Below are 121,896 nucleotides of genomic sequence, written 5' to 3'. Positions count from 1 at the left end.
ATTCATCCATTGGAATTGCCGGATAATATTGATACCGACACAGGTAACAGCTTTATCAGTCGTTTAGAACTTCCTACGTCTTTATGAACTTTGTTCTTTATTATTCATATAATCCTGGACCTTCCATCCTCCCTTATGGATATAATGATATATGCCCCATTGCTATCACTCCGCGGGCTCGCCCACCATATCTTAACCTGCTACAAAAGTGTTAGCACACTGCTTATACCAGCTCGCTTATAGTCGTTATTCCTTTTACCATATATCTTTTTATTTTACTCATGCTTCACAGATTGTTTTTTATGGATTGAAAAATCTTCTTTACTACATGGTGGAGTTGAAAAAGACAACATATGAAGCCCGCATCACCCACATCATCTGACTCCAATTCCTAACATAGAAAGTAAGTTTATATGAATCATTAATGGCGTTTAAACTGGGTTCTGAAGCTCCAATCGCGAAAAGACCTTAAGGCCCCTAGAAAAGACCTCAAGGGCCCTAGAAACAATCTAGTGCCACAAGGTTAGCTTCTCACTAAGCATTTTCACTACTGGATAGCACCCTTTTTTATATATTTTCCCTCTCTTTTGTCTGTCCTACCCGGAATCCTGTTGACCCAGAAAAGAAGATTCAGCACAGGCCTTGCATAATTATTTTTTATGAAGATATTCCAATGGGAAAGGCGCCACACAGATTTCCAACCTTGAAGACTCAAACTGGAAGTACTACCTTCAATTCAAAAGGTATCTATTTCTCTAAATACAAATAATTCTTTTCTAACCTGATCCTTTTCCCTCAAGATGTTGTGCACGTTTTTCCTAGTTCAATCTTCCGATCTTTCTCTAATTCTGCAAGGCGTTGACCACTAATTCTGCAAAGCTTTGACCATTAACATACAGCCATCACTCCTGAGAGACACTCAAGATCCTAACTTAGGACTCCCTTATATAATTATAAATTTTATTTCGGTTCGTCCTTTCATCCTTATATTTTTAATTTTATTTCAGTTCATTTTCCCATCCTTATCTATCTCTTTTCTCAATTCACCCAGTTGAAATGTCTGATAACAATATTTGAACATGTTATAAATTGAAAATCGAACACACCAAATGAATGTATATTAGGTGACCCAGAAATTTCCGTCACTTGGATGTAGACTTCAGCTGTCTGTCCAACAAAGATTTTATTAAATGTTAAATTAGGCCTACAATTGTCTAAGCTCATCTAAGTTGGTTCTTAGAAGTAAGCCTACATTTTTTATAATGTTTTGTGTAGTCGACTTGTTGTGGTTAATCATGTAGTATGAGTATGTCATGTAAATCATTAAGTGTAAATTCCCTTGTTTTTATCAGATTTTGATTGTAAATATGTTTGTATTAACAGCCCTGAAGAAGTCCCATAGGGACGAAACGCGTCGGCTGTATGGTGCTCTATTGTATGGTGTATTGTATGGTGCTCTATTGTATGATTTTTGAGGCACTACACTCTGTTTAGGTTTGTAAACAAAGGGATATTTCGTGAACATACATGATTATATTTTCAATGATTAGCACTGACAATTATTGGGCTCCGTATACGATGTTGATATTATTGCATTTTTCTCTATGGTTATATCCGGGGACACTCAACAAAGAGTTTGTGCACGCAATGGCTAATAATGTTGCATGATTGATTATTATTCACCATGAGACTACGGGTCTCGGGTCTCATATTCAAGGGATAGAATCTACGTAGTTGCAGTCAAAATCGCATTGTAGAAAGAAGATTGTTATTTACTACATGAATGAATTAGCCTAAATCTGACTAAAGGTTTTTGAGCTAGAAGAAAGGCTAAGACTGTAAAATGTATCAGGTACTTATGACGAGTGATGATTCTATATAATTCAACATTCAACTAGCAACCAGCCAAATGATATCAGATCCTAAAAGTTCCCCAATAATAACTTTTATTCAACAGGATGTTAATCCAACGATTAAGGTTATGTCACTTACCATTCCTTCTTTTTTTAAGTCATGCTGGACCGCCATGTTCTGTGGTAACAATATCTTAATTGGCCAAGTTGTTTACTATACTCGAGCATAATTTATGTCTCAATATATTGAAGTTAACGAACTTAATGAATGAACGTAAATATTATGATTCACCTCACAGCACACTTGCACTTGTAGACTAGGATAACTATGTACGTATTAGGAGCTTATAAATACCCGAATTGCGCCGTTGGTCACGCCACATTATTTCTATCTCACTTCAGGAGAATAAAAATAAAAAATAAAAATGTATTAGGAATAATTAGAAGAAGTCACTGAAAAATGTTTTATTCCCGTCCTTTCTGTGTTGGTTTCCACGCCACGGGTGTCCCACTTTCAAACGCGATTGCATACTATTGTGACATCGCATTGATTTTATGATTTTATTATTTTCTTCTAGCCCTGAAGATTCACAGCCACATGCTGTGATGAAACACGTGTTGGCTTGAGTGACATGTACAGTGATTCCCAAGTGGTGAACACTGCTGATGAATAAAACTTTTGAAAAATTCACGTTTGGTTGGATCTATCCCTAATTAAACAATACTCTTACAAGAAAACATTCTATTGATATATATAGTGTGCTCTGGACTTCATCAACCTACTGCCCCGATATGTACCCTCGCGAACACTGAGGTCAGCCACCCATGACCTAGTCTGCCAGCCCAGAATAAACAGAGCCCGATGGGGAGGAAAGTTATTCTCCCATCAGGCAGCTAAAATATGGAACTTGCTACCCCCAGCATTACGCGCCCAAAAATCTAAAATGAGTTTCAGGAAGAGCCTAAAGACCTGGCTCTTTACGACAACTTAACTGCCCCACTGCTTTCTTTCTCCTTTCTGTATCTCACAGCGCCAAGACGCCGCGACATTCGTGCGCTTTACAAGTATTTCAGTCAGTCAGTCAGTCAGATAGTGCACATGGCACGAGTCGTGACAACAACACTCCTCCCTTCCTATGGGAAGGCAATAATTAATAAAAATAACTTGCAACTTCTTCAAGAAGAAACTCTGGTGTATCACAAAGTCAACACGGAGGGGAGTGCAAATTGTGGACTGCATAATGCAAAGGAGCAAACTTTTCTGGGATGTGATGTAGTGTTTGTTCACACCCTTTTCCCTGCCCAAACTGATTTTCATGATCTCATTAACTTTTCTGGGATGTGATGTGGTGTCTTGTTAGTTCAGTGTATTCATCATTAGGTGGGGTATTGATCGTAATTTTTGTACAACTGGTCTGGGATCATTCTTTAACTTAATTTTGTGTTGAAAGTCCTTACGCAATCACAAATTCTCAGAAAATAATTCTTGGAACTCCTTACAGACCTCCATACCTATAAAAGATCTTTCAACTAAAAGCACTTGATCAATATTGCTAGGATCTAGTCTTATACACAGTTTTCTGCTGTCTCCACCCAAATAGATGGGACCCTTTTTTGTTATATACCTTTTCCTGCATTTGATATTCTTTTAACGTTTTCACCATACCTTCTAGAGGGATAGGGTCTTTGTTTTATTCCCATGGATCTAGGTCAGGAGGATCCAGCAAATATCCCCGACCCTTCAAATGTTTCTCAAATACTTTACTATCCACGAGTGCAATGGGTGAACATTAGCCCGCAAAGACTGTAGTAGGTTCTCCGTATAGTTCCATTACACAAGTGGGATAGATAGATGAATTTTCCTTCTTTTCAAAATGGACTTATGTAAAGTAGTGCCTTTTTTCATGATCATCCTGAAAGTTTTGGACTAATGTAGGTTTCTCGACCCTGAAGAGAGCACTGAGGCCTGCTAACCAGACCTCAGTGCCAGTGCTCTGACCCTTAAACAGTGTATGTTTGATTATCTTATACCAAACTGGCATAACTTATTTTGCTTATACACCCCTAGTATATGGTACCCGGAGTGCTCAGGGCCTGTAAATTATGCTGTCCTGCATGGCTGCAGCACTTATTTGCCACCATGAGCGTGACAAATTAAAACATGTCTCTGTCACTGCAGACTGGCAGATCAGTTTTAAACTGCTAACTCAACGTTGTCATTTAAACTAACGACAAAGTCCAAACATCCCTTTTTAGGTCGAGCTGGTGTAAGCAGCACAAAGCGCTGCATCCAGCGAAGCATCTTTTGTTATCCACTTCTTGGGAATGTGAGACAGGGGATGGGCACGCGCAGGCGATTTCCCCATGAGAGCGCGCACGTTCACCCACACGCCGTGCACATCTCCTGTCTCAGATTACAAGAAAGTGGATAACACACAGACACAGACACACACGCGCGCACACACACACAGACACACACGCGCGCACACACACAGACACACACGCGCGCACACGCAGACACACGCACGCACAGACACACACGCACGCACACACACAGACACACACACGCGCACGGACACACACGCGCGCACACACACAGACACACAAGCACCCCCCCCCACTCACCAGGTCTGTCAGACTCCTCTCGTCCCCCGGTGGTGGCGGCTGCACGAGTTAGTAGCCCCCTCCCTAGGCCGCATGAGTCTGGCAGCATTCCCTTAACTACGGCGGCAGATCCAGGAACAGCGCATGCGCGAGCAGCCCTCGCGCCCCCACCCCTGTCTCCTCCCCGGCCCGGATGTGGGCACGAGCCGCAGATCCAGGGACAGTGCATGCGCAAGCAGCCCTCGCTCCCCCCACCCTGTCTCCTCCCCGGCCCAGATGTGGGCACGAGCCGCAGATCCAGGGAAAGCGCCTATACTTGTTTTATATAGGGACTACTTCCTTGTTTTTTATTACTGCTCTGTGGTCGCACAGCTGCTCTCCCTGCCTTTTTAAAATTTCAAGTGCATTTGATTCCAAGCACATTGCGAATCTCATCTGTTAACGGATTGCGTGTGCGCCTTTGTATGGGTTATCTTATCTTGCTTATTTAGTTCGTTTTTACAATTAAAAATAGGCTCCTGACTGCGCGAACAGGTCAGCGTAACACTCCAGTCTATCTGCATCGCCGAGGCGCTGCGCGCCAGGTGCTACATACAAACATGCTCTGACGGATGCCAATTAAGATCGCAAAGCATGCAATGTCTTAAAGGGAACCACGCTGTTGTGATGGATGGCCTCTGAGCAGCAGATGAAAGGCGCGCGAGGAACTCCCCAGCTGCCCCCTCCCAATTGGAGAGGAGAGAGTCCACGAGCCCTGGAACGGCAGGGGCCATGGGAAGGGTCCCATGTTTGGAGTGTCATCCTGCAGATCAGACAGTCTGGGCCCAGGTCTGCACTCTTTATCTGATCTACAGGGCAATGAGTTTCAGTCGTGGCAGGTCAAGTGACACACCCCGCTGGGAAATCAAAGGCTGCTGGCATGTAAGATCGGTACTTAGTAATTTACGGACTGGCAGAGACAGTGAGTGATATGCCGCGCCGTTTGAGCTCAGTCGCACGTTGTGCTCTTCGGGCTGGGGCAGAGACAGTCAAATTACAGGGCGACCCTTCATGCCACTGAGGAAAACATGAGTTACTGTTAACCGACTTTATAATACTCCTTAAGTTGCCCTGAGAAAGAGAAAGGATAAGACTGCCACCCCAGAATCAGACCTCTACTGGCTATTCACACCCCTATGTTACAGGGGTGTTATGTTATGTTAGTGCGGCTCTTTTATAGCGCACGGCTACTCCTTAGAGTGTCCCGGCGCTTTGACAAAGACCCGAGAGAGGGAAAATCCAGGGCAGAATACGGGGCAACGGAAAGATTACTGAATAAAAAGCCATGTCTTCAGCTCCTTCCTGAAAACCAGTAGATTGGTGATTTTCCTAAGAGAAGCAGGCAATGAGTTCCAGCATCGTGGTGCCAAGTATCGAAAAGAGCGCCCTCCAATTCTAGCCCGCCTGATTTGAGGGACAGAAGCCAATTGCCAAGGATGCCGATCTCAAAGTTCTAGAGGGCAGATAAAAGGCAAGGCGCCTCCGGATATATCTGGCCCCTGCAGAATGAAGCGCCTTAAAAGCGAGGGTCAGCGCCTTAAAAGTAATCCGTCTTGCGACAGGGAGCCAGTGAAGCTTTTTAAGCAGCTCCGATGTGCTTGCTCTTCGATGAAGGCCATAAATGGCCCTTGCAGCGGAATTCTGCACTAGCTGAAGGCGCGCCAGAAGAAATTTTGGCAATCCCAGATAGAGCACATTCGCATAATCTAGGCGAGAGCCTATCAAGGCCTGTACAGTGGTCTTTCTATGCTCCAGGGATAGGACCGGAAAAAAATTCCTTAGCATTTTTAAAATGCCAAAGCAATTCCCTGTGAGCTCGCGAATCTGAGGCCCAAAGGAAAGGCCATCATCAATCTGGAAGCCAAGATTCTTTGCCTTGGAAGAAGCATCTGCCGGAGGGTACATGTCAGGAGGCCACCAGGCCTTCCATCTCGGATCAGGAGAGCAGCCAAAGAAAAGCAATTCCGATTTATCGGAATTACATTTCAGACTGTGCTGTTTAAACCAGTCAAAGACCACTCCCAGACAGTCTCTGATCCGCATGCCGTCAAAGTCAGAGCCCTTAGTGCAGGTAAAAAGAAGCTGGGTGTCATCAGCGTAGGATACGATCTGGGCACCAAACGACTCCGCCACTGCCGCCAGAGGGGCCAAATAGATATTAAAAAGGGTGGGGCTCAGGATAGAACCCTGAGGTACCCCCACCTCCAATGGTGGCATGTCGGCAGAGAAAGGTGGCGCCCAGACCGTTTGCCGGCGGCCGGCCAAGAATGATTCAAATCACTTCAACACCACTTCACGCAATCCGATCTCCCGGAGTCTTAAAAGGAGACTGTCATGGGGAACGGTGTCGAAAGCCGCCGACAAATCCAGCATAACTAATATGGCCTTTCCACCTAGATCAAGAACTTCCCGGATGGCATCAGTAACTTCAAGGAGAGCAGTCTCCGTACTCATGTTGGTGCGAAAACCCGACTGAGTATCGTGAAGAATGTCATTACTCTCAATGAAGTCAGAGAGGGAGATGTGAACATGCTTCTCCACCACCTTTGCCAAAGCCGGGAGAAGGGAGATCGGCCTATAGTTAGCGTGGATTAAATGGTCCAAATTGGGCTTCTTGACAAGCGGCAGGATCAAGGCATGCTTCCAGGCCTGGGGAACCACTCCCCTGCTTAGGGACATGTTAAGCACCGGGTTGAGCAAGGAGTTTAAGGCCGGTGCTACTTTTCCAAGGCATTTTGCGGGACAAAGGTCCTGCGGGGAGCCAGACTTGAGCTGGGTGAGGAGATCAAGAGAGGCAGGTAGAGACAGAGGTGGAAACTCAGAGAGAGAGGGGCCGTCCACTACCAGGGATGAGGACCAACACGTCAAGGTATCCAGTGTGTTATTTTCTGTATTTATACGTCATGTTCTTGGTAGGGCAAGGGGGGCTCGGAGTAAGGTTCCCAGTGTTGTTTGCCACCTGAGTTGTTTTCTATTTGGACTTATCTCCAACTTCTCTTGGTACCTGACCACCAATTTTCGCCCCAAAGGATTTCCGAGGCGTGAGTCACCCGAGGCCTCTCCCGAGGCCTCCCTTTACAGGATCCCTGGCACAGCAGTCTGTCAGAGACAAAACTTAAGTCAGTCTCTGTGGCTCTCTGAGGTCCTGGAGTTCAATGTTTACATAGTGCTGCTGCACCCTTTTGCTCTGCTCCTCTGTATGTACGCATTTTTTTTGCTCAAACATTGATCACTACGCAAAACTGTTGAAATTACCTTTAAACTGGGAGGTAATGTTATCGTCTACAGGAGGCTTACATAAAGGGGTCAGACTCTGTAAGTCACTTGTCAAGCTATTGTCCCCTTTGTATGACTAACAGGGCTGAGGGGTATGGAAAACGGAGGATTTGTAAGCCACGCTGCAGGCTGTTTATTAACTGCTTTTGCCTCCATGTCACAGTTTAACAATAATCTCTGCACTAATCTCCCTTCTCCCCTTCATCTCGCTGCCCTGCTTTTTCCACTATCAATTGTATTGCTCCATCTTTCTACATATCACTTCATCATGTCTCTTTGCTTCCCCTTCTCCACCTACTCCTCATTTACCTCCACTTCTTCCTCTCTCTCCGCGTTTTTACATCTGCCTCCTCTTTTTAGGTCAAGCCAATTTATAAGCGCAAACCTTCAAGTACACGCGGTTAAAAAATTGTCCAGCGCACTACCACTGTTAAACAAAATGTGACTGGTTGCTTTGTGTTCTTTCTAATGTTTGGAAATTTGCAGCTTGTTATTTTGATGTCTTTTTATTCCCTTTTACAATTTCTCTCCAGCCTCCTCGTGCTCCATTTTTATTCCTCTTTCCTTCTTTCTGCCTTGCTGTCCCCTCCCTTCTTCTCCCACTAACACCTCATATTTCTCTATTTTCTCTCCTCCTCTCAACATTCTGCCTTCCACTCACTTCTGTTGTTCTCTGTCTCTCTTACTAACGTCCCTTTAAACCCATTTACATGCTCCCCTCTCTCCTTCGTTCACCGTGTCATTGCATTTTCTTCTTTATCCCTTCATCTCATTCTATCTATCGCCCTCACTCTGTCTATCTATTGCCCTCACTCTATCTGTCTATCTAGCGCACTCACTCTATCTATCGTCATCACTCTATCTATCGATTGCCCACACTCTATCTATCTGTCGCCCTCACTCTATCTATCTCCCTCTATCTATCGCCCTCCCTCTATCATCAATCGGCCTCCCTCTATCATCTATCGCCCTCCAGCTCTCTATCTATCGCCCTCCCTCTATCTATCTATCACCGTCCCTCTATCTATCGCACTCACTCTATCGCACTCACTCTATCCATCGCACTCACTCTATCTATATGATCGCATCACCACAGCATCACTCAGAACCGCCACAGCATCACTCAGGGGCACCACAACATCACTATGCTCTACCACAGTATCACTGAACGCCACAGCATCACTCATCGTCACCACAACATCACTCAGCGCCACCACCTCATCAATCTGTGCAACCATTCAACAACAACTGGTTCAAATATGTTCTCTCAATGTTTCAAGCTTTATTACAAATGTCACAAAAAGATGTTAATATTTCACTTCTGTTCTTGGATTTTCGTTACAATAAAATACAATGAACATAATCTTCACAAAAGTTATTTACAAAAGTTTAAGCTATTGCAGTTATAAATTACAATAACTTTTATTTAAGCGTTCATTATTAAAAAAAAATTAAAAGCCATTGTTATTTGTATTATCAATACATCCAAGTCACGTAAATACAACACATATTGCATTACAAATGCTATAGGTGTCACATTTGCTATTGGCATTGTAAATGACAAAGCTATTAATTTCGCTATTTTCAAAACCAACACATAAATGCAAAAATTGTCATTTACAATACCAATAGCTCAAACTTTCCTAACGCGAGACCTATTGCATTGCAAATGCTTGCTAATATATATAAGTCATCCATACATTGGGCCTATTGAGTAGCTAGGCAGGGTGCTGTAAACTAAAAAGTAGGAATTGTATTTTTATATGTTGTTACAGTAAAACCCTAGTAGCCCCAGTAGCATGTATAGTGTTACACACTGCCAACTCAGCTGCACTAACTGTTGAATGGGACTACCAAAGTTGGTACTTCAAGGAATCAACATAATCATTACAATTAACTCGACTTAATGCCCAAGTCACATTTTTTGTAACTATTAAATAAAAGCACATTTTATAAAGTTGCCACTCTATCGCCCACATTTTCCAGTGGCAAAAAGACAGGCTTCTATTTAAATAAAGTTATTTGAATCCTCTTTAATAGTGATTTAAGGGAGAAACATTTTCTGCACTATAATAGCCGCACATTCTTTTACATAATTTAGGAATCCAGAAAAGAAAAGTTTTTGAAAGTCTGCATTTGTGGAAAGGGAATGGGGTGATGCACAAATGGATGTGTTCCAGATGGCCTACAAAATAATTAGAGGAGCATTGTGGAGAAAATAATTAATATGACATACATTTTTCTGTAAAAAAAGAAGCCAAAGTGTGGCCAGTTATATTGCCATTTTACAATGACTATCCAATACATGCGATTTTGCTAGCCTATGCGATTTCCTAGGAAGGAATGAATTCGGTGAAACATTCGGAACAACGAGGCCAGAGCCACGAGTTCCGGAAGCCCAGAAGCAAAACCATGCTTGCCCGAACAACGACTTTGCCTTAACCACGCAGATGCGTGGTTAAGGCAAATACCTTCTAGTGTAGGCACCGTGTCAAGAAAGCAAACACAGCACTAACAGCATTTCTCACACATCTAACTAAAATAAGTGCAAGGCACACAGTGAAAAAATGACATATTTCCATATAAAATTCCACAAAGGTATGACAATTTAACACCCTCCATGTGTGGATCAACAAATATTTAACTTTAACACTTCAAACACATATCCAACCTACATCATATAGAGAAGTGTAACCTAAATGAAGATGACAGTGGCCACGCCAAGCTGAAATACTTGCCACATAACACGTCACCCAGTGCATTGTCTGCCGCATTTGTTATTCATCCCACATAGACACTCATACAACATTTCCCCTGCCCTGTGTAACTCCAGTACTGGGTCCAAGGTCACATCATACTAACCACACCATCTGGCTCAGCAGTCAGGGATGAAACAGACACAACTGTAGTCACACATCACTAACTATACAATAACATCAAATCATTAGAAAAGTAATTGCAGGACCAATGTCTGCAAAACTAGGAAAATGTTTAATGAATGTAATTTTGTGGACCATATTGTCCAACAAAGGCAAATGACCAGCCCATGTATGAGTCATGTGCAACAGCACAATGCTGTGCCAACAAACTTGCCATTCCGACACTGACAGGGAACCTCCTCACAAAGAGGCATCCACTGAGCAAAGCAGGTACCTCGAAGATGGAACTTGGTCTGTTGTTGTGGTGCCCGGGAGTATGGTTGTGAGGGTGGAGGAGTCTGTGTCTGTTGCTGTGGTGTCTGGGGGTAAAATGGGAGTGGTTAGGCGGGTGTCTACGTGTTTTTATTTTTTCTATGTTTTGTGTTTGTGTGCGGCACTTGTGTCTGTTAAAGTGAGTAATTGGGACAGGAATGGGAATAGGGTATTTGGATGGAAAAGGGACCGTAGGTGGAGTGAAAGGTTGGGATGAGTGGAAGGCTGCCATGAGGGAGGAGGCCAGAGCCTGAAAAGAGCTCTTTAGGCCAGACATTGTAGTGTGAATGCCTTCCAGGCAGGCAACCATCTAGGTCACCTTACCCCTGGATGGAATTCAGGACTGCATTCTGACCCACATAGATGGTCCTCAGGAGCTCTATAGCCTCCTCACTCAGGGCCGCAGGGCTAACAGTGGCAGGGGCTGAGGTGCCTGGAGTGAAAGAGACTGCTCCCCTCTTAGGGTAGCTGGCCAACTTGGAGGACAACAGAGAGGGTAGCGATGGAACTGGGGTTGTAGACAAGGAGGAAGGTGGTACTGATCATGTGGGGTACATCACCACTGGGAGTGTCCACCAGAGGATTACTTGTTTGATGACAAACTTGAGCTGCTGTCCTCCGTGGCACTCCTCGCACCCTCAATATGTCCCTCCATATCAGAGGTCTCACGTCCGGAGGCACTGTAACCAGCTGTGTCCCCACTGATGTTGGCCCCTTCTCCTCTGCTTGCCCTGGATGTATCTGTAATGACATGTAACATGGGTTTATTGCAGCTGCGTTTCCACACCTGACTTTCACATATCAACAGAAAACAATGATGAAGTGCACATTTCACACCAGCCACATGGTTCACCCTATAGGCTTCAAATTCAGCATGAGCACATGCAGGAATGCTAAATAACCTGCAAATAGTTGGGTCCAATCATGTCATAACCCCAGACAGGCCCAAATCTATTGATGAAGTTGGCTAGACTCCATCCTCATGTCCTAGCTAGGATAGTTGATCCCCTAGCATACTTTGGCCCTTGTATCCTACCACTGTGAAGGGTACAATTTGAGATATAAATAATGCTTACACAAGGCCCAGAGTCCTACAGATCTACCTATCCCTAATAGCACATCATGATGCCGTGAAGGTCAAGTAAAACACCAATTTACCACCAATTGGTGTCGTGGTAGGCATGCCACATGCAAATGCTCATTGCACATTGATGAGACTTTAGACTCCAAATTACATCATTTGTCCACTTCCAGAAAAGTCTAATAAAAGTTGTACAGAATTATTTTAGCAATGTATCACATGTAGCATGTAAAGTTGCCTGAAAACACTGAGATAGTTACTCTGATTTCACACAGTACAAGTCTTTAAATAATCTTATGTACATCCTCAATCCTACTTGGTATAGGTGATAATGCCATTCATAGGTTATACACCTTTAAAGGATTTGGGTGTCCCATCAACTTGCAAATGTATAGGGGTCAAATTGTAGGCACTAATGCAGATGGCACCAGTGATGATTGCACACTCATTTCACTGTTTTACCAGTACTTACCAATGGGAACTGCTGTACAGTCACGGCATGTACTGTGCTTTCCATGTCATGTCACATGTAATAGGGCCACCATCACATGAGAGATAGTAATTGGGGTACCTCACTGCTCAGACAAGAAAGACATGTTGTTTGTGTGGTATAAATGTCATTCATACAACAAGAAGGAGGAGAGGGAACATCCCTGTTCTGACCTCCCCAGTCAATAACAATAACACACAAAAAGGAGCAGGCAAGTGTATATTGATGGTGGCACGTGCTTAGTGAGTAAAACTGCCTTCACTCACAAAATTGTGACATGCTCCATCATCTGGCTTGCTTACTGACACCCCTGCGCAGACCAATGCCTGGGGTAGAGCTAAAGGGAAGGGGAAACAATACAAACAATATGTTTTGGGGTCACCAAAGAAAAGTGCCACCAGTGATGGTTACTCACTGAGCATGTGCCACTATCAATATACACTTTCCTACTCCTTTTTGTGTGTTATGGTATAATTGTCACCCAGAACAACTGACATTATGAGATGATCACTGACTTCACTCAGCAGGTGTCTGCTCCAAAAATAAAAATTGGATGTGGACAGGACTTTGCTGTGTTCCTGTTCAGAAAACAAGAGGCACAGCAACATGCACATACTACCAGACCTAAACAAACAACGGGCTTGTGTGGGGCACATGGGCCCCCACCAATCTTTGGTTGAAAATGCCTGCCTGTAACTAAGGGTGACACATGCAAAAACAACGATTGATGGACAGAATGCAAAACAATGTCATACATTCACCCCAATACAGAGATCTGGGCCTAAATCCATCGTTTATTTGCTCACCATGCCATTCCAGTTTGAACCCAGCCATATGCTAATCAGTCTTGGCCCTGTGTCCAATGGAAACAGCTCAGCCCAAACTGCCAAGCCAGGTCCTCCCTAGACTAGGACCGCTTTCGGGGTTTCACCCCTCATCAGCCAGGATAGCTTGACTCTAGTGGCATGGAGAGCACGGGACCCACATCTGGGCATACCGGTCCCACACGGGGTAGACAGAATGCAGAACAATGTCATACATTGACCCCAGTACAGAGATCTGGGTCTAAATCCATCGTTTTTTTGCTCACCATGTCATTCAAGTTTATACCCAGCCATATGCAAATCAGTCTTGACCCTAAGGGCAGGCGGTAAACTTTGTTCTGCTGCTGGAGTTTTTGGAGTTCATTTGCCAATCCGCGTTCTGCTTGGAATGCGAAGATCAGCCAAAACCTCTGCATCCTTCTGCCACGTACCGGAGTTTACCACCCACCACCACACTGCCTTATAAGTTATAAATAATAACTTACGTTATCATTCATTTCCTTTGTTGTTGCAGCATAGTAAGGTGCCGGGTGGCAGGGCGCATGCGCAGAGCTGCTGCAAAGAATCGCAATCACTACAGGATTCTTGTGCGCATGTGTACAATAACATGCATGCGTACACAAGAGAAGATCTGCTGCGGGCCAAGCAGGCCAAGGTAATCCTCCAGACGCTGAATGCAAGAGGCAGTGGGAGAGCGTCATTGACTCGTAGGCCTCAAGAATCTGCAGCCAGGGAGTAGGTATAAGGCGTGTGACACGCTGGCCTACTCCACCGCAGTCTTACAACAGGCAGAGCGGAATTTCACAGAGTTTTTATTCAACTCAGCGGAATTCCACAAAGGGAAGCTCCACGAGCTCCGCCCGACCTTACCTGTAACACACAAAGTTGGTAAGATGTATGACTCTAGACAGGACTCACACTGTATAGCTACTGTTGGGCCTTCAACTGCTTGTCAAGCTCAGGGTAGGCCATGGCCAGTGTGCGGCCATTAGAGGGGTTAGGGTCCGGCACACCCCCCCTTCCATGTTGGGAGAGTTTTCCCCGCTGGACCTCCACGATCTTCCTGGTCCCGCGCCTCAGGTCCTCCCACCTCTTCCTGCTGTGGATGCTACACTAGTTTAAGACCCCGAATGTCTGCACCTTCGGATGATGGCTCTCCAAATGGCTTTCTTCTGATGGGGGTTGTCCTGTATGGATGCAATAGATGTAGAAAGAGATAGTAACTGGAAGTTTCAGGATATGTCTATTATTGATACACATGTTTTACACCTAGCACATTCATCAAGAGTCAACACAATACATGTGAAAATGTCAAATGCTAAGCACTACTAAATCATGAATACACAATTTTGTGGTCATCTGCTGACTCACCTCAACCCTGGTCATGACCTACACTGATTGAGTTAGCCCAGTAACATCATGTAGGCCAGGGCCATCCTACATGGGATGTGTTGTGAGGTACCATGAAACACAACACACCATTTAGAATGAACTACTTGTGCATGACTGGCAGCCACCTTCATTGCCAGGCCCATTGATTTGATACAGATCATAGAGCCCAGTACCATAGTATACACAACCTCCTGACACTAAGGTCACATCAAAAGGGCTGGCATGTGTGTCCACGAGAGCTTCCACTCTGGGGGATGTGTGGACATGAGGATATATTGGGATATCTAACTACTACACTTTATGTGGTATGTACTGCCATCACAGGACACCATTTGCCATATGTGGCACTGTAAAAGGGATGACATTCAACATACCATTGTATGTATTGTATGATTGGATTTAATGTGACAAAGCTGTTGATTTACATTTCAATACTATATTCAGAATTAACCAACTATCTACATTGTTCATGGGTCAGATGGGCAATAGGCCTGTACAGTGGAAGTATGACTCCTGGAAAAGTGACAACAGACCTGTGTGGGTAAGGGGAGTGTCATAAGTAAACTCCAGACATTGACAATGTAGACCAATGGACAGAAGTATCAGGTCAGGGTGTTATCTCAGTCACCATTTCAAATATGGCCAATGTAACAGCTATCTAGGCTACTAGTGGTAAGGCAAACACACTTTGGGAACATCCATGGATCAGCAGGCCTAGTGGGTGCTTACCCTGTGCATCAGTTGTCTTGCCACAGTAACTCTGCCCCAGCCTGGCCCATGGTCCACACTGCCCACAACTCATTGTCAGGCCTTGCTCTCTGTAGGCTGAGCACACTGATCCCACATGAACCTCACATTTCCAGCATATCAATACATAAAAGTGATTCTTCTGCCCATCTAATATGTGACCATATTGTTGTGCGGCACTCTGAAGGGGCTGTGGTTATAGCTACCTCTCAGACAACAGTTTTGCCATACCTGAAGTGGGCTGAGTGATCTGCGAGACTATAGACATGGCTAACATCATCCTCAAATGCTCCGAGCAGTATACAGATACAGCTCATGGTGTGAAGTCAATACAGATCTATTCCTGTCAAGCCCTCAGAATGCAGGATAGCCAAGACCTTCTCCTCCAAAGGGAAAGAGTTAAGAGCTGCTGAGAGGGCCACCGCCAGTCCTCTGAGCCTCCTGGTGGTGCTTGGAGGCTCGGGTATGAACCCTTAACCTGAGGTCGTTCCACCTGTGTGCTCAGGGTGGTACCAACAGCAATCACTCTGTTGACTATCCTGTTCCATAATTCAGTTCACCTACTGAGAGGTGTATGCTGAACTTGGGAACCAACAATTTGATGCTCTACTCTAATGATTTTGTCAAATGTGACAACTCAGCCTCAGTGAACCGTGGGTTTTTGTGGCCAGGCATGACAAAAAAAAAAAGAGTGACTATATAAAAGGAAAAATAAACAAGGGATATTTTAAAAAGTGATACATTAAATTTAAAGGTAATGGAGAGTGCTAAATGGTGTTATGAAGGAAAAAAGGAGGCTGCCTTGGGTCACAACGGTGTCTCCTTTCTTATGTGCTATATGTGGGAAGCAAAGGATCCCGGTCAGGGATGGGGTGTGTTTTATAGTGGGATTTGCAGGTGTGTACACTTGGCAAAAACACGAGCTGTGTAGTTTTTAAATCCATCTAATGATCACTGTTGTTCTGCTTTGCTGCGAGCGTACCGCAGGGGTCTACCGCCATTGGGTATCCACCACTGAGAGATCACGAGTAGGACTGCGTTGTCATAATAGGCTCGGCGTAGAAACTGTAGCCCTGTCATCGTTGGAGTATGCATTACCAACAATGCAGACTGCATCAGCCCCAGTGGGAACAACGTTTCAGGCTGCACAACTCGTAATATGACGGGTGGAAGACACTGGCGCTGTGGTGTCCTCGTGGTTGCGGGCGATCAGGCGGTCGGACCGCCAAACTCGTAATCTGCCCCTAGATGTAGAATATTCCACAAACAGATACTTTACCTTTGAAATAAAACGAAATTATAGCATTAGCCTTTGTCCCTGTCACAGAGGTAGCAAAACACTACAATCTACTAATATACAGCCCTTTTTACACGCATACTTAAGACAAACGTAGTACCTGATTACGAGTTTGGCAGTAAGAGAACCGCCGTCGTAGCAGCACCAGATTCCCCACCGCATAGTTGCCGGTCTGCCTGGCGAATTACAATGTTGGTGGTCTGTTGAAGGAAAGACCGCCAGAGTCCCGATGATGCCGCCACCCATTCGCAGATGATAGGTGGAAAGCAGCTGTAAGAGGACGGTACAGACACTTCACTGCCGGCATAATTTCGAGTTGGCTTTCTGTCGGGTTGACCGCTGTAGGACCACCTGCTTCGAGTTGGTGGAATCAAAGGAATTGGGGTGCATACTCACTCATTTTCTTTCCTTCATTCGCCAATCCGCGTTCTGCTTGGAATGCGAAGATCAGCCACCCTGGGTGAAGGGAGGTGGGGGGTGCACATGGGGGGTACCTATGGTACCCCCCTGCATTTACATGCACAAAGCGGCAGGCACCGCGCGGTGCCTGCCGCTTTCTGCATGTAAATGCAATGCACGCGTTTTTAACATTGAGGATGTGACTGCCAGGGTGGCGGTCACATCCTAATTGCACAGGAGGGAACGCCGCAGCACATGTGGACGTTCCCTCCTACTCAGGGCTCGCGGACGGACTTGCGTCCGTCCGCGATCATAATGTGCCCCCATATTGGGGAAAGGTGTTGGACACTAAAGGGGTTATGTTTACTATTCCCACTCCAATCTAAACGAATTCAAGGAAGGTGTTGGACACTAAAGGGGTGGCATTTACTATGCCCTCATCAATCTAAACCAATTCGAGGAAGGTGTTGGACACTAAAGGGGCGATATTTACTATTCTCACTCCAATCTAAACCAATTTGAGGAAGGTGTTGGATACTAAAGGGATTACATTTACTATTTCCACTCCAATATAAAGTACCAATTCAAGGAAGGTGTTGGACACTAAAGGGGCACCATTTAAGTTCAAGTTCAAGTTCGGGCATTTGTATAGCGCACTACTCACCCAGAGGGTCTCAAGGCGCTTGGGGAAGGGGTTCATTATTTGTCGAATAGCCAGGTTTTAAGTTCTTTTCTGAAGGAGATGTGGTTTTGAGTAAGGCGGAGGTGAGTGGGGAGTGAGTTCCAGGTCTTGGCAGCAAGGAAGGAGAATGATGTGCCACCCATGGTGGATTTTCGGATGCGCGGGACTGCGGCGAGGGCTTGATTGGACGATCTTAGTTGGCGGTTGGGTTTGTAGAAGGACAGTCGAGTGTTGAGGCATTCGGGTCCTAGATTGTAGAGGGCTTTGTGTGCGTGGGTGAGGAGGCGGAAAGTAATTCTTTTGTTGACGGGAAGCCAGTGGAGGTCTTTTAAGTGTTCAGTGATGTGGTCTTGGCGAGGGATGTCTAATATGAGTCTCGCTGATGTGTTTTGGATGCGTTGAAGTTTTTTCTGTAGTTTTGTTGTGATTCCGGCGTAGAGGGTGTTTCCATAATCCAGACGACTCGTGACTAGTGCGTGGGTGACAGTCTTTCTTGTCTCGAGGTGGATCCAGCGGAAGATCTTTTTGAGAATACGAAGTACGTTGAAGCAGGAGGATGAGACTGCGTTGACTTGTCTGGACATCGAGAGAGAGGAATCTAGGATGAAGCCAAGGTTACGTGCATGGTCTGTGGGAGTGGGTGCTGTGCCCAAGGCGGAGGGCCACCAAGAGTCGTCCCAGGCAGAGGGGGAAGATCCTAGGATGAGCACCTCGGTTTTGTCTGAGTTGAGTTTTAGGCGGCTATGTTTCATCCATTCGGCTACTTCTTTCATGCCTTCGTGAAGATTGGTTTTGGCGGTGTTGGGGTCTTTGGTGAGGGAAAGGATTAACTGGGTGTCGTCGGCGTAAGAGATGATGTTGAGGTTGTGTTGACGCGCGATGGAGGCGAGAGGACTCATGTAAACGTTGAAGAGGGTGGGACTGAGTGAAGATCCTTGTGGTACGCCACAGATGACTTCAGTGGCCTCTGAGTTGAATGGGGGAAGTCGAACTCTTTGAGTTCTCCCAGCGAGGAATGAGATGATCCAGTCCAAGGCTTTTCCTTGTATGCCGATGTTGCTGAGGCGTTGTATAAGGGTGCTGTGGCAGACTGTGTCGAAAGCGGCGGAGAAGTCGAGTAGAATGAGGGCCACAGTTTCTCCGTTGTCTAGTAGTGTTCGGATGTCGTCAGTCGCAGCGATGAGGGCGGTTTCGGTGCTGTGTTTGGCTCGAAACCCGGATTGAGATGGATCGAGGGAGTTGTTGGATTCAAGGAAGGCGGCGAGTTGGCTATTGACGGCTTTCTCAATGACTTTGGCCGGGAATGGGAGGAGGGATATGGGTCGGTAGTTTTTAAGTTCCGAGGGGTCTGCTGTGGGTTTCTTCAGAAGGGCGCTGAGTTCGGCGTGTTTCCAGCTATCTGGAAAGGTGGCAGAGTTGAACGAGCAGTTGATGACGTCACGGAGATGGGGTGCGATGACGGAGTCAGCTTTGTTGAAGATGTAGTGGGGGCAGGGGTCGGTTGGCGAGCCAGAGTGGATTGAGTTCATTAGGCGGGTGGTGTCTTCAGTGGTGATTGGGTTCCAGTTGCTAAGGTTGTTAGTAGGCGGAGTGGGAACAGAGGGGGGTGGGGGGGTTGATCGCTGGGGGCATTCACGAAGCTGTTGTGGATGTCGGCAATTTTGTTGTAGAAGAAGGAGGAAAGCGTATCACAGAGGTCTTGGGAGGGAGTGATGTCGTTAGATGCTGCGGTGGGGTTGGTGAATTCTTTGACGATGTTGAAGAGTTCCTTGCTGTTGTGAGAGTTGTTGTCGAGTCGATCCTTGAATGCTGATTTCTTGGCGGATCGAATCAGTTGGTGATGTTTGCAGGTGGCTGCCTTGAGGGTGGCCATGTTGTCGGGGGTTGGGTTTTTTCTCCATGTTTTCTCCAGGGTGCGGCATAGCTTCTTGGATTTTTTAAGGTCATCGTTGAACCAGGGAGCCTTTTTGCTGGCTGATTTGATCTGGTGCTTTTTCAGGGGTGCTAGTTCGTCAGCACTGTGGTGATCCATTGCTTGAGATTGGTGGCCGCTTGGTTTGGGTCAAGTGAGAGGGTGGGAGGGTTTTGGTTTAGCGATGTGATGAGTTGGTCGGAGGTGATTTTGTTCCAATTTCTCAGAGGAATAGGTTGTGGGCGGTTGTGGTTCAGGGTGGTTTTGTAGCTGAAGTGAACACAGCTCTGGTCCGTCCAATGGAGAGCTGTGATGCAGTCGAAGGAGATATGCTTGCTGGAAGTGAAGATAGGGTCGAGTGTGTGTCCGGCTGCATGGGTGGGGTTGTCAACAAGTTGTTTGAGTCCGAGGTTGGCCAGGTTGTCCAGAAGGGTGGTGGTGTTGCTGTCATGTTTGTTTTCAAGGTGGTAGTTGATGTCTCCTAAAAGAATGTAATTCTCGGAGGCGAGGGCAAGTGGGCTGACGAAGTCCGTGATGTCATCGCTGAATTGAGTGCGGGTACCTGGAGGCCTGTAGATGAGGGTGCCTCTAAGTGTGGTCCTGGGGTCGGTGTGGATCTGGAAGTGGAGATGTTCGGCGGTTGCAAGATTATCGTCGGAGCTGGTCGTGATTTTGATGGTGTTTCTGTGGATGATGGCGATGCCTCCTCCTGTTTGATTGATGCAGTCTTTTCGGATAATCTTGTAAGCGTCTGGTATGGCTATGGCGATGTCGGGTGCTGATGATGTGTTCATCCATGTTTCTGTGAGGAAGGCGATGTCCGGTGACGCAGTGTCGAGTAGGTCCCAGAGTTCAGTTGCGTGTCTGTGGACCGACCGGGTGTTAAGCAGGATGCACTTCAGGTGGTTAGAGTCGGAGCTGTGTGTGGAGGAGGTGGGTTTGGTGAGGGTCCTGAAGCAGTTGAACTTGCAGGAGAGGCAGGCGAATGGGCCGTGGGTACGTCCTGGGGTGGCTTCGCAGCAATGTGGTGCGCGTCCGGGGTTGAGGGCGAGGAGAGTTGCGGCATCATATGTGACTCTAGTGGGTTGGGAACGGCGGGGACCAGGGGGACAGGCGCTGGGCGCGGTCCAAGCGCGGACGGGCGCAGACGGGCTTACCTTTGGCGCACCTTCGGCGCGCATGGGGCGTGACCGCTGCGCGTGGACGCTGCGCGTTGATGCATCTGTCATAAGTGGAGAAGTGGAAGGGGCGGAGCGTGGGAGGGGGAGCTGGGAGGCGGGAGCGTAGGGGGAGGGACGGGCTGTAGGCACAACAAAATGGACGAGACAACAACAGGACCGGGTAATGCGAGCTGGCGGTGGAACACACGGGCACAATTTCAATTAAATGAAATAATAAAGCAATGCGGAGCGTTCACAACTGAAATATGTTAAACAGGCAAAGCAATGCGGAGCGTTCACAGTTTAAGTATTCTAAGCACACAAAGCAATGCGGAGCGCTATGCAACAGAGCGGGTGCAAATTCAATGAAAATACATTTAAAGTATGGCAGTGGTGGGGGAGCAGCGCTACAATACCAGTAGCAGCGCTATGGGTTCAGGAGGAAGGGTGGAGCGACCGCATCACACGGAGTCAGGCTGGTCACAGAGATTCTCCAGCCGGGTCGTTCCTGGTGTCTAGTGGGTGGGAGGGGGAGCTGGGAGGCGGGAGCGTAGGGGGAGGGACGGGCTGCAGGCACAACAAAATGGACAAACCAACAACAGGACCGGGTAATGCGAGCTGGCAGTGGAACACACGGGCACAATTTCAATTAAATGAAATAATAAAACAATGCGGAGCGTTCACAACTGAAATATGTTAAACAGGCAAAGCAATGCGGAGCGTTCACAGTTTAAGTATTCTAAGCACACAAAGCAATGCGGAGCGCTATGCAACAGAGCGGGTGCAAATTGAATGAAAATAAATTTAAAGTATGGCAGTGGTGGGGGAGCAGCGCTACAATACCAGTAGCAGCGCTATGGGTTCAGGAGGAAGGGTGGAGCGACCGCTTCACACGGAGTCAGGCTGGTCACAGAGATTCTCCAGCCGGGTCGTTCCTGGTGTCTAGTGGGTGGGAGGGGGAGCTGGGAGGCGGGAGGGGAGGGACGGGCTGCAGGCACAACAAAATGGACGAGACAACAACAGGACCGGGTAATGCGAGCTGGCGGTGGAACACACGGGCACAATTTCAATTAAATGAAATAATAAAGCAATGCGGAGCGTTCACAACTGAAATATGTTAAACAGGCAAAGTAATGCGGAGCGTTCACAGTTTAAGTATTCTAAGCACACAAAGCAATGCGGAGCGCTATGCAACAGAGCGGGTGCAAATTCAATGAAAATAAATTGAAAGTATGGCAGTGGTGGGGGAGCAGCGCTACAACACCAGTAGCAGCGCTATGGGTTCCCACTCCCATCTAAACCAATTTGAGGAAGGTATTGGATGCTAAATGTGTCAAATTGGGGGAGGTGTTGGATAGTAAAGGGGTAAAATTTACTACTCCCACTTCAATGTAAACCAATTTTGGGAAGGTGTTGGCCACTAAAAGGTCACATTTATTATTCACACTCTAATCTAAATCAATTCAAGGAACATGTTGAATACTAAATAGGTGACATTTAATATTCCCACTCCAATTTAACCACATTGGGGACAGTGTTGGACATTAAAGAAATAACATTAGCTATTTCCACTCCAATCTAAACCATATTGTGGAAGGTGTTATCAACAGTAAAGGGGTAACATGTACTATTCCCACTCCACTCTAAACCAATTTAGGGAAGATGTTGGACACTTAAGGGGTTACATTTACTATTCCCACTCTGATCTAAACCAATTTGGGAAGGTGTTGGACACTAAAGGGGTTACATTTACTATTCCCACTCTAATCTAAACCAATTCAAAGAAGGCATTGTTAACTAAAGGGGCGGAATTACTATTCTGACTCCAATGTAACCAATTTGGGAAAGGTGTTAGGTAATAAAGGGCAGTGGCGGCTCCTCTGCTAAGGTGGAGGAGCGTCCCCCACTGAGGAGCATCGCCCCACTGCTTTTAAGAAGTGTAAATAAAGGAAACATAAATTAATGATAAAGTTATTATAATTTTATGTTTCCGTGCTGCTTTGCAGTTGGCGGACAGGCATGGCTGCTCTGCTCCTTGGGTAGAGGAGGTGTGGTTTGCCCACTGCAAGTGCGGAATGGCTGTTTACCCGACCCTCTGCGGCCAGCCAAAACAGTCATGTGCACTTCACATGTTCTCCATACAGGCTGCATTACAGCCTGCATGGTGAACATGCCCAGGCCCCCATTCCCTGGCTAAGCGCCGATCCACGTGCTCAGACCAATCACAATGCTGCATTGCAGCATTGTGATTGGTCAGTAGAGCCTGGGTGCTTCCTGGTTCCTATTAGGTGCCAGCAGTGTCCTGACGTACAGGAGAGATGCAGCGGCGATAAGATAAGTTGTTATTTTATTTTGTAAGTTGTCATTTATTTTCTTTACATCTCCCCTCGCCCCTGCCCCTCCTGCCACACCCGGTCAATGCTGGCTGCAACTGCTAAAGGGGTGACATTTACTATGCCCGCTCCAATCTAAACGATATTGGGGAAGATGTTCAATACTAAAGGGGTACTGTTTACTATTTCTACTTCAATGTAATCATATTGGGGAATCAGTTGGACACCAAAGGGGTAACATTTACAATTCTCACTCCAATCTAAACCATATTGGGGAAGGTGTTAAACATTGAAGAGATGTTATTTACAATTCCCACTCCAATCTAAATCATATTGGGGAAGATGTTGCACAATAAATAGTTTACATTACAATATCCACTTCAAAATAAAAAATGTTACCTAACACATTACAAAATAAACATATTACAGAGATAATCAAAACTACAAATTCTCTATTAAAACCTAACATACATTTTAAAAATATTTTTTTTAAGAAAAATTTCATTACACTATATTTTTAATGAATAAATGTTTTATTATGCACAATTTCTAAATATTCTCCTTATTTAAAAATAAATGTATTTTTTGAAATAATCATCTACACACATATTTAGAAATATATCATACCATTAACATATATCTCAATTAACATCAAATTTTAATGTATTAAATATTATTAACAATATACATTTAAAATGCGAATTAATTAATTTGCATTGCAGTAAAATATTTGAGAAATATTGGTAGAAGAAGCACACGTTCACTTACAAAACAAGTCTAAAATGAGTAATGAAAGCTGATAAATTCCCGCCACACTTGTGAAAAGACAACAACAATATAACATTTCCACAAGACAAAACATCACAGATTCAGAAGTTTCATTTTTAAAGACTTGTTCTTTATTTTCCTTTTTCTTCTGAAGTAACAACCACAGCCAACGCATTTTGTTATGTTATGTTAAATGTATTTTATATAGCGCAAAATCGCCTTTAGGCCTCTAAGCGCTTTTAGAGAGAGTGACCAGGATCACTAACGGCAACTGGTAACACAAGGCAGCAAAAATTACACTGTGACTAACGTCTCCCTAAATAGGAGTGTTTTAAGTTGTTTCCTAAATGTGAGGAGGACCGGTTCCCAACGAAGGTGCTCAGGTAGATTGTTCCAGATTTGTGGGAGCATGACAAAAAACGCTCTGTCCCCTTTTGATTTGGTGATATATCAGGGAAGGACTAGGCGGCAGGCCTCAGATGATTGCAGTGTCAGACCAGGAACATAGTTCTCCAGGCGTTCTTTTATATACACTGGTGCTTGACCTGAGATTGCTTTGCGGGCAACACAGAGGCCTTTAAAGTGAGCTCTCATTTTGATGGGGAGCCAATGCAATTTGTGTAGAAGAGGGGTAGCACGGGTCTGAATACGTTTCTGGGGAAGGCCAATATAAAGGGCATTGCCATAATCTAGCCTCGAGATAACAGTGGCGGATACAATTGCCTGTAGTGAGGCCGTTGACAGAAGAGGGGCAAGTTTCCGCAGCTGCCTCATCAACCCTATACAGATACCCACCACCATGGTGACCTGGCTGGGCATGGACAACTCTGAATCAATTTTTATACCCAGGCTTTTTACAGCCGGGACTGGTATGGGGGCAGAGCCCAGTTCCGTTGGCCAGAAAAGGTCACACCAAAGGCTGTTTTTTGTGGGAATGACAAGCACTTCAGTCGTGTCAGGATTTATTTTCAGAGAACTGTCTGTCATGCAATTCACTGTGAATCTGAGTAGCTTTTGCGCCGATTCCTGGGCCTGACTGGAGTTGTTATGAGGAGATGGGTATCATCAAAACACACAAGATAATGGACGGAATGTTGCACAATGGCAAAACATTCACCCCCAGTCACAGATCTGGGTTTAATCCATCGTTATTTTGCTCACCAAGCCACCCCAGTTCAGACATGGCCATATGCAAATCAGTCTTGGCCCTGTGCCTCATGGGAACAGTCCAGCTCTGACTCTGGTCTGATGGAAACGATCCTAGCCATTGATGTGCTAGCTTGCTGATGCCCAGGTCAAAAATACGGGACAGGAGCTTTTTATGGCTGACTAAATCGAATGCCGCTGATAGATCTAATAAAATCAGGGCACTCAGTTGTTTGTTGTCAGCCATAATTCTGAGCTCATCAAGAACAGACAACATCACTAGCTCAGTACTATGATGGGCTCTAAAACCCACCTGTCGTACTTGGATTAGCTGGTGATCCTCCAAATAGGTTGAGAGTGTCCACAGTACATGTTGTTCTATCACTTTCGCCAGAAAGGGGGGCTGGGAGATAGGTCTATATTTCTTAAGAGTGGAAGCATCCGTACCTGGCTTCTTCAACAGTGGGGTGACCCTAGCTTCTTTTAGATTGACCAGTAAGTAGCCAGTGTCCAGGGAGTTGTTTAATAGCATAAGAATCTGTTTGTCCAGCCCTGAAAGGGCCATTTGGAAAATCCTCGAAGGACAGGGGTCTGCCGGGGAGCCCGATTTGGTGCGATTCATTAGTAAAGACAGAGAGGCTGAGTATATTTTAGGGAAGTTTGTGAGTTGTCTACCAGGGGAGGGAGAGGACCGGGTCTGGAAAAAGGAACCCGGGTTGGTCAAGGTGAACATAATTTCTGAGATGATATCCCTAACTTTCTGAAGAAAGAATGCCTGAAAGATGTTACAGTCGATGGGTGCGACCATGGATTTTTTCTCAGACTTTTGACTTAATTCTTTCAGAATTATGAATGTCTCTTTCTGTATATTAACTGCTTCTGTAATCCTTCCCTCATAATACTCCACTTTCCTAATTATAATGGCTTGCTTGTAAGTGGTGAGAAGGGCTTTATAGGTAATCAACTCAGCTGAGTCATAACTTTTGCGCCACTGCCTCACGGCTTGGCGGAGATTTTGTTTCCTTTCCCTCAGAGATTCATTAAACCATCGGGCCCCCTTACCCTTGTCTCTGACTTTCTCCTTCCGGTGCTACTTTGTCTATGGCTTTGCATAAGTTAGCCGAAAAAACTTCGCTCTCCTGATCAAGATTCACTATCGTAGTTTTTAAGGGAGGGATTGTGAGATGGGTGACTACTAGATCATCTGCCTCGATTTTTTTCCAGTTTCTCACCTTTCGCCACACTGGTGGTGGTTGCACCGGTTGACTGTCACTCGGGACCCAACATCTGGGTAGCGAATGATCGGACCAAGAGCAGGGACTAATATCCGTTATAGCCGCCCAAGGCTGCGATGTCCAGATAAGGTCAAGGTTATGGCCCATTACATGGGTGGGGCTATTGACCAGTTGGTGGAGGTCCATTGATAGCTTTGCAGTCTCGAATTGGCTAGCGGATGGCTCTCTTTGTGCTTTGTCTTAGTGATAATTAAAATCACCAACTACTAGGAGACGTCTATATCTAGAGAATAAATCAGTGATGAGCTCCAGGAAGAGGTCATTAAAACTGGGGGTGGTCCGCGGGGGCGATATACTACCAAGAGTAAAATGCAAGAGGATTTAAAGGAGATTTTGTCCCGCACATACAGGGACTTCTCCAGGGATTACAATGAAATTCTGTGTATGGGCTGTACAATGTGTGGTCTGCAGAGCAAGTTGCACTATGGCTTCTTCGTTGCCAGCCAGCACTTGCACCATGGACAGCCCAGGTCCTTCTGCCACTTCGGATCTGGGGTCCGATGTTGTACAACACTTGGTACCCCAAGTAATCCGTTTGCTTATTCCGTGGCTGCTGCTCGGCTCTCTTCAGCACTCTCATTTATGTTTTTGTGGGTATTTCTAAAATGGTTGGTTTAGAGAGTGAGCACCTTTTTCGGACTCTTTTTGGAAATTATACAGAGTGCAGGGAACATATACCATAAGCGTTTTTTTGTATAGGCATTAAAATATTTCCCTTAATGTATTAACTGTAAATATAAAATCTTTAACAATCTCCCCACTCTTATCCCCTAAAAACTCCATATCCTGCTACAAAAAAACAACAATTTATTATACACATTATTACAACTAAAAACTCACACTTCAACATTTTCTTTTTTTTTTTTTTTTTTGTTTTTGTCCTCATACGCCAAGAAAAAGATATTTTCGATATTGATTATACCGAGAATCTTTATGGAACCTCTTTTTGCAGACACCCAGTATAAATCTCACGGTACCACCATGTCAACAGTCGGCTCAGTCTCGCATTTTACCAGACCCTTAGTCTGATCTTAGGGTGGTTCATTCCGCAAAAAGGCATAATCATTGGACAAAGTTGTGCATAGTCCATCAAGCCAATTAATACAGGGAGTCCAAAAATGCATCCTTCTCTTCCATGTCACTTTATCCAAATTGAGAGTATGCCTAATCGCCCTAATCCAATCTACATATGACGGTACAATAGTGCTCACCCACAATTTACATATTTCCCTACGCGCTAGGATAATTAAGTAAAGAAATAACTTATTACTATCTTGAGGTGCTTCCTCATAATTAAAAGGAATTCCAAAAAAAACTTGCTGTGTACTAACCTGTATTTCATACCCAAAAAGGGCTTTCATACCTTCTTGTACTTCAAACCAAAATTGTCTAAGTGCGGGGCAAGTCATAAACATGTGTAGGTCATCTGCTTTTTCCAGATTGCACTTTGGACAACAAGGAGTAGGCCCCTTTGAAAATTTGGCAAGCCTAGCCGGAGACCAGTATACTCTATGGAGAGAAAACAAGTGATTCCGCTTTAAATTGGCAGGTGAGACCGTACGATGTAGTAAGTCAAAAGATACTTGCCATAGATTCTGCAAGTCGATGTCCAATACTTGGTCCCTCCATAGTTGTTCCGGAAGGCTGAAGTCTCCATCTTCTCCCTCGATTATAGTCCAATAAAGCACTGATGTTTTGGGGATTCTTGTTTTCCTCATTAATAGTTCGTCCAGAACAGACTTAACACCTTTATCCTCTGTAGCAGCCTGGGCCCAGCTTTTAATTTGTAAATACTTGAATTTAGATAAGTTTTTATCTGTGAAAGCAGAAATGTCTTCCCAGCTCAGAAGAATCCCTTCAGGCAATAGCTGGCCCCATAATCTGATACTTGCGCTCTGCAGGGCTATAGATAAAAGGTCTTTGGTCCATTCAGGAGAGCCAGGGGAATCCCAAATTGGGGCCATAGCAGCATAATATGGAATGTTCAGCGCTTTCCTAACTCTGGCCCACACATATGCCATGTCTCTGAGAACTTTTAGTCGCACTTTTTTAAAGAAACGCATATCTCCAAACGTAAACATAAATGCATGAGACCCTCCCTGGATCTCAGATAGCATATTTTGAAACATAAAGTCTGCTTCTGTCCCCCCTAAGGTATCAAATAAGCTTATTCCTGCTTTCAATAATAGAGTCCAGGCATATACTCTCAAATCTGGTGCGCACAGTCCACCCTTGCCTTTCTTTCTACGTAGCTTTTTCCAAGAGATTCGAATTCCTTTTGAGGCCCAAATGAAAGAATTCCATTTACCTTGGATCTTAGTCAGTCTGGTTTCTTTAAAAGCAAGTGGGATATTCTGGAATAGATATATTATTTTAGGTGACAGCATCATTTTTACTATATGAATTCTTCCAATTAAAGTCAAAGGAAGAAATGACCAGTTTTTTAGAGATTCCACCATATCTTTCTCGATCTTTACAAGATTTCTTTACGCAAGTTGATTTATATCCTGTGTAATTTGAATTCCCATATATCTAATTTGGTGTTTCAAAATTGGAATAGGATTGACCTGGGTTATATTCCAGCACATACATTCTGATTTAGATTGATTAATCAGATATCCAGAAACTTGACCAAACTGCTCTGCAGCTTTATATATGAGAGGAATTGATTTGAAAGGGTCAATAGTGTACAGCATCAAATCATCCGCATATAGTGCTACTTTTTTCACCCAGTTTTTATATTTAAAAGGTAGGATATCTTGACCTTGTCTAATCTTTTCTGCAAATGACTCCATGTATAGATCAAAGAGCAAGGGTGATAGTGGGCACCCTTGTCTTGTCCCTCTTTGAATTGTTTTAGAGAAGATAGGCTTCCATTAATTAATAATCTAGCCATCGGAGCTTGGTAAAATGCTGCTATTACCCTACAAAAGTTTCTGCCTAAGTTGACCTTTTCTAGTACTTTGGCCAGAAATTCCTAATTAACACGGTCAAAAGCTTTTGCGGCATCTAGTGTGATAACCGTTAGTGGAACTTTATATTGGGAGGCCACATCTATTGCACCCACCAAAGCTTGTGTAAGATCTTGTATAGAGCGACCTTTTACAAAGCCCTTCTGATCTAAGTGTAGTAATTGACCTGCTGTCCCGTTTAATCTCTCCGCTAATATTTTGCCATGAGCTTGTAATCAGTGTTAAGAAGAGAGATTGGCCTGTATGAATCACACTGAAATGGTCTCTTCATTGGTTTTAAAATAAGCACCACTATGGCATCATTCCAAGAGACAGGAATCTTGCCTCCTTCTTCAAATATAGAAGTAAATAGCAATTTCAGAATTGGTATTATTACCGGTGCTAATACTTTATAAATCTCAGAAGGGAGCCCGTCAGGGCCTGGTGCCTTACTTCTCTTAGCAGAATCTATTGCCGAGGCGATTTCATTAGAGCTAATCCCTCTATTAAGATTGTGCGAAGCCAGCTCATCTAAAGCTTGGACCTGGTATTGGTCAAGCCATGACTGTATTAATTGTTGTTGTGGAAGTAAATCTTCTCTATAGACTTCATCAAAGTGATGATAAAAAGCCTTCTCAATATCTGTTCTACTATCTGAGATCACATTCGCATTTGTCATCTGTACTTCCTTAATAGAGTTCTTCTTGATATCCTTTTTTGTTTTCCAGGATAAGAGCTTTCCGCTGGCCTCTCCATATTCAAAGTGAGCTACTGAGCTAGCCTGCCAACGTTTCCTCAGCCTTCCATCTAATACCTGCTCTAGCTGTGATTTGCAAGTTAACAAGTCTTTTTTATTGTTATTGTTGTTCTCTCCATCTGATAGGCTGGGGTCTAGTAAGACTTGTTCAAGGGCCTTGATTCTTGCTTCAATCTGTGAGATTTGCGCCTTATATGCTGTGTGTCTTGCAATCTGAAGTGATAATAGTCGCCCTCTCAAAAAAGCTTTGTATGTGTCCCAGACGACCGGGAGTGTAGCTGTACCTAAATTAAGAGAAAAAAACTTGTTTGATTCCTCAAGCAATTTATCTACTACTTCTTCCTCCAACAAAATGCTTCTGTCTATAGTCCATCTCTTGACCAACTGTGGGCCTGACAGTTTTAAGGTTACAGTAACCGCGGAATGGTCAGAAATGTGGGCACCAAGATGTTTTATCTCCTCCACTTGCTGACCTAGGTGTTCTGCGATTAGAAAGAAATCTAATCTAGATATGTGTCGTAATTTCTTGTTATGGAATGTGAATTCTCTTTTTGTGCCATTTTTTTGTCGCCAACCGAACTGGATAATTGCATTAGCTAAAACAGCCCTAGTTTTAGGATTGTGTGAGAACCTTGCAGTAGATGACTTATCCAGCTGTGGATCGAGTACTAAATTAAAATCTCCTGCAAGAATCACCGGATCCTCAAATTCCAAAAGTTCAACAAAAAGGTCTTTAAGAGGGAGGGTGTCGTCTGAGTTAGGACCGTAGTATCCTACGATCGTAAATTTATACGAATGTTGCTTTATTTTTGCTATTACCCATCTCCCCTTCTTATCAGACTTAGATTGTAGCAAAGTTATCTCAGCATTAGATTTGATCAATATAGTCACCCCCTTAGTGGAGGTTTGTTGCGAAGTGGTTATCACCTGCTGGATCCATTTTTTTTTCATAAAGATATCTCTTAATTCTTGTTCGGTGGAACGTGTCTCTTGTAGAATAAAAAAGTTTTCAGGTGCATCCTTTAAATACTGAAGAATTCTCTCTCTTCTATGCTTAACCCGTAACCCGTTCACATTCCACGACAAAATCTTAATATATGATGAAAGAGCTACCCTACCTTGCACTATTTCTCCTGACAAAGGTATAAGCAAATAAAATTTAAATTATGGCGATTTGGACATTTTTTTATTTTTTTTCCCAATACTCCCCACCCAGTGCCCTCATTTCCCCCCCCCCCCCCTGTCCTGACCCTCCCGTGCTCCCCCGGAGAACCCCCCTCCTTTTCTTGGCCTAACTTGGGCCATTGAGACTCCTCCACCCGGGTGTATATGTGTGTGTTGAGAATGGTGAAAAGTGTATATCAACCATGTTAATAATAGATTATACACAAGCTAAGAAAATGTTTGTAGTTTCAATGTTTGTTGGCTTGGTCTCTTTGATTGTCGTCTGTGAGTAATTGTAAATATTCTTCTGCCTCATCCAGCCTTTTTAGGACTCTCATTTTATTTTTATACATCACTTTAAGTGATGCCGGAAATTTAAGCTGAGCTGTAGCACCTAGTTGTTTAAAGGGCTCTAACAGCTTACCAAGCTCCCATTGCCTAGACGCTGTAATAGAGGACACATCCGATCTAATCTGATAAGAAAATCCCTCAAACAAGAGTTCACTGGTTCTTAAAGCTCTGTTAAGGATCTCTTCTTTTAGAGTGTAGGTCAGGAAATGCACTAGGATCTTCCTGGTTCTGGTTTTATTTGGATTCAGCCTAAATGGGTCTCTGTGAACTCGTTGGATATCTTTTATTATTTCTTCTTCTGATACCTCAAGCTCAATAGTACGTTTAATCAATCTGGCCACAAACTCTTTAATATTTCCGCCCTCTGCCCCTTCCGGGACTTTCAGTAGGCAGAGATTATTTCGCCTTTGTGCGTTTTCTAATGACTCCATTTTTTCTTTGAGTCCTTGCTCCCTTAATCTAAGATCCTCAAGCTTCTTACTATGTTGGGTGGCAACCTTTTTTAAATCAGTTACTGTAGATTCCAATTCAGTAGTTCTAGCAGCTAATGCATCGAATTTCTCTTTTATTTCCTGCTGGTTGATTAGTGTTGCTTCAAAACCACTTTTTACCTCATGGCTCAAGACTCTTAGCATTGCTATAACAGACTGATCTATAGCTTCTATGTTTGAGGGAGCTGCAAATACATCGTCCACACTATTAGTATTTATTATTTGCGTTGGTACTTCCCCTTCTAATTCAAATTCAGGCTCTTTATCCTCAGAACTGTGCGCAGTATTTTGTTTTAAGGTTTCTACTGGCTGAGAAACTTGCTCCAGCTCCAAGTCCATCTCTAAATCTTCTAGAGGTTGATATTTGTTGGCAGTTTGCATCCCCTCTATGGACACCCCAGCTGAAACACCTTCGGACAATTTGAGTTCCAGAACTGCAGGCACAGTTTTAAAATATGCCTTCAAAGACGGAGGAGGTTTTGCCTTTTCAGCTATCTTCTGTGCTTTAACGTTTTTTTTCCAGTTTTCCTTAGGGATTTTGCCTTGGTTTTAGCTGAGGAAGGGGCATCTATCGGAACATTTAACATAGGTTGCTTTCCTCCCTTGCTTCTAAGGGTATATCCCAGAACCTGGGAGCCTTGAGTCTCTTTTCCTGACATAAACAAAGCAGGAACTGGTGAAACTGTTTCCTCAAAAATTCTACTTAGCCCATTGCATTGTGGACTTGGTAGTTTTAATTTAGTAGTTTCAATATTCCCCTTTAAACAGAAAAACCTATATCTATATCTATATGCAGCTCTTCTCCCCTTCTTAAGCTTGTGTGCTGCTTTTAACCATCGTATCAGTCCCTGTTTTGAGGAATTATGTAATCCTACCTTTGGATTGCATGGAACAGTTTGTGAAAGAAGAGGAGCTCCGGCTTCCGCCGAGTCAATATAGATGTTGCTCTCCAGACTGCCTTGATTGCCGAGTTTCCAGCAAAGAGAAAATAATGGATATCAGGGTGGGAATCAGCCAAACGCTGATCTGTAACCTCACTGTGCAAGTTTATGTGGTTAATCTATTTCACTGCTCGCAGCCGCCACTACTATCAGCGCTGTAACCGGCTTATGCTTCGGGCTGCCGCCCCACCTGCTTTCTGTCTGCTTGAGAGCGCTTGGCCGTTACATCGCAGCAGTGGTGGCGGCGGTTAAGTTTCTGTGATGTTTTCGTAGTTCATGCCGAAATACAGAAAAAGCGAGTGAGCACATCACCTGCACCATCCGCAACCATCCGGAGCCATCCGCCGATCAAACGATATGATTTTCGCTGCTATTCACCACTCCAGCGCCTCCGCCGACATGCAGTGAACACCCGAGCCTCCGGAGTCTCACGACTAGCCACACCTGCCAGCCGCCATGTTCTCCTCCCACGGTCTGTAAACACGCACACTTCAACATTTTCATGAAAAAAATAATACATTACTAAAAAAAGTTAAAAAAATTAAAAACATACAAATAAAATACAATACATTACATACTAACTAACACTTACAGACAATATTATATACAAAGATATTTTGAACATTGATATTTTTTATAGAAATATTAAAAACAACTCAAAAAACTTTGGCCGTTATTATGATAATGGGCGGTCAGACCGCCACCCGCCATCACGTCAGTCAGGAGACCGACCAACAAGCAGTCTGCAGTCCAACTGCCCAATTATAATGCGACAGCTGGGCTGATGGTCGGAAAAGTGCTCTTTAACACGGCTGCTTGTGCTGTAGCCCTGGAAAAGGGCTACAGCACAAGCTGCGGTGTAAAAGAACATTGTGTGCGCTTCCATGAATCATGTGGAGTATTGCAAACAGTGTATGGATGAGTGGGGGGTACAACATGTGCTGCCTGGGCCTCTTTGCAGTGGCCCACGAGGGATGGGTGCCCTGTTAAGGGCCCCCAAAGTCCATTTCTGACCGCCATGAAAAGGCTGTCAGAAAGGCTGTTGTTGGGACATGGTCAGTGTGACTGCTCTCCCCTCGTGCATCTCCACCATTAAGTGCTGCCCCCTAAGCCCTGAGCTAACTATTGCAGGGTGTTCAAGGCCCTCCTCCACCCGCAGGCTCCTGCCTGCGTCTCATCCCTGGTGATCCAGTGCGAAAGCATTCTGCTCTTCTGCCCCTGCCTCTATTGCCTCTTTCCGTTTGTGCCCTCTTTTTCTTTCCTTCTCTTTCTTTCTCTTCCTTTGTCTGCCCTTCTGTCACTTTTCTCTTTTTACTCTCTCCTACATTTTTCCTAATTTTCCCCTGCCGTTGCTGCCCCCGTGGCCCTTCCCCACCCCCTTCAGTTTGTCCTTCCCGCTCCTGCCTCCCAGCTGACCCGCCCTTCCTCCGATCCCTACTTCATGGCACCCGCTGAGTGGCAAGAAGAGCAAGCCCACTGACCTGGTCAGTGTGACTGCTCGCTCCACTGCGCAGCTCCACCACTAAGTACTGCCCCCCAAGCCTTCATGCTCCTGCCTGCACCTCATCCCTGGAGGTCCAGTGAGAGAGCACTCTCCTCTTCTGCTGTTCTGCTTCTGCCTCTGCCTCTCTTACCTCTTTCCTTTTGTGCCCTATTTTTCTTTCCTTTTCTTTCCTTCTCTTTCTTTTCCTTCCTTCATCTGTCACTTTTCTCTTTTCACTCTCTTCTTTGTTTTCTCTCATTTCCCCCCACCACCGCGACCTCTCCCCCTCTAGTGTGTCTTCCCAGCTCCCGCTCCGCAGCTGACCTGCCCTCCCTGATTCCTACTTAATGTCAGGCGCTGTGCAGATGCGCTGCCGGCATCCCCGAAGGCTCACCAATGGCAAGCCTGTCTGCACCCATCCGTGACCCGACCTTGACCAGCGCCAGGGATACTGTCCCTCTGGCCTGCCACCACTACAACTTTAGCACCCTCCCCATCTGACCCGCCACCACTACAACTCCAGCACCCTCCACAATCTCATCTCCGGACACAACAACTGCCAGCTCTTGAGGTTGAACAACACTCACGGACCCCTCGCCTGTTTACAATGCTGCAGCACCTTCACCCACCTCGGTACCCCAGCAGCATCTCCTAACTTACCGGACATCAACACTCACAAACTGCTCAACTGTATCCTCCGCAAAGTAAATTCCCTACACAAACACGCCATAGAAATCTGGGACCTCCTCACCACCTACTAGCCATATGTTGCCTTCCTCACGGAAACCTGGACCAGAGCCAGCTCTGCACCTAACATCGCCACCGCCATTCCAGATGGATACAAGATCTTATGCAAGAACTGCCTCATCCATCCAGGAGGAGGCCTCACCGTCATCCACCAAAACACCCTCCACATGACCACCCACACGGACGACACACCGACCCTTGTGGAGCACCTCCACTTCCGGATCCAGACCAACCCCAAAACGACTCTCCGTGGAACCCTAATCTACCGACCACCCGGCCCCTACGCTCCCTTTACCGACGCCATTACCGACCTCATTGCACCCCATACCCTTGCATCCACAGAGTGCATCCAATGCTGAGACCTGAACTTCCACCTGGACAACCACAATGACTCAAACACAGCCTCTCTCCTAGAGAACCTTGCCAACATAGGACTGAAACAACTTGTCACCACCCCCATGCACACAGCAGGACATATGATCAACAGCGTCTCCTACTGCTACACCATGCAACTCCACTGGACAGATCACCACTGCATCCACTTCTTCAGAAAACCCACCATACACAAGCACACCCATTGCCTCCCCTGCACAAGCTGGAACAAAATTACCGAAGACCAGCTCACCTCTGCCCTCATCAGCACCCCACCACTGACCACGACAGGTGTAAACACCGCAGCACGCAACCTCTAACACTTGATCACCAACCACGCCGACACACTTGCCACCCCTTAAGAAAGCCACCACAAGACACAGCAAGAAAGCAAGCTGGTTCACCCCTGCACTCCAAGGATCGAGACGCTTCTGCAGACAACTCAAAAAGACATGTAAGAACAACAAAACCCAGTAAAAATGCACTGCCTACAAAGTAGCCACCACTGCGCCCCACCGACTCATAAGGAAGTAATCCCTCCAAGACAGAATCCTCACCAACGTACACAATACCAAAGAGCTCTTCTCCATCATCAAGGAATTCACCAAACCCTGCAGCGAAACAAGACGTTCCACCCTCCCAAGACCTCTGCAACAGACTCAGCAGCTTCTTCCACCACAAGATCAAGATGATCTATGACAACTTTGACAACCAAGACCCCCACACCGCTTCAGCTCCCTCCTAATGCGACGCCACCCAAAAAAGCCTACCCAAATGGGTCCGACTCATGACTGAAAACACCTTGAAGACCTAGAAAAGCATCCACTCCGGAGCACCCTGAGACCCCTGCCCACACCACGTGTTCCACAGAGCCGCCATCGGACCCGAACTACATCAGACGGATAACTGCTACTTCGAGACCGCCACCTTGACAACTGGAAACACGCCGGTCAACCCCTCCTGAAGAAACCCTCAGCGTGCCCGACGGACCTCAAGAACATCAGGCCCATCTACCTGCTTTTCTTTGCAGCCAGGTTCATCGAAAAGGCCAACAGCACCCAGCTAACAAACTTCATCGAAGCTAACAATGTCCTGGAAATCTCCCAATCCCGATTACAAAGCACCCACAGCACTGAGACCGCCCTACTCACTACCCCGGATGACATTCGTTACATCCTCAACCAGGGCGAAACGCGAGCCCTCATCCTCTTGCATCTATCGGCTACATTTGACACCGTCTCCCACCACACCCTAGACGCCAGACTACACGGCGCCGGCATCCACGGTAAGGCCCTCAATCGGATCCGCTCCTTCCTCACCGACAGACCTCAGCGGGTCAGACTCCATCCCTACCTCTCAGAATCGACAGAGACCAACTGTGGAGTGACCCAGGACTCCTCCCTCAGCCCCAGCCTCTTCGACATCTACATGGCCCCCTCACAACCATCATCAGGAACCACGGCCTAAACATCATCTCCTATGCCAACGACACCCACCTAATCCTCTCCCTCACCAACAAACCCAACACCACCAGACACAACTTCCAAGAAGGGATTGAAGCCATTGACACTTGGATGAAGAACAGCTGCCTGATACTCAACTAAGAAAAGACAAAAGTCCTCATTCTTTGCACCGCCTCCCTCCACATGGAACGACTCCTGGTGGCTCTCCGACCTCGGCAATCCCCCAACCCTGACGGACCAAGTACTAAACCGCAGAATAATACTACACTCATCACTACCGCCAGATCAACGCCGGCTCCTCGACCTGCTTCAACACCCTCCGCATGCTTCGAAAGACTTTCAGATGGATTCCAACCGAAACCAGAAAAAACTGTCACTCACGCATGTATGCACTTATCAGCAGCAGATTGGACTACGGCAACACTCTCTATACTGGAATTAAAAATAAACTCCTTTGCAAACTCCAGACTGTCCAGAATGCCAGAGCCAGACTGATCCTCAACATCCTCCGTTGCAGCTACATCACCCAACCTCTCTGCGATCTCTCCTGGCTTCTAGGCAAAAGAAGAATAACCTTCAAACTTCTCACCCAAGCATACAAGGCCCTTCACAACACTGGACCAGCATGTCTGAACAACCGCCTCTCCTTCCCCGCACCCAAAAGACAACTCCGATCAGCCAAGCTTTCTCTAGCCACCGTCCCGCATATCAGAAATCCTAGAACGGGAGGCAAGTTGTTCGCCTACCTCGCAGCCAAAGCCTAGAACACCCTCCCCCTCTGCCAATCTCCCACACTGCCCAGTTCAGGAAGGACCTTAAGACCTGGCTTTTTGGATGACCCCAGCACTCAAAGGAGCCACCCCCTTCCACCCCAGTGCCTTGAAACCCTCACAGGTGAGTAGCTGCACTTATCAACTCTGATTGAGAGATTGATTGAAAGGGACATTGTAATCCCGACGGCAGTGCCTGCCTCGGCACCACCGTCATTAGGAATTGCGATTCCGACCACTGCCCTGTAGGGATCAGTAGATCCAGTCGGAGGTGGCGGTCTGTCCCCCGTCCAACAAGGGTCAGACCACCTGCATCATAATGTGGCGGCTGGAACCCCGCCGACGGCCTGTTAGTGGTAGTCTGCCCGACATCGTAATTAGACTCTATAGTTTTACCTTCAATATTTCTGTCAATGTTATTTGTGATATCCTGATATTCTTGACACAATATTTTTGTATTCAATACTTTTTCAATATTCTGTCCAAGCACCTGGCAAGTCTGTAGCCACAATCGCTTGACCGCCACTGACCACTGACATGCAGCCTGGGAGAGCGAGTCTCGATGCTCAAAGGTTGTACTCAAGTGTGTTGGACACGTAATAGTCGTCAGAGTAGTTTGGTCGCCAAAGAAGAGCGATACACTTCACCAAAGGCAACCGCGGGCTTCATTGTGACCGGAGACCAGTAGTCAAGTGGCAACTGGACTTTTGCTTGGTCCTTCAGGACTCTGAGGGACACTGACTCTTGTGGCCAAAATCACTTCAGCAAGATTGTGGACTGGGGAGTAGCCCCAGGAAGCCTCCTTTCGACTGTACAGCATCCTGTATCCATTAAATCAGGACCACTCCATTGATGTCTAAGGCAGTTCACCCATGGAGCTTGGAAATGGACTTGAGACTGCTTTGGTGACAAGGTGACTGTTTTACAATTGCTTAATGGCCCCCTTGTCCTGCTCTCTGCTGAAGTTGGTCACCCAACAAGGATGGGAGTACCCAAACACAACTTTCTAAAAGTTTTACAAAGTTTCCAAAATTCTCACTAACTGCAGTAGTTACCAGTGCTTGTTTATATTTTGAATGAAAAGTTGTGATGTTCGTTTTACTTAAAAATCTATATCTCCGAAACCCTACAATGGATTTTGCTTGTTTGGTGTCTAAAAATTCATGAAAATGCAATCTATTTTTATAAACTGGTGTCAGATTTCTTTTCTGTTGTGTGACTTTCTTATTCAGTTGTTTAGGTACTTCTACATGCTTTACACTTGTTCCTCTGTTTAAACTTGACTGCTCAAAGCCACAGTTACCCAGGATTGAGCTCAAGGTTTTACAAAAGAGCCAGATTGCACCCAAGATGGTATTGTTAGTGTATTACAAGGTGCAGTCCCACAACCACACCTTATAATACATCACTTTCTTGACAACTTGGGGTATTAACTTTCCTTTATCATCAAGGCCTAAATGTATTATATATCCTTGATTTACAACTGATTCTGTACAAGGTGTCCCTTGTTATTATATCCCTGCTTGTTGCTCCAGGAGCAGGGTAACTTGGATTATTTGCAAGATGAATATAGTTCTCACATCTGAAAGATTTTAATTTGGACAGGTACAATACTTTTTACATTTTTTTCAACATCTTTCTTTTTATATTCTCCACTTTTTCTCATACTCTCAGTGGTTATTTACATTTATTTCATACATATTTGAGCATGTTCTACACTTTAAGAAATTTGAATCACCTCACTTTAATTTGATTGCATGCCATCACTTTTTTCTGTATCCAAGCATTATTAGAACATCTCGTTAAATGATTCCTTGGTAGGTAATCGCATAAGTTATCAAAATCATGTGTTGAATAATCATAGTAGAATGGCAATATAACTGGTCACACTTTTCATTTGGCTTCTACCTTACAGAAACAATATGTGTTTCCAACACAAGAATTGTTTTCTCCTAGATGTTTCTCTAATGTTTTGGAGGACATCTGGAACACATCCATTTGTTCTTCCCTCCATTCCCTTTCATCAAATGTAAGTTCTAGTAGACTTCCAAAAACTTCCCTGCAATGGATTCCGAAATTATGTAAAAAGGATGTGCTGCAAACGTACTACAGAAAATAATTCTCCCCCAATCACTATGAAATTGGATTCATATAATTGTATCCATTCCTGCCATTGAGTATTGGGGTTTCACTTGTCAATTAAGAATCGTGGGGGGAGGGGGTCATAAGGGAAGCAGCCATATTTAGTCATTAATGTTAAAAGAATTGTGCTTTCACAACAGGGCATTTTATACATTTCCACAAAGCTGGTATACAATGTGTTAGGCCTGTCAGCCTTAGGGTGGTCTTCCACCAAACTTTTTGCCTGCACATTACTATGTTGTTGAATTTGTTTTTGCTGGTTTTAGCACTCTGTGCACATTACCACTGCTAGCCAGTGCTAAAGTGCTTGTGCTCTCTCCTTAGAACATGGTAAAATGTGCTTACACCTGATTGCCATATGCAATTTACTTATACGTCCCTAGTGTAATGGAATACCATACACCCTGGGCCTACAAATTAAATGTTACTAGTGGGTCTGTAACACTCATAGTGCCACACGCTTAAGTAGCTTTTTAAGACATGTCCCAAGTCTGCCATTGCAGACTGAATGTAGTTTTAAACAAACAATTCGACTTGGCAATACAACCCCCTTGCCAAGCCGTAAACTCTTCTTTTACTGCATAAACGTCACCCCTAATGTAAGCCCTATGTAGCCCATAGGGAAGGGTGATTGTAATTCAAAGGTTGGTCATGTACATTTAAGTTTTATATGTCATGGTAGATAAAAACACTAAATTCGTTTTTCACTACTGGGGGGCATAACTCTTCTGTAGGATAACTTTGGGTTGCCTTATTACATTTATTAAGTGCTAACGTTTGATTGAGAGGAGGTAGACTTTTCCTGTTTGGTGTCTGAGAAATTGTGATAAAAAATCCACTTTAATGGTAAAGTTAGATTCTAAGTTACATTTTTGAAATGCCACTTTTACAGAGTTGGGATTTTCCTACCCTATTTGGTCGCTGCTTTTTCCTGGGTGACTGCTTGTAGGCGACAGTTGGATTTTGTTTATTCCTCCCAGACAGCAACACAATAGAGGGATTAGTTGTGCCTGGATTGGTCACCAACTCTCAGGATAAGGTGGCAGTGCCGGGTACAGCCCCATTTGTAGCTGACTAGGCTGCGCTTTACCTTCAGACAAAGGACTTGTCACTCCTGCATTGTTCATGTAGCCAGTTTGGAGCCAGGAAACTTCAATCACATCACAGGGAATTCTCTAGAATCGGCTCCTAATTCATGTAAATATTGGACTCTCAGATCCACTCTTCAGGTCACCTCTGGACCTGTGTAAGACTCAGAAGGACTGCTGTGCTGCTCTGCAAGAAGGACTGCTACTTTGCCACTCTGTTTCCCTGCTGCCTGAGTAAGACGGACTGGATCTTCATCTAGAAGGTTCAGGTAAGGCCTTAACCTTCCAACTAATAGGGATAAGGATTGTATTGAGTATGTAGGGAGAAGAGGGTTGATAAAGAGTGCACACAAAAAGGGGAAAAGGGGGCATACGAAAGTAACAGATGAAATACACTACAACAGGAGACCAAGAATGTCATAGCATGGTACGTATGGCAATTCAAGGGCAATGCTAGAAGTTGCTTGAAGAATTTGTTGTCTATTTGAAAGAAAGAAGTAGGGATCAGCATAATCCCAAGCCTCCACTAGATAACGGACAGATTAGATGCACAGGCTATTATATAGGGTGATTATATGAGGAAGAAATATCTTGCTCTAACGAAGCGAAATCCTGGAATTGAACAAAATGTTTTCTCCTTGAGGTTACATGTCGAGAACTCATCCTATGTTGTCACAAACAACTACCAAATTTTAAAAGGCTTAGACTTTAATAAGAATGTGGATGCTCAGTGAAACATTTCTGGATTTGGTAGAATTAGAACCCAAAGTCATAAGGAAGTTCTTACAAAAGGTGGTGCTCAAATTATCCATGAAAAAGACAAAACCTTCTATGAGTGTTTGTGTATGCCGTTGGTGGTTTGGGCCATAAGGATGGAATCACTGGAGTAAAGGAGTCCAGAAATTAATTTAGTACCAACAGAGGGCACGTCCTGGGCCCAACTGATTGATCAAAGACATGTCCAAATTATTAATATACAGTATAAATAAGATGGAAGCCAAGATACATCACTGCTGAACAGCTCTGGCTAGATTAAGAGATTCTGTGCATTCAACATTGGAACTGTATTGAACCCTAGCAAACAGATCAAAACGTAAATGGTAAAAATGAAATCAAAATGCCTGTATTGACCTCCATGCAAGCAAGGATGGACCAAAGCTTTGGTTTCTGACATGATCAGAGCCTGCGTTTATTATGTTTATACATGCTAGGTGAATGGAGACTTTTTAAATGGTGGTATTAATAATTTTCAACTGTTCCAAATCGCGCTCTGAAACCATATTGAAGACCAGAAAGACTATCTTTCTCATCTGCCCATGCCGGAATCCTCTTGATTAAACCCCTACTGGTGACTTTCACTAGTAAATCAATGAACAAAATGAGATTCCCTTCTTGAAAGCGGAGTCTATTATCAATTGGGAACAGGTAGCTAACATAGTAGAGCGGCTAGCTACAGTAATCTGTTGATGATGGGGCCCTAAAGAAAAATATTTATTAATTTTATGAAGGCCGATGGACTCTCCATCAGGTCCAGGGGCTTTGACCACAGGATGATTATTGGTTGCCATCTGAACCTTAAGGAGAGAAAACACTTTTACTACTCTGTCACTAAAAGGATTCAGATGGGTAACAGTCTGCCTTGTGATGAATAGGCTCACTATGGAGGCGGCAAATGGCTTAGCCACATATTCAGGAGTTTATACCCATCTAGAAAAGAACCTATTTCTTAACAATAAAAAGAGTTCCTGATTTCTCAAACCAGGCCATTTTCCTTCTATGCACTAGTGAAATTCAAATTTCAAATTCAAAATGCTTTATTCAACTTTATATTTCAAAGTCATAAAAGCACAATACCCAAAATAATTAATAATTTATGCACATATCATATCACAGCAAACACAAGGAGATTATGGACGGAGCGCTGAAACTTTTCAGACACTCACCCCTATTCACAGATCTGGGTTGAATCCATCATTGTTCTTTAGCTCACTTTGCCACCCGAGTTGAGACTCAGCCATATGCAAATAAGTCTTGACCCTGTTACTAATGGCAACAGTCTAGCCGGAAATGGAAATCCAGGTCTTCTCTGGACCGGAAACAAGCATCCTGGGAATGGTTTGAGGTAACAATCCAGCTTGAACTGCCAAGCCAGGTCTTCCCTGGACCAGAAACAAGCATCCTGGGACTAGTTTCGGGGTAACACCCCTCATCAGCCAGACTAGCTTGAATCCAGTGGCAAAGTGAGCAAGGGACTCACGTCTGGGCATACCCTGCCAACTTCGGGTGAACAAAGCCAACACAAGGAGATGATGGACGGAGGGCCAAAACTTTTCAGACACTCACCCCAGTTACAAATCTGGGTTGAATTCATCATCGTTCTTTAGCTCACTTCGCCACCCCAGTTCAGACCCAGCCATTTGGAAATCAGTCTTGACCCTGTTCCTCATGGGAACAGTCCAGCCTGAACTGCCAAGCCAGGTCTTCCCTAGACCGGAAGCAAGTATCACAACCACATCGAAATAGTTAATCAAATATACATATATACAATATTAGCTAACATAGGGATCATAGACAAAAAATAATCAATCAATTATACATGTATATTAACTACAAATCTTTAAAAAACATAGTAACCTCAAGTTTTCTCAGCACAAGCAAATTTTGGCTTTTCTTAGTCGTAGTGGGTACCAAAGAAATGCTGCAACGTTAGCACAAACTATGGATGGTTATAATTCTTGTAAAAACTTCAGTGCCAATACATAGTGTCTAACATTATATTTCTTTCAAAGAGTTTTAACAAAAGACCTTCTGGGAACAGTATAAAAGCTACAAAAGAAGATAAGGTGCAACATGCCTTGTCAGATGGACGTTTATATAATGTTCTAGACCAATTACTGCTACATGGGAAGATGACCATATGATATAACATGTTCAGTTCAAATAAATTCAGAATGTATCTTTGCTATTTTTTATTTCTTGTTCGCTTATATAGGTAGAGCCACAGTAATTATGTCTGTTCAGATGCAGAGAGAAGTGTTTCAGACTATTACATGACACCAGAAATTACAGAAAATTGGAGTAAGATCCTTCAAAGGATATCATGGAGGATGTGGAAAGCTTGATATTAAGTGCAGAAGAGAACAAATGTATAACTAAACAAGAAGCAGAGCCCCTCCTTGAAAACCAACCACGAGTTCCTTACTTTATATCGTCCCAAAGTTGCACAAAGGCAAATTGTCTCCACCTTGGAGACCAATTGTCTCTGGGATAGGCTCAATACTAGAACCTCTTTTGAAATTTCTTGATCATTTTTTAAGACCAATCGTTACTAGTATGCCATCATATGTGAAGGATACCAAGGAAATGTTAAATATCCTGGAAGGCATCAGGTTCAATCCATCAAGTGAGATACTGGACATTTTAGATGTGGAATCTTTATACACCAGTATCCCTCAAGAAGAGTCATTAAAGTACTCCTGAAACAAACAGATTGGAACTCTATCACACTGACAGGCTTTGTTTTGGATTGCATCCATATGGCACTAACCTGCAATTTCCTTAAGCTTGTGAATTCGTTTTTTCCACAGACTCATAGCACGTTAATGGGTAGCACCTTTTCCCCAGGTTTGGAATGTCTTTATGTCCAACACTTTGAAACAGAGCACATACTGAACCAAAGCAACCCTTTTAGTCAACAAATCAGGGTATGGAAATGATATACTGATAAAATGTTTGTCGCCTTGAAGGTAACAATGAGGAGGTTGAAGAATTCTCAAGATGGATCAATAATATTAGTTCATATCTTAGATTCACTATCACCATGAGCAATTAAGTCTTTCATACCTGCACCCGCTCATGAAGAAACAAGCATTTACAATGCAATAGGTCTCGCAGCATTAAAGTTGGAGTTACTGGTATTGTAAATAATAATGCTTTGCATTAATTTTTTTACTCAGCGCCACCACAGCATCACTCAGCGCCACCACAGCATCACTCAGCACACAACAATATCGCTGAGGGCCACCACAGCATCGCTCAGCGCCACCACAGCATCGCTCAGCGTCACCACAGCATCGCTCAGCGTCACCACAGCATCGCTCAGCGCCACCACAGCATCGCTGAGCACCACCACAGCATCGCTCAGCACCACCACAGCATCGCTCAGCACCACCACAGCATCGTTCAGCACCACCACAGCATCGCTCAGCACCACCACAGCATCGCTCAGCACCACCACAGCATCACGTAGCACCACCACAGCATCACTCAGCACCACCACAGCATCACTCAGCACCACCACAGCATCACTCAGCAGCACCACAGCATCACTCAGCAGCACCACAGCATCAATCTGTGCAACCATTCAACAACTGGTTCAATTATGTTCTCTCAATGTTTCAAGCTTTATTACAAATGTCACAAAAAGATGTTAATATTTCAATTCTGTTCCTGTATTTTCGTCACAATAAAATACACTGAACATAACCTTCACAAAAGTTATTTACGAAAGTTTTTATTTTATTTTTTCAAGAACATGGGCATTTTAGGGAAGCATGGGGCAAACCAGGAGAACATATGGGCACACCAGGGAAGCACTGGGCAAACTAGCAGAACACCAGGGAATGGAGGGAACCTAGCAGAACACAGGGACACACTAATTAAGCATCGGGTCCAACCAGATGAAGTCAGCGCAGCACTAGACAAGCACAGGGGCAAACCAAGAGGCAGACTAAGGAAGCACGGGAGCAAACGTGGGACAGACTGGAGGAACACAAGATGCAGCCGAGAAGCCCACGGGTAGATGACTAAAGAAATACAAGGGAGTGACTAGAGGAATACAGAAGACAGCCTAGTTAAATACGGAGAAGGCTATGAGAAACAGGGCACTGACTAGAGATCACAAGCGTTCACAAGAGAAACGCGGGTGGCAGACTAGGGGCACGTAGAAGCTCTTTACCTTAGTCCCTCGTCTTCCTCTCGGGTAGCGGAAAACCCTGTGCCCCGGTCCCCTCGCTCCTGTCCGGACAGACCGTGTTTCTCGTGCCTCGGTCTGTGGTGCCTGTTACGGTTCCTCCTCTCTCTGCAGAGGGTGTGTGCTGCTCCCGCCCTTTCTGCAGAGCCCAATGTCTGCTTTATATCTGCCACGATCCTGTGTCAAGAGCGATTGCATGGGCGAAGGGGCCAGGAGAGAGCGGGAGTATGGGAGGTAGAGGGACGTACCCTTCCCCGCTGTGTGCCAGGCACGCCTCAAAACCTCATTTATTTCCCCAGATACTATCAGAGCAGCGCTCGCCCTTTGTTTTCATTTTCGGTGCGCTTCGTACGGCACACATGTTCTCTAAGCACTAGTTCTGCCCCTTGAATAGCCTGGGGGAGATATTTCGACAATCTATTCTGTGTGCCACAGAAATAGTCAAAATGCCAGGTATCACTCCCGCTGACCAAGTAAGAAGCATATCTTCTTTGAGCATAGACGTCTAAATATACGGGAGGAGGCAAAGCCAGCTTCTTTATCGGCGCCGGGTGCCTGCTGCATGGGGATGAGGAGCCGCCGCAGGTGGCGCGCGCGCTGGGGAGAGGAGGCGCCGCAGGTGGCGCGCGCGCTGGGGAGAGGAGGCGCCGCAGCTGGCGCGCACGTTGGGGAGAGGAGGCTTGCGTGCCTCGGCCAGCACTCAGAGCACCCTGGCTGGCCCTGGGATCCAAGGGTCAGCAGACGAGGAGGTGAAAGGATGCAAACACGGTAATGAAAGTCATGCTACAGCTACGAAGCGGCCGGGGAGGCGGTCTCAGTGGCGCGAGGAAAATGCCATTGTGCTGGAGGGTGCGCTTGTGTGTGTGCGGCGGCGGGGTGGGGGGGGTGTGTGTGTCTCTGTATGTGTACGCGATGGAGGGGGGGGGGGCGGGGAGGGGTTCTGTATGTGTGTGTGTCTCCTTACAAGGAGCCATGGGAGACAGGAAGCGCGCGCGACCTGATCCGACTTCGCAAGGTTGCGCGTGCACATCACTTGTCTCCTGTCTCCCTTGACTCCTTGAAAGCAGAAATGATTGCAACAGAGTCTCGCAGTGACGATCGCTTCGCGATCGGTTCACAGTGCAAGACCTAAAATGGATACATACTAAAATGAGAAGTATTTTGCAAATCTACTGATAGGAATAATCTTCTACACTTTGACAGTTTTCATCCATGGTCACTCTGTGAAAACATACTGGTTGATCAGTTTTTTAGATTTAGATGGAAGTTGGATTTTGCCACACATGCAGATAAACTCACTGTCAAACTATTGGAGTAAAAATATCCATTAAGGATTACTAAGAATGCAAAAAAACAGAGCCAGAAAGAACTTGTGATCAGCTGCTTCAATCCTTTGACATACCCACAACGGACCACCTCGTATATGTCACCATGTATGAGGTACATTCAAATCAGATAAAACAAATCATCAACAAGCACTGGAGGATTCTCAATTAAGGTTTATTAGCACTTGAGAAAGCAATGCTTTTCTTTAATAGGGGTAAATCACTGAAAGACAAAATAGTACATATGGAATATACTTAACATTGTTGGGCATTCCCCCTGTGGCCATTGTAATGTGTGCCCCCATTACATGCAGAACCAAGGAAATCGATCTTGGTTTGAAAAATCCCTGGATGTTGAAATATAATACCAATTGTGACAAAAAATAATGCAGTGAATATATCTTCATTTGTTTCTGGGGTCTTAAGTATGTTGGAATGACAACAAGAAAAGTGAAGCTGGGAATTAGTGAACTCAAATGTAAAAAGTTAACAACCAAACTGATGCAACATTTTTGGCAAAGAGGTCACAATGAGAACGATTACAAATGGTACATTATTGATAAAATAAATCACTCAGGAGAAACCTTGGAGAGAGCGTTACTAAGATGTGAACAACGATGGATTTATCCTCTAGTGATGAGGTGACATGGAACCAATTTTAAACGAATGTATTCAGAGAACCTGCTCTTGACATAACATCAGTGGAGCCACTAACATAGTACACCATACTTATCAACATAAAAAGATGTTGCTTTTCTGTGTTTACTGTATGACATCCGAGTTTTCCTACGTTAAAAAGCAATGTATTCTGTAATCGGAAATCCTTACTCGATATGGGAATGTTTGTTTTGTACAAGGATATAACTGAGTTGTGTTAAAATAAATTGTACAAATTGTCATTCCTCAAACAAAACTCGATGAATGATTAAGTAATTTATAATACTTCTATATTCCTGTGGCTGTTGCACCTTTTTCCAAACCACTGACCATTTTGTATATTTAAATTATTGCAATAACATCCAATGAACATAGTGACAAAAAACAACCCCCACCTTGTTTTTCCTTTCCTTTTTCTTGTGTCTTGCTTTTATATCATACATCTTTTTATTTTTCTAAGAGCCCGTCTCAGAATAATACTATCGAAACAATTAAACAATAAAAAATAAATAATAAATGGTGATTAACTCCTCTTTTCTTTTTAAAATCATATATATGAGTTTTTCTTTAATGTAGCAATGGAGATGGTATTCAACGTAGGACTCCAACTTCTTTGAGGCGCCCTTCATTCAAGCACCACAAGGACAGCATGAGGACGTGATGAAATTACCATTCGATGAAGGAACTATGGGGCATATTATCAAATAAGGGCGTTACATTATCTCCGCTTTTATCGGCAGGAAAATGTGAAGACATCTAACATGGGCTTCGATTGGAATCCATGGAGCATATTATCAAGCCCATTATCGCCGCTTTATCGGCAGTTTCCTGCCGATAAAAGCGGCGATAATGTAACGCCCTTACTTGATAATATGCCCCTACATCTCTTATGAGTAGCCCCTTCCCAGCAAGCTCCGGATGCAGCATGAAGACATGGGATTTTGCAACAATGTTGTAATGTCTGTGACGTGTAAAGGCTGCCCTTCGATTACAAATAGGCAACGCCAATAGCTGAGCCGTGTCTTTAATGGACAGATGTGGGACGGGTAGGATGGATTTGGCTTCCCACCCTTGACAAGGTAAGATGCATTTGCAGAGCAGTTACGCGACATCAGTGCTTATGGACATCCTTCTGAGTGCTTTATTGATATAACAGCATGTAAAAAGCAAATAATGTGGGGGCAGAGAACTCACGCTTGATGCATGAAGCCATTACACATTTATGGGCAACTAAAACGTTTCCATCGCCGCCATTTGCTTACACGCCACCCATGTTGGCTTCCTAACTCTGTGGTAAGTTGAAGCATACAGTCAGCACAAGCTGCGCTGCTAATTGCCTAGCACCACTTGTATTTGGGACAGCGAAAATCTACCTTAGCACGCACTATGTAGTGGTAGGATCTGTCTTTCTGGAAAGCAGCGTGCTCCGGATGCATTACCCCATGACTCTTATTGAGACCCTGCCGGTCCCTTGACAATTGCATTGCACGCAACCTACCTCACCCACTTGGGTGGAGACACGCTCCCAGGATTACTTCCCCGCACTGATGCTGTGAGGTCCCTTAGTTGACTCAGTGTTGGAAAGGCGATCCCAGGGGAGACAGAAGGTGTCTGACTGCCCGCCCCGAAACTCACCTCTCTCTATGGAATAGGCCGAGCGCCGTAGGGAGGCCTCCTTGGCGAGGCTCCTCTCCTACAATCGTACCAGCTGAGCAATCACACTACTACAGACGGACACCACACGACGGAATATTCACAAGTATCTTTATATAAGAATTGAAGGCAGGTACTTAGCAGGTTAGCAGGCAGGGATCGAGGGATCCATAAAGTCGTGGGTTCGGGAAAAATGGGGTAGCGGGACAGTCTTGGCACCAACTAGTGCGTGGATAGTTCAAGGGGTCAGGCCGCGACAGCGTCAGCAGGGCCTCGAAGGGGGTTCAGCTTGGTCAGGCCGCGACAGCGTCAGCAGGGCCTCGAAGGTGGTTCAGCTTGGTCAGGCCGCGACAGCGTCCGCAGGGCCTCGAAGGTGGTTCAGCTTGGTCAGGCCGCGACAGCGTAAGCAGGGCCTCGAAGGTGGTTCAGCTTGGTCAGGCCGCGACAGCCTCAGCAGGGCCTCGAAGGTGGTTCAGCTTGGTCAGGCCGCGACAGCGTCAGCAGGGCCTCGAAGGTGGTTCAGCTTGGTCAGGCCGCGACAGCGTCAGCAGGGCCTCGAAGGTGGTTCAGCTCGGTCAGGCCGCGACAGCGTCAGCAGGGCCTCGAAGATGGTTCAGCTCGGTCGGGCCGCGACAGCGTCAGCAGGGCCTCGAAGATGGTTCGGCTCGGTCAGGCCGCGACAGCGTCAGCAGGGCCTCGAAGATGGTTCAGGTGCAAGAGTTCGGATCAGGATCAGCCGCGACAAGGTCAGCAGGGCTTCGACTCCAAGATACAACTGCCGCCCTAATCCAGGGCTGGCCCAGATATAGGACTGGAGTCCTTTGATGTCCGGACCCTCACGCCTGGGGGTCCGAGGGGCCGGGATGAAGGTGCCCAGACACCCAGCAGGGGGGTGGAGCCAGGGCCCAGGAAGGCTGGAGGGCGATCGACACCAGGTGTCCGGGGATGGCTGGAGGCCCATCGAAACTCCCCTCCTCCGGGATCCGCCAAGTGGCCACTCTACCACCTGGGAGGATCTTGGTGCCTCGATGTCGGGGCTTCGCTGGGGCTGGGGCCAGGGATGGCTGCGGCCACGTGCTCGGGACGTGATGGGCCTAAGATGGAGTCGGGCCGGAAATGGTGGCCTGGCATGGTCGCCAGACCGGCAGTGTTGGTGAGCAGGGTCCGCTAGGGCCCCAGGGGGGGAGAGCTGTGGGTTGCCAGGGGGGCTGTTCTCGTCGATGGTTCGTGTTCAGGGGGGTCGACGGCGGGTCGACGGAGGCCGATGTCGTCCCGGGCCCGCCATGCAGGAGTGGTAGGACCACGCCACGAGGCCGGGTCCAACACACGTCCCCTCCAGCTGAAGGCGGGGAGAGTCACCCATCTTCCTGGGTATTCTCCTCGTCGAGGCGGAAGAAGCGGGACAGGCCGTCAGCGTTGGCGTGGTCGTTGCCAGGGCGATGCTCCACAGTGAAGTCCATCCCTTGGAGGGAGATGGACCATCGCAGCAGCTTTGGGTTTTCGCCACGCATCTGCATCAGCCACCGCAGGGGCCGGTGGTCAGTGTGGACCCGGAAGTGGGTGCCGAAGAGGTAGGGCCTGAGTTTCTTGAGGGCCCACACGAAGGCGAAGGCCTCTCTCTCAATGGTGCTCCATCGCTGCTCTCTGGCCAGCAGCCGCCGGCTGATGAAAGCCACAGGATGGTCAATCCCCTCGGGGTCAATCTGAGATAGGACCGCCCCAATGCCGTGCTCCGAGGCGTCGGTCGGGACTATGAACTCCCGGCTGTAGTCAGGGGCTTGGAGCACAGGGGCGGTGCACATGGCTGTTTTCAAAGTCTCGAAGGCCACCTGACACCCGGGTGTCCATGGTACTTTCTGGGGCCGGTTCTTCGATGTCAGTTCAGTGAGGGGACCCACAATGCTCCCATAGTTCTTTATGAAGCGCCGATAATATCCAGTGAGCCCCAGGAAGGCTCGGACGGCTGTCTGGCTGACCGGGGGCTCCCAGGCCACGATGGCATCAATCTTGGGTTGGAGGGGAGCCACGTGGCCGCTCCCCACTTGGTGTCCCAGGTAGGTCACGGACCCTTGACCTATTTGGCACTTGCTGGCCTTTATTGTTAGTCCGGCCCGTCGGAGGGCCGTCAGGACCTCCCAGAGGTGCTTCAGGTGCTCGGCCCAGTGGAGGCTGTACACTGCAATGTCGTCTAGATAGGCGGCGCTGAATTCTTCTAGCCCCGCCAGCACCTGGTTCACCAGTCTCTGGAAAGTTGCTGGGGCGTTTTTCATGCCGAAGGGCATCACCTTGAATTGGAAGTGGCCATTGGGTGTGGAGAAGGCCGATCGCTCCTGGGCGCCAGGGGTGAGGCCGATCTGCCAGTACCCTGCTGTGAGGTCGAAAGTACTGAGGTACTTGGCGGCTCCCAGGCGGTCGATTAGTTCATCGGCCCGGGGGATGGGATGTGCGTCGGTTCTGGTAACAGCATTTAGTCCCCGGTAGTCGACACAAAACCTGAGTTCTGGAGGGGTGCCAGGTGCGGCGGCTTTGGGGACCAGGACAACTGGGCTGGCCCAGGGACTGTCGGAGGGTTCGACCACCCCCAGGGCCAGCATTTTGGTAACTTCTGTCTGGATGCAGGCCCGAACTCGGTCGGGAATTCGGTAGGCCCGGTGTCGCACTGGCTGGCTGTCCCCGGTGTCGACATCGTGGACACACCACTGGGTAACCCCGGGTGTGAGGGAGAACAGGTCCGTAAATTGCTCCAACAGCTCTTGGCAGTCTCGGCGCTGTGCGGGGGTCAGGTCGGAGGATAGAGAGATTCCCTCGACGGAGCCGTCTTTCTCAGCGCCCCTTAGGAGGTCGGGCAGGGGCTCGGAGTCGTCTTCGGCCCCATCATCGGTAGCTAGCAGCAGGCTCAGTTCTGTGCGGGCAAAATGAGGCTTGAGCCGGTTGGCGTGCAGAACCCGGAGGGGGTTTCGGGGTGACTCCATGTCCACGAGATAGGTGACGGGGCTCTTGCGCTCGATCACTTTGAAGGGGCCCGACCATTTGTCCTGGAGGGCACAAGGTTCGACCAGGGTCATGACCCAGACCTGCTGGCCCGGCTCGAACTCGATGGATGAAGAGTTCTGGTCATACCAGCGTTTCATGTCTTCCTGACTGGCTTCAAGGTTGGCCTCGGCAAGGGCCCGGAACTTCAGAGTCTGGCTTCGGAGGGTCAGGAGGTACCGGTAGACATCCGGCGGGACGTCTTGGACTGTAGTTTCCCAGCCTTCTTTGACCAGGCTGAGGGGACCTCGGACAGGGTGCCCGTACAAGAGTTCGAAGGGGCTGAACCCCAGGGATTTCTGTGGTACCTCCCGATAGGCGAACAGGAGGCAGGGCAGCAGGACGTCCCATTTGCGGCGAAGGGGTTCTTCTAGGCCCTGGATCATCCCCTTGAGTGTTTGGTTAAACCGCTCCACAAGTCCATTCTCTTGGGGGTAATACGGGGTGGTGAACTTATATGTGACCCCGCACTGTTGCCACAGGGACCGCATATACTTCGATATAAAGTTTGTGCCCCGATCGCTCACGACTTCTCGGGGGAACCCCACTCTGGAGAAGATCCCCATCAGTGCTCGGCCCACCACGGGAGCCGTTATGGTTCGTAGGGGGATGGCTTCGGGATAGCGGGTGGCATGGTCCACCAGGACGAGGATGAAGCGATGCCCTTGCGAGGTTCGGGGGTCCAGGGGCCCCACAATGACGATCCCCACTCGCTCGAAGGGAGTGGTCACCACTGGAAAGGGTTGGAGCGGGGCCTTCACCTTCCCCCCGCTCTTTCCGCTGGCTTGGCATGTCGGGCAGGTGCGGCAGTGGTTATGCACATTGTTGCACATTTTCGGCCAGTAGAAATGGGTCACCAGGCGGCTGTAAGTTTTGTCCTGTCCCAGGTGCCCGGCGAGGGGCACATCGTGTGCCAGGTTCAAGAGGAAGTCTCTGAATCGTAGGGAGACCACCAACACTCGGCTGGCCCCCAGCTCGGCAATTTTCTGTTCACTGTATAGGAGGCCGTGGTCCCAGTATACCCAGCGGGACCCCGAGGTGTCCCCGGCAGCTTGGGCTGTGGCTTGCTGCCGGGTCCCCTCGAGGGCGGGGCAGGCCTTCTGTTCCTGCCGGAATTGTTCTCGGGTGGGACCACCCTCCTGGCGCCATTGGGCTAGTTCGGGTATGTCGCTGAGTTCGGCGCTGCCTTCTCGGTCATGCTGTGATGGCTCGGGCTCGGATTCTTCATTGACTGCGGGCGGTGGTGGCGCGGGCCACTCCGGCTCTTCAGTCGGGGGTGGCCTCGGTTGCCGCCGGGGCCCGGGCAGTCATAGATCGGGTCGTAGCGCAGACCCACTCTGGTAGTCCCATCATTCCTAGATGTTCTCTCCGCTCGACTTGGGCCCAGGGAGAGCTCTCGAGGTCGTTTCCGAGGAGGCAGTCCACGGGGGCGTCGTCCCGGACGGTCACCTTGAGGGTGCCCGACACCCCCCCCCCACTCGAAGGGGATTCGGGCCAACTGACACAGAGTCTCGGAGTTGTCGGCGGCCCTCACGGGGCATCGCACGTTGGGTATGATCTGTTCGGGGGTCACCAAGTGGCAGCGGACGGCCGTCACACTGGCTCCCGTGTCTCGGAGGGCTTCGGTCCGTCGTCCATTGATGTGGACCCACTGACGGTATTTTTGAGTGTTGCTCGGTAGAGGGGCTTGGGGGACCATGCCTCTTTCGCCCAGGCAGGCTAGGGCCATGGCGGCCGGTTCATACTCGGTCTGATCTTCATTGTAGACCTCTTCGCCTTCTTCTCCCCCTTCCCAGAGGGCTGCAGCAACGAACTGGCGGGTCGGAGGCCCGGTGGTGCCGGGGCGCTGGTTCATGGGGCAGAGGGGGTCACTAGCATAGTGACCGGGCCGCTGGCATCTGTGGCAAGTAATGTTCGGGCGGGGCCACGGCCGTGCGGGAGGGGGTCCTCTTCTGGTCAGGGTTGGCGAAGGTTTATTCTGGGGGGACCCCCGAGGCGGGCTCCGGCCCGGGGCCGACGGGAAGTCTCGGCACCTGTTCTGGCCTCCTCCGCCGCCACGCTGGCGGGGGTGCCCCTGGCCGTTCCGTCCCGTTTCTCCTATCGGGGTCCGGGGGACCCGGGTGCTCACCCATCATTCAGCTTCAACGGCGAGTTTTCGGGGCTCGGTCAGCTTGCTGTCGAGGAGATGCTGTCTGAGCTCGACAAAGCAGTTGTTGGAGAGGTGCTCCCAAACGATGAGGTCGAACAGCTGCTCGTAGGTGGACACTTTGCTGCCCTTTATCCATCCTTCCAGGGCCCGGCTATAAAAGTTTACGTATTCCACCCACGTGGTACCGGGGATCTTTTTGCAGTCTCTGAACCTCTGTCGGTACATCTCGGGGGTGAGGCCATACCGGGTGAGCAGGGCGTCCTTGATGTGGTCATAGGAGGACATCACTTCCTCGGCCAGCTCAAGCAGGGTGTCTCTCCCTTCGCTGACAAATCTTCCCCATAAGCCGGCACCCCAATCTTTTCGCGGGATGCGGTGCGCGGTCATGGCAACTTCATACGCCTTGAACCATTGCTGGATATCGTCATTCTTGTAGTATTCATTGACGATATCTTCGGGAATGTGGACCTTCGGGTCGGCAGGTGGTGGAGGGTCCCGGGTTATCGCGGCGCCAGCCTCTTCGGTCTTGGACTTGATCTCTAGTTCTTTGAGGCCACGCTCGTGTTCGTACGTGAGTTTTTTTTCTTCCAATTCCCTTTGCCTCCGCCTCTCTTCCAGATCTCCTTCTAATCGTAGTTGCTCAATGGCCATTTTCTTTTCTGCTAATTGAAGTTCTCCATCCAGCCGGAGTCGGGCGAGCTCTAGTTCATGGAGTCGACTCCTCTCTCGCTCCCGGGCGTCTTCGTGGGAGAGGCCCGGTTCTCTGTTGGCAGTTCTTTCTTCCACTGGGGCTATGACCGTACTCAGGGGTACTTCTAGGATAATGTCATCGTTAGCCTGGGGTGGGGTCGCTCCGGTCTCCTTAGTAGTCATCGTGGTTGTGGGTCTCTGTTAGTAGTGGCGAATTACTCGCTGTACGATTTGCGCGGGCTCGGATCCCGTCGCTTGCCACCAATGTTGGAAAGGCGATCCCAGGGGAGACAGAAGGTGTCTGACTGCCCGCCCCGAGACTCAACTCTCTCTATGGAATAGGCCGAGCGCCGTAGGGAGGCCTCCTTGGCGAGGCTCCTCTCTTACAATCGTACCAGCTGAGCAATCACACTACTACAGACGGACACCACACGACGGAATATTCACAAGTATCTTTATATAAGAATTGAAGGCAGGTACTTAGCAGGTTAGCAGGCAGGGATCGAGGGATTCATAAAGTCGTGGTTTCGGGAAAAATGGGGTAGCGGGACAGTCTTGGCACCAACTAGTGCGTGGATAGTTCAAGGGGTCAGGCCGCGACAGCGTCAGCAGGGCCTCGAAGGTGGTTCAGCTTGGTCAGGCCGCGACCGCGTCAGCAGGGCCTCGAAGGTGGTTCAGCTTGGTCAGGCCGCGACAGCGTCCGCAGGGCCTCGAAGGTGGTTCAGCTTGGTCAGGCCGCGACAGCATCAGCAGGGCCTCGAAGGTGGTTCAGCTTGGTCAGGCCGCGACAGCGTCAGCAGGGCCTCGAAGGTGGTTCAGCTTGGTCAGGCCGCGACAGCATCAGCAGGGCCTCGAAGGTGGTTCAGCTTGGTCAGGCCGCGACAGCGTCAGCAGGGCCTCGAAGGTGGTTCAGCTCGGTCAGGCCGCGACAGCGTCAGCAGGGCCTCGAAGATGGTTCAGCTCGGTCGGGCCGCGATAGCGTCAGCAGGGCCTCGAAGATGGTTCAGCTCGGTCAGGCCGCGACAGCGTCAGCAGGGCCTCGAAGATGGTTCAGGTGCAAGAGTTCGGATCAGGATCAGCCGCGACAAGGTCAGCAGGGCTTCGACTCCAAGATACAACTGCCGCCCTAATCCAGGGCTGGCCCAGATATAGGACTGGAGTCCTTTGATGTCCGGACCCTCGCGCCTGGGGGTCCGAGGGGCCGGGATGAAGGTGTCCAGACACCCAGCAGGGGGGGTGGAGCCAGGGCCCAGGGAGGCTGGAGGGCGATCGACACCAGGCGTCCGGGGATGGCTGGAGGCCCATCGAAACTCCCCTCCTCCGGGATCCGCCAAGTGGCCACTCTACCACCTGGGAGGATCTTGGTGCCTCGATGTCGGGGCTTCGCTGGGGCCGGGGCCAGGGATGGCTGTGGCCACGTGCTCGGGACGTGATGGGCCCAAGATGGTGTCGGGCCGGAAATGGTGGCCTGGCATGGTCGCCAGACCGGCAGTGTTGGTGAGCAGGGTCCGCTGGGGCCCCAGGGGGGGAGAGCTGTGGGTTGCCAGGGGGGCTGTTCTCGTCGATGGTTCGTGTTCAGGGGTGTCGACGGCGGGTCGGCGGAGGCCGATGTCGCCCCGGGCCCGCCATGCAGGAGGGGTAGGACCACGCCACGAGGCCGGGTCCAACACTCAGTGAGGCCCCTGCAATCACAGGCTTCTAGGTCATGTTCATACTGAGAAGCCCCAGGATTTGTTATGCTTTGAGTGTTTGTTTGAAACTTGATGACACCACAGGGTGAGGTCGGTATGCTATGATGTAGCCTGACTCTACACATTCCTCCACCTCCATCTTCGCCCCATGGTCTCCCACCAAATTCCTTTCCTCTCACAAGATAGAGGTCATCCTTGCTTGTTTACCATCTGATTTTATGGAATGTCTGTAGAAGTGAAACAGGACGCTTATTTGCTTCTTTACATGCATTGCAAGGAGGTTCACCTTGCCCCAAGTAGTGAAGACGTCCAGTAAGTAAAAAGAGATATATGACTGTAACCGACTAGAAACCAGACCAGAAACTAGAAAGAGTAAAGAGAAAAGGGGACAATCCTATTTTTGAGAGCCTCCGCCCTGCCTAAGAGTCTTCATCCTGAGGCTACCAAGGAGGTGGCCATCTTAGAATAGAATCCTATCTGTTTTCACCTCTACCTGTAACACCACGCTTCTCGGTCCATTGTCCCCTAATTGTCCCTAACCCTCCCTCTCTCCCCTCTTCTGCCCCTCATCTGCTCTTAGAACTTTACTCACCTTCATGCTGTCCCCACGCCCCCGTGGAGCCTCATCATTCCCTGCTGCTCCATTTCCATTTATAGCACTTATTGGAACTTTTAATGGTTCACTCAGACATGGATCAGGATTCTATAAGAACACTAGATACCAAATTGGTGCCTACCAGCTGCAATTCCCACATAATCAAGTACCTTCCTAATCTAACGAAAAATGCATCTAGGAACCTAAAACATAGACTTCTCAAAGATACCCCTGAAATTCTAATCTTTGACCCCGATTTCTGTTTTAAAAAAAGGAGTGACATTAAATGACCTTATCTTCTATACAAAAATAGAATGCAAAGGAGAAAAGCTTCATGTTTGAGGCTCCTGGTCACTATACCCAGGAAAATTCCTTATGGCCTAAGACTATTGGTAGGTCCTTTTCCTCCTTGCAGAGCAGAGGCAAATATATCACTATATAATAATAGGATAATCCTCATCCAATCCTCAGATCGCAACTTGGAAGTATTCGATTAAATTTTCATCATCATCAAAAACCGTGTAACTTGTAATACATTCGCGCATCACAAGATAGTCCTAGCTCTGAAGACAATACAAGGAATCACAAGGAATGCCCTCATCTAACCTCACCACACTACACATTAGACCCTTTTCCCCTTCCTCCTGCTTCTCGAGCAACACTTCTAACTCTAACCCTCCACCTTCACCAGGGATGTTTGAGTCTTCCTCCTGGAATTCCCAAACAAGTTTGCGCCCACTCTATTCTCCCAGAGAGCGGTCACTGAGATCCACAGTAATGGCAGTAACACCATTTGCCCAGTCCTGCCATCATCATCCATACACACACCTGTGGATCGTAACAGCTCGCCTATGGTAACCCCCATGATCCAAAGGATGACACTCTCGAAATATGAACTCCCAAACCTAACGAGCACCATGACTCATACATCTCCAGAGACTCCATCTAACCCACTGTCGACCTCCCCGCCTCCTCTCCTAAAGCTTAACTCCAAGTCCAGCCCAACCTATCTCCCACATGTTCTCTCGGACCAAATAACACTTGATCAGCATAGTCTTGAGCATCCTCTCCACTTAACCCCTCAACCCAATCCACACTCACTTCTTTTCATACCTCACTAGATTCCAGACTGGGCAAAATTACTCAAGACTTAGAACAAATTACGTCAAACATACAAAATCTACTATGCATCACTGCAGAGTTGATGAGCAGTTGGTGACCCGATAGGACTCTTGGGAAAAATAGACAAATTATCTCCATACCTAACTTATTCTACACATGGCTTCCAATTCACCACTCAACTAAAAGAATCCCACTAATCTAAATGTCACCTCACTTGAGATGGAGAACTAAACCCTATCCCAACTCCTCCACTCGGCCCAATAGGCTCAAAGATCCACTATCAGATAGTGACATGTATTCTTCCTCCTCTCATATAATCCTCAGTAATCTTGACAATTTGGGTTATATCTAAGCAATTCCTGTAAACCCACACAGAGAACCTAGACTCAGCACCAGAGCTGTTAACAAATCTAACCTTTTGCGAGTTCCCCTCTTCCAGACTTCCTCTGGGGACACTAAACCACACCTGAAATATATGTTACTCAACTGCATGCGGATCAGTGGTGAGACACGCAGTCGACATAGCTCACCTCATCCTTGTACAGGAACTCGACCTTCTACTCTTAACCAATACATGGCTAAATGATTCTTCTGCAACAATCCTCGACTTACTAGTCCCACCCAATTACGAAATCATAAGATTAGATACATCTAGCAGACCAGGTGGAGGTATCACCTGCGTACACTGTAACTGTCTCTCAGTGAAATAATCTCAAAACGTTGATCTATACTCATGCAAATACCTATGCATTGATATTGTGAGTAACAAAAAGCCATTATTCAAACTACATGTAATCTATCATTCCCCAGGAGACAACCTCACATATATAGAACAAATTATGGAAATCATCTCAACCAATATAGGACAACACTGCACCCAGATATTCCATGGAGAATTCAACTTCCACTGGACTGACACAAATGACCAAGCTGTAAACAACCTAAAAACCTTCCTAACAGACCTCAACCTATCCCAAATCCGCGACAGACTTACCCATAACATTGGTGCGACTTTGGATCTAATCATTGCTAAAGCCAACTCCATTCAACTTGAGTCTATAGTCCCATGTGACTGCAATGACCATCACCACCTTGCCTTCCACATTATGGAATTGTTTGGAAATAATAAGACTCAACTAAAGAAACCCAGACACTGGAAAGGAAGCCTGCAAAATATTAACCTGAATGAACTGTCATCCCTCACTAACAACATCTTGCCTCCTCCAGCAGATATGTTACAGGTCCAAGACCTTACAGATTACTGCAATAATTCCGTGAAGAACATCCTAGACTTGCTTGTGTCATTACAGCTAAAATGATACAGAAAAGGGGGTGGTGATGAACAGAGTGTCTGAATTAAGCAGACCACTCTTACCCAGTCAAAAGATCAGGGCTTGATCCATCACCGTTATTTAGCTCACTGCCCCATCCCAGCTCAGAACCTGGCTATATGCAAATTAGTCTGTCCCTGGCCCAGTGCATCATGGGAACAGGGCAGACCAAACTACCAAGCCAATTCTTCACCAGAAAGGATACAAGCTACCGGGGACCGGTTTCTGGCATTTCAGCCTCGTCGGCCCGGCTTGCTTGAATCCTGATGGAGCAGTGAGCAAGGGACTCATGTCTGAGTATACCCTGCCACACCTATAGTGGCCAAAACCGATACAGAAAAGGGGGTGGTGATGAACAGAGTGTCTGAATTAAGCAGACCACTCTTACCCAGTCAAAAGATCAGGGCTTGATCCATCACCGTTATTTAGCTCACTGCCCCATCCCAGCTCAGAACCTGGCTATATGCAAATTAGTCTGTCCCTGGCCCAGTGCATCATGGGAACAGGGCAGACCAAACTACCAAGCCAATTCTTCACCAGAAAGGATACAAGCTACCGGGGACCGGTTTCTGGCATTTCAGCCTCGTCGGCCCGGCTTGCTTGAATCCTGATGGAGCAGTGAGCAAGGGACTCATGTCTGAGTATACCCTGCCACACCTATAGTGGCCAAAAACGATACAGAAAAGGGGGTGGTGATGAACAAAGACACCAAACCATGGTACAATAGTAGTCTAAATGCAGAAAGACATAATCTGAGACAAGCTGAACGATTATGGAGATGCTCACCGTCCCTCGAACACCTCAAGCAATTGAGATCACTAAGAAGTCTCTACAACAAGCGCATCAGAAGCTCAAAAGTGAATTTCTTCAGAAACCAACTAGATAATGCCAGAAACTGACCTAAAAAACGATTCATACTTATCAAACAACAAACCAATAGGCAGTCAACCCTCCATCAAGTGGGTCCTGTCCATGGCCAAACTGTGAGAAATGTGCCTCCTTCTTCCTGGAAAAACAAAAAAGATTGAAAGTGAATTAAGGACAGCTATGGAGCACCTTATGGTCCTACCTCCTATGACTCCTATTAGCACCCCCCCGCCTTCCCTGATAGGTGATCATCCCCAAAAACAACGCCTCTTGGACCACTTGCAAAACCTTTGATGAATCCACCATCCTTAAAATGCTAACATCATTAAAGCCATCAAACCACTTCAGTGACCCGCCTCCATCAAATTCTTTCTGCAAGATTAAAGTGTCTATCCTCTCACTTTGGACCAAGATAATTAACGACTCACTGTTTCAAGTCATTATTCAGAGCAGGTAACCCCCAGCATTAAAATAACCAGGGTGCATCACATGGATCTAAATAACTCCAATTCAATCTCCAACAACCCGAGTCTGGCAAAGCTCCTCGACAAATGTGTCCATATCCAATTATGCAACCACATAGACCAATTTCGACTCCCAGACCAATTCCAATCCTGCTTCTGTTAGGGCCACAGCACTGAATCTGCTCTAACAAATATATTTTACGATGCACTAAAACTGCTGGATCAGAACGAATCCTGCCTTCTAATTCTCCTAGACCTCTTGTCTGCTTTCGATACTGTGAAACATAACAGCCCCCTAGACTTACTGGAACAGAGGATGGGGCTAACAGGGCCTGTTCAAAAATGATTTGCCTCGTTTATCCACAGCAGAACTCAAAGGATCATGGTTAATCAGTACTTGTCCAATCCCACACAGGTCACACTTGGCATCTCACATGGGTTTTCGCTATTACCCACTCTCTTCAACTTATTCATGGAACTACTAACTGAAATTGCAAAATTATCCAACATCGTCTAACATATGTATGCTGATGACACTCAGCTATATTTGAACATCTCCTCCCCTAAGGATATCGGATCACCTAACACAATTGTACATAAAACTCAAAAATGGCTGACCTACAACCACATTAAACTCAATGCCCTTAAGACAGACTACCTCTTAATCTCTCCTCCCAAACAGTCATGTGACATTGAAGAGTGGATGAAGCAATTAACTGCTCTTAACAGCCCCCAGATGTTATAAACTCCACAAGATCACTGGGAATAATGCTCGACAAGAACCTGAATATGCAGGATCACATCAGTACAGTTATCAATGGTGCTAATTTACAAATGAACATCCTTAGGAAAATAAAGCCCTTCCTCCTCCCTGATGATATCAAGTCACTGGTTCAAGCTCTAGTGATTTCCAGGCTGAATTATAGAAGTGCAAACCTCTGTGGCTTACTTAGATCTAAGCTGGCCCAACTAAAAGCTTCTCTTAACTCTACCTCTCATAAACTGAGAGTTACTAGAAAGAATATATATATATATATATATATATATATATATATATATATATTATATATATATACATATATATATATATATATATACATATATATATATATATATAAATATATATATATGTGTGTGTGTGTTGTAACAGAGTGCAGGCAGTCAAGATAGTTCAGATAGCATTATGGTTAGTGGCAAGAGTCTTTGTGTGTATAAAATTCACATCCTCTACAACATTTGAAGTAATCGGTGTATTTCTGTTTCCTAAGGTAACCAATCTTGTCTAGTGCTGCAGTGAACAACTGGCCGATGTATCTCTTCCCTTCTCCTTTTCCCCAGGGGTCTCCTTTACTCATGACTAGCATTGGGTAGGAGTCTCGGAGGGACGAGGAGTGAAATATTCTACAGTCATCCATGACCCCCTGCAGCGGAGCTCAGGTGTTTGTTTGAATTTGTGGCAGATAGAGGGCATCCATTTACTTTGAGATATCCTTTGTCCAGGGGATTGACTAGTTCACTTAGTCCTTAAGGACACTTCTCTCACAATCCCCATTTTCAAACCTCAATGCCGGTTCCTTCAAATAATTTGGAGGGGGAAGTCTACAAGTTCCAAACTCTACACTTCAGTTGTTCATTGGTACTGAAGTGCTTTACAAAGGTCCTCAAAGCGGCAATGGAACTCCTCAGGATGCAGGGAATCCGCCTGATCGTCTATTTGGACAACTTTCTCTAATCATGGAAGAAGCTGAAGATCCATCTATCAACGACAACCTCACTCATTGAGGGCCTGGGATTTGCCATCAACAGGGAAACATCCTCAATGATTCCTTCCCAATCAATCACTTTTCTGGACTTTGTTATAGACTCAGTCAGAACTACACTCAGACTGCCGAACAAGGAGATCTTCAAGATTTGACAGGAACTCAGGAGAACATTGGCCAGAGCAAAGTCTTTACTAAGAAAACTAGTGAGGAAAGTGGGGATACTCTCCCCCATTCAAGCGATCTTCCCAGGCCCCCTACGCCACAGGGCCCTTCAAGTCTAAAAGCATGTTATCTTCCGGAAAGGCCTCACGTATTTGGTACAAATTACACCATCAGAGGACGCCAAGAAAGAACTTCTGTGATGGTTGAGCTACATGAAAGCTTGGAACAGGAAAGCCATCTTCGTCTCAGATCCGGGTAGCATCATAGAATCAGATGCCAGCTGTTCAGGATGGGGCGCACCTGCTGAGGATTATCTACAAGTGTAAGCTGGTCAGAGCAAGAACAGTACCTCAGTATCAATTGTCTGAAGCTTCTCAGCAGATCCTTCATCATCAAATACTGGAAGAAAGACCAATGCTGCATACTCTTGCAGATGGACATTGTCACAAGTAAAATATATAAACCACCAAGGCGTCACTCGCTCCTAGACCCTCACGGACATAGCGAAGAACTTCTGGCACTGCTGCTTTGCCAACCAGTTCTCAGTAACGGATGAATACCTGCCCACAAAGGCCAACACAATGGCATATTGGCACTCAAGATAACTTCAAAATTCAAGTGGGTAGCAAATGGACCCACAAATATTCCACTAACAAGATCTGAGGCCCCTTTTCTGTGGCTCTATTTACGTTCTGTCTAGATCATTAGATCCCCAGGTACTTCAGTTGTATTCCAAGTCTGAAGGCAATTGATGCCTTCCTTCAGGGCTGGCAGAGAAAGTTATGCTTTTCCCCCATTTGGAATGATTACGAGAATATCATTGCAAATTAGGTGACAACAAGGAGATGTGGTTCTCATCACACTGATTTAGAAATCTGAAGTTTGGTTTCCCGTCCTTTTTGAACTTTCCTGGGTTTCTCCAGTCTGACAACCGTATCATCTTCTTATTCTGAGGTATCTGGAAGGATTGCCACACCAGATCCTACAAGGCAATCTTTATCTGATGGCCTGGAGGATTACCTGGAACAATAGAAAAGCCTTTTGGAACATACTCAGGAGTACATTCTCAAGGTGTATGCAAACAACCCTACCAAAAAACATTGGTCAGCCTTGAAAAGATGGTTGGCTTGGTGTATGCAACAGTACCTGGAAACAGTGGGCTCAAACATTGTTCATGTACAGAATTTCCTGTTCGATCTGGTATTGCAAGGATTGGCATACAAGCTAGTAAATACCTTTAGATCTCCCATTTCAGCAGGAAATCTTTCCACTGATGGGGTGCAACTAGGGGAACATCTGCTGGTACAGAAACTTCTCAGAGGTATCTGACTGTCTCTTATCCCCAGAACCACGATCTTCTCAATTTTGGGATGTGAATAAAGTTTAAACCTGTCCCTAGCTTGCCCACAGAACAAATATCTGAACAGGAAGGATTGGTCTAGTAAACTAGCTGTGCTGCTGTATTTGGTGTCTTGCCGGAGAGTATCAAATGTAAGAGAACAGGATATATCTAGCAAAATATACACCCCTGATGGGGTTACCTTTACTATGTGCAGAAGTATAAAAATGCACTCTAGAGTTATATCGTGCCCAGCTTTTAATGAATGTCCGAAATTGTGTGTTGCGCAATGTTTGAAAGCGTACGAGTGTATGACTGATAAACTCAGGCTCATGGAAGAACGTCAATGTATCTCAATTCGTAAACCTTTCAAAGCAGTCTCATCTACCATTGTAAGATGGGTGAGGTACCAAACTCCTCAGTGTACACACTGCGCAAGGTGCTATGGCTTCTAAAGCCTCAGGTGGTACGAGGATAGAGGACATCCTGAATGCTGCAGACTAGTCCTCAGATTCCACATTTAAGAGATTTTACTTCAAACCCATAGTGGATGCCGCTTCTCTAGTGGTAAGTAAGCTTTGAACATACATAATCCTTGCCTCCGGTCCGGATATATAATGACATATTTCCTAGCAAGCGTAAATGAAAGTTTCAATTCTATTAAGGACATAGAGGCAAGAATTATGCCTCTGCTTAGAAATGAGACATTCTAATTTCCCTCCCATATGCTTCATTCATTTATCTACCTATGACTTGGAAAATAACTTTGTTAGTAAATAAAAGGGTTATACCCTCTTTTATCACTGTAGTTCACTGTAATGCAAGTAAATAATTATGGACTATGTAGCAGTGAACTCTTTATTAAAATCATGACTTTATTTAACAGTAACTGCAGCTTTCGTGGGAAGAGAGAAGATGGCAGGAATCACGTTTGTCTCTTCAGAGGACTGTTGATTGGTTCTTTCTATTACTTATTTTCCCTTGTGTCTTGGGAAATGTCGTTTTGGTTATTGATGAAGGCTGCTGGAGAAAATTAATGAGAAAGTTTATGAATAATCCGTGACTCTGTGTCATTAAAAGAACTGAAACTTTCCTTTAGGTTTGCTAGGAGTTCATTATCTAGCAACAACTGAAAAGCGTCATGAGTGTGGGCCATAAGGACCATATCACCTAAATAGAGGTGAAAGGGGATTTTTTTATTTTTATTTTATTTTACAGAGTTTTATATAGCGCGAACTTGACCCGAATCAGGTATCAGAGTGCTTTACATAGCACCAGTTGCATTTCATGTGGACACATTCATTTTTGTTAGGCACAGGGAGATTAAGTGATTTGCCCAGAATCACAGGAGTCATTGCCAAGACTCGAACCCAGTTACCCAGATTCAAGGTCGACCGCCCTAGCCGGTAGGCCATATTCTCTCCCAGGGATGTGTTGATGACCACCCTGAGGTATGTCCTTGCACCTCTCCACCACCATCCTCTATCAGTTCTTGGTATAGATAGTGAAGAGAAAAGATGCTAGGACACAGCTCTCCACACCGCCCAATCTATTGCGAATTCCTCCATACATTCACCATCAATTCCATATTTCACTCTGGTAACCATACCGGAGTAGATGTCCCTAATTAGTTCAATTTAAATTTACGTCTACTCCCATGTTCTCCTTCAAGAGCCATAACTTGCTATGGGAAACACAGTCAAATGCACCCAATATGTCCATGAAGTCCAAGTAAAAATGCCTTTTACAGCTATTGTGTGATTCAAGGTCAACAGGACCAAGTTAAGACACTGTTCCAAAGTTACCCCTCTGAAATCCATACTGGATGTCTGCCAAAAGGCGATGTTCTTCTGCCCACTCTTCCAATATACCTAGAATAATCGTTCCCAACACCTGGGCCAGTGCATCCAACAAGGAAATCGGGTGTCAACAATTCAGGTCACTACGATTGCCTTTCTTATAGATATAGCTTTTAAATTGGGACGTTTATTAATTCCGGAGATTACCTCTTGCAAAGTTGGTATAAACATTACACAATCTTCGGCAGAACAAGATGAAATATAATATATCCCTTTTCTGAATCAGCCTTCTTACCCCTATTTACAAATACATATATACAGCTAAAATGATCCATCCAAACAAAGAAACACCAGGGTATACTCTGGACAATTACCACCCCACGGCGATACTAGCTACCCTTGCAGAATGCCCAGTAGCGTGAGCCCACCTTAACATGAGAAGTTTACACCCTTGTGTCTTGGCTGATAACCAGCTATTTTAATTGGGCTCCTCCACTGTATGTGCCCACCCTCTCTTTGGTGAAGTGAGATGTGTCTCTCCTACCTGATCTATAGTTTTTGGCCATCAGTTTTACTTTTCTGATGGTGGCCTGGCAGACCTTTTGTGGTCCCTCTCCTTTGTCTTTTTAGACAGACTGGTGCAGACACACTTGTCAGCCTCCATTCTAGGCAATCTAGATTTAATGAACTTGCTGCACTCTAGATGATTATGCGAACCTGGCAAACAGAGTTTCAAAATGTGCTCCTTCATGAGCAAATTGAAGAGAATATGTTGTGCGGTCCCTGCCTTCCACCCATAACTGCAGTGACTGTAATGAGGAAATCAACAAAGTCTACTCAGGATAGATAACAATCCTTTGTAGTCTCTAAATGTTTGCTAGTACAACTCTGGATTCAACCCAAACTTGCTCTTCAGTTTTCCATTCACGAGTGTAATGACTGCATTCTGTCTCATCTAAGCTAAGGACTGCATTCCTACCCAAATTAGGCAATCTTCCATAAGCACCACAAGCCAATGTTTCTTCTCTACCTCAGCCGCCTGAAGAGTCATCTATGAACGAAAACCATTATCATATTTAGGTACAAAATATTTTCGATACTGGGATTTAGAATGCCTCGAACAGGGTGTTACGTTCATTGCATCATTGTTGCTGCAGTCCCCATTGACGCTAGAAGGTCGTTGAGCCTGCAAGTCCATCTGTCTAATTTCACTCTCATGCGCTATGAGTGCCTTTGATACTTCCAGTGACCTTTTTGATTTCAAGGGCTCTCTGAGCCAACTGCAACTTGAGCATCCACTCATCTTCTCATATTCCTCCTTTTACAAACAATGCCCCTTCAGTTCTGAGGGAGTAAAATCATGAACTGCTACCCACCTGGGACTGTGTTGGTGAGGAGGCTCTCTCTGCCAAATTGCAAGTCCAGTCCCCTATGTCTCTTGTACTGCTTTAGGCACTGGATATCAATTTTATGTTTTTCCAGTTCCCCTAGAATGATCTGAGCTTGAGGGGCCCCAAGTCGCTTTTATTAGAACTACCGGTAATCCTAAGGGTTGACAGCAAGACTGTGTCTCCATTTTCGTCAAACCATGCAAGGTTCCCAGATTTGCTTCCATTTGAAAATATAACAAGGTTCAAAACTACCAATCAAAAAAATAAAGAAAATAGAATTCTTGCAAGTACATTTTAAAAAAAACATTTTGCAGGTTTGAGGCAGAAATCTGGCAAGGAACATCAAGTTCCTGATATGCCAAAACAAATTTCTAACGTACAAAACAGTAGCCCTGAAACTAGCTATTTATTTATTGTTTCTGTAAAGTGTTAAGGTAGCAAGCATGCTATTTTACAGAACTAAACAGTGAGAAGGAATGGTTACAGGAAAAGTGATAAAAGTATTGCCTCAAAGGCATCATATTTGCAAGTGATTTTGGAGCAGTTCATAGTGAATGAAACCAATGACGTACTGGAACATATGTGTTTTCATGGTGTTGCTAAACCTTAGAAAGCCTGATTTTAGGCAGAGGAGCAATAGGTAGGAATTCCCAAAATACCTGTATGTTACTGAAAGGACAGAGAACCTGTTTTGTGTGGCTGAAGTAAGCTGCCTTGTCACCCACGAGTGTGCTGTCCAGTTCAAAATATAAGGAAGCACACATCCTTGTAGGTAATTGTGAACTGGACATATTTTAATTTGAGCTGTTTAGTTATGAACCTCTGGATTGTCATCAAAGTGGCAGATGTGGTATTTGTGCGCTATGGGCCACAGCTGTTGCAGAGAGTGAGATTTTGTACTCGAAATATTCACCACAAACTTGTCTGGGAGGCACCATAGATTCTTTACAGGTGTTCATTTTACAGATGACCACTGACGGAACAGGGGCGATTGTTTGATGCAAGAGCATCTGATGGAGGAATCCACATGGGACCTGCAGATGAGGGAAGAACATTCAAAGACATTTCCCAACTGTAAAGCTTGGCTGAACGAGGGTTCCAGAGTTGTACAATTTCTTTTCAAGTATGCGGTGGGGAATCCTAAGAGGATCGTCTTTAAAAAGAAGTCAATCTGGGATGCCAGTACCCATCAATAGGATTTCACTATTGAAAGTGTTCAGTCACAACCAGTCATGCATATAGATTTGGACAGGTTAAGCAATCTGTGATTAGTTGATAATCTGCAACGTCTTTGGGTAGTTCGATTTATATCTGGGAACTTTTTTGCCATACATGTGACAACCCTGTCAAAAATGTTGGGCCGGGCTATTGTGTAGTAATTGAAGATCTGCCACTATGATGAACCATTTTGGACCCTACAAATGTTACACTACCCATGTGGTGGGCGTCAAGGGGATAGAAATTAAACTAGTTTCACTTTGTGAAACTTATCAAACAAGCATAAGCAAACTTTTGTAGAGGATTTCCTGTGACAACATAGTATGTTGAAAGCCAACCTAGGAGTATTTCATGAATGGCTCTGTTTAAGGCAGCAAAATGTAAATGCTTCCACATGCAGGCTTAGTCCTGATACAATGTGCTGAGCAAGTCTTCTCTGGTTTTGATCGATGTACCTACAATAGCCAGCCACAGCTGAAAACCAGAATTGTAGGCCCTGCTGTTTAAATGGAGGAAAGACGTATTGTTTAAACAAAAGCCTGTGATAAGATGGGCATTTAAGTAGCCAGTACATGGGACTGGTCCTGTCACTTCTGGATGTGCAGTATATGACATTTATACTGGATGCCTGAAACCACTGCATGCCCATAGGTTGCTCTCCTCTCCCACCTGTTACATCATATAATGTTTTACTCTGGCTTCCTGTAACCAGTGCACTCCTAGGGGGCCACTCCTATGTTGCCAGAGTAATTACTATAAAGCATTTACAGTGGCTGTGTGTCACATGTGGAGGTTTGTGGGCAACTCCTAATAGGTTACGAATGGACTACAATATTGTGATCATGTCCTATGGATAGATGTATATCAGACTCCTGGCTAGTTCCTGTAGGGAAGGGAATCATAACAATGTACAGGTAAAGTGCATGCATTGTATCTCTTCCTCCTTTTCAGTCATAATAATAAGAGAATTACTTTGGTCGCTCGCCCTTGACACCAAAACACTTCGCAATCTGCTATTCAACACTTTTTCGATAAAGCACGCTACTGTTACTGTGCTTCACTTCGACTGATACAATGTTTCTAAACTCACTTTAAATTCATCTTCCGTAATCTAATGGACCTTGATGTTCCTGTATTAAAAAAGGTCATTATGACTAACATTTACTTCAAGGAAAACATATGTTCAGCATCACTGATGACTCAGTCTGCTTTTCACATCGCCGAATGCTCCAACAGAGAAATTTAGAGCGTGATGTCACACCTACTGGTCGCAGATACAGAATGATGTGTCTTCTCCTCAGACCAGGTTCTCTTCCCTTCTCCCTTCTTTTGATGCCCACCGTTAATTAATATTCGCTGCTTAAAATAAGCATGGAACCCGTGGAAAGACGGCCACTGCAGCGTGTGATCCAGAAAAAGCATGTGATTCGTGAGCACTTCATACTGCAGTAGAACGCGTGAGCTCTGCTTGACGCTGCCATGAAAACCCCCGTAAGGAAAAGGTGTTATTATAAAGGCCATTTTGGGAAGGGAGTATTTTTCAGTTTTAAATAAAAATAAAAACGTAACCAGTGGTATATACTTGCATAAGTACTTTTTCGATTATTTAGAAAAATGTTGAAGCCCACAAACTACTCTTAACATGCAAAAGCTCTAAAAAAATGCTACTTTGATGTTTAACCTATTACAATTCGACATTAACAATACCACTAAACGGAAAAGTGCAAACGTTTATTGTCGGTCAAAGTCATACCACCATTTAGCGATATGATAAATTCACGGTGAAATGTTGATGGCCTTGACAGAGGTCCTACAGCATCATTATTTAGCCGTTTAAAGATGGCCGTATTGTTTGTACATCACTGAAATGGCATAGATGTAAAAGAAGGACAAGTATCATGACTTAAAATCCAGTCCTCCATGAATACAATTGTTCAACTACATTTCCGCAAAAGCTTTTCCTTGTTCCAAGTTTTTTCTGGCATTTTCTTAGTCTCTTCAGAGCCACTGGAGCTCTTCCCCACGTGTAAATGCAGGCTGCGTTTACCGAGTCGACGCACCCACACTCGCCCTTCAGCTGCGTATGCTGCATGCCAGGTCCTTCTTCTATGTCGTTAGCTCTGTCACATGATGCCTATGATATAATGAGGCAGCATTGGTGAGAGAGAGGCACTGGGAGAGCCCCGGGCTACCAAAACACAAGGAGGGAAGGAGGGGGAGAGAGAGAGGATGGGAAATAGAAAGTACGCAACCTGCAGCCTGGAGCCCACACAGCCAGCCAAGAAGGGCAGCAGCCACAGCACCACCTTCCTACGCTTCCTCTCGCAGCACAGCAGCCAGCTAGATCCCAGGAGCAGAAGACATCACAGAGATCAGGACCACAGGCAATGCACCTGCCGGCGGACCGTCTGTTTTAAAACCCACTGCTAACAACATTCCTCATATGTATCTATTAATTTTGGGCGTGAACTATATAAGAACAAATTACACCTCGTCCATTTTTCATTTTTTCAAACTCATGGATGCAAAACGACGTCAAGGGAAAAAAACGAGACTTAAATGGAAGGCAGACAATGTGGTATGTATTTTGTAATCTGTATACCTTTATTTTTTTACAGTGTGCAATATCTTTAAGAGGCACAATACCAGGACAATCAGTTCAGTTCATGCTCCAACTATTGATAAAGTTGATTATTTGGATATGCATATAGTTCGTGGTTTATAAAGTTTTCAGGTAATTTACATATACCTCGAAGGGTATTCTTCAAATTAGATATTACTTAGATACGCGGATTACACAAATCAGTGAGCCACTGCATGTGTTGTGTCAGGGTCGGCAATTCTGACACGTGAAAGATGTCCCATCTCAGTAAGAGAGGAATCTTTGCACGAGGCATTCCATTCCCATCACCTGTTTATTTTCTGCACCCTATTTTGGAGGAATGTCACGTAACCTCACCATCGCAGTTTTAAAATGAGGGTAGCGTCGCCGCCTCTGAAGTCCCCTACAAAATACAGCTGCATCACAGCCTGCGTGCTAGTCGAGGTACCACATGCAATGTGTTGCAGTAATAACCCCGTTAGTCCAGGGCTTTTCCAATGACTAGGCGAATTCGACTAAATCATTGGTAGCAGTGGTTGATTTTTACTAATGTGCTGTTAAAACGCGATCTGTGTTGCGATTGCAATTTACAGTAGATATCTGTTCGCTATTTTTTTCTATACTGGCCACTACATGACGTTTCTAAAAGTAATGTTATTTACATAAATGAAAAGTCGGTATAAGGGGGATGGATAATGCAAATTAAAATAGTGTCGCTAGGAGGAAATATTTTGGTTCCGTGCCATAGGTCTCCGCTGACGGGATTGAGTTTTTTTTTCTCTTTCCCAATGTCTGCATTCCAATTCATGTTGCGCAGATGAAATTCAAAGTTGAGGTAAACACAGGGAGGGGGGGGGGGAGCTCAGGATCTACTGTTTACATCCTCGGCTCTTCCTCCTCCTCCTCCAGCCTGACAGGAGCCTCAAATCCTAGCCCCATCCCCCTGAAGTAGGAAGGGGAGGGTTTGACTCATGGAGCTTATATATGATATACTGACGACGTTTTCATAAGGGGGGCGTAATACTCGGCGTTGTGCGCTGACTAAAACGACTGAGTTTTCTACTGCGCAGCACCACAGCCAGCGCGTTAATCCAACAAGACTCTGCGTGCGCATTTTCATATCGCCTCTGTTTCTTTAGTAAGGTGGGTATTTTCCTAAATAGCAAGGGCACATAGCATAGGGTGTCAAGAAAGGTTCAACGCGACGCTTTCGGTCCTTAAAAGCGATTTGAACCACAGTAAATGGCTCTGCATCAGTTATGGTGCTCGAGTCGTGAACGGTGCATGTAGCATATTTGGCTTCCAATACCAGTGTAGCCAATTAGCCACGGGGACTTTGATCTCAGGCAAATTACTTCACTCAGAGCTAAGATTGTTTATTTTTAGAAGGTGGTCTTAAAGCCATGTGGCACGATACATAAAAAAAGATGTTTACATTTTAAATACTAATTTTAGCCGTTCCTCCATTAAAAATAAAAGCGCCTTTGTCAAAACATGGCACATAATTCCTATGCATTGGTTAGGAAGATGTACTTATATATTCAGCCATTACTAAAAAATACGCCCCTGGTCTCAGCTACTCAGCAACTACGATAACAAGGCCCACGGTGAATATGTCGTTTACCTATGCAAGTAGAGGAATGATGGAGCATAGGTTTTAGGTAACCTGTGGTGTTTTCTGTATGTTGTACACTGAAAATACCTCAAATAAAGACTTCAATGACAGCTCAAGAAAGAACCTGAGTTTTTTTGCCTCTTTATTTTGCCTATACTTGTTTTTGTGCAGTTTTATAAACACTTGCATTCGGGGTCATGTGATATCCGAACTCTTATATACGGATTTGATTTAAACACACGGGTGAGGTCAATGTCGCTTTGAAAAATAATTAAACGTATTTGTTGAAGTAGATAGTTGAAACCTTGGCGCAGTTGGATTACATAAATTAGTTTGGAGAGGGGGTAGATTTGGCGTTAGCGGCCTTTACGATGAAGAGCTGGCTCAGATGCACTGTAGGTTTCAGACAGCACTTGATGGTCCACTTTATTGACACGTCACCTGCTCTCCCTCTTCTTTTTCTTTAATTGGAAACAAATCTGGGACAAATGTGCTGATCTGCTAAAGTCACCGGACCATAAAAACATCCTCAGGAGCTATATAGCGTAAATGGTAGCTTGTGCTTGAGAAATAAAACGTGAATTTTCCCCGTGGGAAGAAAATGTTTTAGAACTGATCTCCAGAGGGGAAAACAAACAGACTGCTTTTTCGGATTTGAAGGGTCCTTATTATCTATAATCGTGACAGCAAAGCCAACCGTAACTGCTAAGTGCCCATACCCAGATATAGTAGTCGGGTATCTCCTGGATTTAACATATTTAATTAACTAACTTTGATCTTCTATATAGCGAGCACTGTAAACTTGCCTCACCAAGTTAAAATACAGATAACTACTCACTGAATGTTACCCGCATCGACCTTGAAGGGATGAAGAGCATGCTCTCCATATTCAAATGTGTACCTTGCAAACTACACATAGCTTCACCACTGAACTACTTTACCAACGTCGCCTGTTCACAAGCAGAACATGCGTTGCCTATTTTACTTCATTGACGGAATAGTTTGCACATCCATTGTTATGCACAGTTGAAAAGGGGACGTTTTCGTTTGCATCCTCCTGGTCCTTCATTGGTAATTGAGCGAGGGAAGGGAATGCGGTGAAAACGCAGTGTAGTTTAGTGGGTTAAAACTATTAAATTACTCGCCCCTTAAAAGAAATTGCATTTTGGATGTTCAGCAGGGCAAGATTACAATTACCCACTGTGCCATTTTAGTATTATTATTCACCCAAACCCATGCTACTCGTGTGTCGACCTCTTCATGCTGAAAGGCTGACATGGTCCTTTTGGGATGTGTAGCCCTACCTACAGTCACTGTATATAGTGGGCGCAGACAACTATTTCTTACTGCCTTCAAAGCATTTTGAGAGTGCGTGAAAACGAATGCTTTCTAGGCTGCCTATGAAGAAAAAAATAGAGAACGGTTCCCTCTAAAAGAGCAACGCGTTGGCAGCTATTCATAACGTTGCTGGGACAGGCTATGCCTTCCCAAGATGGGCTGGAAACTGCGGTTTGCTGCTGCCTGCGATGCTTACCAGCCCCCTGCAGGTGAACAGCATCTCCGGCATGTGTCGCAGCAAAAAATCCTCCCTTTGCATCGTGGCCCACGCTCCTTCGAGGACTGTTGGTGCTGTGCTCTAGAGAAAATAAATCTGGATTTGTTCCATGTTCATCTGTCTGATAACGGAAATGTTTTTTATTCAGATTGATGCTGCTTTCTTTTTTTCGATATAATTTACTTATGAAAGTTTTGAAAAAGCACAATGTGTGTTTCTGCGTTAAGGTAATGAATTAAAAATATCCTTCATTTTGTAATACCTTGAAACGAATAGGTGAACATACTTACTGGTTTCGTATTTGCAACATTTGGACTTTTAAGCAGATTTAAAAGTGAAGCTTGAATACATTTGCTGCAAAAGTCCAAAGGTTCTGTCAAAATAAGATTGTACGTTTTTTCTTTGCACTTCACTTAACTGATTTGGGTGCTTAAGAGTATGGACACCAACCAAATGGTCATAATCTTAACTACAAAGAACACAAGTGGGTAGGAGCCACATACATTGTTGCTTCCTTGTGGGAAGGAACTCATCTAAGATGACTGCAAAAAAGCCCAAAATGAGCATCTTGATTTAATTGCATTGGAATACTGAGAGAAACAAGTGGCGGTGTGCACTTTCTCCTGGCAGTGTCAGAGACTCTTTTTACTGTCTTGGGGTTGCAGACTCTCCAGAAGGGTTTCCCATGCATGTGCACCCAAAACCTTGGCCCCCGATTCCTGTGTGTTGGTATTTTCTGTCATCCACAAACACCAGTTTGCAAAGGGGTGGGAATTGCATGTTGGCTGGTAGTTGCCACATCCCTTAATTACAGGTACAGTAAATACATCTCCATTCTTTAAATAAATATCGGAAGGTGAAAACGGTCAGAATTTAAGAGGGGAAAAAACCTATGGGAGGTACCTTACCATGCAAATTTGCATCAATTTCCGAATGTTACTCCTAAAAAACTTGTAATAGGTGCTATTTATCATGCCCAATAAATAATTTAACCCATGGGATTGTTATTTATCTGGTGCATTAAAAAGTAAATGGACTCCAACAAACTCTGAATTTGGGCCTTAGTTTCACATTATTGCATGGATATGGGCCACTACCAGATTTCATGACATGGCTTAAAGCAGAGTCATTGAAGCAGAACAGCTCAAAGACCACAGTGTCTAACCCAATGATGCTGCCATGCTGTATTTACATGTCCAATGTGAGAACCTGCTCAGTGACCTCTCCGTATCTCTAGAGCAGTGGTCTTCAAACTTTTTTTTATGCTGCATCCCCCGCACCATCTAAATAAAAAAACTCATCACCCGCACACAATCTTTCTGTTAATTTGGCAATGCTTGAAAATGTCTAAGCTTATATTGCACTTAAGTTCTGTTATCCCTTTTATAAATGCAATCAAATACATGATTGCCAAACATACTATTTTGGTAACTAGATCTTCCTAAAGTATAAAAGTATCCACAGTGGGATTAGCTGAAAAATGCAGGGGAAGGTCTGAGGAGTATTTGTCGTCCCTTCCTATTTGACACCTATTCCCAGCCATGATATAAATGACAAAATATGTTAGTGATGGCCCATTACACAGCGGCTTACTGGCACTCATTTTTTTCACTTAAAACAAACACTGATCATCAGCATGATGCCTTTCTTGCCTCCCCCCTCCCCTTTGAAGACCTCCAGACTTGAGATTGTCATTTTCCTTCTGAAGCCAACAGTGCCTCCACCTTATGACGTTTTCTGGATGAGAATGCTTCTAAAGAGTCCGTTTGATTAGACCTCTCCAAAAAGTATCTAAATATTTAACCATTGTCACACTTTACTCCTAGCCCAGCCAACGCATAGGAGTAAATCCACTTCCGGAAAGGAATTTCAGGAACAAAGGCACAGATGAAATAAAAGAGAATAGGGTGGGGGGTGATGAAAAGGGGCGTGTTTCAAGGAACAAGATGAGCCCAACGAGCTTCAAAAACCTAAACACTTCAAATCACACCCCCTCTAGATGACAGCTCGTGCCACAGACACACTGGACTTTCAAGAAGAGCAGATGGGCAAGAGTCCCTTGCCAGGGCACCAATGGTCACAATGTTTCTTTATGAATTTGCTTTCACCAGCCAAGACGAATCCACAGTAAGGACCTATTAAAAAAAAAAAGTAAAGTTGCTTACATTCGTGTACCGAGTCATGGTGAGCCATGTGCCATATTATGTTAAGAGTGCTAAGAGTCCAGGAAAAAACGATGAGCGTCCAAACAAGACTAATGTTCTCGTTCCATGACTTGGTTCCTCCTTGAATGTTAGCAATATAACTTGAAACTGGTGAGAGTAAAAAAAATTCAACATAAAACTTGAACATTGCAGAAACCCAAAGGTAAATAATTTAGTGAGAAAGGGCCCTCAGAAACTACAGTTTTGTGAGCTGAGGAAGCGCCCCATGAATAAGTTACATGATTGTATCTGCACAAAGCCTTTTTTCAGTATTTGATCTGACGTATATTGAAATCGGTCTTGTCGAGAAAAACAGTTGACAAGTTACGTAACAGTGTATGCGTGAAGTGCACCACACACACGCATTGTTAATCTTACATAACTTGTTTAGTTACAGTCCATCCGGAAGTGTTACATAACCTTACAGGTCAGTAAAAAGTAAACCTACAGTTTGCATGCAATACGTGTGCAGTTCAGCTTCATGGTGTCTAAATCCGCAGTTGGTAAACCTGAATGTCTTGAGGCAGCATCGGCATTTGTTATCAACTTGGATTTTTCTGGAGAAAACGACGGTGGCGGCCTCCCTCGTTTTTTGGGCCCTGCGCCTTTGGGAGGTGACCGTGGGGACGGTTGGTTTGCCTTTGACGTGCAGCGCTCGCACGGAATGTGTCGTGCTCTGCGGTGCTCAGGGACCCGCCTGCTGCTGGTGTGGCGCACTCCGCGCCCCAGCTGGCTCGAATAACAAAGTGCGTCACACCAGCTGGAGGAAAAGGGCGAGGAGCGCGGGAACAACCCCTCCTACTTTCAGTGGGAATGCGTCACAGGCGGCGAGCACCAGGCTACGCCCACCTTTCGGACAGATCAAAAACAAAGTGCGTCACATCGGGTGCAGGGGTGGGAAACGCCCCGTTTCCGCAGTAACAGAGGGAGGTGCAAAATACGCCGCGTTTACCTCCTAAGTGGCAGCTTTAGAAGGCATCTAGCGTTCGTACAGCCACATAGCACAAAGTGCGTCACGAGCGCCTTCCAGTAGAATCTGCGAGGCGGTCTCCTTTTCCGTGGACAGGACGAGAGGACGAAGTACGTCACGACCTTTCTAGAACGGTTGGCGGCTTTAGGAACCGCCCCTTTCATAGACGCAGAAAGAGGCGAGGCTTGCAGAAAATACGTTGTGCTGATTTGTCGTGGCTTTAGTAATGCATTTGTTCTAGCTTTGAATTAGCTATTTTTCATATTTAAGTTTAAACATGAGGGAAGTCATATTTTAATAACGATTACAACTATTTAGAATGTATATATTTTGAGCAGACCTTTTAATGGGCATGTACTGAACACCTGCGGTTCTTTAATTTGAAAGGGAGCGTCAGCGTACCTGCACTTTTCAGCACTGCTGCAGTACATTTAACCCCTTCAGTGCTAATGACAAGGGTAACTCGTCATGGAGTTTCCATTGATTTCAATGGAAATTACATGGGAATGTTGGGCATGGCTTAGCATCCAAGTGGAGAGTACCTGCACTTCTCAGGAGCAAGTAAGTGCTCTGAATAGAGAGTACAAGCACTTCTACATTTCCATTGAAAGCACTGATTTTCAGGAATATGGGAGTGAAGATTAAGTATGGATTGGCTGGCTGTTCATTCAATTTTAGGAAGCGGCCTCTGCGAATTCCTGTGGCAAAACCATAGCTCTTGAGTGACCCACATTTTACCTAGTTTCTGTGTTGGGGAATGTATGTCATTTTATTATTTAATTATCAATTTCTCAGAGATTTGAGAAGGCAGTTATTTAACAACCACAAAAATCTGTTTGTTAGTGGTTTTGAGATTATACCTTTACCCATGAGAATCCTATTGTGGTGAGTTGAGACTCAAGTTATTAATCTGAGAGATTGTTTTATACTTTGATTTTTGGGCTATGGTTTCCATTCCATGTTGAGTATGGTAACCAGGGAAGCTACAAGTCAGTGAGCCATGCACAAATATAGGTAGATTGTTGAGGCACAGCATTGCTGATTGCTCTGTGTGTAAGGAAATTAGGTTGATTTGCTGACATTGTCTTGTGTATGGGTGTGTGGGACTGTTGCGTGTTGGTGTTGTGATAATATGATGATTAATGGAATGGTGGGATCTATGGGTTGGGACACGCCTGGCTATTTATCACATTGGATGGAGCCCAAACAGAGCTATAAGGAAGTGGTTGTAACCCCAGGGTCTAACATAAAATAACATTTCTCCTACCTTAGTGGCTCCAGAATCTTCTGAAGCTGCTGCAACAGGGATTTATGTAATGTGGTGTTTTCTTGCTGTTTGCTTTTGGAGGACTGTTAAGTCAAAGTCAATATTTTACAGGTAAACCTCAACGAAGCATGTAAACGTGTACAGTGAGCGTAAAAATTACACATAAAGCACAGTTATCAGATTTTGGTGTTTGCTTTTGTATCAAATAGTGAAATGAAGGGCTTGCCACTAATGTTCACCAGCTTATTCCTTTATACAACAATGTCAGAATTATTTATGAGTAACCTTGTAGGAAGCTGCATATTGGTACCTGTGCATTTCCTATACCCTCTTTCTCAATCCAGATCTTTCATATTAACCATGGGACAGTAAATACAAATTTCCGGTCTGGATACAGGAGCTTGATGCGCACTGTAAGAAACTGGATTACTATTTGGGGTGGGTAACTACCCACATCAGAGAATAATCACAACCTGTATCACAGTATACCCTCAAAGTTACTCAATACAAGCTAAGCCCCTGGTAGCTATGGCACAGAGCAGAAAAGCTTAACTTAAAGCAAAGTGTAAAGTATTTATGCAGTACCAAAACAGTAATAAAGTCAAAATACAAAACAATAAAAATCCCAAACCAAATTAGAAATAAAGATTACTATTTAATAAACAAAATTGTGCCATGATCACAAAAATATTATGATGGGAACCGGAAATATGACTTTTTAAAAGTTTCAGTAGAAATAACGCAGACAAGCACAAATCACCAGTGTTATCCAATGGTCGCTGTAGTCCAAGACCGAGGTGCAGTTTGCAGCTGACCCTGATAGAATACGGTACGGATACACCAACCAAGGTAAAGTCCCAATCCACCACAATAGTGCATGTCTTAACCGCCCCCTTTACCGCCCTGGCAGAACCTGGCAGGTAGGAACTTGGAGAATCAAAGCATGTTGGGCAGAGGCCAACTGCAAGGTCCGGTCTGGGTCCTGTTGCCACAGGTCAGCTGGGTACTTCCAGAAAATTGCAGCTTGTTGTTTCCCTGTAGCCACACACTTGACTGACCATTGGAGTCCACTTCTTTGTTCTGGGCACAAGAGGGGTTTGGTCCATATTTCAGGGCTCCTCTCCGGTCACAGACAGATTTAGTACATTTCTGATCTCCCGTAGGTCTATAAAGTATTCTGAAGTGGGTCCCTGAGGGTGCCACATTGAAAATTTGCACTAGCTGGACCGTGGGGTGACTTTTGGGCATGCCCTAACCAATATGATAAAAGTTCCCGGGGACAGAACTATCCACTTTTTCACGAGTTTCATTTTGCCTTACTTCAAACCGGCCCAGATTGGCATTTGTCAGGTCATTTTCAAGATGGGAAAAGTCTTAGGATGCACTAACCTTAGTCTCTGGGGGTGCATATGGGAAGTGTACTATGGCAATCACAGTGTCCTACCACATCTAGCACTAAAATCCAGGTTGAGGCAAGCACTGTACCCACAACAAACCCAGAGACCAAAATGTCAGATCAACTTGTTGTTTGTTCTTGGGAGGCATTTCTTACAATTTTCACACATACTGAAGAGTGAGCAGAGGCTGAGATCTGGCAGAGGCTTACGCTAATTAGCCATGTGGCAGTTCAGGCAAGTAAAGGGTAATTGTCTAAATGTTACTTTTCCTTAAAATGTATTAAAAATTCAACGTCACAATTGAATTGGAATTTTAATAACTATTAAAATAGTGAATTCATTATTTTTCTAGCTTTTCCCTTTCCTGAGATACATTATTCATATTTTAATGTGTTCTTAGGTGTTTTGCTCAGTACAGTTAGGCTTGCTACAGGGAAAATAGCTTTTGGAGCCTTGTCATTATAGGGATATGGTAATATAATTTTTTGTATATTCCACTGTTAAAAATCATGCACCCTACCTTGTGGGCTATAAGTCCCAAATAAGTGTAAATTACTAATATTTCAAAGGGAGGTTTAATACCTGTTAAAATGGTCTATTTTTTTGTCTTCAGTGCACGTTTTGTACTATTACAGGCAGGCTACAGTGGAAGGCCTATAACCATGTTTGCACTACCACTATAGTGGATTGCACAATAGGTGCTGTAGTCCACTAGTGGCATTTAACTTTCAGGCCCTGGGTACCCTTTGTAGGGACTAGGGCCTTATAGGCAAGTTAACTATACCACTTAGGATTATGCCAATTCAACCATGTTTAAAGGAGGGAGCACAGGCACTGTAATACGGGTTAGAAGGGGTAATGTACACAGACTTCTAAGGTCAGGAAAAATATAGAGTCCAGCAAAAGGCAAAACATCCTGGGTAACCACACAGCTTAAAAAGCAGATTTCCTACATGCATGTGGTTGTTTTTGGGGTCGTCGTTTGTAAAATCTGATGCAATATATGGCGCAATATTGTTGGAAGGATTAGGTCCACCAGGGAAATGCTAATAAGAGTTGAAGTGTATGCAGAATGGACCTGTACAAAGGCAAAAGTATTTTATCTCTTAGGATGACAGGATGTTTTTATACCAGATGGGTTCCTCACAGGCATATCCTGCACAGGAGTAAGGAATTGTATACACTTCTGGACACAGTCCTACCATGGTGCTGGGTGGAAAAGGGTAGAGTGCAGCTTGTTATGTGCTTCAATGTAGAAGCATTCACTTTAAAATAAAGGTGCAACTGGTGTAACGTTTGGCTGTTCTCTGCTCTGATTAAGTGCATTGTAGTCTTTCAGTTTCAGGGTAAAGAGGTGAGCCTGTGAAATCCAAAGATTTATGGATGCTGAAATTACAGGTAAGAGTACACATTCCTTTTGTCCATTAAACTTAGTGGTTTATTGTGTACGTCCCTGAAGGGAAATACAGAGAAAACATTCAGAAACAGATTCTTCTGGTTCTTCTTTGCCTTCTGCACCTTAAACTGTTAAAGAGGCATGAAAGTGTTCTTATCTACCTTTATAATGAGAAACGTGTTAGAGTAATTAATTTTGCGTGCTATGGCAAGTACCAGGTAGAAGTATGGGAAGGAACCGCTTGCACTGAAGCTTTCTACATCCCATACCTTTGGGGATGCAAATCCTGAGAGAGGAAGGTAAAGAGAATCTGCACACTTTGAAGAGTTTAGGAATTACATTTGTGAAGTGTTGTTTCTTGTGCTAACCTGAATTTTTGGAACTATGGAATAACCTCCAACCTCAACATAAAACATATCCACTGGATGTAACCAGCGCAATAAAAGGAACAACTGAGTATGCCTTCTTATTAGTGCGTCTTTGATATACATTTTAAAAGTAAAAGGACATGGATAAGGTGTATGTAGCTAATTGGTTAAGGTCCATGTTTCGCCCCTTAATCAATAAAAAGATTGATGATATGATTGACAGGCCACATAGGTTGTTTATCCTTGAGCCTGGAAGGCAGATTAAATATATCCACAGAATAAGTATTACTTTATCCTCCGGTGTGACACAAAGGCTCAGAATTACATGCTCACAGTCACTCTGCCTTCTACGTTACTTGAGAAAAGAACTGTGCTCCTACTCCGGTTAGCAAGGTCTCCAATTTTAGGGCTCTGTATCAGGCTCTTGGGACAGATAAGTCATTTACCAGCCCTTTGGAGCAGGTGGTTATCAAGTGGAATGACTGTTAGATCATGCCTTTGACACAGGTAAGGCCCCTGAATTGGTAGCGGTGTTCTTGATAAAAGCATGAAGACAACTATAACATAGGCAATGACACCTTGATCCTGGTAAACGTTCTGCAGCTTTAAGAATACAGTTTCAGAAGTGGCTGATGATGTGTGTCTGCTTACATGTATGTAGTATTTGCATATTGTGAACTTCGCTTGAAAGCTGGTAAAGAAAGTCTAAAAAAAATCTTTAAAGCAGGAAGCACTCCTCTATATTTTACTCACAAAAACACATATTTAGTTTGTCAAGAGTGCTCTCATTTCGTCTATGGCTAAAGAAACTACAGAACAAAATAAAATAAATCAAAAGAGGACACCTAGCACTTAATTGACGTGCCAAGTTCTAGTCTGCTTGCTCTTCATCCCAGAAAATATCACACCTGTCTGCGCTGCCCTGAACTAGATCATCTACAGGTTTTCTAGGCAGAGTGGCAGGCATCTGCTTCAGACATCTTAGTGATCAATGTAGTTCATAGGAGTCGCAGGTCTGACCTCTTGTTTTCTCCGCACTCCTAAGACTCCAATCTAATAAAGACCCTATGGTCACAAGCAAAGGAACAGCCACTAGGTCTGAAAGAAGGCCTTATTAAATTGCTGGAAATAAAAACAAGTATTCTCGTTGGATGAGGAAATAAGATCAGGGAGTCTCCTCACTTGTCTCTCTAGTCTCCAAGGTGTCAAGCATTCGTTTCCAGTTGTTGTCAACTTCAGACGGGTGAATCAGTTTATTAAGTTAATTAGTTAAGGTGATAATGCTAATCTACTTGGTTGTGGAAGAGGCTTCATGACAAAAGTACATTTGATTATCACTTAATTCCACAGTCCAATCGTCCTCCAGCAATCGATGCTTCTGTAGTTTTCAGTCTTAAAACCTCCAGTCTCAGCTGACACCCCCATTCAGATTAAAGTCAGCACAAAAGGCTGTTCATGAAAACATCAGCTCTTTTGCCGACCTGGCTGCGTATGAGGTGATGGGCATCCTGCCCTTGAGTAGATGATTACCTTCTGCATGCAGCTGTTAGGTTTGATTAGCGCAGGGATTAAAGGTTTGGCAATGTCTCAAATAACTCAGTTCCTCAGGCTCATTTGTCTCCGTTTCAGTGCCATATGTCCATTGGGGTTTGATTAAGGACAGATAGGGTATTCCTGCCAGGGGAAAGGAGGGTAAAGCTCAATAAGGAGTTTCCACATCTCAGAGCACTGGTCTACAGCGTGTCAGTGGTTTAGACCACATCGTCGTCCTGGTACCCTTTCATTGAATTATTTGCTCTCTCATCTGCACTCTTGGTGCTATCCTGGTTCACAGGACTTAAAAATCATGACCCCAGCAACATCAGATCCTCTAGCCAGGCTCAACTGAAGGATGTTGCTGAATCTCTATTGTCTTTTATTGATTATAACCCCACTGCCAGTAAACTTAGTACAAGTGGCAATGTAGGGACCATGGAAGTCCAGGGGAGACGGATAAGTACGGGCCAAAGTTTGTCACTGAATCGGAATGCAAAGGTTATGAGTGCTTTTGTGGGGCAAATGCTTCACTTCACAATCTCCAAAATAACAACACAGTCTCTACGACTTGGGGTGGGGTTATGGACCAGGTAATTAGACTTGGTAGGTCAGGTGGGATCTTGGGCAGGGGTCATTCTCCTGAATCTCTCAGCATCAGACTGGTGGGAAAGAGGGTGGACAATAACCAGGCAGCCCAGTATATCAGTTATGTTTTTTTTTTATAAACCTGGGAATATCTAACTGCACCAAAATGGTGTAACTTGATATGCATCTATTTGGGTACTCCAGGTCATTTCTGTCAATGGCCAGTCACTGAAATATCTGCTTCCACTATCAGAAGCCTAAATCTGGACAGTAATTGTGCTCCCCATTGCTTGGCTGTTGTATTCTTTACTCAAGTTCACCATGACAGCACAACTTCTAAGGTCAAGGTAGTGCAGTCATAAATTGTCTAAGTTGTCATTTGCTGGCTAGGCATGAACTGCTTTTACCTTGGAAATCTTATGCTGTTGCCTCATTATAGATAATTACCGACAGTCCCTTCCTAGGCAAGTTTGTTTCCGTGCCCAGGAACCCGATACGTATTTGTGATCTTGTCCTAACTTTTGTTATGATGTGCTATATGAACAAACCCATTTAGACTAACCAGAAAACACTTCAGGTCTCGCAAGGTGTATGGAAAACGATGCATAGATTCCACTACAATACAAAATAGTGGTCAGCAAGGGTACCAGAACATGGGATCCCCCGATTATCAGTCTGGAGGTTAAAAAGTTGGGATCCTGTTTCAAAGGGTTGGATAGGTAGTTGGCCATACTCATCCAGTAGACTGGAAGTCCCCTCGTGTAAAATTGTATGAGTGGCATTGGAGATTACTCCAGAGATATTGTGCTCGTACGGATTTCCTTCACTGATATGCCTTTCAGGAGGTGTTGCAGTTCATGCATGATGATTTTGCTCTTGGTCTCTCAGTGGCAACTTTGCAGCAGAAGTGGGTAGCCATTGAGACATTCAGGAAACCGTTCAGGGTGCTGACGTCAAAGGAGTTTTTGGCTTATTTGTAATCTTTGCTTTTATTTTATAGTAGTGAAATCATTCCCCTCCGTGCAATATTCTCTTTTACATAATTCTTTTAAGCATCTATTTTCCAGTGATGTAATGTTTTTAACTACAAAACCCTTTTCCTTGCTGGCAATTATCTCATCAAAGTAGAACAGAAGAGTTGTGGACATTTTTTTACAAATACTATTATTGAATGTCTTGAGACTTTGTATGAATCCTGCATTTGAGTCCAGAGTATATCTCAGGAGGTGATCTTGCCTACAAGTCTTTACCGATGCCTGCTTTGGACGAAGGACAGTTGTTGATTGTTTATAAAGTGGTAGATCATTTCGAAGTTCAAAACTTTTTGTGACTTTTGGGGCTTGTGAAACAAGGTAGGAAGGTCTGTAAACACTACAAAGAAGGGGCACCCTCATCACATAAAGGCAGGTAGACGGGGAAAAGTAAGAAACAAGGCAAAGGGGAATTACCTGCTCGAAATATTCAAAGTGTAGGCCTCCGGGAGGTCCTAATATATTTATACTGAACTTTGAACCACACATGAGAATCTCACAGTAAAATTACAAAGTTCTAAAGATTTGATTAAATAAGACAACAGTTTTTTTTAAAGACATAATAGAATCATTGCATTAAATGTAAATCATTTGATATAGCAATTATACATAAAAAAGACTCAATCACATCCTCACAACAGCCCACATGCCAGTTAACACTTTCATACCAACACACATACAATATTAATCACAATCAACACACAACTCCACAAAAATATCACAGCCAATGGGTGATTTGGAGATAATAGTTGGAGCAAAATCCCAGATCACTCAGATGATCCCCAGATGTAGAAAACGCCAATGCGCGTTTCGGTGTATAGCCCCAGCCGGGGCTACACCTTCATCAGGGCGGGAGTATACAAAGGCATGGTGGGGGAGGATGTCATTGTCAAACTTGGGTGGCAACCCAATTATTCAGGGGCAGATGCTGGCGTCAACCGGTACAGTCCGGATAAGAAAAGGCTTCCGTTTTAACTCGATACTTTAAATTAGGCACGGAGAATTTTTAGGGTCCGATCCAGTGAGGTTCCACGTCATAGTAGGTCCGCAACAGCCGGGCGAACTCGGTAACAAATTCCCACGGTTAGATTATATAATCACAGTACACTGCGGATATCAGTGGTTATTCAGGGGAATCACGAACTTCTGCACATAGACCGACATGACAAATCCGCGCCGGGTCCCAAACAGGTCGCCAATCAAGGTCTGTAAACGTCCTCTACAGAGTAGCAGTGTGTCGTATTGGTGGAAAATTGTAGGCCAGCAACATGTGAACCATCCAATGTGGTTGTATGGTTTTATTGGTTTTAGTCCAATGAATGGGAATAGTCGCCATTTTAGGTTCGAGTCCTGTAGACTTACTCCTGGTCTCCCTTGTTTACACCAAGGCTACCCTGTATCCACAAATGTTTCATTATCCTCATAAAGAAGGTACTGGGCGAAGAAGAGTGATGCAGAGGTAATGCATGTATTACTTAATGGTAATCTTCACTACTCACAGCACAGTCCTTCTCACAAACTCCTTACACACTGCACTCACAACCATGGGTCAGTCGGTCCTTATTAATACTGGAATAGGGGATCCCTTGTGTCGTGCTGTGCTGCGGACCATTTTGCTGGGCTGCTCTGTGTGCCTTCAGGAGCTGTGACTCGTGCTTTTGACTCCACAACTCGCGGTACCCGCTTCGCGGGTCCCGCATCGAGGAGGAGGTCTTGGTGGAAACAGTGAAAATCACCGGGGTGTTCAGGGGCAGTGCAGGGCTGCGAGCAAGAGCGCGGGGACTCCATTGCCCAGGAGTCCCTGCTTCGGCCAATCGGAAACACCTGGCCCGCTCTCCCTGCTAGCCCCGCCCCCCGAGTGGTCCAAACCCAATAATATCCATTCCAACTACTGCTGCGCGGTAGCGTCCTGGGAGAAGCCCGGGACAAGGGCGGGTCGTCTGTGGCCGTCAGGGGCTGCAGGTGGCTGGGCTGGGCCACCCCTCTGACATTTGTACTATCGTTCTGGTTTTAGTCCCCTTGCTGGGAATACATGCCTGTAAGTTACGCCACATATGTACTCTAATCCTTTTGTGCTACTGATCAGGTTACCACATATTGGTCTTTATATCTTATAGGCTCGATTAATCTCAGCTCATTGTTTATTTCTAACTGTACCATAGACCAAAGATGACTACACCTGTCTCGAACTCTTTACCGTCCAGTGTAGGGCTGTCCATACTTGGGCCGCTAGACAAATATTTCGCCAGAGCCACGAAAGAGATAGATAGGGAGATCTTGTTAGCAGAGAAACGGGCAGAGCGCCGCTTCTCTATAGAACTTCTTAAAAAACAGATACCAATTACCCCACAGAAGACTGCAATGAGTATATCACCATGTAACACAACGTCTGCCAACGTAGACGCCGAGCTGTTTAGCACGGAAAACATCCCATTAATATTTCAAGACATCCCATCAGTGCCAGACGACATGGAAGACATTATAGACTCTAATACTATGGAGTCAACTGCCACATCAACTTTCTTAATAGACCTAAATACACCACTACCTTTAGATGTGGTTCTTTCTCCTAATAGAAATACACCTTCTCCTGTGTTTAAACCCGTAGCTGCGGCAGTTGTGACGTTAGACTCTCAACCGCCCATAGAAGTCAGTGTAGTACACGATAAATTAACTACTAAGGAGAATACAGGAGTATCCCGCTCCCCACCTAAAAAGAGAAGGAGAAAGGGTGGGGTTAGTAAAGGGAATATAACTTCACGTGAGGCATCACATGATATAGACCCAACATCTAAGCCACCTAAGGTAGTAGGGAAGGAAGTTCTAATGGGGCTACCAACTGCAAGTCCCAAATCTTTGACTAATAAAGGGCTTTTGGAGGCATTTGAACGCCTTTTAACCCCTTCGACGCTGATGACGAGCTGGGCTCGTCATGAGGTAGCCTCCTGCTACGCTGATGACGAGCCCAGCTCGTCACGTAACATGCGAATGAGTAAATCTCAGCGTACGGGCGGAATTCCGCCCGCACGCATGCGGTTAAAATCTCTCATACTTCCGCTCACCGAGAGAGTTAAAAGGCTTGGGGAAAAATTGGATCTTATCTTGACAGACCCCAACTCGATTAAAAACCCCAACCCAATTAAACAAAGCAAAGTTCGCCCCAAAAACAAACATCATACTCGTAATCCATCTAGGCAACAAATTGATCCCTCTATATCCAAAAACATGCCTGCTGACATAAATTCCACCAAATCACCAGGCATGAAAGTAATAGGCAAAGACAAGACTCAAACAGGTGCTTCGAAAGTTGCCCCTACTAGAAATGACCCTCCAATGAAGATAAGTCATATGCCCAGAGTAAAATCTAACTTAAGAAATATAGTAGACTTGCCCCCGGATTCAACCAATTATGTCATTATTTTAACAGGTGTTCCGGTTGTGCCAGCGGGAAAGGTAGAAACTAACATCAGTCTCAAAAATAAAGTTATCCACTGGCTGTGTAATAATAGACCGCTCCCATCACATCTAAACGGAGATATAGTAACAGTGAGACGGTGTAATTGGGTGGGCCTACGTCCTAAAGATATTGAAGGGGATGTGGTAATAGTAAATTTTAGGGACCACAGAGTAGTTACATATATTAGTGACTGGTTTCCAGGGAGAAGTGAGGGGGGAGTATCATCGAGAAATTTGAGCTACTTTTATCCGGAAGCCCTGATGATGCCCCCAAATAACCCTCCAACTCTGTGTAACTTCGATGCTCCCCATCGACCAAAACAAATTCCGAACTTCATCGTCCCTAGATACCACAATAAAAATTGTACCCCTTTTTTCCCACCCAAACGCTCAAACAGGTACTTTATCCCGTTTGATAATAATTATCACCCCACAAATCCAAACGAGTACTGGAACATCCCTCTACACAATTATTTCATCCCCTGTCTGGTCTAGATGCAAACGAATGACTTTTTTCATCTATTCCCTATGAGGGAACTGCCTGTGAGAACTCGTTAACTCGCCACACTCTAGTCGAGGCAGTTAATCCTGTACCAGGGATGGTTTATCCAGTAAACACGGGTGTTGAAATGACAAGTGAAATGACAAGAGATGTTTGCATACTAATTGTACATTTTTATAACAATATCCCTGTACAAGATATACCAGTGGTTCTTAAAACCATGAACATGAAACTTAATAGCATAAACAATAGCTCCCATAAACAGTTTATTGTCATATGGGGTGGTGATTTTAATTGTTCCCTATGCGAAAGATCAGGAACAGGAAACTGTGGGCTAACACTAGATAGGGATACCACCCCTACACATTTTGAGCACACATTAACGGGGAATGCTCTAAATGAGATCATGTTTAATAACGATCTAGGGTTTTCAAATGAATTATGTAACTCTGAGACCCCTTTCTCTCCAACTTTTAATGGTAGAGGTTTATTGTCTACAATTGATTTTATACTTATCTCTTCGTGTTATAGGGAATGTATTGATAGCTATAAAGTCTTAAAATCTCCTCTAAGAGATCACTTCCCTATTAGGATTGAACTATTGGACCCACAATTAATAGTGCACAATAGAGCTGTGGTTTCCTCTGAAAACTTAGAAATAACCAGGCAAAATGGATATGCTCTAAAATGGACTAGGGTGGTCCCCGAGGAGTTTCTTAGTAACCTAGTTAACGCTTGCAGCACAAATTATGGTGTTTGCTTAGACTTGGCATCTAATGACTCAGACATCATAGATAATTTTAAAGAAATAACTGTCTGTATAAAGAGGAATCTATGGGTAAATGTCAAGGAACAGAAGATCCAAAGGAAAGCTGGAGGCTGGTTTAAGTCAGCTTGTAGTAAGGCACACAAACAATTAAAATTGGCCTTGCATAAGCAAGATAGAAACCAGACCTTGATAAGGGCTCTACGCAAGGAGTATAAAAATGCATTAAAAGTTCAAAGACACATGATGAGGAGGGAGGCATGGATAGCTATTATGGAGGCCTCAGAATCAAAGGACATGATGGCCTTCTGGAAAGCGGTGAATGCTTCCTTTTTTAAAGACAGTACAAAGGCTCGTATTGAGATAGCTATCACCGAGGATGAATGGGTTGAGCACTTTGAAACACTTTAGAACCCAGTAGCAAGTATCACTGACATAGTGAGAGAACCCACGTGCAAGGGGAAGGGCATTGAAGGGCTGCAACTTAACTTTTTACTGGAGGCGATAATTAAGGGCATTAACTCCAGCAGAGGGGGAAAGGCACCCGGCCCGATGGAGTTCCAGTGGACATTTTTAAGAATAATATATTGCTCTGGGCACCCTTGCTGACTAGGGGCCAGATGTAGGTAAATCTATTTTACCGACTCATAAATACCGAATTTTACCGATTCGGTATTTATGAATCGGTAAAATAGAAGTACTGATATGTAGGTAAATACAGATGTGCATTTACCGATTCGGTATTTATCGGCATTTACCGATTCGGTAAATACCGACCGGTAATGCCCATTCATTCCTATGGGCTTTGAAAGCCCATAGGAATGAATGGGCATTACCGATTCGGTATTTACCGAATCGGTAAATACCGAATTTCACAAGGGTGCAGGGGGTGTCACTTTGACACCCTCTAGCACCCCCAAAACAGGTTTGTGTGCCATGTGGCAGGCATACCTGCCCTAAGGGCAGGTCTGCCTGTCATATGGCACAGGTGTGCATGCACACATGTGCATGCACACCGGTATCGGTATTTTACCATCAAATTGAATTTGATGGTAAAATACCGATTCGGAAAGGCTTGTGGGACTCAAAAGAGTCCCACCTAGATCTCAAAATTACCGAATCGGTAAAAATACCGATTCGGTAATTTACAGAATCAGTAAATTTACCGATCGGTAAATTTACCGATTCTGCCCCCTACATCTCAAAATCCATTTACCGGTCGGTTACGGCCGAAATCGGCCGTTACCGACCGGTAAAAGCCTACCTACATCTGGCCCTAGAACGTTTAATGCCGCTTGCACAATAGGACTGATTGGTACCTGGTACAAATCGATCATAATCCCTATGTTTAAAAAGGGGGATAGAGCAAGCAGTGCGTGCTATCGGGCCATATCGTTGCTTGACTCCACCATCAAAATTATTGGTAGAGTCATTTTAGATAGACTGCACAAATGGGCAGAGGAACACCACATTATTAGTGACCTCCAATATGGTTTTCGCGAAGGAGTCGGTACCATTGAACAAGCACTCAATCTATCTATACTGATAGAGAAATATACTACGGCCAAGGGAGGAAGACTCTTTTTAACTTTTTTAGACTTGACATCTGCTTTCGATTTTGTTAATCATGGGAAATTATGGATAATTTTAACCAGATTGGGAGTAGAAGTAAATATTATCAAATGTTTGAGAGAATTGTATAATGGGGCTAGTGCAATGGTCAGATATGCCAAAAATGGGGAGTGTACAAGGGAGTTCAGTGTTGCGAGGGACGTGAGGCAAGGGTGCGTCCTTGCTCCATTTTTATTTTCTATTTATATAAACAACTTGGAGGATACTTTGCTACAGGACTGCACTGATATGCCAACTGCCTCAGCCCGCCGTATACCTGCTCTCATCTATGCAGATGATGCCGTTCTTATGGCAAGAACTCCCATAGCCATGCAGACCATGATTACTTCTTTTAGTTCGTTCATGGCCAAACCAGAACTAAAAGTTAACTGTACTAAGACTTTTGCTATGAATTGTGGTGGTAACGTGAACCAAAAGAAAAAAACCATGTACATAGGATCAACCTCTCTACAACATACTCCAACATTCCCTTATTTGGGGATCTTGTATGATCGCACTGGCAAATGGAGCTGTGCGATTAAAGCCAGGAACTTATTGTTTTCTAAATCCATAATGGCCCTTAGGTCTTTTAGCAAGAAGATGGGTAAAAAGCCAGTTAAAGAGCTTTTATACATATATAAAGCTAGCTGCGTTTCGGTGGCATTATATGGGGCAGGAATTTGCGGCGATTCAAATGTTAGCTGCCTACAAGTTACCAAAAATGGCTTCCTGCGGTATCTCTTAGCACTCCCAAAGAGTATGTCCAGTTACAACTGCCATACAGAATTGGGCATTTCCTATCTGGAAGATCTAATTAAGGTGCAACCGATTCTTTTATGGTATCGGGTATGGACCACTGAGAAATGCCACTTAAGTCGCCTCATTCTGGGGGATGCTTTGAAACTAGACGGGGGAAAAAGGATAAAATGGTTGTGCTATATAAAAGCCTTCTGCGACAACATCAAGCACCCGGAATTTTTTACTGACCCTACGTCAATGCTTGACATCACCAGGAAAGCATTGAAACAGTTAAGCCTAAACTTCCTCGAGAACCAAAGAGAACAAATAGAATTGTTAAAAAAGACAGTAATTGCCCACCAGATGATAATTACACCAAGGATTACCCAGCCTTATCTAAACCTCCAAATGAAAGAACAAGAAAGGTTCTTGTTGACCAGATTTTGGTTTGGGATTCTGTTTAGACTGCTGAGCTTTCCCGTTATAAATGATTGGTCCAAGGTAATCTGTAATTGTCCGTGTGATAATGTCTCCACCCAATCGGATATACATATTTTATTTTTTTGTAGATTTTATGTTATACCTAGGAAGAGATGGATTATGCCCATTTTAAAATATATGAATATGAGACAGTGTCACCCAGCATTTTTAGCTATACAACTCCTGAAAGATATTTTTTCAGTTGCATCTGTTGTGGCCTTTCTTAAAAGCATTTTCTATTTACGTAAGACAATGATTATATGAATCCTATTATTCCAAACTTTGGCCTATGTTAATATCATGTATACTGTTTTTTAAACATTTAATGTAATATTCTGATGTGATTGATGTACTTTTATGGTTATTCATGAAATATAACCAAATAAAGTCTTTTGATTTGATTTGATTACTGGAATATTCTGGTTGGCCATCCTTTTTCATGAAATCCATCCTGGGTGAGTGGGGCTGCAGTCCCAGAAGCCCGAGTTGAAGGACCCCGAATTCCTGTCTCAGAGGTAGGATAATCCTCCTACTTAAGGAACAGAGCGAGAAAGTGTAGGGATTAGTGTTAATATCATGTATACTGTTTTTTAAACATTTAATGTAATATTCTGATGTGATTGATGTACTTTTATGGTTATTCATGAAATATAACCGAATAAAGTCTTTTGATTTGATTTGATTACTGGAATATTCTGGTTGGCCATCCTTTTTCATGAAATCCATCCTGGGTGAGTGGGGCTGCAGTCCCAGAAGCCCGAGTTGAAGGACCCCGAATTCCTGTCTCAGAGGTAGGATAATCCTCCTACTTAAGGAACAGAGCGAGAAAGTGTAGGGATTAGTGTAATTATGCCAACCAAGCACTATGTAATGAGGAGTGAAATGTTTGAATCCTCTTCAGCCTCTCAGTCACCCAGAGCAACATTTCAGTCATCATTTTCAGGGTAAACAGACATAATATCGACTACAAAATATCGAATGGACATAATATCGAGTACAAAATATAGGCTGGACAAAATATCGAATGGACAGAATATAGACATCAAAAATATCGTTTTGAAGGTAAGTAATGTAATATCGAATGTTAAAAATATAGAAAGTTAAAATATCGAAGTATATAATATAGGTTATTAAAATTATCGAATTTTTAATAATATCGATTTTTTTATGGTGTTTGTTATGTTATTATATGTGTGAAAAGTGTGTATTTATGTTATAATTAATTTTAATTAATGAATTTTGTTTTTTTAATTGTTGCGTAATTTAATTCTGTAGCGGGTTGTGGGTTTATAGGGGAATAGGGTGGGAAGTAATTTAATTATAATTAATTAAATATTTAAATTTATATATTGGTATTAATTTTTAATAAATTGTTAATTTATATTTGGTAATTAATTACATTTTAATTGGCAATTTATTTTAATTAATTGATTAATTGCTAATTATGTTAATTTTACTAATTTTTTTTCTGTAGCGGGTTGTGGGTTTATAGGGGAATTGGATGGGAAGTAATTTATTTATAGTTAATTAAATATGTAAACATTATTGGTATTTTTTTAGAATTAATTGTAAATTAATTTTTTATGGGTGATAAAATAAATTAATTGGCAATTATAATTTAATTTAATTGATTAATTGCTAATTGTTTTAATTTTACTAATTTATTTTCTGTAGCCGGTTGTGAGTTTATAGGGAAATAGGGTGGGAAGTAATGTATTCATAATTAATTAAATAATTCAATTTATTTAATTGTTTTTAATTTGAATTAATTGTTAATTAATTTTTAATTGTTAATTAAATAATTGTTTATTTGTAATTCATTTGAATAGGTAACTAATAGTAAAAATTAATTGTAATTTGTAATTTGAATTGATTCATTATTATATTATATTAAATTGGTCATTACTTTTAATTACATTTTTATGGATATTAATTTATACTGTTTTTAAATAATATAAGAAGTATTTACTTTCCCTACTGTTGCACTCTCTGGAGTGGGAATAGTCATTTTTACCCCTACGCTATCCAACGCTTTCCCTACTGTTGCACCCACTGGAGTGGGAATAGTAATTTTTACCTCTACGCTATCCAACGCTTTCCCTACTGTTGCACCCACTGGAGTGGGAATAGTAATTTTTACCCCTACGCTATCCAACGCTTTCCCTACTGTTGCACTCACTGGAGTGGGAATAGTAATTTTAACCCCTACGCTATCCAACGCTTTCCCTACTGCTGCACTCTTTGGAGTGGGAATAGTAATTGTTACCCCTACGCTATCCAACTCTTTCCCTACTGTTGCACTCTTTGGAGTGGGAATAGTAATTTTTACCCCTACGCTATCCAACGCTTTCCCTACTGTTGCACCCACTGGAGTGGGAATAGTAATTTTTACCCCTACGCTATCCAACGCTTTCCCTACTGTTGCACTCTTTGGAGTGGGAATAGTAATTTTAACCCCTACGCTATCCAACGCTTTCCCGACTGTTGCACTCTTTGGAGTGGGAATAGTAATTTTTACCCCTACGCTATCCAACGCTTTCCCTACTGTTAAACTCTTTGGAGTGGGAATAGTAATTTTTACCCCTACGCTATCCAACGCTTTCCCTACTGTTGCACCCACTGGAGTGGGAATAGTAATTTTTACCCCTACGCTATCCAACGCTTTCCCTACTGTTGCACCCACTGGAGTGGGAATAGTAATTTTTACCCCTACGCTATCCAACGCTTTCCCTACTGTTGCACCCACTGGAGTGGGAATAGTAATTTTTACCCCTACGCTATCCAATGCTTTCCCTACTGTTGCACTCTCTGGAGTAGGAATAGTAATTTTTACACTTCCGCTATCCTACGGTAATAATATTGGATATTATTTAATTATATTATATTACTATATATTCTTATATTTTAACAAATATGATTGTAAACATTTTTTTATAACTTTCATTAATTATTTAATTATTATAAGGTAATTTAAGTATTTTTAAATATATTTTAGTAATTCATTTTTAATATTAATTTAATTTAACATTGTTTTTAATAAAGTCGATATTTTTATAAACTATATTTTTGTAAACGATATTTTTTACTCGATATGTTTGTACTTACCTGTTTGTAGATACAAAGTCGATATTCTGTCTGTCGATATTTTGTCGCCGATATTTTTGATAGTCGTTATTATGTCCCTCAATATTGTCAGTGATCCCATTTTCAGCATAGCCTAATGCAGACAGGGATCAGTCATATGCAAAGTAGCCTTGTCCCTGCTCCACTAGGGTTTGTGCTGACTAAACTGCCAGGCCAAATCCCCTTTGACTGGGACCACCAGAAACTCTAAAGCAATACCAGCTTCTCCCTGCACCCTTGGGGGACCACCGTTTTTCTGTTTCCCAGGGTGGAGACAGATAGAGGAAATATCCGCAGCCTGCAGACCACAAGCCTAGTTGACCCTTGAGATAGAAATAAATAAAACAAGCATTTGCAATGCAATAGGTCTCGCATTTATGCAAGTTTGAGCTATTAGCATTGTAAATGACAAGGCCTTTTATTTATGTTTTGGTGTTTAAAACATAAATGACAGGCATTGTAATTTACAATGCCAATAGCTCAAACTTGCATAAATGAGAGACCTATTGCATTGCAAATGCTTGTTATAGCTGATTGAAAGAACTTTATGGGGACAAGGACAGACAGCAGGTGATTACGAATTACTTTGAGGACCCAGCACCATTCCTTCTGTCTTGTCTGTATTTAATTTCAAGCCAGTGGTCCCAAAGACTGAACGATCTTGGTCCACAGAGGTATGGGCTTTAAAACCTTCGAAGTGTTGAAACTGAAGTAGATTTTCCAATATCAAAATTTAATAGCAATGCCGAGTGAGCTGATTTCTGAAATAGCAGGTACAGGTTTTGCTAATCCGCAGCCAATAGTAGCTCATCCTTATCATCACGAGGGAAGTTTCAGTGCCATGTTGAGGCAAATTCCCTCATGATAAGAGTCCCATATCTCAAGTCCCTCAAAGACAATTTGCAGTTGGATGCACAGTGTTTCTAAAACCCGTGACAACCATGGAAGCCAAATGATAGCCAGAACATTATTAAGAGAAGCAGGAGTCAATAATGTTTTCTTTAGCCGTGACATCACTCCAGACTTTTTTAAAGTAAATCTGGTACCATGCCGGCAGTCAGGGAACTGTTCACAATGTTAGTGGCATCTCCTGCTGCCTTTGCTTGCCTCCTTATTCTAATGTGCTCTCCCCTCACACAGTAGCCCATTTACAGTAGGTTACATGATCACCTCTTCCTGTACTGATGCACTAACGGCTTGCATTCTTTCCTTTCAGCAAATCTCAAATATTGGCTTAGCTCTGTGAACTTCAACACCCGAAACAATAAACAAAATTAAATCAAATGTATGTACAAAATGCACTTTGGCAAAGATCGACAGTCTCTGTCTTCATACTAGCCCCATGAAGGCATATATATGTGGAGAAGCGTGGCTCAGTGGTTAGAGGCGGCAGACCCGGAATCTGAGATCGACCGTGGACCAGGGTTCGATTCCCCGCCTCGGCGGGTCTCAGGCTCAAAATTCCACGGACTCGACAATTCTCGCTCCGGTGCCTACTCGACTCACGGGGTCACACTCTGCGACTCTGGGCAATAGCTTGCTTAATCTCCACTACGGCCCCTCGTGGTGGGATGCCTGGCTTTCACCTTGTGGATACCCTGCCGGGGTATCTCACAGGGGAATACCAGGACGGGTTCCCTAAACAAGCGCCTTGATACCTTCGGGTGATACGTGCGCTATATAAGTCGCAATACATACATACAATACATATTTCTTTTAGAGCTTATCAGCAGATTACTCCAAGGATCACCAGACTGGGCAATGCTGGTCTCTCACTGCTGAACAGCTTTGAGAGCCGCTGGTTGTAGACTCCTAAAACAATGCTATATTCAGAGCTTTCCCTTGAAATAATTGCACCTAGAAGGTGTTTGTTCCTCGGTGGTACTCTGTTTCTACTCGTGCCTTCGTTACGGGGTTAGATTCCTTTTCAAAAGAGTGCAGGAGACCCTTGCAATGAGCAGGTCCACACAAAGAATCAGGTAAAAGCATTCACAGGAACAGATCTGGCTGTATCTGAACGTGCTCATTCTATATTAGAACAAGCAGTAATGGCAAAGCCAGGACCAGAGATCTAGAATCATTTGAGCCAAGGACCCATCTGAATCTGTCAGTGGGTCGGCAGAGAACTCCATGGAACACTCTTCCTTCACCAAGACACAGAACACTAACCTCACGCATATCCCACTGAAGAAGAGACATCTGAAGATATCTGAATATCCTTTTGTACTTTCTCAGAAATGGTTTAAAGACAATTCTTACAACTTCTGATGGTGACACATGTCCAGGGGATGGTCAGTGCTCTGCATTAACTTTTAGTTCTCATTGTGGAGTAACCTGATCTGATTTTTTTCACATACCTCATGAAAATCAGTACTTCTGTAGCTTTTTTTTAACTGATAAAGCTCCTGTGAGCATCGGCATCTAGCTTCATCTCGTACATCACCGCTTTCTGAATTAATTTGGGGTGCAGGCCTCAAGTGATTTTTAAACTGGGGGACAAAGATCTTTCATCTCGTTGCACGCTTTTGTAATGATCTGCAGGTCTTTAACAAAAGCTGAAAGCTCCTATGTGTTCTATCACAACAATAGTGACAGGGGGAGCCACGGTGCAGTTAAAACTAGGGTTGTTTGCCTAGCGCTTTCAGAGCTTGACAGCATCAGGTATTCAGCAGCATTAGTTGCACGTTTGGTCTTTTATTCTTGCTTTTTCCTGACACGTGTTTTTCTGCCTGTTGTGTATCCGTGTGTTTACAGCCATCGGTTAACCATTCATTCTGTGCAGGGCCTTTTGTGACGAGAAAAAAATCATGGCAATGGTGATGACGCATCGAAAACGAGTGCTTTTAAAACAAGTCCCCGCCGGGCCGCCGCGCTGCCTGCGACCCGGAAGCGGTTGGGAAGCCGGCCAATCACAGCGCGGCCCCAACCGGAAGTCCCGCCCCATCGCGGCGAGAGACAGAGAGAGCTGCCCGAGGAGCCACGAAGGCTCCGCATTGAGTCCCGGTCCCGAAATGGGGGACCGGGTGAAGAGCGGCCGGGCGCATGGGGAAGGCGGGGCTCTCATGTGGTGAGAGAGCCCCGCAAAGCGCTACCGCTGCCCGAGATGCAGATCCGCCGCCGAGCACCGCCAGAACAGGTGAGTGTGTTGAGTGAGAGGAGGGATGAGTGGGGGTGGGGTGTATGCACGTGTGTCTGTTTGAGTGTGTTTGTGCGTGCGTCTGTCTGTCTGTGTGCGCTGTGTGTCTGATTAAGGGGGGTGCGTGTGTGTATATGCAGTGTGTATGGCTTTCTTTGTGCGCATGCGTGAGTGACGACGTGCGCGCTCACGAGGTACAATCTCGGAAAGAGAAAGCGCGTGCAACATTGCTGTCCTCATTCCCCCAGAAGTAACAACATAAGTCGTCTCGCCCTAGACAGCAAAGCTTTGCTTTGCTTTCGTCTAGGCAAGACCTAAAAAGATTGGTCCCTGCACTGGGACCCCCCTCCGATAGCCCAATCAGTCTTTCTGCATCATGGGGTCCTTTAGCCCAAAAACTCTAGCCACTCGCATGGCAAGTGCAAGGACACTTGTATGCCTTTGCGGTGTAGTGCTGACATGGGCTAACAGAAGGGGTAAATTCCCCATCTTCCTCATTCTTGTCTCCCTCAGGTGGCAGAAGCCTTTCTGGGATTGGGGCATGATGCCTAGATGAATCAGTACCACACCCCATTCATTTTCTCATTTTTTCTCTGAGGGGCTGGAGGGTTTTTAACCACCCTTCCCACCTATAACAGGGTGGGTATATTGGGGCATTTACCTTGTTTAACCCCTTCGACGCTCATGACAAGCTCAGCTCGTCATGAGGTACACCTCTCGTACACTCATGACGTGCTGAGCTCGTCATGAACCGCTGGTTTTTGCGAACTGCAGCGCAGCGCGGAAATTGGCACCGCACGCATGCGGTTAAGTCCATTCTGGAGGGGAGTCTGAACGCCCACCATGACACCAGGGGAAAAACTGAATAACAGAATGGGATGCAGTGCATGATCACCCTGGCACTACACTCCAGGTCTGCCCCTGGTGACCAGACAGTCTTTCTATCCCTTAGTGGAAGATTAAAAGGTTCACCTCCTATCTTCCTGCTCTATGTGGCAGAAAGTCGCAATAGACGCGAGGGACTAGTGACTTTAGAAAGCCTATAGGTTTAACTTTTTTATCTGTGAAAATAATTATTTTCTTTGACAGCCCTCTGTGGGAGCCTTGGACTGCTTTGCCTGAGTACCTCCAGAGTCAGAGTTTAGATTTTGTACTATTTGACAAATGCAAGAGGAAAGGTTTTACATTGAGAACTCTGTCGCAACTACAAAAGGAAAAACACAAATGTTGAACTCTTCATTGAACAACATAGGGAGGTGCTAGATGTTGTTTTTAACCATAAGACCTTCTGATCTCTACTTCAGGTGGTGCTAAAGAGGTGTCAATTTCAAAGTGAATTTCCAGCGCAAAAAAAGTTTTGCCTGGCAAGTAAATTGGGAGAAGACAAATTGCGCCAATTTGCGGCACTTTTGTGGTGCATACATGGTGCTAAATCTTGGTGGGTATGCTGCTAATTTATGCTGTATTATCAACTTTTTTGGCTGTTTTGACTCACACGGGTCCTCGCATGTAGGGCAATTGAACTTATTCACATAACCTGTAAAGTGCTCTGATATCTTCTAGTCTAGCAAGCACTACATAAAACGCAAAATAAATAAATACATTCTTTAGTTCTGTAAATTTATGTTCAGTATTTCGTTTGTGAATTTAAGTACTTTATCTTTTCAAAAGTAAAACCACTAGAATTTGATTTATTAAGAATTCTTATGCACTTTGTTGAGTTCGTTAACTTTGTTAAACACCTTTAGTTGCTTTTATTTTGTTCTTTTAGTTTTACTTTTAGTTTTTTTAACTACGCTGGTGACGTTCAATTCATGGTACAACAAATGGCCGTAACTAACTTTAACCATAAACTTTGGGAATATCTTGTTTCACTCGCATTTTTGATGACTAGTAACCTTTTGAAGATGAATACAGATGAAATGGAGGCGTTCATTCCAGGGAATCATCCTTGGACCTGGATCTCAGTTTAGTAGTGATTGGATCTTGGCTCATCTGCAGCACCTGCTACCATGATCAAAATCTTGATGTTACTATCAACAGCTATGCTACATTCTGCTGGAATTTTAAGAAGTTTGCCGGTACATGCTCCTCCCATTTGAAAAGGTTAAGGAAAATGAATCCTTGCCTCTGTGTTGAAGGTCGAAGGTTGGTGATCCAGGCAGCTATGTCATCCCATTTGGATTATAAGGCTGTCTTGCTTGTCCTACCCTTATATATTTATCACTTTCAGATTGTGCAAAATGTAGCTACCATATCTGTTAAGTAATTTACCTCAATGCCCTTCTATTAAATCCCAGTTGGCCTTCCTCCACAGGGTACTAGTGAATATGCTGATCCTGTTTGGTGCATACTGGCTGTCACTTGTGTTGAGTAGAGTATATTTGCTCTTGGCCTTTGCCCTATGTGTCTTTTCTCTTTTGCTTTGTTCCTCTTCTCATGAACTCTTGGTTGTCATTGTTCCATTGCTCAAGAGAAGGTAGATACTCATTCTTTGTTCTTGCTTCTGGACCCAGAACTCCAGAGGTAAAAGACTCTGCCTGTATGCGTGTGGGATGAAAGGTGCAGTATAATAAAGGTAGAAGTATTGGCATTGCCAGTGCTAGTTAAAGTTGCCGTTACAAAGTTTTAACGTTGCACTGTAACAATTTAGCTTCCTGCAATTTGAGGTTATAGTTGTGCAACGATTTCTCCTTGTCACTTTCACAAACATTAAAAAAAATTAAAAAACTCATGGCATAGCGGAAACATTTATTTAAAATCATAATTATTAAAACTGCCACATCAAAGTTTTTTTCCAGATGTAAAATTGTAATGGTAAGCACATGGTAGCCAGGTTTAGGTGGCAGCATATTTATTTTTCTTATTGTTTTGTGCAATATGCTTGCAATAACCTTTGCAATTTTTTTCCAACTATTGTACCAACATGCGAAAGTTGCTCCCGTTGGTTAGCCAATGAGTATTTTTCTTTAAAATGCAGAGCAGTTTGGTGAAATATGTTAGTAAAGGTAGGGAAATGGCAAATGGGGAACATACCCATTTAAAATGTCATGTTGCTGATGCTTTGTTTGGCAGTCCACGGAGAAATATAACTTTCAGTATATTATGAAAACTATTTTGAAAATGTTCAAACCCATCAAAAGAGAAATGCCGTTCCTCAAATTCGGAGTGGGATGGGAATTGTGGACTGTGAACCGAACTGCAAACCTATTCAGGTGGAGCGGTTTCTTTAGCTGGTAGTTAGTGCATTGAATGCTGTCACTTGCAGGCCTTACTTTATGCTAAGCAAAAACAACACTTGAAGTCGGCATATCTCGCGTGCACCTGGTTTGTTCACTAAAGAAGATGCTCCTTGTTTGTGTATCTCAGACTGTGAATGTTGTGTTGAAACCGTTTTAAATAAAAAGCAAAGTCACACTTCAACTGTTTATTGAAATGGGCTGGACAACTGAAAAAAGACCATCAATTAACCCTCTAAGGCCCTAATTATGAGTTAGACGTACTGGTAATTACGCCATGTCAGGGAAAATAACTCTGGGCATTAAGCTTGTCTCATCTCTACAACGCCCCCCACAGACGCCGGGGATGCCTGGTTTCACCCTGGAGATACCCAGAAAGGGACCATCTCACAGGGAAAACCAGGACGGGTTCCCCAGCGGTCTACAGCGCCAGGACACTCCGGTAGAGTAACAGTGCGCTTTACAAGAATCCCACATTTACATTAATTTACTGACTCATCTGATCAGCTGTTAAAAATCACATCTGTAGTTCACGTGTGCTATTTACTGTAAGCTCTATTTACTTTATGTGATATTTACCACATGTGAAAAAACATGTAAATATCCATATATGTGACTCGTCTTGAGATCCAGAGGATATACAGGCTTTAGATGGGGACAATTTAAGACCTAGTTTTACCCTGGAGCCCTACAAAGGGATCCTCTGACATATCCCCTTCCTGAAAATGCTAGTAGCGCAGAAATATTGGCCCCACACAACGTACAGTATGATTGGTGCATGATATTTCTTAGTCAGCCTTCAGCAGCTTAAGTGATGAATGTGTTGCAGAGAGTGGGTGGGGGGCGCATGCAATTTCCCTTTGTTTACCCAGAGTCGGTGTCGGCAAAGGAAACGTCTGTGGTACAGCAACTTTCCTGATATCTCACATAGATATGAACAAGAGTGCTGCAACTGTAAAATGTAATAAAATGAAGCACACTATCAATGTGCAAATGCTGCTTGGTGTGGACCTGTGTATACTGAACTACTGTATGAGTTTCCCTGGATCTAACCATAATGCTGTGCTCCTGCAGAGAAGCAACATTAGTCATACTACAGTGACACATCTTCGGCAGACAAATCAACAATCCTCATCAAAATTGCAACGGCTTCTGATAGTGGTAGTCCAAACTTAAGTAGTAGTCGAATGGAAAAAATGTGTTGGCAGTACCATTAGCAAGTTATTAGCCCCAGTGGCAGCACATACAAGGATTAATGTGCAACAAATAAAATGTTTCACTCTGCACATTGATGATTCTCAGCCAAGTCAACTTTTTAACAACTACATGTATCTCCTTTTATGTCTCTTATCTTTGATTTCTCCGGCATCAACACCTTCTTTCATGTTTTACACTCCAGAAATGTTAAGGATGATCATAATTTTTTTCCACGGCTTGAGGTAGAGCTGAGGTGGAGACCTATCACCAGTTGCCATGTTGTGGTGCTTGTGCTTAACAGCGCACTTTGGGGCATCGCATTTCAAGGTTTGGAATCTGTTTTTAATGCTCTCAGCATCATATGGATACACTGATACCGTATTGATTTTGTCCGTTACCTCCTTCCACAGGCATGTTCTTGTTGTTTTTGATGACATCTTCAGCATGAGATGGCAAATTGGACAGTTATGGTGTCCTATCACCTCCTTGGCCAGCACATCCACTTAAGATATTTAAACTTGTACTGCCTTTCCCTGCTGGGGTCCATGATGAAAGAGTTTGACATGTTTCTGCCTGTGCTAACGTGCTGATATCTGAGAATGTCAATCGACTCTTGTCTTGTTTCAAGGGGATTTTTTCTCAACCCAAATAAATGCCTTCACACCCCCAGACAGGAAGGAATTGTTAATGTAATTTGGGTGTGTTCTGAGGTCTTTCTCTGTGTTGTACCAGCTGTTTCTACTCTTTAGGGATTAATTGTCTCCCTCCAGCAGCTTCCAATGCATGGACATATGCATGATTATTTATAGGGTGCAGTTTTTACCACATGCTGTAATTAGCACTCATTCATTTTTAGGTCGAGACTGGCGTAGGCTGCGCACATGCGCAGTCTCGCCAGCTAGACTTAATGACTCTGAGTAGCGAGGGTAAACCCTGCCCCTCTTCTCCATTGGCTGGCCTCCTAAATGGCGCCCAGCCATTGGAGAAGAGGTCTCAGTGTCGTCATTCTCTCGCTGTAAGCCCGGTCCTTTACGGATTGGGGGCGTGTTTTTTCAGTTTGTTCTACCCTCTTCTCCATTGGCTGGAATGGTAAACAACAAGTCAAAAACACGGCCATTGTTTACATTCCAGTCAATGGAGAAAAGGGGAGAAAGAAAAACACGCCCCCCCCCCCAGTCTGCAAAGGACGGGGCTTAGTTCCTTCGTGTTTACCTCATCCTCGTCGCCTCCTCTCCCCCCACCCCTCTTCTCACCTCCTCTCCTTTCTCCTAGGCTCTCCCCCTCCCGTCCCGGCCGGTGCGCTCCCTGGCTGCCGCTGCTGCTGGGCTGTGTGTGCCCACCTTCCGCCGGCTCCTGCTCCCCCCTTCCTCGGCCGAGACAGAGAAGGCTTCCCCCGCTGCCCTCTGTTGTATCCCCTGCTCCTTGCACCGCGCAGAGGCTGCGGCAGGCAGACTGCTCCCGGAGCTCCCGCTCAGGCCATGCACCCCGGCCCTCGTCGCCTCCTCTCCCCCCACCCCTCTTCTCACCTCCCCTCCATCCTTACTCCTGGGCTCTCCCCCTCCCGTCCCGGCCGGTGCGCTCCCTGGCTGCCGCTGCTGCTGGGCTGTGTGTGCCCACCTTCCGCCGGCTCCTGCTCCCCCCTTCCTCGGCCGAGACAGAGAAGGCTTCCCCCGCTGCCCTCGGTTGTATCCCTTGCAACGCGCGGAGGCTGCGAAAGGCAGACTACTCCCGGAGCCCCACGTTCAGGCCATGCATCCCGGCCCTCGAAGCAAGCAACCGGCCTCCAGCAGCAGCAGCAACCTGCCGAGGACGCACTGCTGAGACCCCCGGAGCACCGTCCTTTGTGCGCCCGCACTCCCCAGGGGGAAGGAGAGGCTGGAGCAGCCCCTGCGCCCCCTCCCCATTGCGCTTTCTCCGTGCTTCTAGAAGGTAAGAAAAAAATGTGCATTTGCATTTCGAATATCCGTTCATGCAGCAGCACACTTGCAAAGCCCATGTATGACAAATTACCCACTTCAGGCCCCATTCTGCCGTTTTTTATTTTTAGAAATCTCCAATTTTTTCTTTTCTGATGTGTTGTCATTTATGCAAAGATGTCACCACGTCTAAGGCAAAAAAAAACGCACCTAACCATTCCCGCCAAGGACTTACATATACACAGCATTTGTAGATGAAATGAGTGTGAATTACCACATTAGTTTCCATCGCCACCGCCTCTGGATGTGGGACGCAGCGGAGCCCCCCCCCCCGGAGCTTTCAATGGCCCAAGCAGCTGCGCTGCGAGAACTTTCCTCGGCATGGGGCAGAGCAGATCTGCGTGGGGCCGAACCACAGCGAGGACGGCGGAGGGCCCCTGCTGGGCGGAGGAGGCGGCAGCCCGGGTCTTCTCACCACCCCACTGCCATACCACCGCGGAGAAAGGCCTAGCCCGCAGCCCCATGCTACGCCACGCCCGAGCGATCCTTCGACTTCCCGCGGGTGCTCTAGGTGCCCCCCGTAACTCAACTACCGCTTTCTGGGTGAGAAGGACTGTGCCGCTCCTTGCGAACCTGACTGGCCCCGACTGCTCCCTATTCTTCACAGCCGAAGAGACGCGGTTCGCCCGCCTCTGGATCCTGGTGTGGTCTGTGCTCTGCTGTGCCTCCACCTTTTTTACCGTGGCCACTTACCTGGTGGACATGCAACACTTCCGCTACCCAGAGCGGCCCATAATCTTCCTGTCAGGCTGCTACACAAAGGTCTCCGTGGCCTACATCGCGTTCTGGGCGACCGAGTGGCCTGCAACGACCGCTTCACGGACGACGGATACCGCAAGCTATTTTTTTAATTAAATCTTTTAATTTCAATTAAGGTGCTCTCAAGGTCCAGCTTTGATCAGCCCATCGGGAGTAAGAGCGCAGTTCATACGTCTGCATTGACTCTACCCTGAGCCCTAACTCCAGCCCTGACATCCCACACTTCTGATATATGCCCGCAGGGATTCGGAGTCAGGCTATTGAACCAAAGCAACGATAGTTCCACATACTTTGTAGTGCGGACTTTGGCACTTTCTCCCCGGGGGTCCCTGTCCTCTCTGTTGCTGCAGCCTTGGATCGCTTCCACGCCTTACTTTGCCTTTCTTATACACTTGACAAACCTGCGCTTCTGCCGGAGACTCAAAGATGCGGAATCTGCCTTCCACATCCACTTTCAACCTCGCCACGCATGCCGTACCTAAGACACAGATTTTTCAGGGTGGCCTTGACTCCATTAAACTTGCGCCTTGCCTCCTGAACCATGATGGTGAAGTCAGGGAAGAAGGACAACTGACTCCCCTGCCACTGGATCTCCCCACGGTCCCGAGCTGAGCGAAGGGCCATGTCCCTATCTCTGAAGTTCATGAGTCTGGCGATAATGGGTCTCGCAGGCTGGCCCGGTTTAGGGCGAGAGCCCAACGATCTGTGAGCACGCTCTACTACAAATCCCTCCCAAACATCTCCGTTAATAGTTGCTCCACAAAAATGTCCATGCGCCCGGTGGTGGCAGTTTCCGGCACGACAATAATACGGATGTTGTTCCGACGACTGCGAGCCTCCAAATCCTCGTTCTTAATTGCCACTTCTTTAAGAATCTTTTCCTCCCTCACCAGCTGTTTCTATGATGACGCCACTCCGTCTTCAATATCTGAGACCATTGCCTCCACCACATCCAACCTCCGGTCATCCGCCTGGACTTTTGTGTCCATGTCAGCCAATTTCTTGTCTAGCGCATCGAATCTACTGTCCAGCGCCCTGAACCAGCTCTCATCTCTTTAAGCATAGCTGCAGTAAGGAAGGCCGGGTCGTCTGTGTTGTCGGAGCCCTGCGCCCCCTCTGCCATGTCGGAAGGGTCTTCTGAGGCGGGGCCCGGGGCCCTATCGAATTGCAGTTTGCGCTGCTTAGGGTCTTTTCTTCCCATGCTGCAGGGAAAGCAAGGGCACCCCCAGACGCAGTCGGAGCCAAGTAGAGGTCGCAAAGCAGGAAGGCCAGAAGGGTGCGGGGGACTTCACGTGAGAACACCCCTGGAGAAGAGCCTCTCAGTGCAGCATCCCAGTGGTCGCCAGCCGAGCAGAGCAAATGTAGCAGCACTGGCCAAATGGCAGAATAATGGCAAAGCCCTCAAAATGCGCGAAACTAGCAGGCCAGGCCTCCCACCCAGAGAAGAGTGCAAGGGAGAGCGTGGGCTGTGCGGACCAGAAGAGTAGTCACTATGGCCGATACGGAGTGAGCAGGGAGTCTTCAGCAAGCAGCAGGGTCAGTGTTTGTGTCCTAGGCCCTATCACAATGCGGCAACAGCAGTGTTTCAGTCCCAGAAGGAGTGTTATCCTTTATGGCTGCCAGTGGGTATGGGAGGGCCAGGCACGCGGGGACCGACGGTGCCCAGGTCAGTGTTTGTGTCCTAGGCCCTATCACAATGCGGCAACAGCAGTGTTTCAGTTCCAGAAGGAGTGTTATCCTTTATGGCTGCCAGTGGGTATGGGAGGGCCAGGCACGCGGGGACCGACGGTGCCCAGAAACGCTGCACATCCATGGAGACAGTCTCGGTCCACCTCGTAAGGCGGCGCTCACCACCTTCAGGTTGGTGCCCAGTAGAGGGAGGGGGAGCCGGCTCGCCCGATGAGGCCCAACGCAGCCCCCGATCTAAGAAACGGGGCCCCCTCGCTAGCCCGCATCACCCCCCCGCCGAAACATGCACGGCGAGGCCCGGCGCAGGAGCGCCCACGAGGCCTAAGGAGCTTGCGGCCGCCACGCACACAGCGGGACCCAGCAAACAGCCGCAGCAGGGGGGACGGGGGAGGGAAGCCAGACAGGCGGGGCAGAGGGAAGCAGAAACCGGCGCCGGGCGCTCACCAGGGCCACGTTCACCGGAGATATCCAGGTCCGCTCGTCTGCCAGGGAAAGGTCGATGGGCCGCGCCCAGGACCAGCGCGTGCTCTATGAAAAGCCGCACCGCTCCACGCAGCGAGCCGATCCAGGCATCAAACTGCTCCGCAAGGGCCCCGGACAGGATGGATGGTGTCTGCCGGTGCAGATTGCTCCTACATCGGGAAAGATAGGCTGTATCGGCACATGGCCGGCGGAGTTTCAAGCACGGGCGGCCATCTTGGTCGCCTGCGTGGCAACGCCCCCAATTTATTTAGTCATAGTTAAGTGCAAGTCACGTGTACACGTCATTTGGCACTTCCTTATGTGAATGATGTATTGTTTAATTTGTAAACACCATATTTAATTCATTTACTATCCACTTTTTCATTGACTGTACAGAATTCACTCAGTGTCCACTATTAACGTTTCCATCAATATGCATTTTTTTCATTTACCCACCATTCGTTTTACATTTACTGTTTAAAATGTACTCCATTTTTACTATTAACGTTTTTATGTAACCAAATGAAACTGTGTTGAATTGTCTGGTCATTTATATATGTCCTTTTAGTCATTGTGGCTTTGATTGTACTAATTGGTTTTGCGCCAATTTCTTGACATTGTTCTAATTGTTCTCATCTTTTGTCTATTTGTATTAATATATATTGTTCGTACATTGTCAATTACATGAATGGTACTTCTGATTCAGGGAAGCACATCACATCTTCTAAATAGGTCCCGCAACCCTCTACAGTCTGTCTACACTGTTATCTCATGCAACGTGTCACGTCGTTAAGAGTGCTCCCGTCACTCCAACGTGCACGCCGGTATTACATAAAAAACCGGGCCGGGCTCTCGCTCACTCCCACGATCCATAGAGAGGCCTATGGACGCGACGCGCTCGGCGCGCTGAGTAAACTGTCTATGTTAAGGTATTTGATTAGTTTCCACGAGCCCGCGGCTCAGCTCATTACCGTTATTCTTTTAGTCTGACCACGATTTTCTTACGCATTGGTATTAATCATTCCCGCAGATTCCTAACCGTGTTGAAATTCGCCCAGGCGCCCAACCAAACCTTTCTACAAGGCGGGTGAGTCGAGTACCACGTTTGTCATTATCTAATTCAGCCGCACAAGTCACATAGCCCCCTGTCTTACACATCACATGTCTATTTGTTTATTTTAGTGTTGGACTTTATGAATAATTGATGGAATTGAAAATCCCATATGAAACCATGAAGTTATCTCCGGGTTTTTCACCGCTCTGAGCAGCTTGGTGAGCATTTTTATTTTTAGGCACATTCATAATTTAACTAGGCTATTTTCATTTAGGCATTTTAAACCTCATTTGGCCACCATTCTGAATTTTCACGGTTATTTTCAGATACCCCCTGCCCCCGTCCTGATGAAGACCCGCAGCAGAGGATCTGAGTAACCTTTATTATGCGTTAGGGTTGAAACGTCGACAATCCCTGAATAGGCCTACACCCTACCTCGACCCCCCCATAACCTATTCACAGATGTGGACACACTGTGAAAAAAAATGAAAGATACTGCTTTAAAAAGTATTGTATTTAATATATAGGGAGACCCGCTTTTTTGTTAAATTTATCGCTGGATCCCTTGTGCATTATTTGACCTGAAATATTCACCTATACCTCTACTTCTTTTTTACTTGAGCACATCTTATCACAACCCTTTCTTCCTTTTCTTGATGATAACCGCGATACCAGAAATTCTATATCATGGACTTGAACTTTTTTTTAAAAACATTTTTTATTCTTTTCCAGTGTAGCAAACATACATGTTGACATGCAATACGACATTAGTGCCACGAAACTTTGGATATACAGTTGTACATAATCGCAGTTCATAATTACATTTTCCGTTGTGGCATCCCACTGTGCACCCCCCTACGGTCAGTAACTCCTCTGTATCAGTCCCATTCCCCTTCCTCCTCTTCGTCAGAGCTGGCATCATCGTCTTCTGGCAACGGGTCACATATGTCCCCTCTACACACATTCCAAAAAGTCCAGACTTTGTTCCATTTACGAGGGCAAGCCCTAGTCACATACACTGCTCGTTCTGTCAACATCAATAAATCCATGTTCCTGCTCCATTGCGCCAATGTGGGTAACTCCGAAGCGCCCCATTTTTGTGCTATATCCCTCTTTGCCACCATAATAGCCAATATTCCCCATATTTGACCATACCTGGATAAGTCATTCGGATCCCAAATATTCAAAATACATTTACGCGGCTCTGGTATCAGTGAGACCTTCAGTACTTGTGAAACAGTGTGCATCACCTGTCGCCAGTAGTTAGTTATGAATGGGCAGTCCCAGAGGGCATGGAGTAATGTACCTTCTTCACCACAGCCCGAAGACAATAGGGATGTGGAGCTCTTTGCAGCCTGTGTAGTGTAGTCCTAGTGTAGTAAATGCGGTGTAAAGTTTTTAGCTGTACTAGTCTGAACCTAGCCGAAATGCCCACTTCTCTTGGGGATGCCAGCACTTCGTTCCATTCCGTATCATCCATGTCGCCCAGTTCTTCCACCCACTTTTCGCGCAATTTTATTGTAGGGTCTACTAAGTTATTTAGTAATTTTTTGTAGGTAAGTGAAGTTGCGCTGCGCTGCATGTAGTCAGTGAGCAACCTATCCTCTAGCGGAGAGGATTCCGGGACTTCGGTGTCTACCGGGATGGACTGGAGTAATGCGTGCCTGATTTGTACGTACCTGTAGGTTTCGTTTGGTCCTAGATCGTATTGTTGCTGGAGCAGGGCGAACGGGATTACTGTCCCTTTGTCCCATAAGTCTCCCACCGCGGATATTCCAATATTATCCCATTGTGTAAACCCCTTACTCCTCCACCGCCCCAATGCTTTGGTGTCCCAGAGTGGGGTGAGCTTAGTGATGGTTTCCTTCCAACCCAATTTCGTCTGTGCTGTGTGCCATATTGTGGCCGTATGTTTTGCCGGTCCGAGCAATTTCGCTGCCTGGCTTCTGTTATAAATCACTGAGAGCATGCTGTCTGTGCCTAATTGCGCCCTGTCAGCTCTGTAGGCTGGTTCCTCTCGAGGCGCATGAATCCACTGGTTGACAATTTTGAGCTGGGCAGCCCAATAGTACAGTTGCAGGTTGGGCAATGCAATTCCCCCTTCATACCAACTTCTGTTCAGTTTGATATGGGCAAAGCGTGCCGGTCGGTTACTCCATAGTAGATTGGATACCAACGCTGTTACCTGCTGAAAGTACCGTGGAGCGACCGGGTAGGGGGGTTCTCAAGGGCGTAGAGAAACTGTGGAAGAGCCATCATCTTGTAGAGCGCTGCTCTACCGAGGAGCGTTAATGGTAATAACGCCCAGTGCCTGACATCATTGCGCAGCCGGTCCAGGGGTGGTTTCAAATTTTTTTCGAAGAATTCCGTCTGATCGCCATTGATATGTATACCAAGATATTTGAGGGAGACCGTGGCTAGTATAAGCGGGCAGTCCACCGTGAGCAAGGGCGCTGGCCCCTTCAGAACGTACAATACGGATTTCGACCAATTCAGGCTGTACCCCGACGTTTTCCCGTAGGCATCACAGAGTGTGAGGAGTGCTGGTATACTATTTTCCGGATCTGTCAAATATACCAACCTATCGTCGGCGTAAAGTGACACACGATCCTCCCATCCTTCCTTCCAGCTAAGCCCTTTCAATAACGGCGTGGTTCTCATCAGTGTCGCTAGTGGCTCCAGGACGAGAGCAAATAATAAGGGTGAGAGGGGACATCCCTGCCGGGTCCACCGGGTCAACTGGATCGTGCGTGAGATATGGCCGTTGGCCGCGATGTGAGCCACCGGGTTGGCGTATAGAAGGCGTATCCACGCTATGAATTTGGGGCCAAATCCCATGTGGGACAGGACCGCGAAGAGGTGCCCCCATTCCACCATATCAAACGCCATTCTGGCATCTAGTGAAAGGATCATGGCCGGTTCCAGTAACAACGGGGCTCGCGCCAAAACTCCATGGACACGTCTGAGATTGAAAGCGGTGCTCCTATTCGGCATAAAACCCGATTGATCAGGGTGTATCAGTAGGGGGAGATGAGCCATTAATCTAGTGGCTAAAAGCTTCGCAAGGATTTTCGCCTCTGCATTGAGAAGCGAGATTGGGCGATAAGATGCGCAGTCTGTCGGCGGCTTACCAGGCTTCGGAATCGCCACTATCGTCGCTGTCCGCTGATCTAGCGGGAGTTCTGCTTTCGTTAGACTCTCCGTGTACATTGCTAGCAGTGGCGGGCTAAGTGTGTCAGACATGAGTTTGTACCACTCTTTGGGGATCCCACTGTGGCCCAAGGCTTTCCCGGATTGTATTGAGCATATCGCCAGTTGTATTTCATCGATAGTGGGGTCTGCTTCTAGCTCTTGGATCGCTGCCTGTGTAAGTGTCTGCGTTGCGATGTGTTTGAGGGAGTCCATGGCTGCACCCTCCGTGACTTCTCTGTCAGGGGTATATACCCTCTCGAAGTAATCTGCCAGCGCGTCTACAATCTCTTCGGGGTGCGTCTGGATTTGCCCCTCGCTAGTGTGCAATTGCGGTATGCCTCTATTGCACCCCCCCTTTTTATCCAGCCAGGCTAACATTTTCCCGGCCTTGTCTCCCATATCGTATACTTTGTGGGTTGTTGCCGAGATATTGCCTAGTACCTGCTGTCTGAATTGTTCCCTAAGCTGCTGCTGGTGTAATTGCAAGGTGTGTGCTGATTCCGCAGTGGGAGCCGCCATATGGGCTATGTTCGCTGCGTGCAAGGACAATTCCAACTCTGAGAGTTCCCTTCGTTGTGACTTTTTGTGCACCGCAATGGACGCCATTGCTTGCCCTCGGAGGACCGTTTTGTACGCTTCCCAAAGAATCGAGGGAGAGGTCACTGATGTTCCATTTTCGGTAAAGTAAAATTTAGTCGTTTTTTTGAGATCTTTCTTTATCGTGGGGATCTTCAGAAAGTTAGGATATATGGGGTATATTCGCAAACGTGTTTTCTCTTGGCTGGAGAGAGTCCGTATTATCGGTGAGTGGTCGGATATTCACCTGGGCAATATCTCTATGGTGTCTCCAGCGTGCATACCATTCCCAAGTAGTAAGAAATAGTCTATTCTAGATAAGCTGTTGTGTACAGCTGAGTGGTAAGTGTATTGCTGCGTGGTGGGGTGTTTGTATCGCCAGATATCTGCCAGGCCCAAGGCCTCCAGGAAGCCCTGGAAATTGGAAGGACCAGGTGTGTGAGCCCGTACCGGGAATTTATTCAACCCTGGGTCCACCACGCTGTTAAAGTCTCCCCCAATGATCGTGTCTCCCGCCGGGAGATTCAGTAGAAACTCTCCCAATGCTGGCAGGGCTACTGTTTGAAGCACCGGTGGTATGTAAACTGATACTATGTTTAGGAGTCGGCCCTCCCACTGCCCATGTATTGCTGCGAAACGTCCTTGATCATCTACTTTGTGCTGCAGAAAAATGAACGGGGAGGTTTTTTTTAGCAGAATACCTGTTCCCCGTGAGCCAGAGGTGAATTCCGAGTGTGCTATCATCTTGTAGCCTCGTCGGTCCATTGCCTGACATGCCTTCCCTGTGAGATGTGTCTCTTGCAATAAAACTAATGTTGGGGCTTGCCGCTTGAGAGCCTGCAGCACTAGCTCCCTCTTAATTTTGTCCCCCAAGTCTCGTACGTTCCATGTCATTATCCTTAAGGGGTGGACCCGTGGTCCGTTGCGTCATGCCACTACAGGTGGCAGATTGTGAGTGTTGTGCCATCGTGAGGTGAGTGGAATATGCCCAGCCATGCCTTCGCCATCAGTGCGATACCACTACGGTCCTGCTGAGTAGTGTGTGTGAATGCCTCGTCGTGTCCTGTTGCAACGTGTAAAACTCGAAAAACAACAACAGTCGAACCTCCCTCCCCAACCCCCCTCCCTGCCTCCCTGCTCCACGGACATAAAACCGCCCGCCTCCCCAACTTAGCAGAGTGCTTACCCCCATCCCAACCCATTGTACTTGCTTGCGGGGTTAAGGAGTTCTGTGATGGCAGTGGCCCCAGCTGCCCTCTTTAGCTTCTCCCTGTGTAGAGTCCAAGGTCAGCACGCCCCTCACAGGATATGACTGTCAGTATGTCTGTGGCAGCTGGGCCCTCAGGATTCCGACTGCTGCTCGTCCTCTCCCATCTCTGTCACCGGCAGGTTTTCCAGATTTCCTCTGTTCGTCGTTTGTGATCCTGCGAGAATGTCGCTCCCCTGGTTTCGGTGGCCTTTTCCATTGCGGCGAGGCGCTCCCACCTGTCGCCAACCCTCCAGCCAATCATGTGCTGCCTCCGGTGTGTCAAAGAACCATGTTTTGTGGTTATCAACTACTCTGAGTCTCGCCGGGAATAACATCGAGTAAGGCAGTTCTTTTGCTCGCAAGGCTTTCTTGACCTCTGTGAAGGTTTTCCGACGACGGGCCACTTCGGCTGTGTAGTCCGGAAAGAAGGCAATCCTGGAGTTATGTATTTTGATTGGCGGCGAAGTCCGAGCTGCTTGAAGTATGGCATCCCTGTCCCTGAAGTTGAAGAGTCTTGCCAACACCGGCCGCGGCGCAGCACCCGGCTTTGGCACACCGCCGGGTACCCTGTGTGCTCTCTCAACTGAGAAGTAGTGGGACAGCCCTTTGGGTTGCAGCTTGGTCTTGATTAGCTCTTCGACATACAGGTCCATCGCCCGCTTGCCCTCCGATTCCGGCACTCCTAGGATGCGCACGTTGTTTCGTCTCGAGCGCCCTTCCTGATCATCCATTTTCTCCCGAAGCTGTTTATTTGCGGCTTCCATGCGTTCCATTGCCAGCTGTAGCTCTGAGGTGTCTTCTACCAGGGCCTTCGTGACCACCTTTACCTGTGTCACTCGCTCTGTCATTTTATGAAAGTCTGCTCGCAACAGACTAACATCAGTGGAGATCGATCCCACCATACTTTGGACAGCGTCTTCATTATGTCTTCCAACATCACTTTTTTGGCTCCTTCACCCTCCGGGCCTTTCACTGTGGAGGGGCGTCCCTCTGTCTGCGACGTACCAGTCTTTTTGTAGGCGTACTTATCTAGTTTCGGCTGCGTCGCGGCGTTCCTCGGTCCCCTGCCTGCCGTGGTCGTCATCGTCTCAGTGTCGCAGGGTATGGGTGCTCCTTCACCAGTTCACGTCTTGTTCTAGGGAACTTCTATCCTGTATCGTTGCGGAGAGCACAGTGTAAGGGGGGACCGTCCACGAGGTGGCTTATGACAGTATTTTGCACGGTACCCCCGTTTTTCTGGTCGCCAGTGATGTCTACGTCTTGTTGCTGCTAGGGGTTATTGATGTGGATTCGCTGTAGGTAGGCGCTGTTTGTTTGTCTCCTTTAGGTTACTAGATATTGCAAGCCCACTGCATCTGGGTCGATTTACAGGCCGCGTCTTTCACTGGGTTTCAGTCACGTAAGTGCTGCCTCGTGACACTATCATCCTCAAGATAATGGTGGCTAAGTGTGATTATAGTGATCCTTACCGCAAACCACAGCTCTCGATCAGAACAATGAGGCACTCCGCCGGCGGTGCTTCCGAGTCCGTCTGTGGGCCTCCCCACGCTGCCTTTCAAACCGGTATGTCAACCGGGCGCCTCACGTCCCCCCTTGCGCCCTGATAGTTGGATGCGGTGCAGTTCGTCCGGTGCTGGCTGTCGTACAGGTACTGCCACGATCCCGTAGAGCCCACACCTCCTCCGGACCTCCTGCGCGTGTTCAGGCCGTGGCCGCGCAGCGCCCGGTCACCGGCGATCGTTTTTCCTTGGGGGGCGAAGCAGGCGTGTGTGCCCATGTTCCCACCATGCGAGTGCCTCCGTTGCGTATCCCCACGCAAATAAGTCCGGCCGCCGAGTCTCTGACTCCGGGGCACGATTTATGTCACCGCTGCGTGGTTCAGGTCCAATGTCAGCCAGAACTCCGGATTATTATTTGTGCGGGTCGCGTGAAGCTCGTGCCCCTAGCTCCGCTTCTTCGCAGGTCTTGCCGCTCCAAGGATCGCTATCGCCATCAGCACCAGCGCTGACTTTCGGCCGCCTCTCCCGGTCTCCCTCCACTTCCGCCCGGGCAAGTTGGCACCCGAGCCCGGCGCTCCTAGCGTGCGGACAGGCCCCCTCCGGACACCTTCGGTTTCGCCCTGCTCCCGGTATCGGACGTGCACTGGAGTTATTTCGGGCGGTGGCGCTTGGTCTCCCACCGTGGGATCTATCGTCAGAGGTAAGTTTGGGTCGGATCAGTAGGCGGATTTCTGTGACGGAGCCGCTTTGCCCACCAAGCTCCTTCGCTACACAGCCACCATGTTTGGCTGTTAGCCACGCCCCCAAACTTTTGATTTTTGACTTGTACTTAACTATGACTAAATAAATTGACCATAAACTTGGTAACTTATAGTGGCCTGTAGCTTGTTTGCATTTTCAAATATGTGCCTTTGAATGCCTTTATATTCATTTAATGATACAGAGTGATATACTTAAATATAATTTGTCTAGGACCACTGTTTGCTTTACCGATCGATACCCAGGTCCTTTGACATTGACAGGGTCACCCCATTGTTTATAATGGGAAGGGGATTTCTCGGCTATTGTGGTTTACCACTATCATGATTTGGATCCATTGAGACATAAAAAGGGTCTTTCGTCAAAAAGAAGTGTTGTATTCCTTAAGTGATCTTGGTTTTAAATACTTGAAACTTTTCTAGTATTGAATCTGTGTGGAATGATCAGCCGTACTGTGAGATGACTTCAACTAGTTGGTGCATACCTATGTTGAAAAGAGGAGATCCCTTGCATGTGACTTATTTGGTCTTGGAGACAGCATTGCCTATTTCAGTGTGGTGGCTGCATTAATGTATGAAGGATTTACGCAAATTAAAACTGGTTGAAAGATGTCGACCAGGGGCAGAGGGTACCCTTTGAAAGTGGTGAGTGAGTGAGTGAAGTGCCCCACCACTTCCCCCATAAACCACCCCTCCCTTCAAAAGCCCAAAATAAAATACCCCCTGCCTCCAAAATTCCAAATAAAAACATAACCCTAACTACAAAGTAAAAGACAACTACTACACTTACATGCATTACACAAGTAAAATAATCTAAACCGGTATTTACCCAGGGACTGTGCGTCCTCCTTGGTTTTCTACTCCTTCTCTGATGGATGCAGAGCTCCCTCCCATAATCAATCCAGACGCTGCTCTCGTGCTGTTAACCAGCATAAGAGAAACGCCTGGATTGGATGAAACGGGCTGGGTGGACACTCATTCAGGCCCTGGAAGTCTCGGTTTGGTTTCCACCTGGCTGTCTTAAGATCTCTAAATCGGGCCCTAGAAATATTTTTCTAAAATACTAGCTAGTTTACCTTTACAAAAATTATTTATGTGTCAGTATTTTCCAGAATACCCTTTCTTTTGCCATTTCCTAGCACTAGTCTGTACACAACATATATTGTCTCACAACTCTAAGTTACTCAGTATACTATCACCAGAAGATAATTAAAAGGCTGACCTGCCAGGATTTAATTTCTCAACTGTAGATCGTAGGCATATACGCAGTGAACACTTAACTACACTGTCTAACAAGCATTTGCAATGCAATAGGTCTCGCATTAGGAAAGTTTGAGCTATTGGTATTGTAAATGGCAAAGTTTTTATTTATGTTTTTTTTTAAATAGCTAAATTAATAGCTTTGTCATTTACAATGCCAATAGCACAAGGTGTCCTCTCAAAAAATAATTTTAATGACAGAGTCCACTTGCTTATATTAAAAATAACGACGCTGTCCACTAGAAATAATCATCTAAGTCCACATGTTTCAAGCCTTTGTCAGTCAAGGAATGATCTAGTGGCCAGTCTTCGGGACCTATAAAATCTAATCTACACAGTGAATGGAGTATCCCTATGTGAGGTCTAGATGTAACCCCATTCACACTTTACCTCTCCTACTATGTCCACAGCTGCATGCAGGAATACACACTGCCAAAAAGGAGATCAGGACATTTACACTCTTAGGACCCCAAAATCGAAGCTCACGCTCTTTTGAATGTATCTCTAGCCCATGCAGCTCCCCTATGTACCGCGTGTGGTCATTAAGGACAATGTATAGTCACCATGTGTGTTTTAAGGGCCACTGAGGTGAGAGAATCACCTGCCAGCACATATTGGTTGCTCATTTACTTTACTGCAACTGTCTGAATACAACTCTGTTTTGGCGTATCTGAATGCCACAGTGAGTTAGCAGGTGCTGACAGAGAGGGCTATAGTTGTAAAATAGTTACATGCGCGCGCGAGAGGCTGACTTGCAGTGAAAGTGGGACAGGGGATGTGCACGGCGCCGGCCTGGGCGTGCGCGCCCACGAGGTGAAATCGGCGAGGGAAAGCGTGTGCACCTCCCCTGTCCCATTTACAAAGTATACTAAAGTATACTAGAGGTCCCTTCGCTACGCTCGATATCTCTATTCTCTGTGTCTGAGCCTGTGAGATCCGTGCTGTCTGAAGGGATGCTCTGCAGTGTAAGGCCTGTGTAAACATAAAGACAGTTCTATTCTCTGGTTCTAAGCCTGTAAGGGCCGTGTAAGGCCGGTGTAAACATAACGATATCTCTATTCTCTGGGTCTGAGCCTGTGAGACCCGTGCAGCCTGAAGGGGTGCTCCGCAGTGTAAGACCGGTGTAGCTATGTCACAATAATATATGATGCCTTCCTTAGTCAATAACACCAGTTTATCTTTACATATAACTCAGCTCTCTCAGGCCTGCGCCTGCAAGATCTGTGAAACCTGAATAGGTTTTCTGCAGGAGGACTGAGTCAGTAAAATCACTATAACCTCCTATATGGATAGCTCTTTTCTCTTAGGCTGAGCCTGTATGCCGTATAACTCGAATTTCCATGGAGGCGCACGCCTCTGGCAGGGGGGGGGTCGAAGTGTGCAGATGGTTTCTTCAGTCCATCACATCCGGTCAAAGGACCAGCCTGTCTCCCCGTGGGATCCCGGACACCCCCAGTTCCTGGCCCTGTGTTTTCTGTTTGGGAGCACACATGTAAACACAGAGGTGATCGTATTAGGATTATAAAGGAAGTGACGACGAGGAACGCTGCCTCCCCCAGCTCTCCACCCCACCCGGACACAATGAGAGCCCCCGGGCGGCTCATTTATTTGTGTTCACTGCTCGGAGCCCCAGTAAAAGCAGAATAAAGCCCGTCTCAAGGATTGCGCTGTGTGTTTACCTTCCGCCGCTGCGCAAATACCTATATCATTAACTGTGCAGGGGTGGGGGGGGCCTGGGCTATGACGCCCCCTCCCCACCCCGGCTGCAGCTTGAGAAAGGCACCTGACATCAGGGCAGAATTTAAACCTCCAGAATCATGGTGAATTAACGACCTGTAAGACTAGGCAGATTTTAGATCCTGGATGGATTCGAGTGCACAAATTCCTAAAGTTTTTAAAGAGCCCAAAATCGTGTGGGTTTCCAAACCGCCCCAAAGCAGCACCAACAACCATTGCTTCCAAGGTGCGTCCAGTGACAGACAGAGTTTTGGACATTATTTTTGTCAGCATGTGTGTGTGCGCGCGCGTGCGGCGGCGGGCTGTGTGTGAGCGTGCGTGCGTGTGTGTGTATGTGTCTTGGAGTCTGTGTGTATGCGTGTGTTTGTGTGTGTGACTGTGGGGGGGGGTTGCCTGTCTGGGTGCCTGCGCGTCTGTGCGTGTGCGCCGTGTGTGTGTCTGTGTGCATGCATGCGCGCGCGAGAGGCTGACTTGCAGTGAAAGTGGAACAGGGGATGTGCACGGCGCCGGCCTGGGCGTGCGCGCCCACGAGGTCAAATCGGCGAGGGAAAGCGCGTGCACCTCCCCTGTCCCATTTACAAAGTATACTAAAGTATACTAGAGGTCCCTTCGCTACGCTCGACCTAAAAAGGAACTTGATGTGCATAATGTCAGGCGTATTATTCAGATAAGCGTGGTAAATGTAAAAGCTGGAAAGTGAAGTTAAAAAAAATTTGAACAATTAGTAGTGCATCACTGAGCTATTGCACCCCTGCCTTAGAGGCACAGCTTCCTTTCAAACAGGTCTCTCAATCAGTGTATCTCGCACTTCCTGAAATCAAACACAGGGAGAGTTCGCTATTCCTGGCTCCAATAGGTGCCACAGTCTAAATAAGCTATTCCTGGCTCCAATAGGTGCCACAGTCTAAATAAAATCTGTGATACAGTTAGAGATATTCCTCTTTTTTTTAATAAAACATTATTGGAAAACGCTTTGAGATTGTAGCAGTGCTTCTAAATTGCCCCTTGCGTCAATGCTAAACTGTATGATTGCCACTAGTAGATGAATTGTATGTATTACTTTTTCCATGAATATCTATTCGTATTGGCCACTATAAACAAAACAAAATTCACTTGTGTTCACATTAGTGTTTTGTGTAAGTGATTTACCTTTTTATTAAAATTGAAGAAAACATTTAATTTTAGTTCCCTGTTTTTTGACGACACATTCTCTGGTGAGTTGGCAGAAGGGATAAACCTTTTACAGTGTTTTCCTGCGGGTGGCAGTGATTATTCAACTCGTCTAAAATTAGGCCATGTCTTGCAAAAGTCCATCGTTTTCAAAGACTAGGCTTCATTTCGAATGACTCTAAAGAGGTTTTGAAAAGTCTTGCCTACCTGTATTTTTCAGGATCAGTATCTAACTTGAGAAACATTGGTATGCAGATTCTACACCTTGGTAGTCAATCCTTTATGACCTTCCTTTAACTCCAGTTCTTGTTAGT

General features: G+C 45.5%; 1 long non-coding RNA gene across 2 annotated transcripts; it reads right to left on the bottom strand.

Annotated features, from left to right (window-relative positions):
- Positions 1-9,086: 9,086 nt before the first annotated feature.
- Positions 9,087-70,823, bottom strand: LOC144771566 (uncharacterized). Of its 2 annotated transcripts, none has more exons than XR_013599357.1 (3): positions 70,689-70,823; positions 14,277-14,545; positions 9,087-11,704 (listed from the first exon to the last, which is right to left on the bottom strand). It is a non-coding gene; the product is annotated as an uncharacterized LOC144771566 (long non-coding RNA). The 2 variants fall into 2 exon arrangements; XR_013599354.1 differs by lacking the exon at positions 70,689-70,823 and adding an exon at positions 33,457-33,614.
- Positions 70,824-121,896: the final 51,073 nt, after the last annotated feature.

The sequence above is a fragment of the Lissotriton helveticus genome, chromosome 1_1 (genome assembly GCF_964261635.1).
Source record: "Lissotriton helveticus chromosome 1_1, aLisHel1.1, whole genome shotgun sequence".
In the NCBI taxonomy this organism is placed as follows: Eukaryota; Metazoa; Chordata; class Amphibia; order Caudata; family Salamandridae; genus Lissotriton; species Lissotriton helveticus.
Note: the sequence above shows the minus strand (reverse complement) of the source record. Positions and strands in the feature narration are given on the sequence as shown.